A 144,179-nucleotide genomic window follows, 5' to 3' on the forward strand; every position below is an offset into this window, starting at 1 on the left:
GGAATCGTTTCATCTTATTAACCCGGACGAGTGCCCGGGTCAAGAACTCAGTATATTCTTGCTCAGATCTCGAAATGGGTAATTAATAAAAATAGTGTACCTTTTTTTTCTTTCTTTTTTTATTTATCAACTTCATTTCTGTATATCTTTTTTTTCTCTTGTTTTTAGGACCCAAGAGAGAGGATTCTTTTTATTATTATTTTTCTTTTTTCTCTTTTGATTTTTGGATTTTTAATGTTAGGAAGAGAGATAGATGAAAACTTCTGGGTTTTCTTGTTATGGATATTCACTGTGCAAATTTTTTTACCAAGAAAGATTTATTCTTTATGTGAATGGATAAACATTTGTTGGTTTTGATTCCTCTTGTATATAAATTTGTCAATTATTTAATTTAATCACTCTCTATCATTTATATTATCATTTACATAATAAGGTCGAATTAGAAAAGATTGATTTTTCTTGTTTTTTAAATGGATGGAAATTTATTTGTTTTTCTTTATCCATATTTGCTTTGCTAAATAATCACCGAATTTATATAATATTAATAATAATATGATATAAAGGAATCATTTTGGGGGCTCTATATAATATATTAAACAAAATTCTAAAAAACACAGTCACAGCTATTAATGTTAGAAATAAATAAATGTGTACCCAAAGTAAGAAGTAGTTAAAACCCAACTTTGTGCATTTATTGATTAAATAAATAGTTTGATTCATTATGAGATGCAATAGTGTCTATTAATAACTGTTTGTGACAATCATCATGAACCAACAATTATGTTTTGATCGAAAATAACATGAAAAAGATCTCTAACACGTGTTCAACTCAAATCAAGAATAAAAAGTATCGATGTATATTGTTAAAAAATATTAATAATATATATATATATATATATATATATATATATATATATATATATATGTTTCGGTGGACATGTTTATTATTTAGATAAATTATATGTGTTCCGCATGCTGGATCCTCTACTAGTCTATGTTCTTCCCGAAAGCGTGTCAATCCCTATGTTGTGCGAAGCTGAGCATCTTCTATTCGTTGGGATCAAGCTTTTCCTCTGCAGGGGCCTTGTGCAGTAAACCCCCTACGGGCAGTCGTCCGTCGTCGTCAAGTAGTCCCCGCAAAGCTTTTGGGAAGAGGGGTAGTCTTGTGTGTAAGCATAGCATTTCTGGTCGAACCCGCCCAACCCAAAATCGAAGAACCGAACCTGATAGACACATCTTTTTCCTTTTGGGAGGGTACGGAGAGTAGTGGGTACCTCGTCAGACCTCAACCCGCCTACTCGGGTCTTGTATGAATATGCAGGAAGGGGACTTATATTTTAGTTTTTAATTTATTTTATATATTTTATGAATCTATCATAGTATAATAGAAATATTGAGTCATCTCTCGTATTAGATTTTGAATAAAAAATATAAAATGATTAATAAATAATTTTAAAAAAATAAAAACAATGTCAAAATATTATTTATGCATGCATGTAGAACCAAAATAGAATTGAGAAGAGAATAAAAATTTGAAAACATCTCCTTCTCATTTTCAAAATAAATCGTTTTCATTTTAAATATAGAAAAGTGAATCAACATATCTATAAAATATAACAAAATTTTAAATATAGGAAAGTGAATCAACGTATCTATAAAATATAACAAAATTTTATAAATTATTTACTAAAAATAGTATCTAAAAATCTAGAAAGTGTATTAATAATGAATGATGTTGAGTTTATTTATAAATTTGAATATATATACAGACAGTAACATGACTTTCGATATAGTTGTTAGTGTAACTGTGCAATTAAATTTGTTTTATGAAATAAAAATTGGTGATGTTAATCAATGAATATATAGATTCCAGCCAAAATAATGAATAAAGAAATGAATGGACAGCATATCTTTGTTTATAAGATTATTATTGTTATTATTATTATAGAAAAGGGGATGAAGTTGTGAATAATTATTAGTAGATATAGAAGAATAAAGTATAGATTAATTAAAAAGATGAGGATGAAAGCAAACGCTAATGTTACTTTCCAGGAACGTGGGGTTTCTTTCATGGAATGATTTGGTCTCTAATTTCTTCTTTTTCTTTAGAATATATTAATATTCCATTAAATTGGGGGATATACTTTCTACTAAACATAAATATCAACTTTTTCTCTTTAAATTAATCACACTCTAAAACACTTTTTTATTTTCTAATACATATAATAATAATAATAATAATAATAATCTAATCCACTACCTTAACCCTAATTAAAACTCTCTCTACTAAATTAAATATCAATATATATGTATATATCACAATTTTGGAATTGTATTAAAATATCATAACCGTATTTACATTATATTTTAAATTTCTCTATATTAATACAATGTGAAACTTATAATATAAATCAATTTAAATTTTTAGTTTTTCCCAAGTGAATCAATTCTTTTTTATGATTATCTTAAAAATTCATTCGTACGCTAATACTCAAATGTGTGTATTTTTTCTTTACAAAATGACAAAACTTGTACTATCGACTATAGAATTAGAAGTTTAATTCTCCATCAAATAAAATGAAATCAATATATATATATAGCATGCTTTTAAAATAGAGGAACCATTCTTGTTAAAAAGAATTTTATACCCTGAAAATGAATAGATAAAGCAATAAATGATAAGAGAGACAAAGATATCCCCTAGCCCTAGATAGGAATTAGGATAAGATACTGGCCAAATTATTTATATAAATATTTTGTTTAAACTTTTAGAAAAGAGAGATATATAGGAGAATAAGAGAATAATTAAAGAGATATCATGCATAAAGAAAAAGAACAAAGTAATTCAATGGATGAAGCCAAACTCCATGGTAGAATGAGAGATTAGTAGATTACCCTTTTTTTTTTTATTATTATTCATTTATTTTTAGATATTCAAAATATATATAGTAAAATATCATAATTTATAAATGATAAATTGTAATAGTTTGTGTCTATCTGTTTTATCTGTTTTATAGATACTTTTAGAATTTTTCATTGATAGATATAGATAGTAATCTAACATTGTAAAATATTTTACTATTTTTATAGATAATTTTAGAATTCTTTTTTTTTATTTTACTTTGGTTCATTATAATTTAATCAAAATTGTGAAACAATTTTGCACTCAAATGAAAGAAAGCAACGTGATTTACTACGATGACTCTCTTTGGAGAGTATGTGTGTTCCCTTCCCTCTTTTCTTATTCTAAAAGCTAGTCCTGTCCAATATTGCTTTAACCATTCAATTGAGTTGATAAACAAATGTATTCTCATATTGTTTGTCACGTCATGTTACACTCCATATAAGTACTAGCTTACCAACAGTATCAACAGTAATGTTGAAAATTGACTATTGAAGTGTTACGTCAATAACCACGTCGTTGAGGATATGATCAGTTAAGACACAGGTTAGATGCAGTCTCATACAATCTCATTTATTACATAACAAAAATAAATAACAATTTAAAATAAAACTTTTCTTACCTTGTGTCATTTTTAATTGAGTAACTAGTGAGCTACACAAAGATAAGTGCAATCCAACCAACACCTCAAAACATTCTTTTATCGTTGATATTCATCACATGGGCATGCATATATATCACTAGCCAACACCTGTCACGATCACTTACCTCGTTCGTAATCTTCTCTCATTTGAACTCCAGCCAATTCATGTTCTACTGGTCATTCTGAAACACTAAAATTGTTAGTAAATATCAATAAATTCAAAATCATCCGAATATTTAGTTTGATTGGAACTCTATAAAGCTAACACTTTTAATGAACCAAACTCCAATATTGTTAATCAGGAAGAGATAATCTGCATCCCAAGGACTAGAGAAACACATAATCAGGGGAATATGTAGGCAAAATAGCTCAAAATGAATCAAAATCAAGAGCTTTGGCCAATAATTTGTTATCTTTTTTGTTATTGGCTTTGCACCCTCAAACCCACCCATCATTAATATTTTGAACTCCCTAAACCTCAGGATGCAGATTACCAGATCCTAACTCAATCATTATACAACTCCATGAAAAGAAAAATGAAGATTTTGAGAAGAATAATAATGATGACAAAATGTGGGAAGTAGTAGAGAAGAGGAGAGAAAAGTACAAGGTCTTGTTGTATTATGATGAGAATTTATAAGGGTTTTTAAGACCGCCATTGATTCCCTTTAAGAATCTTTGTGGTTTAACATATATTTATTGCAATGTGTATTAAAGTGGATTCCCATGATAAGGTGGTGGCCTTTGAAACAGAATGATGATTTGTTTTTGTTGTATGCTGCCCAAAGTGAGTCATATGGGCCATTCTTTTCTTTACATAATCATTGTTCTTCCCTTGTTCTTCCCTTGACTACTTTTTCAAAAAGATCAGTATCTCCCATCCTTCTTTTTCCCTGGTTGTCTCTAGAAAGAATTTTGTTTACTTTACTTTTTCTATACATTTTCTAATTAGTTTTGGCTGATCAACGTAGTTCAAATGATATAAAACTTACACTTTAGAAATTTTATACGAAAAAAAATATCAAATAACACAAAATTTAAAAGAAAACGTTGAATGACCCTTTGTGTTGAGGTCAAATTCGGGTAGATTACCAAAATATATTCACGTGAACGGGAAAAAACACATTTTGGTCTCGCTCTCTATATTTCTCCTTACCTCTCACTCTCTCTATATATCTCGCTCAATCTTGCTTTCTCATAGTCGATTCCTAGTAGGTTGCTTTTTTAACGTCTATCATCTCTAATAAGAAGAAAAGAGAAAGAATAAAAGACTAAAGGTCACACCAGAGAAGAAGGACGAAGGAAAAAGAACTTTTTCTAATACTCAAAACTTAATAACTCAACTCAATATTTCAAATGTTAGATCCTCTTACAAAAGTTTATGGTCTAAATTGATATTAAATATTAGGTTATGGTATTAAAAAAAACAATCTCCACAAATTTAAAGGTATAAACTTCCCCAAATATTTCTTTAGTAGAGAAAGAGATGCTAAGTATTATACTAATTTATGATATTGTTGGATCTCCAATGAAGCAAAGATGCGAGTTAGTGAGTATCTATTCTAGAAAATTAAAATGAGTGATATAGAAGCTCATTAATTTATATGGAGAACCCATAAAAATGGCTTTAATGAACATGTCTAATGATCTGGGATTCTTCTACTTTTTTTTTTTCCCTTTTTTTTCAATGATTAAAGCAAACCAAAGGAATTGCTTACGCAATTATATCTTAAATATAGATTAGATGGTCATCATCAGCTTTTGTTTACATGGTATAAAAGACCATTTCATTATTCTTCTCTCTTATGCTCATTGAAAAAGTAGCACCAAATTTGCTTCCTCCTCTTTATCTGATTGCTTTCCTGTTCTTCCTCTGTTATGTGCCTTCCATCATTGCTCAGAAGCCAAAAGACAGGGCCTCTGTCCTTTCTCAAAATCATCAACCATGTTCATGGTACACAAAAAACACTTCAACATAATAGCTTTAAAAAATTGAGATTGTATTTTGACCCACCAAATTCACAGGTTGGTGTTGATTGACACAATTTCACCAATTTAAACAATGTTCACTATTGAAGCACTTATGGAATAGCTTGATCTTTTTCTCTTGCTTTGTCCTCCTCTCCAATGTTTCCTCCCTTTAGACTAAACAAAAACTTGGAGCACCAAACAACCGGTTAACTATGACTTCATGACTAACTCAAGCTCCAAACAACTTTAATTGTATAACTATGAGTTGGATAAATTTTGAGCCACGTACAAGTCACTTCGAGCCAGGGGATCAGATGCTCTTCATTACGGCTTGCTAAGTTAGCATCCAATTCAGGATAAATGCTTCATGACACATAGGTTTACAGAATATATCTAATTGAAGCAAGTTCTGTTCGAACAGATGGAAGATTATTGCGGTTTAAACACAAGTGACCCTTTCTTCTAGTTCTCTCTCTCTTTATTTCCATGCTAAGGATGGAACAGGTTCTCCTTTCAGATTCGTTTATAACAATGGAGGCTTCTCCACATGATAACGATGGTCCTTGAGAGGATAGGAAAAGGGGACTAACACCAAGCACTAGACAAGAATCATAAGATCAAATTCAGTGACATAGAAGGTTCCTTATAATGCGATAAAGTAACCCAACTTCATAAATGTGCAGCACTGGTAAAGATGGTTACATAAAAGACAAGAAAATTGTAAATGGTAAAGATAATCCAACAATCCAAAGAACATATCCAACGACCTCTATTCAGTTCAAGTAAAATGGAAATCATGAGACATGTTGGGCCATGCACGATGAAGTTGTTCGACATGTAAATGAGACAGAGTCTAGGATGAGGTGTTTTATTTAGGAAGCCTCAGCAGCTGGTTGAGTCAAACCTGACTTCACCAACAACTTGCTAACAGATTCGGGTGAGCAAACTTGGTACTTGACATTTCCAGCAGGCGAGAGGAAAACCTCAGCTAATTCGAGCTTTTCGGATGTAAGACTTGTGCTGTCCATGGTTTTGCTAAGCACCTTAAGTGCAAGCTGTATGGCCTCTTCTCTAGTGATATCATCCTTGTAATCCTGTTTAAGCATTGACTGTGCTGCCTGGTTGTTGGCACCAATGGCAGCCGCCTTCCAACCACCATAGTTTCCACTTGGGTCGCTCATGTATAGTTGAAAGCCGTAGTTTTTATCCCATCCTGCAAAAAGAAAAGAGACGCCAAAGGGACGTAGACCACCAAATTGGGTGTATCCTTGCTTTGTATCGCAGAGAGATTGAACCAGTTGCTCAACAGGCATTGGCTCTTGGTATGCATAAGTGTATCGTTGGGCTTGAACCCTTGCAGTGTTGATCAATATGTTGGCATCGGACATAATTCCAGCCACAGCACATGCAACATGATCATCGAGTTTGTACATCTTCTCAGTGGAAGTTGAGGTCTGGAGGAGTTTGGATGTAACCTTCTTTTCACCTACCAAGACAACCCCATCTTTAGATAATATTCCAATTGCAGAGCCTGCATTTCCAATTGCCTCCATTGCATATTCAACTTGGTAAAGACGACCTTCAGGAGAGAAAATTGTTGTTCGGCTATCATATCTTCGAGACATTTTTTGATATACTGTTGTACAGAGGGAGAAAAAGAACAGAGTTAAGCATAGCTGTTCCAAAGGGATAATGGTCTGAATCTAATTAGCATGGATAAGGAGCTGGGAGGGAAACAAGGCACGGCATGGAATGAATACACATCAAATTTTCAAAAAGTTAATGCATATTTCACAAACCACCACTGTTCGATAATGTTTTTTACATTTGTACCCGAAAATTTTTAATTAGAACAATTACAACACTGTCACAACATAAGTTGCATGAGACTCTACTGATGACCATATGGTTATAGACTTTTAAAAATTAAGCTTCTAAACACTACTTCCACACATAAGTAAGCTTTATAAATACTACTTCCACATGTAAGTTTCTTGGTTTTGTTATCCATTTTCTACCAATGTTTTTAAATGCCAAGCCAAGTCTTGAAAACTAAGAAAAAAATTAGTTTCAAAATTAATTTTTACTTTTGGAATTTGACGAATAATCCAAATTTCAAAAACAAAAAACTAAAACCAACATCATTGTCCTGGCCTGAATAATTAGGCCCCTTCGGCTTGCCTTTCAATTTAAAACTTTCTACAAGCAAGCAGATGCACGCACAATGAGTCTCCAGCTTCCTAAAATATTAGGATTTCATGCATTTAATATAATAACAAGTAGATGAGTTTGAGTAGAAGACCAATTGAGGGGTGTAGGAAAATCAAAATGTCTTCAAAGGAGATAAAGACAGAAAGGAAGAGGTCAAAAAAAAGTGCCACAGCCAGATACAGAGAGAGAGGGAGAAGAGAGAGAGAAAAATTGTGTTAGAGAGGAAGGGCTTGAGAAAGAAAAAAGAAAATACTAGGGGTAAACTCAGAAACAAAGAGAGATAACTTCTAAAGAGATAAATACTTAGATAGAGAAAGAATAAAGATATTTTATCTTGTAGTTCTCCATATTTTCCCTCTCTACATCTCTCTCTATACTTCAATTTTCTACCACTGTTTCTCTTGCTTTCTCTCTTTCACTTATCGCAACACATTTCCTTTCATCTTCATATCTCTAACTCGCACAGTTCTTTATTTCTGTATGTCTATTTCCCTTTACCTTCACCCCTCCCTCCTCATCTCTTTCTCTCTACTTCCATGTCTCCTCTCCAGTATCCACCACATTTTTTCTCTCAATTAACACATTTTGACCTCCCTATGCCAACATTATGTCCTCCTCATTTTAACCTCACATCTTACCGAAGCATGCAAACATAGCACTTTTTCCAAAGATCAAGAACTATCTGGGCACATGGACATGCTGTGCTGACAAGTAGAACTTTTTAATCAACAGTGGTAATGGAACAGACCAATTTCTTCAGCAATGCAAATTAGACGGTGAATTGCTCAAGTTGAAAACTTATCGGTGTAATTGTAGCAAGAACAGGTAAATTATTCGGTTTTTTTTTCAAAAAAAAAGTGTATATTACTTCTCTGGTTCGTTTCACCCGTCCCCCATGAGATGCAATACAGCTGAGCTAACCATCTCTTGATCTCTTCATCCCTAGCTTATCAGCTAAATGTGTTTCGACAGGCTTGGCTATTTTGAGGTGTTTGTATAGTAAACATTATTCAGTAGTTTCTTCTTCTAACCTAACTACGGAATAAAGTCAAAATAGAGGAAACGAAGGATAACCAATTTATAGGATAAGAAAAACAGAAACCCCAGACCTAATGTCCCATTACCAACAATCAAAACTTTCGACAGTCTTTGGATTGGGCATGATGGGAAGAATGGATCCGAAATTAAATATCTAAAAATATAAAGAGTAAAAGAAAGCTTAGAATAAGAAACAATAAAACCGACTCACTAATTAAAAATCGAAAAATCAGTCGGAAAACAGTGGGCGGACTTAGAGATGAGAAATGCATACCTGACGGGGAGAATGAAAGAGAAAAGAGGTGGTTTCGTGGGAATGGTAGAAGTAATGGCAGAAATGGTACTGCCTTAAGAGATGTAAACCTTCATTTACAGAGTAGGTTTCCTTTTTCTCCAAGCCAGGTTTTTCCGCTTGCGAATGAAGTTGACGATGGTGAACCAAAGTTTGGATTCTTTTTTTATTTTTATTTTAAATTAAAATTAATGTTTCTTTTTCCTTTAATAAAAAAATTTATAAACATTTCAAAACTATTTGTTTAAAATCAAATAAAAATCTTTCAAATTTTCGAACGAAATTTGCAATATAAAATGGTGAATCGATAAACATGAAGCAAATTTAAATCTCCTCCCTATTTTAGGTGAATATGATCATGTTTGTATGCACAATTTATTTAAAATAAGATAATATAAGTCTTGATTGATGTTGGAGTATTTTCAAAAAGAATGGTTTTTTCTTAATAATAACACAAATATGGTAGTATGAAAAAGTTATTCCATTTGACTTTAAACTAGTGTAAAAAATATGATAGCTTGAGTTAAACTATGTCATATAATACTTTATTTATTTACATCTTTCATCTTTTTCTCATACCTTTGTGACCCCTTCCCCTTCAACCCCCCCCGGCGTTTTCATCTGCTTCTCATAGTTGCAGTCGTCGGCGGTCACTTCTAGTCTCCATTCCAAGTGTCGATCTGTAGCAGCAAGCCACGCCTTTTTGCTCGGATTCAATCGTATGTCGGTCGCTCCCTATCCTCTATCATGCACTTTGTTCGTCGCCGCCACTTTAGTCCCTTGTCGTGGACTACGTCTATGATTTTGCACAATAGACGTGTAACCGATCCACGATTTACCCTAGTCGTAGGTCGGGTACATGATTTTGCAAGACTAGTTTTGACATTTCTTTTTCTCCTACCCTATTTTTAAAATTTATATTATAAAAAAAATTAATTAATGATTGGATTGACGGTTGGTTGGTTGTTTTAGATTTTTTTATCAAAAATGGAAAATGTTGGAATTAATTTCTATGGTTTTTTTTTTAATTTCAAATCCATTATGGTTTAAAATCCTACCAAATACAAAAGTTCTCAAAATTTCAAAATTATCATTTTGGTTATGCATTGTTTTTAACATATAACAAATTGAAAGTTAGAGAGATTTGTTTCTATTAATGATGGGAGAACTTGCCTCTTCTAACACCCCACCTACTATTGCTCATTTTCTTCACCCAAACTAGGCTTCTATGAATTCCTTAAAATAATATATCTAAGAGTATAATCGACCGCTAGCATGGAGCAGTCATTTTCTTTTTCCTTTTCGAATGGACGATAATACACTTATTCCCTTTTGTAAGACTTGAAATACAAATTATGCTAATCCTCATTGGCCACACACTGATCAAGTCTTTCAAAGACGTTTGTAAAATCAGTGTGACAACTACACTAAGTGAAGGACAATGAAAACTCAAATTTGAAACCTTGAAATCATTAAGATACTGATGAACATTAGAAAAATTACTCAGTCTTAGGTGGACCTCTCATCTTCTTAGATTGGTACAACACAACATTAAAATCCCCTCCACCGACCAAAGAATCGTTGGATCCCCTTAAATGTCACAAAATATTGCACGAGTTTGGTCGACCTTCATAATAACTAGTAAGAACTGTCATAAAATCCTGAAAGACATTAAAAAAACCTCATCAAAATGAACCCAACCATCAATATCGAGTGGGATGGGAATTCAAACTTAATACACATAAAGTCAAACTATACACACAAAGTCAAACAAGAGGAAGGAAAGACCACCCCGACTTCCCATGCTATTGACACTAAAACATGAATCAAAACCTAGCCAACAACATCAACATCCATTCCATGGTCGTTCACATTTGTTTTATAGAGAAACACCATTAGAGATTTGTGCATGTAACCATATGATGCAGTCCCGTGAATGCCCATGGGGACCCAAAACTACAAACGTTCATCGTCATAGTTCCCGGTAGGGCTGGACTTTAGCCTTCGCTAGAGCTTCTATTGCAAGAGTGAGTCCGTTAACCACTGCTCTTAGAGGAAACGATGCACTCTTGGCTTTGTTAGCTAAAATATTCTCAATGTTTATCATATTAGTAGAATAGGGCCTTTTGCAAGAGTGATCCATTGGCAACCCATTTGCATTTGAAATATCCACTAAGGGCCCATGAGTTCGCCGCTTCCAACTATTTTGAAACAATGAGCCAAACCTTCTATCAGTACGTTGGCTTGGAGAAAGGGCGGAACCATAAGAAGAACCAGAAGAGTTGGGAGCAACAAACGTCTCTTTCAGCAAGAGATTATGATCAGTAACAACCTCATGGCCCACATTTGTTATATCCCCGAATCTTGCAACACGAACAGGCTTACAAACTGTCACTGCTTCGACATTGTCATTGACCGCCTTACCATCTAAAGTCAACACCCACAAATCCAGCAATTGCAGGTTGTCAAACCGCTACTTCCAAATATCCTGACATAGAGAAACATGATTGCACACGACAAGGGGAAGATCAAAAGAGGCCCGCAACCAGCCCCCATATCGATCAACCTTTGGCGAATCGACACTCAGATCAATCGACAGTGGTTGGTCACACTCATGAGACATATGCCCAATAAGACCACACTCATAACAAAAGTCTGGCAACCTCTAATAATAAATTTCACACCAACACTGGTCGAGACGGTTTTCGTTGCCCAATTTCGTGTCAAATAATAAACTGAATCACACATCAAGAATTAGTCTCAGTGGCAAGTTTGGATCCATCACAGGGAGCACACTTATTCTCAAACAAAATAACTTCCAATCCAAGGTAACTAAAGGGGGTTTGAGTTGAAATTGTGCAAGAAACAATTGCAAAAAAGGAAAGTAAACAAAGAAAATTGTATGTTAAAATATTCTAGCTTGTGTTATGAAGATTTCTCCCATATCCAAAGAATTCATTCATTAAATTATCATTACTTAGTAATATGTAATCTTTATCTAACTAAATTAACTGAAACAGCCAGTTAAATTGTCTCAAAGTTCTAATTGTTCTAACTCAATACGATTCAACATGAAACATTGAATTTCCCAAAAAACATTGTTTTAGAAATCCTTAGGGGGAATGTCTAATTTCCCAGCATTTGACATTCAATAAGTTCAATTCTAGGTTGGTTAGAATCACTCTACATTAAAATAGATTTACAAGCTAACCTAATCTATTGCTTCTAACCAATTCTTATCTAATTATCACGAGTCAAAGAATTTAGTGCAAGCATAAGTTATACAAACTCGCGTCCGAAATATAATAAAATATCAATAACATCTGGAATTGAACCAAAATTACAATAAAGCTAAGTTTAAGTTCTCATAAACTTTAAAGAACAAAGGGAGAATCTAAGAAACCCAAGCTAGAAACGAGTACCCAGCCTCTCATCCACATCTCGAATGATGAGGAGATGTTCAGAATTCTGAATCAGCATTAGAAGGTACATAAAATAGGGAGAAAACTGATGTAAAATGATTGGAAAACGAGTTAGGTCACAACTGGCAACTAACATACATATTTCTAATGCCTAGGCATTATGGCGCCCAAGGGGAGCATCGCCGCATCATTGAAGTCTTCACACACAGGATGAAAGTTCGGAGTACCACAAGGCCCAAGGGCAACGCCATGATGCTTGAGTCTTTTTTTAAGGTAATAGCTCTCTACCTTACAACGTCGCACGAGGCACCGTTGGGAGTCGCGACTTTGCAAGGCATAAGCCTTTTTGGCTTCTTTTGCACTTCCCGTTGCTTCGGTTTGCTCTTGTTTGCGTTGGTTGAGTCGTATGACGTCTGTAAGCCAAATTAGCTCCAAATTGATATCAACTTTAATTTATACCACGAATTGCTCAAAATCTATAATACAATCAAATAATATCTTAAAATCACGTAATTAATTGGAAATGGATAGCATACTTGATACACTATCAGGTTACCAACCTAAATGCAAACACCTCGACAAAAAGGTTTAGTTAAATTGATGGCAATATGTACCCGCAATACAGGCCTTATCCATTGTCCCTCATCGTCACCCTTGATTTCCGAAACAATCCATTGTCCCTCATCATCAACCTTGATTTCCAAAACAATTTTTGTTAAAATGAAAATTTTAAGTTAACAAATATTTATTATTATTTTATTCTAAATATGCACACATTGTTTAGATGTCTCCTTCATAAACTCATACATTCATTCATGAGTTTGGGCCCCAAGTGCACCCGTTTTGGAAGGGGTGAGGAGATAGCAAAAGTGGGTTCGCTAATATCGCTACACATGCAAGTCGTTGGTCAGGCGTGGCGAGGAGTAATATATATATGTGTATGTGCTAAAACTATCTTTAATATTTTCAAAACCAAAATTCTCTTTCAGTATCCCGAGCATTAGAGTAATTATTTGAGTGTTGAGAATTTTGATTAGTTTCAGTGCAAGACTAATCGAAGAACAAGGCTGTTTTATCCTAGGGACGACAGGGTGATCAAATCTGTTTGCACAAAAGAATAGAGCCGCGAAACGTCTTAAAGAAAGCGAGATTCGTAAATCAAACGTCTTAAAGAGAGCGAGATCCGCGACTCAACCATTTTCTAACTTGCTTCTGTTTTGCAGTACGCGGTTTGACTAAGCGATTTGATCAAGCATTTTCATCGGTTTTCATCACAAGGCGTTCTAACCAGGCGACAGGCGAGGTGATCACTAGGCCTTTTGACCCGTAAGCTAGTTGGTCGGTTGGCGAGATTAGTAGACAAAGTGATTGTTTGGCGATTTAACCACCACGCAAGGCGAGGTGATCACTAGGCCTTTTGACCCGTAAGCTAGTTGGTCGGTTGGCGAGATTAGTAGACAAAGTGATTGTTTGGCGATTTAACCACCACGCAAGTTGACTAGAGAAAGAGGTTTGACCAAGCAAGATACCGTCACATTACGTTTTATGACTAGGAACTTGTCTAGACGTTAAAGCTTCTCAATGCATCACTCCTTCTAGCCAACTTGCACAACAGTTTTCACTTGAGATCCGACTAATCTTGCCTTGGCGGTGTTCATACAGCCAACTGAAACAATTTTAATTGCACCCAAAACGGCGAAGATGAAAATATGAAATCAGCTATTGATCATTTTCAGAAGGTGCCGTTAAGACCAAGAGAGATTTGTCGAAAGACCAAGAACGTGAAGCAAGAATGAGGTTCTCTAATATAGAACGAATTTGGTGCCGGCCAGAACTTTCCAAACAGTCTTCATGACAAACAGAAAACCCTCAAAACTAGCTCGCCGGCTAAAAAGGAGTTTACCGCCGAAAGGTTAAACTATCGCCCTCAATTTTTACCACTTCCGTTGTCAAAGTGATGTCCCTCCAGGCTCCAACGATTCAATAGATCATCCATAGAAATCTCAAACAAAGGCACCTAGACCATAGCCGTCTCTTGACTTTTTTTTTTCAGTTAAATATAGTTTTTTAATTAAGTTAGTAATCATTTATCGACAACAAATAAAGTATTCAAACAAAGTTAATTGTCAATAAATGTTAGAATTAATAAAATAGATCAAAATTTCTTATTATTATTAAATTAAAAATAAAGAATGTTATATTTGTATCATGTTCAATTCCCAAGACAATTCAGAATAATTACAAGTGAACCATATAGTTAGTCAATGGATTACTAGTTCAATTCAAACTCCTACCAATGACCTGAAGATTAGACTAAACAAAAGCTTTGAAAAATTTGGGAGTACGTGAATAGACCAAGTTAAATTTTGAAAACAAAAAAATTATATATGTATAAGGATCTTCAAATGCTTGAATTCAAATCTTAAATATCGAAATTCAAATACTCATCTAATCCTTGAACAAAGGTGATGTATAACAAGAAATAGATCCGAGGATATTAACAGCAGACACAAAATTCTATGTAGCTCTTCAAGCTTTAAATGGTATCCGGAATGTCATTGGGTTAAACTTTTCCTGTACAAGATAAAAATACTAGTTCCTGGCAGTAACGAGCAAAAAATTTACTGCCACAAAATTTCTAAAGGATAAAAAGGAAAAAAGAATTGACGCTCTAGGATATTCTAGTCACCAGTAACCTATGTCTACGACTACTAGCTGGAAATAAATACAGTGACTCAAAATAAGCACTTAAATGGAAGAATCCAACGTTTATGAGCAGCTATGAACGGGAAGAAATTTGTGATAGAACTGTTTTTAGAGTCTCGTACGTCATGAAGACAATGCCTACACTTGGGACGACCTTGTAGTACTCCGGTAGAATCCCTCGGTACAAACCTTTAAAACCTTCTGTCTTCACAATGTGTTTAAATGTTCCATATAGGCCAGTGTTATAAACACGGGCCTGACCGGCAGCACCTTCCAATTGCTTTCTTCTTCTCACAAGATCCAAAGGGAATGTTACTGGAATAAATTGTGAAATACAATTAAAGTGTGAAGAAAGACAAATAAGCCTACTAGTAATTCTTGTAAAAAAACAAAATAACAATCGTGTTAAGCACATCAGTTAAACGTTGCAAACGAAAATGATGAACTGGAAACAAAAACATTCTTCAGTTGATTCATTGGTAAACTCATCTCAAAATTTTGATACGATACTAAATCATCAATAAGAAGGAATAAGTCAAAGTTAATGAAGCCACAACTACCTGTTGATGATGCTATGCCTGAAAGACTACCGCAAGCAAGACTGACCATAACAGAGGAGTCGTTAGGCCTGGAGTCAAATTGAATGATCATTTCATCATGCCAAAACACATAATTATAGAACCAAAATGTACATAACTTCTATATATAACCTAATCTAACCACAAAGTTCTTACCTTCGAGATTGCCAGAATGATCTCAAGCTTTCATACACTGAAAAGCTGATGGCTATGCTTGGTCCAACACCCTGTATCACACACAGATTCATTAGGTCCTTGAGTCAAATGGATGCGGCAAATATGTAGGAATTTGTAAAACTAGCAAAATGCGTACCAACAAGGTTGCTCCAAGCCCTTTATACATGCCTAAGAAACCTTCTTCTCGGCAAATGGTATGGAATGCATGCCAAATGCCTCTGTAGTAAATGGTATTTGTCTGCAGAAATTAAATAAGAGTTACTAAAGAGAAGGAAATAAAGAGCTAACACATGGTTAGAAACTATAACTACAACAAAATTTGCTAACTAATAGCCTCTTTGTTTTGTATATAAACAAACTTCTCAAAAAGAAATTAGAAAGTTAAGAAATATTGTTCACTCAACGTTAGGCAAAAGCCAAACTAACAGAAAAGTCAAACAAATCACACCACCAAAACGACTTGGCTATCCCACTCCCTTCATAAAAGAGAGAATTTCTATAGGTTCTGTTGATGTGAGCGACAGAGCCCTCCTTCGGTTTCTTTGGTTAAAAGGAGTAATAGAACCTTTGAAAAGTAAAAATCTTGCCTTCAAAAGACTTTAGGAAATATTTTAATTCAGGCTCTTGGTTGGTGTAATTTTTTTACTTTCCTTTTACTGACTAATGACCTGACAAATAACTGGATTTTTTTTTTTTTTTGTGCAACTGCAGATGATGATTCTACCCGACCTCACCCACAACAAACATACACACAAATAAAGAAATAAGAGAAAAATATCTTTTAGGTCTCTAGGTTTCAAAATGTTACATATTTAGACCTTATGTTTTGAGTTTGGCTTCAAGTTAATTTTACAATTTTGCACTAAGATTGAGTTTTGTTTCAATTTGGTCCAGAGGAATTTGTCCTACAACTAGCAACATTGGCAACAACAACATTAGCAAAAATTTACCTGTGCTGCTAGTCTGGTTCTAACAAGGTCCAGGGGGTATGTAACAGAGGCAGATGTTATTCCAGCCAAACCACCACCAAAAAAATGCACAAGAAGATCTGCGCTGGCATTGCCCTGGAATCTTTCCCTAACCAATGAGTGCAGAAACTGCAAATAGGAGGGAAAAAGACAAGAGACGGTTATAAAATATTATTTGAATGCTCCCAGCCACTATTTACCAACAAAATTACTTAAACAATACCATAGATTCCATTGCTTACCTTCTTGTATTGTTCATAAGCATAGAAATTGACAGACGAATAAGGTAGTCGGTGAACTATTGTGACCAGATTGCCTTTCCAAAATGCCCGGAATCCCTCTTCATTGATGATACGTGAAGCTTCACGCCAAATGCTGGCTTTCTTCATTGAAGCAATATCAGAGTGCATACCTTGCACCTGGTAAAGTAGGTTCCAACACAATTAATTAAAAGTCAGAGCAAGAGAAGCAGGGTAACCAATCAAATGAACCCCAGCATTCAGACAATGGCGTAACCGAGGCTTGTTAACCCAAGACAAGATTTTAACACCTAATTATTCCTCACCTTCATCCCTCTATATTAATGAAACCAGAAGCAAAACATACACAATAAAAGAAAAAGAAAAAGAAAAAGAAAAAGAATCCGGGTCAACCCATAATTGAGATTAAGAATTAAAAAGCTTTTCGAAATCGACACAAAAAACGGATAAAGAAGAATGAAAGAACCTGAAAGAGGATAGTAAGGCGAGCAAGAGGGGCGGTACATGTCTTGCTAAAGGCACCGGCAATACCACCGGCTAAAAGCTGCTGCACTGTGCCAATCTGCGGTTGCTGGTTCAAGGAGGGTTTGTTCTGGCCTTGTTGGTGAAAATATTTCCTGGCCCCGCCGTCGTGAGCGTGAGCAGAATTAAGAGCCTGCTGTCCTCCTTCGACCACTACACCAACTCGAGCTTCCATATTCATTTGCAGATTTTTTTTTTTTCAAAACCGTCCTGGAAGCTGGAGAACAATGGGTGTGATCTTAATCTCACATCCGTTTTAAAGAGAATGGAAATCAACAAAAGAAAGAAGGAAAAGGAAATAGAGAAAAACCCTAGAAGAAGGAAACCTAAGAAGAACAGGAGTTGCGGACTAAAGAAATATTGACCTGATGGGTTTATTGGTGGTTTTACAAATTTTGACAAATAACACAATTCCTTCCAATCAATTTCGGCCGACTTTTCCTTTTTCTTTTTTCTTTTTTCTTTTTTCTTTTCTCTCTCTCTTTCTCTTTCTCTTTCTCTTTTTAAACAAAATAAAAAATGGTTAAATTTCACTTTGTATCCCAAACTTTCCTACTATTAACAATCTTGTCCCTAAATCCTAAACCCTAAACCCTTAACCTTCAAATACATAAATAAAAAATTGGTTATTTCATTTAAATTATGCAAAAGTTAATTTTTCGCTTTAATTTAAAAATAAAATAACAAAAGTTTACACTTTACATTTTTTTTCCTCCAAAGTCTGCAATATGAATATTGATTATTTATTTTATTTATTTGATTATATTGTTAGGCTTTCTTAGCTTTTATCGTTTATAATTAAAATAAACACAATCTTTTTTTATAAAGATATCTTGGAATATCGTTTGATTGTAAACTAAAAAAAAAAGAAAAAGATAAAAAAGATAATGTAACCTCTTAAAATAATATCGTTTGATTGTAAACTAAAAAAATAAAAATAAAAATAATGTAACCTCTTAAAATGATAATTTTGGAGTTAATTATTTTAGTTTTGTTTAATTATCTTTAATTTATTGAACGTTATTTTGAATTTATTTAATGATAATTATTTAATTTGTGGAAATTAAAATTAATTAAATATTTGTTAGATAAATATTTAATTGATGAGAGTTTTTGGCTCGTGGTTTGTTGAAAATTTGATTAAATTGTATGTAAGGAAGTTTAAGTAAAGTTGTAGATTTTTTTTTTTTTTTGAAATTGAATTAAATTAAATAATTGTGAGTATTATTTAATTAAATTGTATAGTGGAAATTTTGTATAAGATTTGATAATTATATGCATATATGAAATATATATATATATATATATATATATATATATATATATATATGTATATGTATATATAATTATTATGAGAAAGGAAAAGATGATAATTATATTGTGGGAAAATACAATTATTTGCAAAAGGATAATTATTTTGGAAAAAGAATAAAAATTAATTATTGTAGAAGATAATTAATTATTGTAGAAGATAATTAATTATTTGGAAGATAATTAATTATTTGGAAGAAAGATAAATATTGATTGTGGAGAGAAGTTGTTATGATTGGGTAGAGAAGAAAAGAGAAGAAATTGGATTTATTTAGGAGAAAAATTGATAATTATATATTCAAATATAATTATGTTAAATTATTTGAGTGTTATATTAAATATTATATCTAAAATTTAATTGTTGGATTAAGATAATTCAGGTTAGAATTTATGATATTTTAAATAATTGATTTATTGGAAAAGATTTAGTTAATTTGGGATATAGAGGGAAAAATTGGATTTAATCGAAATCTTTTTTTTTTAATAATGTATTTTTGAGAAGTAATGTAAAAAATCAATGAGATGGCACGTGGACCCCACACCTTTTTCCTTTTTCTTTATTTCAATATCCAAATCTGGAGATTTATTTTTAATAATGTATTTTTAAAAAATATTGTCAAAAATAGGGTATAAGGCAAACTATTGCGTGATTTAGGCAAAATCATGTAGCACGCACACGACTTTGCTTGGGAGTCGTGATTCCACAGTTTTGTTTTCTCACATTATTTAATATATATATATATAATTTTAATATTTAATATAGTATGGACCCCACGCCTTTTTAACATATTTAATATATATATAAATTTAATATTTAATAAATTATAGATCCTACACCTTATATATATATATATATATATATATATATTAAATATTCAAAATTTCAATTTTTAATTTTAGAAAATATTTTTCTTATTAAATATTTTTTCAAATTCCAATTTGTAATATTTAAAAATAAATTTTCTCATTAATTATCTTTCCAAATTTCAAATACCAATCTTCAAATTTTTTAAAAAAGATATATATTAACAAAATATATTATTAAATATTTAAATCTCCAAATTTGAATTTTAAAAAATATATTTCTTTATTAAATATTTCAAAATTATGATTTTCAATTTTAAAAAATGATATTTTCAATTTTTAAATTCCAATCTCTATAAATTCTTATATATTTTCCATCTCTAAATATATTTTTGAAAATTATACTTTGGAGATTTAAATATTTAATAACATATTTTGTTAATATATATATTTTTAAAAAAATTGAAGATTGGTATTGGAAATTTGGAAAGATAATTAATGAGAAAATTTATTTTTAAAAATTAAAAATTGGAATTTGAAAAAATATTTAATAAGAAAGATATTTTTAAAATTGAAATTTGAAAATTTAATATATATATATATATATATATATATTAATTATTAACTATTATATATTAATTATCTTAACAATAAAATGTGGGGTCCACAATATTTCAATATTAAATATATATATACTAAATATTTTAAAAGGGTATGGGGTCCATGATATATTAAATATTAAAATATATATATATATATATATATATATATATATATATATATATATATATATATATATATATATATATAAATTAAATAACGTGAAGAAAGAAAAAGTGGGATCCATGCATTGAAGTCGTGGATCCCGTCTACGACTTTGATGTCGTGTACGTAGTACACGATTTTGTCCAAAACACTCTATTTTTGTCCCTTCTGTCCTATTTTTGACAATATTTTTTAAAAAATACATTATTAAAAATAAATCTCCTTCAAATCTTCAAATTACAATTTTCAAAAATATATTTTCTTTTATTAAATATCTTTTCAAATTTCAAATTTCAATCTCCATTTGTTAAAATATATATATATATTAATAAAATATATTATTAAAAATTATATTAAACAAATATTTGTAATCCACCGATACTAATAAAATTATTCGTTGTCATAACTCTTTTGATTTTGATTATAAGAGAAAATTATATATTCTTATCATGGAATAGAATTATATATTTTGATCATAAAAAAATTAAATATTCTAATTTCTATATAATAGAATTATTCTTATCATAACTTTTTTTCATTTTGATTCTAAAAAAAACTAGATATTTTGTTAATATGGGTGGATTACAAATATTTGTTTAATAAATTTTTTAATAACATATTTTGTTAATGTATATATTTTTTAAAAGAATTGGATATTAGAATTTGGAATTTGGAAAATATTTTAGGAGATTAAAATTTTGAATTTGAAAATATATTTAATAAAAAATGATATTTTTGAAAATTGAAAATTGTAATTTGAAAATATATTTAAGGAGATTTATTCTTAATAATGTATTTTTAAAAAATATTATAAAAAATAAGCTATAAAGCAAACTATTGACAAAAATAGACCAATTTGGACAAAATCGTGTACCCGCATGTTGCATACATGAACGCATTCGATTAATGTGTTTGTATCAAATACAAAGTGAGCCGTATCCATAGTGTTAACAAGATAAGGTACCCAACCTTAACCCTATACTATAAACCCTTTAAGCTGATCTTGAACATTAATCCTCGTATGTCTCTATTCAAGACTAGGTTATTAAGACAAAACTAATAATATAATCAATAACACTTATTGAAATTATAATAATAAAACATTTTATTAATGATGGTCAATTGATTATATTTACTATCTACGAGTTTTAGGATATAAAACTCAACAGTAGACTAGTTAGACTAGACCGAGGGGTAACTGTTAGTTTTATCTATGCGGTAGTGCACCTTGTAAGCATGGTGTCCTATGGGATCACTAGAGTGATATGTGTATCCGACGAGATCACTAGACAGATTGATGTGTGCATCCTGCGGGATCACTAGATTGTTATGTTGTAGGGTACCCCTTAATAAGAAGCTAATTGTTACTACCCCTAACAGGATCAGTAGTAGGTCTCTTATTGGGTATATCTTATACTCACCATTTTATGTCTAACTTTTTCAGGTAAAGATAATGTGCGAGGTGGACCGACGAGGAACAAGAAGGATTCGTGAAGGCCATATAGGGACACCTCTTTCTTTATGCTTCCACTGGACGTCTTAAATTTTAATTGTTTTAAGGATTGGAAATGATGTTTAGGATATTTATTTGTTTTGATGTTTTCCTAGACAATTATATGAGCATTTAAAATTTGTTTTAAACAGAACCTGAAGACAGTTTTTCTATATTTTTTGATGTTATTTGAATTTAAATAGAGTTTATGAATTTTTTTTGTTTTAATGACGTGTCTTGGTAGTAGAGTGATGACCTCAGCTTAGTCTGAAAAGTTGGATCGTTACATCATGTTTATGATATGGTACATGCTATGGACTGTGGTATTTTGTTAATTTTGTCTATTAGGATTATACCCATATGGATGTCTCTCAAGATCACCACCTTTTTATAATTGTGTGAGTTCGATGGAACCACCAGTTTGTCATGATATGTAACTTTATGAGTGATCCGATGGGGTCACCTTTAGCCTGATTCTCTTAAGTGTTTCTTCCCATTCACCGAAGACCAGTTTCTCTTAATTATTCCTTTGCGTTCACTGAAGACCAATTTCTCCTAGGTGTTCCTTCAAGTTCACCAAAGACTAGATATGTTTTTACGGGATCACTAGATTACATGTGTTCAGGAGCTCAGTAGTTAACAGATACCTAGCAGGCTTAGTAGTGTGTCCCTTACTGAGTATGTGATTAAACTCATCATTTTCTTACATTTACTATTTCAGGCAAAGGTAAAGGTAGAAGAAAGCTAGCGGAAAAGCTAAGGCCCGTGACGTACCATATGGGGACTCAGTTTTGCTTCCGCTTTTCATGGTTCATTTTCAATGTTTTGATCTTAAATATTTTTACTTATTTATTTATTTTTATTATCTTTAATATTGTTAATCCAACTTCAACATGTTTTCATGGTCTTTTTAATAAAAATTTAGTTTTCCTCTTTTTAAAAAATTGTCAAAATTGTTATTTATCTTGAAGATAATTACCTCAGCTTAATTAATATAAAGAGTTGGATTGTTACAGATATAGAGTTACAGATAATCTATATCTGTCTATATATATGTATGTGTATATATCGTTACTGTTTTTAGTTGAATGTAAAAATCTTCTTTTATTGTTTTATGTCATTTAGTTGTCTTATTAAAAACTTTCTTTTTTGCTTTGATCATATTGTTGTAGGTGTTCTTTATGACCGATGGATTCTTTTCTTCATGGATGTGGTTTTTTATTGGCCATGTGTTTTTTTTTTTTGGTTTATTGCAAGAAGAAAAAAAAGAAATAGAGCTAGCAAGGGCATTGCTTTATATACAATATGTTCTTTGTTTTTATGAAAGAAGTTTATGTGCTTTGAAGAAAGATTGTTGTTGTTCGTGTTCATGATGACGGTTGCTTACTGACATGTTGTTCAACATTGATTGACAAGTTGGAATAATGTAAAGTTTAGGGGGCCAATTAGACTATATTGCTAGAGTTAAGCGATTTAGGGGAGTTTGGTTATCAAGTATTAACTAGCCTAAGCGATATCCTAGAATGATTTTATCGTATCTCAAAATAGTCTATCAAAAGATAAGTTGAATACTTGTAATCCATTCATACTCTAATGAATATATCTTCTCAATTGAGTGTTGCCTCATAGATGTAGGTATATTACACCAAACTCGTTTACTAAATAGTGTTGGTGTTATTACTTCTTTACTTTGTTAATTGTCTTGTTATAACATTAAATCTCATCATTGTTCTTTTAATCTAACACCTATTGTTTTTTCATATATACTATTTAAAAGGAAAAGAAAGTTTTTCTCTCGTTTGTCCGTTTTAGTGATTTGTTGTAGGTTTACATAGTGTAATTTTATATTAAAAATAAATAGATCAATAAATTATAGATACGTTCATGGTGAAACAAAAAGAATTTAAAAAATATATATAGTTTCAAATGAAAGAAAGATTTAGTTTAAATATGTTTTCAGATTTAGTTTAAATATTGATTTTATCAAAAATTTAGTTGGGGAAGAATTTTAAAATATTTATAATAGATTTGGGAACTTGATTTTGCTGGTAACGTAATTTTCATAAAAACTATTAAAAATAGTTCATATTATAAATATAAATGGAAGATTTTGATAGATTTAATTAGTTTAAAATTTGGTTAAAAGTTACAAATAAATTAATTATAACAAATACATAAATTAAAATTTTAGATAGGTTTATTAGTTTAGAAATTTTGGTTGTCTCTAATATATATTAGATATTTAAATTATTTAGGAAACGTGGGAACCAACTGTGTATTTTAAAATTGAGGAAATAGAGGTAGATTAAAATGCATTTTTTATCCTACAATTAATTATTAAGTTTGTTGAGAATTTATGGACTTGAACATCATCTAATCCATCTCAAAGTTATATCAATTGGGGTTGTGAGGGTGATAATAGATAGGAGCTTTGGGCTGGAATTGTAACGTTTTCTGTTGGGTTTCATCCTTTTAAATTAGAGTTGGGCCGTTCTTTGATGTGCATCGGATAAGGATTTAGTGTATTTGAATAGGATTCGGCTAAGGCCATTTGTGGGTTAAAATAGATGAATGTTATATCACCATGCGGGGGAGTGATTTCTTTGTATAATCATTCCTTTTCTATTTGGGTATAATTGAGTTGGGGTACCTCGTTTTTCTTTCAAACCCACCCAAAATCGATTTTGTATTGCAGAACAAAAACCGACTCAACCTCGTATCAAAACGTAGGATTTGAAAATTAAGAACCCAAACATCTAATATCAAATTCTAAAACCTACAATTTATTTAACAACGTACAAAATTCAAAGAAAAATAATTACCTAATTTTGATCTGACACAAAAAGATAAAACTCAAGGTTTGAACATTCTACAAGCAAGATGATAAAACTTACCTGAATGTTCAAACGTGCAACCTTAGATCGAGAATTGTAATGGTCGGTAATGAATCTTCGTCATCAATAAGGAAGAAAATTTTCATTCCAATTTCAACAACCAAAAATTGTCTTTTACGACCTAATTGTTATGCTTAAATAGCCTCCCCAATAAAACTCTAATGCAACATAATAAAAGGACAAAATTAGGCATATTTGAATGTTATAAAAAGGATAAAATTGGAAACAATAATAAAGTTGTACTCAAATTAATAAATAATATATTGCTAAGCACTTAGAATCCTAGTCGGTTCATATCATTTCCTTCTCCTTTGAAAAGATTCGTCCTCAAATCCATCTTGTAGATCAAATTTGTAGTCATGAGATAATAATTTAAGTTCTTTTTTATCATTATTGAACCATCGACTATATTTCTTAAGTGCACAAACATTACCATTTTTACAATATACCATCTCATCCAACACTACGTCTTATGTACAAACTAATGTACTTCATAGATATTTGTATTTTTAAGAAATAAGCTATCGTATATTAAGTCCGCAAGCATATGACAATTTTTTAGAATATATATACCATCTTATAGAACACTACATCTAATATACAAAATAATGCACACTCCACGTGCACAAACAATATACTATATACAAAATAATGTACTCCTATATAGAATTTTGTATTTTCAAGAAATAAATTATGATATATTTCTTAAGTGCACAAATACAACAGCTTTTATAATAAACCATCTTATTTACTAAATAATATATGTGATATGTATTTTCATTTTACAATATATTTATCAACACACAATATAATAAATAAATAAATATATATTTTCTAAAGAAAAAACTATAAAACCTCTAGAAAAAAAAAGATACAATATATATCGAACAACCTAAAAACGAAGAATGAAAAAAAAAATCATGTAAAAATACTGAAAATGATGCACCATTAAAGATGAAAAAAATTGAAATTCAAGGTGAAAGAAATAAAATAAACCAAATTCGATATAACTAAAAGATAAATATGCATTACTTCTTATTGAACGCACTCCAACTTGAATAGACAATAACACGCCTAAGTCAAATTCAAAGTTATGTCAAGAAAATGATTTGTCATATTCTTCTTTCCATAATATTTCTAGAAGTTGATGAAGTGTTATAGACTTTTTGAGCTTGATTTGTGCACTATAGTGTAACGTATTAGGTTATTGATCATGGAAAAAATATTATGAATTTAATACATTTTTATCGATTTGGTCTATTGAATAATTAGGCCATTTGATGCCTTTCACATGGTCTATATGGCTGGAAAGAAACAAAAGAATTTTCCAAAATGTCTCTAACAATGCCAGCAGTATCTGGAATGTGATTAGCAATCTCCCGACACTCTTACTATCAAAAAATAATCTTTTTAGAGACTACTCCCCATCCTCTATTTCTCTTAATTTGGAAGCTTTATACTCTTTATGATTAACTTATCTTAAGTCTACTTTGCTTATGTACTGTTCTCCTGCACTTAATGAAAATTATCTCGAGTTGATGAGGGTTATATCTCTCATCTATGTCTTTCTCAAAAAGATTAGGCCATTGATGTGGAAAACTCTAATAACTTCCAATAATTTCAATGTTAGCCTTGGGTCAAAATGTAAAGGGTTGTTTCGCTTAATTATGTCTTAGGAATGTCCTTCCATTGAAAAAAGTCTCCCAAATTGAAGTTAGATGGCCTAAGAAGTGAACTATAAAAAGTCTTATGATATAGAATTTTAGGACATGTGCATGTTTAAAATTTATTTCAATTCATAATAGAAATCTTTTTTTCTTTTAACTTTTACTTGGAGGAGGGAAAACTTATTATAAGACCAAAATTATAATATTTTTTTTGACCATTTTGATTTAAAATTGCAAATAAGTATTTATGTTTAAGATGTAATTTTGATGAAATTAGAAGGTTACGTACTACATAAAATTTATATAACTTTAACAATCTTATAAATTTATTAAAAAAACTTCTAATCTGATCACATTATTTCTTCTCAAACTAAAGAGTTTGGAAAAAGAAAGAATCAATCTCCTTATCAATGTGAGAAGCTAATGGATAATTACTAACTTTAAATGACAATTACAATCCACTTAAGATGATACGCAAATAACCGTCATCTATTCGTCGAACCCAAATTTAGAAATTCAGAATCTCTTCAAATGAACAAGTCAAAAAGCACACAGAAAACAATAATCTATTTCGCATCAAACAATAATCCTTCAATTCCCAAAACCACAAACACTGTAATGTTTTCTTTCCCCATCAGCTGCATGTGGTTAATTACAATATACAAAGTTTGTAATATATTAACACTTTATATAATATATACACATACACATACACATACACGTTGCCTATAGGGAGATTCAGAGCTTTATGACAAAGTAATAATTCAATATTACAAAGAAACACAAATGCGACATAACTCCAATTTCACCTCGGATTATATAAATTAATTCTTACAACGTAGCTCAAAATTTGTCAGTATATATATATATATATAATGTCTGAATTAAATAACCCTAGCTAGCTGCCCATGATGTTCAAAATTGAACATCGTTAGCCAACAACCACATATATTATGATTTGCATCAATCAAAACCACTCATTTACAAACCCTTCACCGTTGGCTTCTAAGCCAAGGTTAAAATGGTGGGCTGCATTGATGGGAAATGGTTCCGTGAGAGCGATACCGCCAGGGTGGTTCTGGTGGAGGCCGAGAGTTAAGGAAATGTTGCCGGTGGCGGCGTGAGGGTGGTGGGTGGGAAAGAAATTGGTGTTGGACAAATCTAGAGAAGGATGGTGGTGGTGGTTTGAAGAAGATGCATTATTGTTGTGGTGAGGTTTTAGTAAGGATTCGTTTGTGGAGGAAAGAGGATTGTTGTTGTTGTTGATGTTGTTTAAGACACTATTATTTTCAATATTATTGTTATTGTTGTTCTTGTCTTCCTTTTGCTGAGATTTTTGAGCTTGCCTTGTTTCTAACATATGGATTTCTTCAACCATTGGTTTCCAAAGTCTCACTCTTGCATTGATGAACCAGTTTGATACCTGAACATATACATACAACTCCTAGGGGTGAGCAGAAGTCAAGAAACTGATACGAACAATTGAAACCAGTAGAATCGAAGAAATTAAAGCTGGCTGGTTTTTTCTTGAATCCATCCGCAATTGGTTTTCCTTTCAGAATTTAGAACATATGATTTTGAAACGGTTAAAATCATTACTCTATGATGAATGAAAAAGCAAAACGTGATAAAAAGTAAGGGTGTTTTAGTCTTTTTTTATTGTCATTTAGATTTTTAAAGTTAACCTTATAAACACTACTTCCAAGTTTCTTTGTGTTGTTATCTACTTATGTTTTCAAAATTCAAGTCAAACTTTGAAAATTAAACCCTAATTTTGTAAATATTTAGTTTTTTATTTTTCGTTTTTAAAAATTAAGCCTATAAAAATACTCCTTCCACCTTCAACTTTCTTACTTTTCATCTACTTTTTATTATTATTTTAAAAATTAAGCCAAGTTTTGAATTAGTAGTTCTTGAAACTTTTTTGTTTTTTTGAAATATGGTAATAAATTCAACTATTTTACTTAAGCAAAATCATGATGAAAAATGTTGGGAAAATAGACTTTTAATTTTTAAAAACCCAAAAACTAAAAATAAATTGGCTACCAAACCAAACCTCAAAAATTAGCTCCAAAAAACTTATAATTTGTTTTTATTAATCAATTAGAAACCAAATGAAATATGAGGACTATTGTCTAGAATTCAAAAGAAAATTGGTCCAGAAAACCAAAAATGAAATGGTTATTAAACATGATCTAGTAATTTTAAAATCACTTCCAATTGTGGTCTCCATCAACCCACAAACATCCACACCATAACATGCAAGCATTGCAATGTACACTCTGAATTGATATTGCCCTCGATGAAATTTTCTGATGAAAACGAAGTAAAAATCTCAAACTCTTCAAATAAATTTAAATTTCAAGTCCGATAGATATTTATTATTTACTTAAGATTATTTTAAATTTCAGTAATATCTTTTTAGAATTGACCACTAATCTCAACAACGACAATGGAAATTGAGATATATATGGATGAAAATTTAATATCTTACACTAAACACACCTGACTTCTCGAGAGTCCAGTCTGGTTGGCCAACATGAGCTTATCTGTATCCGTAGGATAACTGTAACGTAAAAAATCAATTAATAGGTTAAAGCTTGATTAAGAAATTCATTCATATTCTTGATTTTAACACATTTCTTACGGATGAAGGAAGTGCTCAAAGAGCCAAGCTCGGAGGATGGTGACGGCGCTCTCGGGGAGGCCTCTCTGCGGGCGCCAGACGGGTTGGTGATCAAGGAATCCGGGACCGTGGTTGTGAATAGATCTTTGAGAATAAGGGTTTGGTTGCTGCTGCTGCTGCTTGTTGAATTGGAGCTGGTCGGCTATGGCATTTTTTAAGAATCTGAAGTGCTTAAACATGGCTTTTATGGCTAAGTTTGCATAGGGAGCTGCATTGCCAAGCCCTGCAGCGTACTCAAATGTCGTAACCACGGCTTGCATTTGCTGATAGTATAGCTTATATCTTCTATAAACCTGTAGAAATTAAATGAGAATGGAACATTTTAGGCTTTAGAATCTAGGGCAGATTAGATGTTCAACTTTCATACTTTTGTAGATGGAAATAGTCATATTATAGTAAAAAATTTGAAAGTTTGGTTTGTTTTTATTCATGTTTCTCGTGGATCAAAACATCCCGATATGATTGCTTTATAACTACATGTCGTTAAAATCGGTAGTTATACATTGTGATTGTTCTCATCGAATAATTTATATATGACAAGTATTTAGACTTTCTTTTTTTATCTCGAGGATTAAATCAATTTTGTGAAAACTTTAATGCTAATTTTGTGAGGAATGTTTTTCGTATTGAAATCCATTTTAATCACTACGGTCAGAAATAAAATGAGATGGTTTTAAATAAATAAATATTCAATATCAAATTTAATCATCATAATTGAGAGAAAATGATTAAAATTTAATACAAATATGAATGTAGTTTTTATCGAACCATACAAACAAATACCAAATTTTAAACCATAGAAGAACTATTATTTTTCAAAACAAAGGTATCAAGTTTAGAATTAAACCTAAATAAAGCCTAAGAAATAAATCCATTGCTTTTCATTCCTTTCATTAAAGAACTACACCATTTTTCATCCATAATTATTCAAAGATAAAATGTGAAAGAGAAATTCTTCAAATATGACAAATTGCAACATGCAAACAAGCTGGGATAACTAAACAACACCAAACAAACCTTGTTTTAAGAACATTTCCCTTTTTTTAGTCAAAATTTGTTGCATGCAAACACAAACGTGTCTTCATCAATTTTCATAACTTTAGGTCTTTAATGTACTCTTTCTAGATATGGTTTCCTAAATCATGCATAGTCTTATATCCAAAAAAAGTAAAAAGAAAAACACACACAAACCAATTCATTGCAAAAATTTCAATAAAAGAATCACACGGATAAATTTTATAATTTGTTTAGAAAACAAAGCATAAACATAGTTCAAAGATCTCAAATTAATTATACGATTCAAATCTTCACTAGCAAGATCAATAAACATAATATTTTAAAAATTAAAGGAAAGACATACAAACATATAAATTGATAAGAGGGGTAGGCTTAAACACTTTTTGGTGGGAATATCATCATAAACGCATTGAAAATCCCTTTCAAAATTGATTCCCCCCCTTTCTTTCTTTCTTTCTTTTTTTTTTTTTTTATCTAAAAATCACTTTAGACAACAAACATATATATTTATCCTCTACTAAACTTGGTTTTAACAATTATTCAACTCTATTGTGTGGTGGATCAGACACCTTAAATAAGAAACAATGGATGTTTGTGCATATATTCCCTTTCATTAACTTTATCAAAAAAGACAGATTTTGTTTGTCATCAAACACCACCCATTTGATGATCCCCAGCTCCTATAGTACAAAAAGAATCTAATGCACATAAAATAATTAGCTAGAGAGATTATTACAAAGTTTAACTAATTAATTAATTATAAAACCCTCATTAATTTAATGACCAAACAAATTAGCATAAACCAATCAGAATATTTATAACATACTCCATGTCGGTTTAACCAATCCCCAACATCAAAATTATACTATATAAGAAGAAGAAGAAAAAACCAAACTTTTGACTAGTTTAACAGTAAATAATCATGATTCCATTTTTTTTATTATTATTTTTGTAGAATTAAACAAATTGAATACTACTAGGCTATAGCTTTAACAGAATTGTTGGAGAGTTCATTAATTTAAATTTAAGCCGTTTTAGTCCAATCAAAATCCATCACGTCAATCGGTGAAAGTCCATTTGTAATAAGTAAAAAATAAAAAGAAAACTCTTTCATCTACCAATATAGAAATGATTAAAAATGCATGTACACAATACAATAATTAAATACACGAAATTATCAAATTAAAAGCCTTCCTCAGATCTCAAATTAAATTTATAAAAAAAATTCCTTTTTTTTTTTTTAAAAAAAGAAAAACCCACATAGAAAAAAATCAAAATAACATATGAAAATTGATCAAAAAGAAAAATACCTCGTGAAGCATGGTAATAAGCCTAGATTTTGTGGTGTGGGTTTCATCAGCCGCGGGGGCGGTGGGAATATCACCATCCAAGGAGTCAAAAACGGCGGAATCCGGCAGGAGCTTGTCGTCGGAGATGTTAGGGGCGGCGTAATCAAATAAATCATGGAGGAGTTGCTGAGCTGGCTTGAAGAATTTAGAGGTTTTTAAAAGGGAAGTGGAACGAAAGGAGGCATAACGGTGTTGGAGGTTAAGGTCAAGGGATAAGGGTGGCGGTTGTTGGTCGGAGGGGAGAGGAGGGAGGGCGGGGGCGGAGGAAGGGTAATTATGATGAAAAAGCTGTTGAAAATTAGAGGAGGGGTTTTGATGAAAATCATCAAAATCGGGTGAGAAAAAAGAAGAAGGATCATGATATAAAGGGAAGAAATTATTATTATGATTATGATGATGATTATGATGAATTTGATTAGTAGAAATATTATTACCAATTCCAATTCTAAGCTTGTCTCTCCGGCTTTGTTGTGGGACATGGCCGTAAACTTCAAAACCCTCCGCCATAGCTTAGCAGCTTAGCCAAAACTCCAAAAAAAGAAAAAAAAAAAAGAAATATAAAATTTGGAAGGAGGAGTTTGTAATAATTAGAGGAAGATGGAGGAGAGGAAGAGCAGAAATGATATTATGTGAAATAAAAGTTAAAAAAAGAAATTGGGTGATGGAAGAAAGGGGGAGGGGGGGTTAGGTTGCAAAGTTGGAGAAGTGATTGGGGATTGGAGGCGTGGGATTCTCTCTATCACTTTCTGTAAGAAAATAAAAACATAAACACACACTAACTCATAAAATACTTTTACAAGTTACCCACAAAAAAAGAAAAAAAATAATAAAACTCTTTTTTTGGATTGTGATAGGGTTTCTGAAGAGGGGAGGGGGAAAGGAGGCAACCGGCTATTTCCGGTTAAGATTTTGATGTGAGTGTGTGACTGCGACTGTGACTGTTGATGGGAGCAACCGACTAATTTTTTTTTTTTTTAAAACAAATTATTGTAAACAATAAAACTTATTCAATTACTTATTAAATATAACTAATAATATAACCATCACCCATAAAGTCTATCCATATTTATTAATCAAAATTTTAAATTTCTTTAAATTATATGGATCAATTCATTCTTTTAGTACATAGAAAAATAAAGAAAATATTACTTTATTAATTTGAGTCGAGAAGAATATGTTTGTTTGGTTATTGTGTTTTCGATAATTATATACTCTTTTAGATTTCTAGTCTTTTGGGATAGAGATATTTGTTGTGTAATTTGAATATTTAAGAATAAGTTTAAAAGTTTCCTAATAAATTTTCTTATAAATAATTAGAAGATATTTTAAACAAAAAGGATGATGTTAAAAAAAAAATCTCAATATCTTTTTTATTCCTATTAAAATTAGGTTTTAAAATTATTGGATATACTTTAAACCTATTCTTAAATCTCGTTAAAAAGATACATTTTAAAAATCTAGGACCAAATACGACTATCATAGAAAAAAACACCCACTTGATGTACTTTTTCTTCAAAAACAATATGAAAGTAAAGGTTTAGTTTTTAGAGAAAATCTAAAAGTATAAACATAATTTGTAAACGGTAGATTTAATGAAAATATAGTTTTATTACATATTGTTTTTTTTTATAAGAAGTTTTATTACATATTGTTAAATATCTGTTTAGTTATGGCTACTTAATTGTCATAGACAATTAAGTATTATCAACTTTATATATGGATATATTCTTTTTTATAATATAAAGTTATTATATAATTTATAATAAGTTATAAGATATATATTATAACTTGAAGAAAAATAATAAATAAATCGAGTTTTAATATGAAACAATGTATTTCTAAATTTATTTTAAAATTTAAAATAGAAGATATAAATAAAATGAAAAAAAAAAGGTTGTGTTTAGAAGTAAAATATGGTTTGAGTCATGAAATTGGAAAAAGAGTTTTGAAAAACAAAAATGTAGATTAAAAAAGAATTTAAAGAGTACAAAAGGTAGATTGGGAAGTAAAAAGACGTAGACGTTTAAAAAAGAAGTTTATCACCAGACAATTGGTTGGGAGACGCATGCAAAGTAACTTATAACTTATAACTTATATATATATATTTAATTTAGGGATTTTTGTATTGGAATTGATTTTTTGGGTTTTGGTTTGTGAGGACGCACGTGAGGATTGGTACAATAATAAATTTATTGTTTTCTTCTTCTTCTTCTTCTTCTTCTTCTTCTTCTTTTTATATTATTATTATATTATTTTTACAAAAAAAAGAAAAAAAAAAAGAAAAAAGACCATTTCTCTCCAATTATCCTTTGGTTCTCACTGTACCACCAGAATCTAATTCACTTCAAATTCCCCTTTCGGTTTTAGTTTCTATTTCTATTTCATCTTTTCTTTAACAACCTCTCTCTTTTTTCTTTCTTTTTGTGTTTTCCTTTTTAGATATATTAAATTATGTTTTTTTTTTTTATTTATTTATTCCATGAACTTTTTAATTTCTGGTTATGTGATTAAACACTTAAGTTTAAATTTTACATTAAACTTTTTTTTTCTAAATTTATTTGGATAACTCTTATTTGTTGAAATAAGATGAACTTGACTTAGTTCAACTATCATTTATACAAATTTTTCTACTCTAACATGTATTAAAAAATTAATATGTTAATCAAAAAAATTTCATGGTTAATTTTAAAGAAAAGTAATTATAACTTAATTTTTTTTTAAAAGTCCAACTTCTATGGAATTTTTTTAACAACATTTAATATAAATAAAACTTTTAAAATTCTAAAAATATAATTGAAGCTTATTACCAACCTTCAAAATATACCCTCAAAGGTTTAAACATTGAGGTAATTTTAAATTAGATTATTTTGTTCAAGAACTCAATTGTAATTTTGTATGGGAGAAGGCAAATGTGCTGCCAAATGGGTTTTTGCATTTGTAGCCATGTCATTTAGAACAAATTTTATTTTATTTTTAAAATTAAAGGAAAAAAAAAGCATATTGCATCACCTTTCATGTACTCATAATGTATTGTTAAAACAATAATGTATCTTATTTTAACATCTTTTTGTATAATAATGTAATTAATAAATTTCAAATTTAAAATATAGGTGATAAGAAAATTATCCGATACTATATTAGATAAATTAGGATGTGAAAAGATGGAATAAGAAATTTTATTTTTCTAATAGTGCAATAAGCGGAGAGGGGGAGATTGCAAATGTTGAAGCGTATGGAACCTTTGATCTTAGAAGTGTCAATGTCTCAAATTTCATTTTGTAGTAGTTGGTCCCAAATTTTGGTTCCAACTATGAATTTGTAGTCTTTCAAAAGAACCAAACATATATGCTACAAAAAAAAAGAAAGGAAAATATCAAATTAATGAGGTGCTTAGCCACCAATATTTCGATAATTATACTGATAACGATTTAGAGAGTTAGAGAATAGAGAGTGTAAGATGTGTTTCAGCATACATCAAATATCATCACATCAGTTCACTCAATTATATATAAATATGTTTCTTTAACAATTGTTTGCTAATTAAATTTTCTATTAATTAATCAGGTCGTTACTAATTATTGAGAATCTTCATATTTATTTTACTAGTGACTCAAGCATGTGTTAAAGTACAATACTTAGGCACAATCTTTGTCTTCATAGGGCCGAACCTCACCTCATGCTAGCTCTATGGTCATCCTTCCATACTTAGACATCATACCATCTCTATGGACAAATTGCCTTAATTAACTTAAATAAATCTAAGGTTCGGTAACAAATAAAACTTATAGTTTCATGTTGGACTCTATGGATCGGTCTTCATATGTAGCCAAATAAGTATTTATTTTTTTTTACCAACCATATAAAATATTTGATTCAAGATATATGTTAGCTAATATGAGATTCATCTCAAAACTTAACTTGAAGGCAAAAAGAGAAACAACTCCTCTATTTTTTAAATAATGTGAAGTCTAATGATTTTTTCAACATAAAATCTTCGATTATAAAAACCATCTTTAAGAAAAAAAATAGTTCATCTTTATTTTAAATGCATTGAAAAATGGTTGAAAAATAAAAGTTTTAGATTGAAGTTTTATTCATCCACCATCGTATCTGTAATCCTGAAAATTTTGTCTAATAGTTAGTTTTCTCTTTCATCTCAAAATTTCAATTATGATTTTCATACATTTTAAAAAAGAAACACTCTAGCAAGTTTTTGAAAACAACATCTTAATATTTTGAAAATATTAGTAAAAGATAAACAACAAATTAACATAAAGATTTAAAGATCATGAAAGTAATTAAATCAAACTTGATTTTTAAAAAAATAAAATAAAATTACAAACAAACAAACGAGATAATTAAAAAGAAAAAAAAAATGATGGATTTGATATTGTTTGAAGCTTATAATAAAATTTCAAAATATGAAAGAATGTGGTTTGTTAGATGGAATAAATAAGATAAAGAAAAGACCAACAATAAATGACAAAATTAAAAATATAAGGTACAAAGAAACCCCCTCGATACAAACTACCCCTTTCAAACCACTCTTCCTTCCGTCCATCAACTCATTTGACCATTTTCTTTTTCATATAAAACCATCAAATTTTAAAATTTTAAAATTTTATTTATTTATTTATTATACATATGTGACTTCTACATTTTTTTTAATTACTATTGAATGAGACTGAAAGCATATACTTTGCTATAAGAGAAGAAAAAAACAAAGTAATTCCTTTTTATTAAAAAGAAAAAGAAAAAGAAAAAAAAAAAAAAACAAAACAAACGACGGGACACCCAATTATTTAAGATATGAAGATTTTTTTCCCCATTGTTTTATTTTCATCCGAATAAAAAAACAAAGAATTTAACTTTCATCATTAAAACCTATGATTCAAATGACCTCTCAAAACGTACTAATTTGAGGCACAATAAATTTTTTTGGCCCCATGTTGTCTATAGCAATAACAGAGCATCGTACTACAACTATTGTTATTGTTGTTGTTGTTGTTGTTGTTCTTATTATCATCATCATCATCTTCTCCCTCTTAATTTCCCTTTCTCCTTTTCTTTTCATTTTTGGACTCATGCTGTCAATTTTATTCTCATAAAATAATAATATAATAATAGTAAAAAAAAAAAAAAAAAGAAGGCAATAATTGAACTATTGGACAATTATGCATTACTCACAAGTTTGTCTTCACATTTATTAAATATTATCTGTAGAAATAAAGTGTATTACGTGGTGAATTCATCATTGCCTTAAAGTAATTACACACAACACGATCTTAATTAGTATTAATCTATCTCATGTTGTTAGTTCGTTGCTATTTTTTTTTTTATTAACGCAACATTCTTGAGAAACGAGCACTCGTTGGAAATTAGTTGGAAACAATAATAATAAAAAAAAAGATTTGCTCAAAGAAAATTAAAGAAATGGAACACTGAATTTTGAAAATTAGAAACAAAGATAATTATATAATTCTAGATGTCTTTGGGTAAAAAAATTCATTTCTAATGGTAATTGGGTAAAAAGAATAATAACTCATACATCTCCTAAAAATTGTGAGGTCTCCATTTTCTCGATGTAGGATATAGTCTTAGAAAAATTATAGCACATATCACAATTTAGGAAGTAAACTAAAAATATAGCAAATAGCATAAAGATAAAAAATTTGCAAAAATAGCAAATGTTAGGTAGTCAATTGGTCAAGTTTTAAAAAATATCAAGTCTGTCATTCAATTGCTATCATTGATAGAAGTATTACTGATGGTCACGATCAATAATAATAACCAATAGTATATTTTTCAAATTGAAAGCTATCTTTGATATCATCTACTAGTGATAACAACTTATAGCAACTATCAATTGCCTCATTGATAGTTGTTATCAATGATAATTAACTTTCAATTTCAGAAAACTAGAAAGAACCACTCATAATTGTAGAAAACATAAAATTATGACTAATAGTAGCTATCGGTGATAGCAACTGGTTTGTAGCTATCGGTGATAGCTTTCAACATGAAAAAATCGCGAAAATACCCCAAACTGATGATATATAGCTGATATCAAAAATGACTTTTAGTTTGAGAAATTCAGGAAGAAGACTTCAAAGGAGTGGTTGCACAAGAGCTTTTAGTCTTTTGTTAATTTTTGTGCTATATATGAAATTACTTTATCCTTATGCTATATATTTATTTATTTATTTATTTGCTTAAGTGTCATTTTATGCATGTGGTTCATATTCTTAAGAATCTTTATCTCCAATGGTTTTTCCGTCAAACCAATACTAAGAATTTTGATTTCTTCTAAATCAAATCAACCAAAAGATATCGATCAAGTTAAATGGTTAATAATTTAGCCTTCTAACTTTGAAAAGTATGTCTTTTAGTATACTTTAGAAAACTTAAACTAAATTGAATCTCACTTGTTCAATTTAACGTCTAATAAATCGTTGTATTTTATAAGTGTTAAGGAGTATACACATTGTTTCAATTTTTGTACACATTGTTTCAATTTTTGTACACATTGTTTCAATTTTTGTAATTATCTAAATTACCTTATTTTTTAATAAATGATACACTTCGTTTTTTTAATAAAGATATATTATGGGTCAGTAGGTGTACCAGGATATCTCCACTAGGTGGATATCTTCGTAGCACCTTTATCATTCCTGCTTCATTTGCGTTCAATAAGATACCATCCGGTGCACTTTGTTGTTAGAATCGATATGCTTTCAAATTGTTTTTTTAAAACGAAACTCTTCATAGTAGTGAGGAGGAAAATATAGGATTAAAAGGGGTGGATATATATGGAAGGATAATTTAAAAATAAAATGATTGAAATATGATATATAGTGAATATAGAAGGAGGGAGATATGGTGTTGAAGTGAAAGGGATTGTATAGTCAATATCCAAAACACTGACTGCTTAGCTTTTAAAAGATCCCAGAGAGGTAAGTTAGACAAAATATCAACAATTTTCCAAGATTGTCAGTCCTTTTTTCAAAGTTTGAACATTAGATTTGATAGATTTCAGCAGCTGGGTTTTCCCTCTTTTTCTTTTCTTTGTCAAATTTATCCAAGAATAATGTGATCCTCCATAGCATCCATATTATATTCTCCCCCAAAATATGAAATTAAAAATAACAAAACAACCTTCGTACCATAACTTTTAATGTGTGAAGGAGACATTACACAACAGCTTTGTCTATTCATACAATTGTGTTTAACCTTTTCGTTTGAGAACAAATAGAAAGAAATTTTACTTTTCAAACCCTCCCCCCAGCTCCATCCCAAATACCCAACCCCATAACTACATTCTTATTTCTTCCCAACATCCAAATCCCTAATTATTTTCACACACACACACACATATATATTCAATTTTATCTGTCCAATTTTCATCCACAATAATTCTATAATGCATTCAACAATCCAACCATGATCATTGATGATGTATTATCAATGATTCCACCATATTATAACATATCTAAGTTACATTATTTCAAAATTTTAAATCCGAGGATATTAATTATTTTATAAGAAAAGTTTCTTTCCATTACTCTCCATACAAATTTAAACTTAGTAATTTCAATTGATATATTTTTAGTAAATATTTTCTTAGAAAACATTTATAATTATTATTTTAAGTTATCTTGATGGACATTTCCAAATTTAACTTAATAAATAATTTGAAAAGATTTGTGATTTTCAATCATTTTTCTTGTCTTTTAGCTATTTAATATATGTAATTTTATTACTTAATTAATTTTAGTAATTAAATTAATGAATATTTTAGAAAATGTTAAGTAATTATATATATTAAATAATACAAAATTTAATTTATGAGTGCATTATTTTGATACTTATAATAAAAACTACACGTAGCTGTTATCTTCATAGCTAATTTGTTTAAAATTAAAAACTTTTTGGCATAGATTTTGAAGAACTTTCGCAGATGTATTTGGTTAAGGAATCGATTAGCTACACCAAATGCAAAATACATAAATAAACCTTTTTTTTTTGGTTAATTATTTTTAATAGATCTCTTTCCTCTGATTACGTGTCGAAAAGGTTCACATACTTTATCTAATAAACTGTTAAACTATCAAAATTAACAATCACATGAAATTTAAGAGAGAAAGAGAGAAAAAAAAAAAGATGAATTGAATTGAAGAGATAATAAAAGAAGAAGAAATCGACGTGGTGTTGGTAATGTGAGAGAAAAGGAATACTATTAAGGGAGCTGGCGGTGTCTCAGGTGACGTCGTCGTCGTCGTCTCTCTCTCTCTCTCTCTCTCTCTTTCACGTAATATCTTTTGCTTCAGATCAGATGCTTAAAACACTTTGCTCGAAATTAGCGTCGTCTTCTTTTTTTTTTTATTTTTTTTTAGCTTTTTTGTCACCACTCATCATTTATCCCCCTACTACTCTCCTACCCTCTTTACCCACTCTTCATTAGTGTTTCATACTTTGTATATATATCTACTGAATTATATTTATATGGGTGTCCTCTGTCAACTTTCTTTCTTTCAACACCTTTTATAATCATATTAAAAGATATTAATTAGAAATAAACTTATTAATAGAGTTAGTTGTTTAATTTATGTTCATAGTGCAAACAATTAATAAGTCTTGAAATTGATGTGTTTTAATCCATATATATATATATATATATATGTTAACTTTAGAATAATTGCAACCATGTTTTGGTCTTAATTTCTCATCTTGAGTTTCATTCTAACAATTTTTTAGTTCAAAAAGTAATTTTAAACCGATTATATAAAAAGTGAGGGATAATATTATATGTCCTATTTTAGGTAATTATTTTATTAATATTTTGGATTTATGCATGTTTTTTCCTCGTAAATTCTATATGATGGTTCTCCAAGAAAAACATATACAGATGCTGAGATTACACCAACATAGCAATACTCCATTTTTTTAAAAAAATTCTAGAACACAACTCATCATGATAAGGATATGTTTTATTAAATTATTCATTTTTTTTAAAAAAATATATCATTTCTATAGTAAAAGATGATTTATAGTAAATGAATTGATGCATTTATAAAGTTAAAGGGAACAGTTTGATGTATTTCACACTCAAAAATTAATATTATTGTCATATATGTATCTTTTTAGTCTACTCAATAAGTATATTCTATGTATATCAAATATAATACATTTATGTACTAACAAAAAGTATCTGATAGATGTCCAACAAGTATTGAATATTCGACGCATGCCGTCCATACATACACTAATTAAACTAAATGTTTCCATGGAAGTCCTTCAAAGTAATCCATATATTATTAGTCAAATTATAGAATTAAAAAACAAAATTACTTCCTTGAATTTTACATTTTGACTTGATTTTTTTTGTTAAAAAATAGTGAAAAGTGAATAAAAAATTAACTTAATTTAGAAAAACCAAACAATTACTTAATGGGATAAAAACCTTTTGAATATAAACAGAAAAACATTGCAAAGGGGAAGACAAAGATTAAGGGTACTTTTTGTAGTTTACCTTTTTTTTTTCCTTTTAAAAGCCTTCCCTTTGTATGAATGATTCATATTACCTTTTTTTTTTCTTTTTGTTTCATAAAAAGATTATATATATATATATATATATATATATATATATATATATATATATATATATAACACTTTCGTCTTTATTCCTCTTTTGGCGTTAGACTTTTTAATATTCTATTAGTTTTTAGTTCAACCTTTTGCTAGTTTCTATTTCTATAATATTGTTCTCACTAATTTTTGTTATAATTCTTATGTTCGACAAGTGTGTAAGTTGTGGATAGATTTTTCAAGTTGTATTTTGTACTAACATATAAATTATTATTTTAATTTTTCTTTTTCTTTCTTAGATAGGCATTGAATTTTTAGCCAACCCAAAACATAAACATGATTTTGAAAACTATTTTTTCGGTTTTCAAATGTTGAAAAACAATATAAATTAAATGTAGATATAACAAACCATATTAAGTATGGATGGAAAGTCATGTAAAAAAAGATCATATGATTACAAGCATAGGTCTTAGGTTCTTAATTACTTACTTATAGAGTAGGATTTATTGGAGTCCCAAAGCTCCTATGTGTATTATTAGTTGTAAAAACACAAAACTTAGCGGTGCTCAAGTGGTTTTAGCTTAGCCCTTTCGATTCTCATTACTTGCTTGACTTTGAGGCCTAAATTATGCAATTCATTTCTAATTTTTATTAGAGAATTTATTGTTATTGTTATTATTATAATTGAGCCCTCATGTGAAAAAAAAAAGTTTAAATCTTATTTCGGTAATCGAACTTTGAGTGTTGTTCTATTTTGATTCCTAAACGTTAAAAAATGTTCGTTTTAGCCCCTAAAATTTTTAAAAAATGTTTCCTTTTGTTTTTGTGTAAAGATTTTATATTAACTATTTGACAAAATTCTAAATTGAATTGTATTTTTAGAAAATGTGTTGACAATATAAATATAAAGTAAAATATCAATAATCTAACATTTACAAATATTTGACGAAAAATAACTTTCAAAACCTTTTATAGAAAATGAGTTTGTTATTTTATAAAGTTTACGATGCACTCAATTCCATTTTGTTAAGAGTTGACAAAATCAAGTACATAAAGATCAAGGTAAGCACATTTTTTAAGTTTAGGAATTAAAACAATCGATTTTGAAAATTTAAGCATCAAACTAAAATAATATATAACGAATATGTTATATTTTCTACACTAATTCATGTTAAAAGGTAAGGTCGATCAGAATTATTGCTGTGCCGTGACGAACCACTGCCCTAAAAGCAATTTCGACTGACCGTGGTGCTAATCGTTATGCCGTTTGCTCCCCAAGGTTAACACAGCTTCCCTGGTACGAACGTGCACTCGTAAGTACAGGGAATAGAAACAAAGGGCTTATAAGGGCTCAGAACATAGGACGAATGAGAGGAAGAGAGGAAGAGAGGATTGAAGTGAATTGTGTGATTTGATGAATGGGTGCTCTCCAATTTATAGAGGGGTGATGGAGGAAGTGCATGGAGGAGAGTCTTTAACGGGAAGAAGAGGACGAGAGCGAACTTCGCAAAAGTCTGGCAGAGGGAACGTTGGACACGTTTCACGTACGTACCTTTGAACCGCCTAAAAGTGCGCCACGTATGCCTTGATTGTCTAAAAAGATTACACGTGTCCCTTAGCTGCCAAAGAATAAAAAATAAAATTATATTCCTATTTTCGCGCAAGCGCGGTTGCCCAAGCCCAAGCCCGTCCGATCGGACGGACGGCGGTGGCGCGCGTGTGAGACAGGGTTATGCTATCACCACTAACTTGGTTTGTAGTCCTCTTCAAAGATAGGAGTTTATATTTCCTCATCCCACTTCAAGATTTATCCATGTGGGACAAAGTTTGATTGTTTTGCTATTTGGGCCAAGCCCAATAAGTCATTTCCAATAATCCCCTACAAATGACTGCTATAGCAAAGTTTTCGGGTAAGTGAAAAGAATGAGATGTGTTCTGAGCATAGAGGAGATATTAAGCTTAAGCATCAATATCCGAAGATTTGAATTGATGCGTAGTAAAGTAAGGCAACAATCTTGGTAAGAGGGAGTGAATTATATCTTGAACTCCTTGTAACACTTGGTTGAGACCCTTACGACACGCTTTATCTCTAGGGAAAAGCCTTTGTTTCTGCAACATAAACTTGTGCCTTTTGGCCATGCACATAGACCGAACCTCGGGTCGTCGTGAGAGCTTTAGAAAGAGACCTTTAAACTCTTTCATAGAAGGCGGCCCCACCTTCACTGTCACGTTATATGCTCCATCAAGTTTGTCAAGTCAAACCACTCAAAAGAGCTATGGAGACTTCATTGTCCATACTGATTATGAACTCACAGGTTTTGGATTATCCATCTAGTCCATTTAAGGACTGTCCACACGATGGGCTATAGACCATCAAGTCTATCGCAACAGACCACCCAATAAGGGGCTATGAACCATCAAGTCTATCGCAATAGACCACCCATTTATCAAGTGCTATGGATCTCCGAAGGGCTTCAGGCCCATGTTCACAGAGGAATCTAAAACCATTTTCCTTGTTAGTTCTTTGGTTAAAGGATCAGCCAAGTTCTTCTCAGATCGAACAAATTCCAAGGAGATGGTTCCTTCCTTTAGCAGTTGTTTTACTACTGCATGCCTAAGACGTATGTGTCTACTTTTACCATTATAAACACTGTTCTTGGCAGTACATATCGCGGCTTGCAAATCACACTGTATGGACACCGGTACAGATGTCCCCACAATGGTACATCTCCTAGTAGATTTTTGATCCACTCAGCCTCCTATCCTGCCAACTCTAGTGCTATGAACTCGGATTCCATCGTGGATCTGGCTATACAAGTCTGTTTTGTAGACTTCCAAGATATAGCTCCACCTCCGAGTAAAAATACATACCCACTAGTGGAGTTAACCTCATCATTGTCTGTGACCCAGTTTGCATCATAATATCCTTCTAGTACGGCAGAAAATTTGTTGAAGTGTAGATAGTAATCTATCGTCCCTTTAAGATATCTCAACAGATGGCGTAAGGCATCCCAGTGGTATCTATTAGGATTGTGTGTATATCTACTCAATCTACTGACAGCATATGCAATATCTGGTCTAGTGTAATTCATTAAATACATCACACTGCCTATGATCTTTGCATATTCTGGTTGAGACACACTATCTCCTTTATTCTTCTTAAGATGTTTACTAGCGTCAAAGGGAGTTCTCACAGGAGAAACATCAAAGGAGTTAAACTTCTTTAGTATTTTCTCTACGTAATGAGATTGACATAGAGACAAACTGGTTTTGTTTTTCCTGATTTTAACACCTAGAATTACGTCTGCTTCTCCCAGGTCTTTCATTTCAAAGTGTGACGAGAGAAAAAACTTAGTGTCAGTTATTAACTCCATGTTTGTTCCAAAGATTAACATGTCGTCAACGTATAGACATATTAATATGCAATCAGCTCCAACCATATTTGAGTAAACACACGTGTCAGAGGAATTTATTTTAAATCCATTGGTTATCAACGTATTGTTAAATTTTTCGTACCACTGTTTGGGAGCTTGCTTGAGATCGTATAGGGACTTTCTCAGTTTATACACTTTGTTTTCTTGCCCAGAGATTTTAAAGCCTTCTGGTTGTGTCATATAAATTTCTTCTTCTAAGTCACCATTTAAAAAGGTTGTTTTTACGTCCATTTGATGAATAAGAAGATTATGTATTGCGGCCAAAACAATCAAGGCCCTAATTGTGGTTATCTTAGTTACAGGGGAATAGGTGTCGAAATAGTCAACACCTTGTTTTTGGGTATATCCTACTACCACTAATCTAGCCTTGTATCTTTCTATTAATCCATTTGGTTTTGTTTTCCTTTTAAAGATCCACTTACATCTAATTGGCTTGTTTCCCATAGGAAGATCCACCAGTTCCCATGTATGATTCATGACCAGTGAGTCCAATTCACTTTTAATGGCCTCTTTCCACATACTTGAATCTACAGAGTTTAGCGCTTCTTAGTAAGTTTTAGGATCCTCATCTACTAAGTACAGGTTTGTGAAGTTACAGTTAATTTCATCACGCCTTTCCACTATGAAGGTGCTTAGGAAATCTGGACCGAAACTTTTCTCAGTTCTCTGTCTTTTACTTCTCCTAAGTTCTAATTCACAACTTAGGTTTGGAGTATCAACAGTTTCAGAAACAGGTGTTTCACTAACGATTTCAGGATCATGCATTCTGTTAGATAGGCTAGGAGCATACAATGATTGTTTTAACGGAAAAACATGCTCAAAGAATTCTGCATCTCTAGATTCGTTTATAGTTTTGTCATTTAAACACATAAACCTATATGCAGCACTATTTTGAGCATACCCGATAAAAATGCAGTCAAAGGTTTTAGGTCCTACCGTAGTTTTATTCAATGCAGGAAATGGTACCTTAGCCAAGCATCCCCAGACCTTTAGGTAGGAAAGATTTGGTGCATGTCATTTCCAGAATTCATATGGAGTTTTGTCTAGCCTTTTGTGGGGAATCCTGTTAAGAATAAAACATGCAGACAACACGGCTTCCCCCTACATATTATCAGATAGACCGGAGCTTAATAACATGACATTCATCATTTCTTTAAGAGTTCTATTTTTTCGTTCTGCTATGCCATTTTGTTGTGGTGAGTAAGGAGCAGTAAATTCATGGATGATACCATTTGATTCACAAAATTCTTTAAGAGTTTTATCGGAATACTCACCACCTCTATCTGATCTTAATCTTTTTATCCTTTTTCCTAACTGATTCTCATATTCTGCCTTGAATTTTACGAAAATACTGACAGCTTCATTTTTTGTTTTTATCAGGTATATCTTAGTGAATCTAGAGTAATCATCAACAAAGGATACATAGTAGTTCTTACCACCTCTACTAGTAGTGGTTCTAAAGTCGGCTAGATCTGAGTGAATTAATTCTAACAGCTCAGTAGTTCTATATTCAACTGGTTTGAAGGGCTTCTTATGGAATTTACTTTCTATGCAAACAGGACATTTACCAGTTTCATGCGTCTTAGAGGTATTAATGAGTCTCAAGTCTTTAAGTTTTCTAATTGATGCAAAGTTCACATGTCCTAGTCTACCATGCCATAAGTTTGCAGATTCAATCAAGTAAGCAGAACTGGAAGCATTTGCATTCATAGAAATCGTGTTTAGCACAAATAGACCATTAGACAGATACCCCTTACCGACAAAATCTCCATTTTTGGTGAGGACAAATTTGTCACCTTCTAGCACAATTTTAAGCCCGACCCGATTCAACAGACTCCCAGACACCAGGTTCCTACATAGGGAAGGGACATATAGAACATTACTTAAAGATAAAGTTTTGCCAGAAGTTAACTTTAAAATAACATTCCCTTTCCCGATTACTCCTGCAGTGGCTAAGTTTTCCATGAACACGCATTCTCCATCGGCAGTGTCTTCGTAGTCATGGAGTAGTTCACGATTGGTGCAGAAGTGTCTCGAGGCTCCAGTGTCGAGAATCCAGTCCGTCTTGTTTTCTATCAGATTAGTCTCTACTATGGCTGCTATGATCTCACTGTCTTGCTCTGCTAGATGGGCTTGAGATGTTGGTTTCTGACTTGGCCTCCCTTTCCTCTGGTTGCATTGGTATGATTGGTGCCCTTCCTTTCCGCACACGTAGCAGACCAGCTTTTTCTTCTTAATTTGTCCCCCAGTAGTCTTGAATTGTCTCTTCTCTGAGTTTTTCCCTTTATGTCCTTTTTCCTGCTTCGTTCTGTCTCTGTTCACAAAGGATGATTCGACTAAGTTAGCATTAACTGAATTTAAATTTTTGGAGGCTAACTTATCTTTCAGTCTGTTGGCTTCTTCCGTGCACATATGACTGATGAGTTCCTGGAGCTTTAGATCCTTCTTCTTGTGCTTGAGATGATTACGGTAGTCATTCCAGGATGGAGGAAATTTTTCCAACAGGACATTTGCTTGAAGTATTTCGCACATCTTCATGCCTTCAGACAGGACGTTTGCCACCAGGTTCTCGTACTCATGTATTTGTTCTACGACTGGTTTGTCGTCAGTCATCTGGAATTGTAGCCATTTTCCAACTACATATTTTTTCCGTCCAGCATCATCTCCTTCATACCGTGATTTCAGGGTGCTCCAAATGTCCTTGGCAGATTTTTGGACTACGAAGAGGTCAAACATCGGGTCAGACATATGGTTTAACAGGTGTTCTCGAACGGTCTTGTTATCCTTTGCATATTTTTCAGGATCAATCACTTGGTCCTTCTTTACTTGATCAGTGACAGCGATAGTTGTAAGAGGCCCCGTAGATGATTCTAGATCAGAGGATGTTGACGTGGTAGTTGGGGGGTCAGATGTCGGGAGATCTGTAGTGAGGACATAATCAACTTCTAGTTGCTCAAAGAAGATTAGCAACTTTTGGGACCAACGGCGGTAGTTCGTTCCGTCGAGTGGCTCAAGTTTAGACAGGTCCGATAGGATTTTGTTGGAGGTCTTGATCGACATAATTGCTTTCAGATTGTTAGAAGGTAAGGTCGATCAGAATTATTGCTGTGCCGTGACGAACCACTGCCCTGAAAGCAATTTCGGCTGACCGTGGTGCTAATCGTTATGCCGTTTGCTCCCCAAGGTTAACACAGCTTCCCTGGTACGAACGTGCACTCGTAAGTACAGGGAATAGAAACAAAGGGCTTATAAGGGCTCAGAACACAGGACGAATGAGAGGAAGAGAGGAAGAGAGGATTGAAGTGAATTGTGTGATTTGATGAATGGGTGCTCTCCAATTTATAGAGGGGTGAGGGAGGAAGTGCATGAAGGAGAGTCTTTAACGGGAAGAAGAGGACGAGAGCGAACTTCGCAAAAGTCTGGCAGAGGGAACGTTGGACACGTTTCACGTACGTACCTTTGAACCGCCTAAAAGTGCGCCACGTACGTGAATGCCTTGACTTTCTAAAAAGGTTACACGTGTCCCTTAGCTGCCAAAGAATAAAAAATAAAATTATATTCCTATCTTTCGCGCAAGCGCGGTTGCCTAAACCCGAGCCCGCCCGCCCGCCCGATCGGACGGACGGCGGCGACGTGGGACAGGGTTATGCTATCACCACTAACTTGGTTTGTAGTCCTCTTCAAAGATAGGAGTGTATATTTCCTCATCCCACTTCAAGATTTATCCATGTGGGACAAAGTTTGATGGTTTTGCTATTTGGGCCAAGCCCAATAAGTCATTTCCAATAATTCAGAATATGAAGCTGAAACATAATAATCCACAATGCACAATTCCGAAAAAATCATAAAGCAATAAAGGAACAAGAGAACACAACGATATATGTTGGTTCGACCGATTTCGTCTACATCCACTTTGAGAACCAACTTAGAGGAATTTTATTGAGGATAAAATTCAAGGAACAATTAGAGACAACAACAAGATCAACAATCTGTAATCAATCAAAACAAAACCAACTATACCGACAACCCAAACGCTAAGAGTATAAGAGACTCGCGGATGCACTCTGAACTGAGAATAAAAACCCATCGAATTGACTCAAAAACGATACTCAATCTATCAGAAACTAGTCGTCAGAATGTTCCGTCACTGCCTGTCGACGGTGACTTAAAAAAACACCCAAAAATCGAAGCCCAAATCACGCCGACGCTGCTCGTCGCTGTGATGCCCGCAAACCTGACGCTGCCCGTTGCAAACCCACGCTGCCCCTATGAAGACCGACCCATTGTCGGAAAAGATCACGCTGCCACGCCGTTCGTCACTTGCAGACCAACTCTCTCTCTCTCTCTCTCTCTGTGTGTGTGTGTGTATTCTGTCGGCTGCACTTTTCCTCACACCCCCTTCTTTTTGTTCTTCACATATTAACCTAAAGAAAAAGAAGAAGATTGATATAATTGCAAAAATGCCATTAGGCATAATTACCATTCTGCCCTCAATGTTAAAAGATCCAATTTCAAACCTCTTAAATAATTTGTCAATTTTCACAAATCTCCCTCTTAACAAACTATTTAAGACACCAAACTGATTCTCCAAACTCCCTATCATCCAGATTTAACATTCAGCTCATCTAATAGGTATTTAAACCTATGACCTGAAAGAGTTTAGTTAACATATCTGACAAATTCTCAACTGTATGAACTTTGACCAGTTCAACATCTTTATGAGCAAAAACGTTTCTGATGTAATGAAATTTGACATCGATATGTTTAGATCGTCTATGATGAGATGCATTCTTCGCAAGATGAATAGCACTCTGGCTATCACAATGGATGATAGGAATAAATTCCTGCGATAACAACTCACCAACAATTCTTTTCAACCACACTGCTTCCTTAACTGCTTCACCAAGAGAAATATATTCTAACTCAGTAGTCGACAAAGCAACAACTGGCTATAGGTTAACTTTCCAATTGACAACATTACCATACAAGCGAAAAATGTGACCTGATAAGGACCTTTTATCAAGATCTGCAGCATAATCTACATCTGTGAAACCTTCTAACAGTGTTGATTTATCACAAGCCCTGCTATAACACAATGACACACTAACACTACCTTTCAAATATCGTAACACCCATTTAACAGCTTTCTAATGTTCCTTCCCAAGATTTGACATAAACCTACTAATCATACTCAAAGCATAACCCATGTCAGGCCCAGTATAAATCATCAGATACATAATACTTCCTACAACATTACAATATGGAATATTAGACATCTCTAACCTTTCTTGTTTAGTAACAGGACATTGAGATGAAGAAAGTCTAAAGTGAGATGCTAAGGGTGTTGAAACTGCCTTGCTACGAGACATATTATACTTTTCAAGCAGTTTGATCACATAACTTTCTTGCGAAATGGTTAACAAACCTTTCTTTCTATCTCTCTTTACATCCATGCCTAGGATCCTTTTTAGTTCACCTAAATCTTTCATTTCAAACTCATTACTCAACTGTTTCTTGAGTTCACATATTTCAGCATAGTTCTTAGACACTAGTATCATATCATTTACATACAACAGTAGATAGATGTACGTACCTTTCTAAGATAGTTTCCAGTGAACACAAGCATCATATGAGTTTTTGTGGAATCCCTGCTTTAGAATGAAAGTATCAAACCTGATATACCACTGTCTTGGAGATTCACTACAAGAGACGCGGGTACTCCCGACGCTAAAAAACGTCGGCGAAAATGAAAAATACGTTGGAAAAGGATATGCCGACGTATATCACGACGTCGGGATAAACGTCGGGAGAGGCATTCTCGACGCCGTGTGGGTATGGCATCGGGAATGCCTCTCCCGACGCTTAAAAAAAATGTCGGCAAAGGTGGCGTCGGGAATGCCTCTTTTCCGACGGACTTGAAGGGATGAAAACCCTTTCCAGCGGAAGAATTACAGAGACACAATTTTAATTGGAACCTTAAAATTACCAATACATTGGCAAAAATTACAAAACTATTTTTATGGTTAAACATGCTTTGAAGAAAAATACAGAGAAGAAAACTTATGCTCGTTGACGACTCTGAATCTACCAATCACCAATTTGGCACCACCACTTGGAAACCTTCCTATTCTCTTATTAAGATGGTTTGTGGGAACCAAAATTGGAATAAGGGAATTTTTGTTTAGAGAGAAAATTTGTTTGGAGAGAACGAGAGAGCAATTCAAACTTCGCAGAACTCACTCCTCTGATTTTCGTTATGTAAAAAATTTCGGAAGTTGGAGAGAATAAATGGGAACGTGGAAAAACCACCCACGTTCCTTATTAATTTAATAAATAAATATTAAATTAATTAATTAATTAAATTAATTAATTAATATTTCATTTAAATCATATTTAAATGAATATCTCTCACATAACCTATAGATTTAATTTAATTAATTTAATTAAATCAAATTTAATTAAACGAAATTAAACTAAACTATTAATTAATTCTCCAATTAATTAATTTTTAAATTAAATATCTTATATTTAATTTAATCCAAAATTTGAATCATATTCAAATATAAATTTCTCTCATAACCTATAGTTTTAATATGTATCACATACACATTAAATTTTAATCTATAGTTTTAATATGAATCTAATTCACATTCAACTAATATTTGAACTCATTCAAATATTTTATTCTCTCGTAATTTAATTTTGAATCATATCCAAAATTAAATTTATATAATAAAGTCTAATTAAAATATAAACTTTATATTATAGTGTATCAATATACATTATATTAATTCCCAAAGTAAATTTGAACATTTCAAATTACAACCAATATAAATAAATCTCATTACTCTTTATGAGCTAGGAAGGGGATCTAATGGACCTACAGATCAGAAGCTACAACGATATGAGATTAATTAGCTAAACTCACTAACCACATTAATCAATATTCGTTAACTGTGTGTACACTCCACTAAAAACTCACAACTGAACCCTTCTCACTGTAGATATATTTCTGTGTCCATGAATATAGACCAATACCAGTAAGTTAGTCTTTCACAAGTGTTCGTAACACCAGTTGGGTCAAATTATCGTTTTACCACTAGGTCACTTCTAGTCCTTAAATACTAGTGCTCCTCTAATGAACAACCTGTTTATGGTCCAACCACTAAACAAAAACCCCTCTCGTGCCATAGAGAGGGAGGGCCCTTTGTTCAAGTCCCGGAGACATCATTTAAGGGAACACTTATCTACTTACCCTAAAGGTGGGAATGAGTGAATTCCATCTTGTGTGATTATGTTCCTAGCTCCTCGCTCAGTCTTGTCCCCAAAATATAAGCATATTGAGTCGACAATTTGGCCACTCTCACCCGAACAAATCAAAGGACAATCCCTCGCAAACAGGAGTTCATAATACACTCAGGATTAAGACTAAGTCACCTAGGTCATCCTAATGAAATAGAAATCCAACTAGTTAACGGAGTTACATCTAGTGATTACTATTTTGTGGTCCAGTCGTATACAAACTCATTGCATATAATACCCTCACTCGCATGTCGCATACATGGACGCATTGGATCAATGTGTTTGTATCAAATACAAAGTGAGCCGTATCCATAGTGTTAACAAGATAAGGTACCCAACCTTAACCCTATACTATAGACCCTTTAAGCTGATCTTGAACATTAATCCCCGTATGTCTCTACATACTGTTCAAGACTCATCAAACAACTTAGGATGTTAGTTTATTGGATTTAGGTTATTAAGATAAAACTAATAATATAATCAATAACACTTATTGAAATTATAATAATAAAACACTTTATTAATGACGGTCAATTAATTATATTTACTATCACGAATTTTAGGACATAAAACCCAACAGGACCTTATGCCGACGCACCTCGTGACGTCGGGAATGCCTCTTCCGACGTTTTTTCCCGACGTTTCATTGCGTCAGGAATTCCTTTTTATATATATTTTTCAATATTTCATTTCTATTTTTAATACCATAGTTGTAGTACAACAAATGATCATACGCATCTCAACAAGTCAGAAGCAGGGAGAAGCATTTTTTTCTTCCTTAGAGGGTACATAAACTTGACGTAAAAAGAAAATCAAATAATTGTGAGGGACAACAAAAAGAAACAGATCCTAAAGCGAAAAGAAATTTACATGATACCAAGGCCTTCTAATATTTTCTTTTAATTTAATCTTCTCTTGGGGAAAGTTGGTTGGAGGTCGAAGAGAAAAACCTGTTCAAGATTTTTTTTTTGTCCATCATTGTGAAGTCCCACAGTCACATCCTTGAAGCTGCATTCACAATAAATTTAAAATTAAAACAGATGTCCAAAACAATTTTCCTAAAAAAAATCCTAAAACATAAATTGAAACTAAACAAACTTTATATTTAAACTTACCTAAGGTGGCAGACGGCGGCAGAACAACGGCAACGACGATGGAACGGAAGGCGGCGACGGTAATGACGATGGAACGGAAGCCTTAGCGCGGTTCTCTCCTCCCTTTCCCCTTTCAGTTTCATTCTATGAAATACAGAACTGAATCGTTTATAAAGGGGATTTTCCAACGCAACCGCGCAACGTCGAGAAATCCTCAAAAAGGCATCGGGAATACCATTATTCTCGACGCTCATTAAAAGGTTTTCCTGACGCGCCACAGTGCGTCGAAAAAACCCCTTATTCCCGACGCACTCTGCACAATGTCGGGAATAAGGTGTTTTTTAAATTAATTTGACAGATTCTGGATGTCGTGTGGCCGACATGTGTTTGATGCGTCGGGAAAAGTGTATTCTCGAGGCCTCTCCTGTCACCATGTTCATAGCTTCGAGAATACACTTATTCCCGACGTTCTTTATGTCGACGTCTTTATTGGCGTCGGGAAACCTCCGTTTTCTTGTAGTGATTGTTTTAGTCCATAGAGGGACTTGTGAAGACGACAAACCATGTCTTCCTTACCCTTCACCTCATAGCCCTTAGGTTGAGCCATGTAGATCACTTCCTCCAGTTCTCCATGAAGAAGTGCTGTGGTGACGTCCATCTGTTCAATAAACATATCAAGTGAACAACAATAGATAAGATTAATCTAATGGACGAATGCCTCACCATCGGAGAGAAAATCTCATGAAAATCAACTCTCTCCTTCTGAGTGTAGCTCTTGACTCTTATATCTAGTCTTACTGTTACCTCCTGTACCTGGCTTAATTTTGTAAATCCATTTTGATTGAATGAGTTTCTGATTAGGAGGTTTGGAACCAACGACCATGTCTGATTCTTATGTAAAGAGAACAACTCTGCTTCCATGGCATCTTTCCATTGTTTCTTTGAATCAGATACAATTGCCTCTTCAAAAGTAAGAGGCTCAGCTTCAATACCGTCAGTTGCACATGTAAGAGCGTAAGCAACTAAGTCAGCATAACCATACCTTATAGGAGCATGTCTTTCCCTCTGAGCTCTGTCACGAGTAAGCTGATAATTCTATAGGTCATTGTTACTTGAGCTTTCTTCAATAAAAGCTCCCTCATCAATCAAAATCCTCTCCTGTTGAGACTGTATACCATCAAATTCAGACTGCTGTGTATCCTCTATTTTTGAAACTAGTGGCGGCTGATCACCAGAAACATCTAAGCCAACTGATGGTCATACCTCTGAAGCAATTATGACTTATGTCACAACATGATCACCCGTCTGTTGTTTCTGCTGCTCTTTAACACAGTAAGGCATTTCTGTCTCATTAAAAGTTACATCTCTACTGATAATGCATTTTTTCATCCCTTTTTCCAAGCACCAAAGTTTATAACCTTTGACACCCTGAGGATAACCAATAAACATGCATTTTAGTGCCCTCTTGTTCAGTTTTCCATCTTTAACATGAGTATAAGTTGTGCATCCAAACACTCCGAGATGGTCTAAACTTGGAGCTTTACCTATCCAAACCTCATGAGGAGTCTTTAAGTTTAAAGCGTTAGAAAGACTCCTATTAATGAGATAACACGTTGTTTGGGCAGCTTCCCCCCAAAATTTCAATGGTAATGAAGCATTAGTTAAGAGACACCTTGTATGTTCCATGATAGTTTTGTTAAACCTCTCAGCCAAACCGTTTTGTTGTGGAGTGTATGTAACAGTAAAGTGCCTCGTGATTCCCTCAGATTTGCAAAAGTTGTTAAATTTGTTATTTACAAACTCTAAACCATTATCTGTTCTCAGATACTTAATCTTCCTACCTGTTTGTTTCTCAACCTGCTTCTTCCATTCAAGAAATTTTCCAAAAGCTTCATCCTTTTGTTTCAATGGATAAATCCACACTTTTCTTGAAAAATCATCAATGATAGAAATAAAGTATCTCAAACCTCCCATAGAAGCCTCTTTCATATGACCCCACAAATCTGAGTGAACATAATCCAAAATACCTTTGGCTGTGTGCTTCCCTTTCCCAAACTTTACTCTGGTAGACTTTCCCATTATACAATGTTCACAGAATGAGAGTTCAACATTTTTAACTCCTCCTAGCAAACCTTGTTGAGAAAGTGCTTGTAAGCCTCTTTCACTCACATGAGCTAGCCTTTTATGCCATAACATAAACATATCTGTAACTTTGCCTGACGCAATAGCAGCACTACCTGAAACTCTAGTATCTTCCAACACATATAGACCATGCCTCAAGGTTCCCCTCAGTTTAACCAAAGAACCTTTGGTAACTTTCATAACTCTATTTTCAGATTTTATGGTACAACCTGATCTATCTAATTCACCGAGGGATATTAGATTACGATTGAGTTTTGGAACATACCTCACATTAGTAAGTATTCTGACCATCCCATCATGTGTTGCAATTTGAACTGAACCAGTTCCCTTTACATCGCATGTACCATTGTCACCCAATAAGACCTTTCCCCCATCACCTTTCTAAAAGTTAGTCGAAAAATCCCGATGAGGGGTCATGTGAAATGTGCACCCTGAATCCATGATCCAAGCATCTTGTATATCTCTATGAGATATCATTAAGACCTCTGTAGACTCATACCCAGTCTCTGTTGAATCATACCCATCAACAATCTCTGCTGAATTATACCCATCAGTAACATTTGCTTCACTAGTTGATGCTTCTCTGCTTTATTCAAGGGGCAATTTTTCTTAAAGTGTCCTTTATGACAAAGGAAACACTTTCTAGATTTCCCCTTTGATTTCGACCTGGAACTCCTCTCTTTACCTTTCCCGCTCTTTTTCTCACTCCTCCCTCTAGCCATGAGTAACTCGTCATCTTTGCATTCTTTCTTGATTTCAAGATTTCTAGTCTTCAAGGCATCCAACACTATACTCATAGTCAATGAATCCCGACCATATTTAATAGTAGCCTTAACCCCTCAATATGTTTTTGGTAATAAATTTAAAAGAATCACTGCTTGATTCTCATCCGACATCTTCTCACCAATGTTATTGAGATCAACTATAATCTTCTGAAATTCATCCAGGTTCTCTTCTAAACTTTTACTTTGGTCCATCTTACATCCAAAGAACTTCTCCTTTATATATATCTTATTTGGCAAGGACTTTGTCAAGTAAAGGCTCTCTAGCTTTTTCCACAACTCCCCTGTAGTAGTAGCATCATCCACTAGCCTAAGAACTTCATCTGACAGATAAAGAAGAATAGTTGAATAGGCCATTTCATCCATATCTCTTTTTTCACTTTCTGTAATATTTTCTGGAAGTCTCTCTTCATCTAAGATCTTTGCTACTTTATGTTGAACCAAAATAACTCTAATCTTTTTTCTCCAAAGAGCGAAATCTCCATTCCCATTAAACTTAGACACTTCAAATCGTGTCGAAGCCATCTTTATAGAAAAGATTTAACCAAGATATGCCGACTGGGAACTACTACTCGAAACCCAAATTTTCTTTGGATCGAATGGAGCTCTGATATCACTTGTTATATTTTCTGCACTAATTCAGAATATGAAGTTGAAACATAATAATCCAGAATGCACAATTCAGACAAAATCACAAAGCAATAAAGGAACAAGAGAACACAACGATATATAGTGGTTCTATCGATTTGGTCTACATCCACTTTGAGAACCAACTTGGAGGGATTTTATTGAGGATAAAATGGAACAATTACAGACAACAACAAGATCAACAATCTGTAATCAATCAAAGCAAAACCAACTATACCGACAATCCAAACGCTAAGAGTACGAGAGACCCGCGGATGCACTCTGAATTGGGAATCAAAACCCGCCGAACTGATCCAAAAACGGTACTCAATATGTCGGAAACTAGTCGTCGAAATGTTCTGTCACTGCCCGTCGATGGTGACTAAAAAAACACCAAAAAACCGAAGCCCAAATCACACCGACTCTGCTTGTCGCAAACCCACGCCACCGCTATGAAGATCGACCTGTTGACGGAAAAGCTCACGCCGCCACGCCGTTCATTGCTCGCAGACCAACTCTCTCTCTCTCTCTCTGTGTATTCTGTCGGCAGCACTTTTCCTCACACCCCCTTCTTTTTGTTCTTCACATATTAACCTAAAGAAAAAGAAGAAGATTGATATAATTGCAAAAATGTCATTAGGCATAATTACCATTATGCCCTCAATATTAAAAGACCCAATTTCAAAACTCTTAAATAATTTGTCAAAATTTTCACAAGATAAAAATTTAGGGGCAAAATAAGATTTAAACTTTAAAAATATATAATTTCAAAACTATCAAATATTTTAGATGTTTATTTATTTTTCTAAGAATGAACACAGTCATATATTTTTATATAACATATTCAAATTTGTCCCAATATGTCTTTTCTTTCTTGAAAAGTTTCTAACTTTTCTTATTATTATCTTTTATTAAGGTGAAGCAGTTGTTTAACCTTTTTTCTTAAATGTTAATTTATTTTTGGAAACAAACCATATTTTTTTTGGTAATATATTCAAATTTTCCATTACTTATATAAGGTTGTTTTTATATAAACGACATTTAGAAAATGAAAGAAAAAAACTACGTACATATAGTAATGAAGTAGTCCGATAATTATCCCAACTCTCTAAAAATATTTATCTTGCTATTCATATTAGGCTATTAGCCACACCCACTATATTAGAACCTGAAAACAAATATATTCCTTTTAACCTAAGTTATATACATTACATACATTTTCTTCTTTTCAAATCAAGTTGTTTCAATTATTTCTATAAATCTTACTAACTCCTTTATACATTTATATCATTCATATCCAATAAAAATTGTATGTCCTTTGTTAATGTAGTTTTAATTTAAAATCTAAACGAAGAGAGATATGATTAAAGAGAAATTAGTGTGATCCTCGTTAAAAGAAAGTAGAAATAGTTAATATTCTAATTAGATATCTCGTACCGGAGATATATTTTAAAAAATCTACTCAATATATATATCCTAGTCTAAGAATTATTCTTATGATAATAAAATTTGAAATTGGTTACTCATTTCTTTGATTGAATGTTAAATAATAAAGCTTTCACGAACAAAATTTAATGGATCTCATTGGTTATAATATTTACATTTGCAATAAATCAATTATTGTTGATTAAAGGTATCAAGAGAAAGATTTGCTATGACTCAACCTCAGTTTTTATTAATAAAAGGTTTCAACTAAATGCCTACAGAACGAGTTGAATATTTAAATTTGTTGATGTTTAGAAAAGATTTAAATTTTGTGGCAGATATGAAGCTGGTAGGGAGAGAGGTAGATATGTAGATGTTTTATATTTTTGGGTATATGGTGTCATAATTTTCTATAGATTTGGGCTATTTCTATTATTGCAAACACACGTATGTTCTTTCTGAAGTAATGGAATTCCCAAAGCAAAAGCGTATGAACACCGTGTAAGTGAAATTCAATTTGTAAAACCAATAAATTCAAAGAAAAAATAATAAACAAAACTTAAACATGCTTCTTATGGAGGAAAATGTGAAAAGAAACTAACATTTGTAAAACTTTAAATAACTCTTCTTTCAAGCTTTCAAGATACCACAAATCTTTCTTGTTATTCTCTAGGTAAAGAATCACATAGAGTTGTGGGCTTCTGTAATTTTGGTGAGAGAATTTTTTTTTAGAGAATTCTGTTTCCTTTTTGGAATACAGAGAGATTGACAAGAGAGCGTTAAAAAAAACTTTCTCTTTTTCTTTTAAAAATATTAATTAAATTAAATAAAATTAATATAAATTTAATTAATATATATTATATCTCATATAATATAAATTTTATATCATATCATATATAATATAACAAATGGTTTAGATCTCTCATATAATCTATAGTTCTAATATGAATTGAATCCATATTGATTTTAACCTATAGTTTATTTATGAATCTTATTCATATTATTATTATTATTTGAATCATATTCAAATATTAACTTCTCTCATAAAAACTTTACATTATAATGTATCAAATACATTATATTAATTGTATCATATACAATTTATTTCCTATAATAAATTTGAACAATTCAAATTAAACCAAAATAAATTTGATTCTCATTTATCCTTATTGAGCTAACAAGGGAACCTTATAGACCTACAAATTGAAGCTCCAATGAAATGGGATTAATTAATTAAACTCTTTAATTAAATTAATCTCTATTCATTAACTATTAGTCATTCCACTAAAGACTAATAGTTGCACTCTTCTTACTGTAGATACATTTTTGTGTCCATTAGATATAACCAATCAACAATGCAATGACCCTTCATAAATTGCTCGTAAGTACAGCTAGGCCAAAAATTACCGCTTTGCCCCTGTAATTACATCTAACTCCTTAAGTACCACTAATTCTTCTAATGAACAATAATTATAGTCCTACTATAACTGAACTCCTCTGAGGCCAAGAGAGGGTGTGGCGCCACATTGTTCAAGTCTTGAAATAAGCTCTTAAGAGAACAATTTCTCTACTCACTCTATCTATAGAGAAGAAGTGAATTACTTCTTGTGTAGCTGTGTTCCTAGCTCCCCAATCAGACGAATCCCCAAAATGGTAGGCATATTGAGTCGACTACATAGGCCACTCTCACCCATGCAAATCAAATGATCGCTTTCATAGGCAGGAGTTCACAACTCACTTAGGATTCAAGTTAAGTCACTTATAGTCATCCTGGTGAAATATAGCCTCAACTAGTAACAATGTTAATAAAAGAGACTTTTCATTTCATGGTCCGGTCTTATACAAACTCTTTGTATGGAGTACCCCTGCTCTAATGCCTCGACATGAATAATTAAGATCAAATCATTTGTAGCACTTTAGAACAATTGTAACAACTACAAAGCAGGCCGTATTCGTAGTGTCACCAGGATATAAGGTATCCAACCTTATCCATTTACTACAGACCATTTAGGTTATCACTTAAACATGATCCACTTGTATGTCTCCACATACATGTTTGGGTTACAGAAGATAACTTCGAATGTTGTTTATTGGTTTTGTTGGTTAATGCAACTAAATGTCAAATAAAATAAAATAGTACTTTATTTTATTAGATAAATAAAAAGTTTGTATAATATATACAATTACAAATTACAAGACCACGAGATTTAGGGCATCAACCCCAACAATCTCCCACTTTTCCTAAAGCTAGTAGGGTGTACAACATAAAAATTAAAATACTATAATAGTACACAAAACAATAAACTAGGGCATACAATATTTACCCAGTACTTTCAATAATAACCCCTTCAGACTTAATGGAGTAATCTTTTTTCTTTCTTTCTTTTCCTTTTTTTTTCTATGAAAGAAGAAAGACATCAACGTATCCATCTCATTAGATAATCATTTGGTTTTTGTATTTGAGAATCAAGTCTATTTCACCTACGTATATTTCTTACTGTCAATGAATAAAATATTCATGAATATGTGGATATATCTGTAATTCTACGTAGATATCCATAAATATGTCCAACATATTTCATAGATGGTCGTACAATGTATTATCTATTTAGTCTAATATGAATAAAGATATTATTAACTATATTCATAACTTAGTTCCGACGAAAAACAACAAAATTACTAATGTAAATAAAATTTATAAATTTTGTAACTTTTAGAAATATATTTCGTTCGTAAAATTGAAATCTCAATATCAACGTCAACATCGATATTTTAATTCTTGCTTACAGTTTAATGATTGAATTCCTAATCAAATTCTAAAAATAAAACAACTCTTTGAAAGTTATTTCTTTTAAATTTTAAAATTTAGCTTGATATTTAAACTATTGATGAAAAGTAAATAAAACAAACAAGAAATTTGAAGTAGAAAGAAGACGCTTTATCGTGTAAACTTAATTCGATAAAAGCAAAATGGTCATGAAAGAAAGCATTAAGAATTAATGTGTTTTACTTGTCAATCAAAGTTACAAAATATTAAACTAAATAGATAAGATTGGTTTTTTTTAATACTTAACAAACATTTATAGAAGGCCAAGACCATCCCATTGAAACCAGATGGAGGAGAAGAAGAAGATGAAGATGAAGAAGATGAAGAAGATGAAGAAGATGAAGAAGATGAAGAAGAAGAAGATGAAGAAGATGAAGAAGAAGATGAAGAAGATGAATCTATGGGCGTACACGTAATTAATGTCATAGTCACTGTTGGCGGCTTTTTACTGCCTCTAACCAACGACGTCACTTTACCTTACCCTTTCTATTTCATTTTTTAATTTTTACTAATTTCACTGTGGTAAGTTCTCGTTTTCTTTTGTGGGACAATTTGGTAAATCTCAACTGGGTTACGTTGTCTATGAAATGACTGTTTCCTCCTGATTGCTTCCCTATCTTTTTCATCTTTCTTTTGTAATTTGTAATGAATAGATGGGTATATTCTCTTTTTCTCTCTTCAAAGTTTGTTTCATTATCATTTTAGTGGGGTTTCTTCTTTTTTTCACCTAGCTTACATTTACTATACTCCAATAACATTTTATGGATAGATCAACCATAGTGGACTTGAATGGTAGATATAACTGAGTTATTTTATGGATTTTGTAAAATTTACTTTTACATCTACTTTCAAGGGTCAAAAATGTCAAATTTGATAAAAAAAAATAAATAGCTTTAAGAGTAACAATAATGATAGTCTAATAATAAGTGTAGTGGTAACAATAACAATAATGCGACATAGTTTTCAGATATAATCGGATTGAGCACTCTCAACTTATCAATCATATTGCATTATTTTTTTACGGATTTGGATGTGGGTCTTATGTGTAAGTAAAATTGCATAACACAAGTAAATAACCCAAAAGTAATAAAAAAGGGTCATTTTTTTCATTGATCTATTACTTTTTTATTAGGGTAAATGTGACCTCATTGCCGAGTACTATTTAATTAGGTAAGTATAACTAGTTTTATGATATATCAATACAGATAAGTAATATATATATATATATATATATATATATATATATATATATATATATATATATATAAAAAAAAGTAAATAATTAACATTGATCAGCTGAAGTATAAAATGGGTTGCTTTCAAACTAACCTTTCCAATAAACTTGAAGAGTTGTAACACTTGGAACTTCAACAATATCTAGAAATTTATATGCATTCACATCTTTAATGCATTATGTACTTATTTAATGTTCTGTACTTTCATTTATTATAGTAGTTGAAAAGGCATAAAATTAAATGATATGTTTTTTAAATATAACATTTTTAATTTAGGTCTTTTAAAAAATATAACAAATTGACAAAATATTTACACAGTATAGAACAATTTTGAAAACGGAAAGAGCCCACAATAGAAAATACAAAAAAAATGTCTCGTCAACCACACTGTCAACAACGAGCCTAATATATTTGGTACACAATCGTTTAGATTTGTAAACGATTTATTTTTCCAATTCTATCGTTTAATTTGGTTAATGATCGTTTAGTTTGCGTTTAAATTTGGCCAAACGATTTTTTTTTAATTCTTTTGTACACGATCGTTCATTTTTTTTACACGATCATTTAGATTTTGCTACTCCAATCTAAACGATTTTTTTCAAAATTCTTTATGCACGATCTTTAGATTTGGCTACTTTTTGTATACGATTGTTTAGATTTGGTTCATTTAGATTTAGGTAAACCCAAATTTAAACGACATATAAAAAAAAAAAGAGGAAAAGAAGAAAAACAATAGAAAGAAATCGCAGTGAAAAAAAAAAAGGAAAAGAAGAAAGACGGTAGAAAGGAATTGTAGCGAAGAGGAGAAAAAGATAGAAGAGAAAATTTAGAATATTTAAAAAATGTTTAACTTTATGGGATTTGTTACACGAGTTGTAAACATTTTAGTAGTTTGTTATATTTATGGAAATTTTCCTTTTTAATTAGTATAAATAGATTGTAGTTTCCACATTTTGAAGACAACTTATGAATTTTAATAAAATTTACCGTAGACTCAAGTTTTATGTTTTTTTTTTGTATTTTTGTTTTAAAATGCACGTTAAGACTTTTAATCTAGTTTTATCAATTAAATTATGGAGAGTTTGAAATCTTGAAGTTATAAACAAGTTTTTTCTTCTTATTGATCTTTGATCAATCTTTTCAAGCAAAAATCCATTTAGATTTCTTGGGATTATTTAACTATTTGTTTAATCGAGATTATTCTTATTACTATTGTGGGGCTTCACTTAGAATAAGGGGAGTTCTCAAACATGATTGACGAGGTAGTTTCGGTTATTATATATAGTTTTTAGGTTTAATATTTTATATATTTATCCTCAAAGCCTTAGCATAGTTGAATAATTAAAATTAATAATCGTGAAGTAAAATTAAATTAAGGAATGAAAATTTTAGTGCAAACTAATAAATAATATTTTTTAAAAATTAAATTTTACCATCAAAATGTGAAAATTTAAAGTCGAAAAATATAAATGTTGAAATTTAAAAAGCAAATTGAAACAAAGGTAAAATAAATAATAAGAAGAAGATACTATTTTGAAACTTACGTCCAAATAAAAGAAGAAAAAGGTAAATCCAACTTCAAAAGTAAAACAAATAAATCTAAAACAAAAATATGTTTTAATCTTCATTTTCTTATTTCTATAAATCTCTATTTCATGTTATGGTAAACTAATCCAATTAAACGAAATTTTTTTCTCAATTCAACTATTATAGAGCGATAATTGAACTATCAATCTTAATTCGAAATGACAAATAACTATATATATAGTTTTAAAAATCACATAATGCTCTTTTATGTAAGTGGCTATGGAGATACCAAACTGCGAAGAAAATGCTCTATGGAGACAGATTATAGATGCCAAATACAGAGGAAACTATCTGGACAATCTCCCCTCAAAAGGAAAAAATAGCAGTTTAAGTGCCCCTTTGGAGATCAATCACGAAACACATAAAGTGGTTTGAACAAGAATGTAGATGGAAGATTAATAATAGACGAAACCTCTCTTTCTGGCGTGGAAATTGGAACAACAAACAACCACTAAACAAAACCTTTCCATGCCTGTATCGACTACAAGAAAATCAAGCTGCCACCATTGAAGACCTTTGAGATCAAACATCTCAAGGATTGGAATTTAAAAACAAGAAGACCTCTCAATCAAACGGAATTTGGGTTATTGAAACCTCATCAGAAGAGAGCTACCAAAACAAGACACTACTAAAGGAGACAACTCCTTGATTTGGCTTCCCAATGATAAACAAACCTTTTCTTTTGCATCAGTCAAAGAAGCCCTACATAGAGAAGACCAAAACAACCAACAAGCAAATGATAGTTTCCTTGAAATGGTATGGAAAGCCAAACTACCAAAAACATGCAAAGTTTTTGTTTGGTCCATAAGACAGAAATGCATCAATACGATGGACACTCTACAAAAAAGACTTCCATCCTCATGCCTTAGTCCAAATGTATGCTAAACGAAGATTTTCAACACCTCTTAATTCATTGCAGATTCACAAAACAGATATGGAACAAACTCACAACTAGCAAAGGGGATCAAATTCAACAATAAAAGCATGGATACAATCTTTGAAGACCTCTATTCCCTAAAGCAGAAAACCAAAAGAAACACTATACATCTTAATGCAGGGATAACAACATTATGGAGCCTGTGGAAGGAAAAAAACAATAGGATCTTCAAAAGCTTAGAAAGAAGCACAAACAACATATGGGAGGATATACAAAACAAGACTACAATCAAACCACCATATCCCTAAACATAAACGCTTTGTTAAACTAAAAATATCTAGGCTCTACTCAAGCCTATGATTTGTGTAACTTGGCTTTGATTAATAAAAGGTGGCTCTTGCCACACTGTTTCCTGATAGAAAAAAAATCTATATATATATATATATATATATATATAAACTTAAAACTCGAAACACAAACAGTGATACATTCTTATTTTAAAAACAAGGTGATAAAAAAATTCTACCTCTACCTTACCTTTGGTTTTCATCCCATTTGGGTTGATACTCTTTTAAAAAAGCCCACAAAACAAATATTATATATAATTGAGATTACTTTTTCCTTTGTAAAGTTTAGTTTGATTTAAAATAATAGTTAAATTAAATTAATTATTCCTTTTAGTTTTCTTTATGATGGTTATTTATTTATTTCTTTAAAAAACAATAAAAATAAACACACAAAAACTAAATTTGAGGTTAAGTATAACTATTTTGTCAACTTTCACTATTTTTAACATTTCCTCCTTCCTATTTAAACGGTTTGTATTTGTTTTCGATAATTAATTAAACACAAAAAAAAATTTACAAATTTAATTTTGAAAGGATGAAAACACAACATATATTCAAAATCAAACATACATAGAGGATAATTGGACTCATTATTACTAACAAAAATGGCTTCACATATTTAGATAAGCAAAGTTCTTTTCTTTTCTTTTTTAAAATACATAATTACCATTATACCCCTGAATACCAAAAACTAAAACCCTCCATTAGTTTTCCTTCAATTAATAACTAAACCACAGAGTCCCCATTCTCACCACCTTTTTCATCTTCGTAACAATCAGCGACAGCCACCCGCCGCTGCACGTTCTTGTATGAATAGCGGCGAGCAATGAGTACATAGACGCACAGATTGGCGGCGGAGACGGCGGCCAAGAGCCAATAGAACTTGTCCAGGCGGCTGGTGTTGAGATTCTTGCCGAACCAGCTGGTATGGCCGGAGCGGCCTGTAATTTTGTCCACGACGGTGATGAGAAAGCTGCTGAGAAAACTTCCGGCGCCTATTACGCTGAGGTAAAACGCGATGCCGAGGCTCCGCATAGAATCGGGAACTTGATCGTAAAAGTATTCTTGGAGGCCAACGATGGTGAAGCCGTCGCCAAATCCGATGATTAGAAACTGCGGAGCTAACCAGAATACTGACATTGTTAGAGAGCCTGTCTTGGGATTTTCGGCCACCACCTGGTTTTAACAAAATTTGTCAAGACTCAAACATTAATGTTGTAATTGTTCCAATCTTTTGGGTTTCTTATGACTAATTAAGTACTCGTTTGTTTCTAATTGTATATCTAATATTTTGATTTGAAGCTTACGAAACATTGATTAAAAAATTCAAATGTTATTCGAAGAAAGAAATGCTGTTAAGTTTATGATAATGAGTTGTTCTTTCTATAAAGAAAAAAACTTCGATGCAGTTCAATGGAAACTGCACACAAATAAACATCTACTATGTGTCAACTTTTTTCTTTTTAAAAAATTGGATTATTATTATTATTATTTTACTATGTAAGGAAATGGAAGCCATAAGATTAAGGAGATGTTTAAGGTTGGAGTAATCCTTTTGGAGTTGAACTGATATATATCATATCACTTCTCTTGTTTTATTATATCATATTGCACTTTTCTCTATATCTTCTTTTTGCAAAATTAAATTAAATTTAAGAACTCAAGTAAAGACTATTTTTTTGGATATAGAAAAAGAAAATCAAGAACTCAATATTTCGATCAATAACTACGCTTTAAACTTTAGAGAAAGATGAAAATGATTGAAACGAGAAAACAAACACTATATTTTTTTCTAAGTTAAAGGTTTTAGGGTAAACCTGGAGTCTTTTATTCTCAACCAAGGCTGCAATGATCATTGTAGCAATAACAAAGAGCATTCCAATCCCAATTCTCTGAAGGATATTTATGCCTCTCTCGTTGCCAGTAGTTCGTCGGAGCATGGGCACCAATACTTTATCATAAATGGTGATAGAGACGATCATTCCTATGGCGGCCAGGCAGAAAATGGTGGTCGGCGGGAGAATCAAGCCACCGTCCCCGATCTTCCTGTCCATATTAGAGGCTTGCTTTATGAAGAAAGTGGAGGTTTGGGCAATGGTGACTCCGAAAGGCAGAGTTGATAACCAAATAGGTATCATATTCAATATTAGCTTCATTTCTTCCACCTTCGTCACCGTCGCTAGCCTCCATGGACTTTGCTTCTCCGCCGGACCTCCGTTGTTCTCTTCGTATATCGCCGCCTTGTCTAGAAATCTAATATATATATATATACCAAAAACAACCATATGCATTTTTATTATTTCCCATTGTTCTTTTCTATTTTTATTAATAACCATGATTGAATGATTCAAAAGATGCCATGAAACAATTATTTTATTTTGCCTACTCTTTGACAATATATAAATTTCATATTCAATTTTATTATATTTAGTTTTCTTTTGTACTAATGTGAGAAATATATACATTTCATAACATAAAGCTGATGGTGTTTCATGATAAATTTCATTTTTATTTTATACTTTGCATTTACTTTTCCTATTCACACGATAGTGTCGATTTTCTTTTTTACTTCTTTTCATTTTTGGAAAAAAAAAATTAATATGCCTATATTCGATTTTTTTTCTTCTTTTCTCTCACAAAATCATTTATTAGAAAAAGGGTTCCTATCTATTGACTAGAGGCCATAGGGAAGTATTTTACTTTTGTTTTGTTTTGTTTTTTTCTTAAATAATTTTTTAATCAATTTTTTCTTATTCTTATTTTGAATTAACTCCAAAATGTACCTTAACTCTGTAATTAGCTGATCTTCACTTTTGTACTTAATAAATGTTAATTTATAGTTAATTCATAAACTATATTTACATTAATATATGGGGAGCATATAATCCTTAAATAATATAGATTTTTTTAACCAAAAAGTTAAATAATATGGATTTACACATTTAACCATGGAGAGTTTAGATATTAGACAAAAACAAAAGAAAAATCAATCATAATTAACTTGAAATAGGACACTAGGGGGCAAAATTTAGAGTTTTATATATGGTTGGTTTTTATTGCTTACTTGAGTTTTTGGGTATGGCACAAGAACCTCCCATGTGCGTTATTTGTCGTCTTGGAAAATTCATGCAACAAAGAAGGATTGGAAGGGTGTGGAAGTTTTCTCTTGCGAATGGCCGCGATGAGAACTTGTAACAATGGTGTCAATGGACTTCCAGACGGTTGTCGATAACGATAAAATGGTCGACCGGCGATAAAAATAAAGATAGAAATAACCATCACTGTTGTGAGAATGACATATGCTGCTCCCCAACTAACATGATCCTGGATGTAAACAATAATGGTTACACCAAACAAGAGGCCAGAGCAAAGACCGAAGTTCCACCAATTAAAGTAAGACATTTTTTTCTTTCGTTCTTTGGAGTGGTCGTCGTCAAATTGATCGGCTCCAAAGCTCTCGAGAGATGGCTTGTGGCCACCGGTTCCTATAGAGATTAAATAAATGGCAAGGAAAAAGATGATCTCGTGGGTCTTTCTTGGTTGTAGACACACATGATCATTACTTTCACATGGTTTGAAATTTGGAACGAACGCGGACATTGTCAAGAGAATTAAACCCTATGTATCAAGAAACCCAACGTTAGATTTCACTTCAATTTTATGATTATTTAATTTTTTCTATTCACTTTTTATTAATATTTTTAAATATCAAACCAAAAAAAAAAAATTTAAAAAGATATATTCTTTTTAAAATGGAATAAAAATTCAAATGTTTATATAAGAAAAGTAAAAAAATTACATAGATACTTCTCTCCAAATACTTTGACAAACCTAAGAGCTTAAACCATACATGTTTTTTTTTTAAAAAAAAGAAGTATATATGTTTAATTTTGAATGATAAATATGGTGTATTTATAATAATTCTCTTTTCAAGTATGATTTTTATTTGTACTTCCAAGACTCTTATTGACGTATTTTATTTGAATTTAGTGGCCCAAAAAATGGTGCTTAGCTTTCGATTAAATATGCAATAGTACATATGAGAAGTAGACCAAATTTTAAAGTCAGCTCTCACTCAATGATATATGTAGCATTTTTTAAATAACATCATAAATTTTGAACAATATGTTTTCTTTTTTTAAAGTTCAACAATAAATCTCTTTTCTGTTTTAAAAAAGTATATATTTTCCCCTCAAACATATATATTTTGATTTAGAAGAACTATAAATGAAAGAATTGATATAAATATTTACAATATTTTAGATTCTATATAAATACCAATAAAACTATTCTTATTTTGTAAATAGTTTAGTTAATTTTACTATTTTCAAAGAAAAATTTAAGGAATGGAATCTTGGAGACAACTTTTTCTGGAATTTTTATTATTTCAGTTTTTATATATATGTAATATAAAGAGTATAAAGAGTAGATGGGAGTTCGAGCCTCCCTAAACTTATACAAAACCAAATCCACATATGATTACAATATAAAGTTAAAAAAATAAAAATAAAAACAAAAATCCCACACTCCTAACAACTCATATAAAAAACTAAATTTAACACTCCAACAACTCATGTCAAAAACTAAATTTGTCCCCTGCTTAAGTTATATGTTAAATTATAACTTGTTGAAAACCACAACTTAAAAGTTAAGTTATCTCTCGAATCTTTTAGAAGTAAGATTTAGTCTATATTTCTTTCAAATTGTAATTAAAAATTTACTCATTTAATGTATAATAATCTAATCTTTATCTACCTTCGAACGTAACGATTTAGTACATTTCTTTTAAAATTAATCACTATAATTAATAAATAAACATCTTAAGAGCTTGAACATATGATATGTTTTAATTTTATATTAAATCATCAGTTTTACAAAAAAAAAAAAAAAAAAACTTAAGTTGATGAATGAAAACATGCTTATATAATTGAACAAACATATTGGAAAATTAATACGCTTATATAATATAAAAATTTCAAAATGTTTGAACCCAATTTTAATAATAATAATAATAATAATAATAATAATAATAATAATAATAATAATAATAATAATAATAATAATAATAATAATAATAATAATAATAATAATAATAATAATAATAATAAAAAAGGAGTAAACGAAGTGTAAAATTACAAAAGCAAAGAAAGTAATAAAGTGAGTTTATATTGAATTAAAAAGGAAGAAGGGAAAAGAAAATATAATTATTACCAAAACGTAAAGAACGGAAGAGAAGAGAACGGTGGCGTAGCGGCCGAAGTAAGCATCGGCGAGGAAGCCGCCAAGGAGAGGCATCAAAGTAGTGACGCCGGTCCAATAATTGACGCTCCTCGCCGCCGTCTTTAGCTCTTCATGAAGCACTTTTGTTAGGTAAATAATCAAACTTGTTGCGATCCCAAAATAACTCAGCCTCTCACCGAACTCCATCGCTGCATACATACATACATACATACATACATATTTCATATAATAATTTGAATTTCTATCTTAAATCAAATTATTTATTCTTTTTACTCACATTGATCGAATAAGTAAATAAATAAATAAATAATAATTAATTTCACCATTAAAAAAGAAATTAAAGATATGTGGAGGGGAGGTAGTGGGGGAGTGGGACTTAGCTTTGCTTGAGACTGATCGATTGAGTTGTCTTACCAAACATGTTTTTTTCTTTCTTTTCTTTTACTCTTTCTTGAGTTTTTTTTCCAATTGTAAAAAAAAAAAAAAAGAAAAAAAAAAGGTTGGATTTTATTAGCCATGTTATATTAGCATACATAACACCATGTAAAAAAATGTATTATAGTAAAAAAAATTATACAGATATATAATAAAATTTAAATCTAATTTTTAGAGTATATTATGATTAAAGTTTATTAATAAATTTTGTTGTATTTATAATTGTTATGTAAATATATCTTCATCATAGCAGAAAAAGAAGAATAGAGTTCGGGATAGCCTAAGATTTTTAAATGGGTAGTTTATTACAAATCAAGAAAATTAGTAATTTTGTTTAAATTAAATAATACGAATGGCAATCAATTATTAAATAAGCTTTATCAGATAAACTCTTCCTACACATATTTTGGAGAAGATATTTGGTATTAATTTTTTGGTTCTATCTTTCTTTCAATTTCTTTTAGATAATGTGTGGGGTCAGAAAAATAGAATTTCAGACTTCAAAGTAGATAATATATATAAAATTTTATGTCGTTGACTTAAATCGTTTATAATATTTTGACATTTTTATATTTTCAACAAACAAAAACTCATCGAAATAATACCTCTAAATCAAGAATATAATTAACCTCGTGAATTTAAGTTAATGTATTTCGACCATATATCTATCTAAGTTTCTAGTCTCTCACCCATGTTGAAATAAAATGGCAGTAACTCTTAGATATTAATACGATTGTTCATATACTTAACATTGTTAATTATTTCAATCCTTTTGTTTTTGTATCCATAAATTGATCCTTTTTACAATAAAGTTGTGAGAGAGATTGAACACTCTTTAAAAGTAAAAGTATAGGAGAGAAAAGGAAAAATCCATCTTTCCATTCTAAAAGGACAATAAAAGCTCTTTTAATTCAATCTCGATTGTACAACAATTTTTTTTACCTTAAATTGTGAAAATAAAAACAGGGTTAAAAATTTCCTTTTTTAAAAAAAATATAACAAATCGATAAAATATTTGCACAGAACAATTTTAAAAATGAAAAAAGTCCATAAACCCACAATAGAAATTACCAAAAAATGTCTAGTTAACACGCGATTAACCGACCACGCACGCGCATGACTAATCTTCTTCCCAATGATTGTATACTACACTCTAAATTAATATTCTACTATTATGTAGATCATGATACACGATCGTGTAGTTTTTTTTTAACGATCGGGGAAAATGCTTCAAATTTAAACAATTGTAGTGATCATGAAAAACGATCGTGTTGATTATGGTAAGCAATTGTGTAGTTCAATGTAAATGATTGTTAAAAACTTCAAAACTAACGATCATATTAATCATGCTCAATGATTGTGTTAACTATAGTAAGCAATCGTTTAGATCATGTCAACACGCTTGTTTAGATGATCATTTTAAACGATGGAACAAAGGCTTTAAATTAAAACAATCGTGTTGACCATGGTAAACGATCGTGTTGACAATAATAAACAATCGTTTAGATCATGTCAAAATTATATTTAGACGATCTTGATATTCTCAAATATGAGAAAGATGAAGGAGTTTTAAAGACGAAAATGATGAAAATGAAATAAGAGATTTAAACAGAAAAATGAATTATTTGAAAATAAAAAAAATAATCTAGAACAGAAGATGAAGAATCTAGAAGAGAAAATGAATAAATCGTAAAGAAGAAGAAGAAAGAGAAGCGATGAGTCATCTGCAATATTTAATGACAATTCTAAAAATTATGTAAATATTGTATCGACTTCATGGATTAGCTTTTGTTATATGGATCGTAAATAATTTTGTGTTTTGTTACCTTTATGAAAATTAATGCTTACAAAACTTAGTAGCAAAACTTTACTTCATGCAAAAGTAAAGTTGGAAGAAGAAAAGAAAAGAGTAATAAGTTGCAAAACAAAAGAAGATGATACATAATATTCCCTTACCAATGATGAAGAGAGAGGCTTTCCAAGCACCAGTAGAAGCTCTAAGAGGAACTCTCCCTTTATAATCAACTGAGGAATCAGCCACCCATTTCTCATCATCGCCGCCACCACCGCCATTAATTCGTGATCTCTGCAACTCCTCCCCTTCCATCCTTTTCATCAACTTTCTTAAAACTTTCCAAGTTAAATAACTTGGAAATACAATAGACGACCAACCCAAAATCTTGGATTTTAGTTGCTTCACTTTCCACTCTTTATATAGCCCAAGATTTTGTACTTTAATCTTTTACCCTCTATGGTAAAAAGGGTAAATGAAAGGGCTTTAAATGAACTAAGAATTTTCTTTTTTGGCTTCTTCCTAAACCTCTTTTTTTTTTTTTTTTTCTCTTTGGTGTAGTGTTGTGTGTAGGTGTGGTTAGAGGGGAATAGCTTTTTCATGTCAATTTATGTGGTGGGAAATTTGGGAAAAAGGATTACACAATAACAAAAGAGTATATTTGTGTACCCTTCTTCACTAAAGTGCAATGTCTATAATATTCCTACTATTCCACCACACAATGAACTTACTTCAATTTTAAGAAGAAAAAAATTATATCCATTCCTTTAGTTGGATTTGGTTTAATTCTTTTTTTTTTTTTTTTTTTTTTTTGTTTCTTAAAAGTTGCTGGGTACCCATTTGATTGGGAAAGGAATTGGTTTAATACATATGTACTTAAATTTATTAATAGAAGATAAAAAGAAAGATAAATTTGGCAATTAGAGTACTATCTCCTCACTTCAAATATCAAATTTAATAATTAAACTTAGTATCTATAATTTTAAAAGTTGTAATTCCATCTAATTAATTAGGTTTAGCTTTTTATTTGAACTTCTTAATTTTATAATTTCCAATTTAAAAAGCTCTAGATTAAATCATTCAAAAAAAAAAATAGATTCTAAAATGTTTTAAAATCGAAAGTATTAGGATTACTTTTACTACATATCCAATAATCAATAAGGTAACAAAATAATTACAGCACGAAAAATAAATTGCAAGGTTATGTTTGGTCATATTAAATTAAACTTAAATTTTAACCATATAAATGTAATTGAAGATGGTTTAGTTGTTAATCTGTCTATAGTTTAATTAACTTGAAAATGAGAACTTCATCCTTTATAATTATAAGATATAGGCTATTTAATCTTGTCCATAATTTATATATTGAAGAAAAAGTTCTTTTTCAATATTCTGCCCTCTCACTTCAGAAAAAAAAAAGTTGAAAAAAATGGAAGAATTGAAATGTTTCTAGAGACAAATTCTTTGTAAAAATAATTTTATTCAAAACACATGCACAGGATTAATTAGTATCAAATAATAGTTATGTTATTGCTGTATTTATATTTTTATTAAAAAAAGAAAAGAAAAAAGAAAAAAGAAAAAGGGTTAATCCTTTTGAGTTTTGGGAGTATTGGGTAACAAATATGATCTCACCTATTTTATCTAATATAGATTAAAGAGTAAATCTAGGAAAGAGGTTAAGACCTTCTTCAAATAGGTGAACGACAATTACTTAAGATCCTCTCCTATATATTGCTGACTTCCTAAGGAAGTAATTTGGACCAAGTTCTGTTGCACGTGGAAGAAAAACAAATAAATACCAATTATGGTAAGTTCTGTGGTTGGTTGTTCTCTTCGACATTCTTTCGATAGAAGAAATTTTTACTTGAATGGAAGTTGACATTGAATACATTTTTTATTGGTGCTGCAATTAAGGGGAGTTCTATCTCACTCTCTAAGTAGTTATGATTATTATGTTGTGCCATAATCAAGTTCTGTTAACATAGTTCTAGAATAGTACTGTAGTAATTGTGCAGAAGTGTTGTCATAACTATGTATTTAACAGTTGTTGTATTAGTAATTAATGCAATCTTCTATTCTGGACAAACTGCCCCTAAATGTAGATGTGTATTTTTCGAACTGGGTTAACAAACGTTGATGTGTTAATTGTGTTTCATTTTGTTTTACTATAGTTTAGAACTTTATATTCAACTGTGGAAACAACTGTAGTATATCACTGAATTAGTCCATTTCTCATATCTCATAATCCATTCTTAATGGATCTGGACATGAAGACAAAATTTAAGGTCACAATATATATAAAATCAACTTTTTGTATTTGAAAAATCAATATGAAGTAGAATGTGTTCAAAGTCAAATTAAAAACAAAAAAGGTTATCTCAAAATTTAAGCATGTCTTAAAATTTTTAGTATAATGATGACATGGATGGAGCCTCGAACATTTCAACGGGAAGATTATGTCAATTATCATTAAATTGAGATTACTTTAATTTTACGACATTCAATAAGTTATTAATAAATTGTTGCTTTGTTTGAGAGAAAACCACTACAAGAAATTGAGGATCTCCCGAAGTCCAACTCAAACCATTGGGAGTTGGGAACAACACCTGATGACATATAAAGGCGTCAGGAGTTATTCCCCAAAACTTATAGCTTGTAATTTGATGGAGAAATTGCCGAGACCCTATACGTACGCTAGTGCTTTAAGAGATAGGGTGACGATCTACTACAAGAAATCGAGGTTTTCCGACGTCGAAAAAGGTGTTGGAAGAACAAACGTTGGAAAATACGCATTATCCCAAGCCACTTTTAACACGTCGAGCAAATGACCTTTTTCCGACGTCGTGATAGATTCATCGGGAAAGAGGACAACATTTCTGATGCCTGGGTGTAGAGTGTCGGAAATAATAACTTATTCCGACGTGACATGCAAGCGTCGAGAACTATCAGTAAAAAATTTTCAAACATTAATTGTGTCAAATAGATATTCCCAATGCATCCTGCATGGCATCGGGGACGTCGTCAATAGTAAGAGGAGCTCCAGACGCTATTTTGGTTCATCGGGAATGGCGTCATGAGTAATGGGAGATCCGGACGCCATTAGTGATTCGTCGAAAACAACGTCAGGAGTAAGGGGATCTTCCAATTGATCGTCATTAATAAAGTGTTTTATTATTATTATAATTTCAATAAGTGTTATTGATTATATTATTAGTTTTGTCTTAATAACCTAAACCCAATAAACTAACATCCTAAGCTGTTTGATGAGTTTTGAACGGTATGTAGAAACATACGGGGATCAATGTTCAAGATCAACTTAAAGGGTCTATAGTATAGGGTTAAGGTTGGGTACCTTATCCTGTTAACACTATGGATACGGCTTACTTTGTATTTGATACAAACACATTGATCGAATGCGTTCATGTATGCGACATGCGAGTGAGGGTATCCTATACAATGAGTTTGCATAAGACTGGACTACGAAACAGTAATCACTAGATGTAACTCCGTTAACTAGTTGGATTTCTATTTCATTAGGATAACCTAGGTGACTTAGTCTTAATCCTGAGTGTATTATGAACTCCTGTTTGTGAGGGATTGTCCTTTGATTTGTACGGGTGAGAGTGGCCAAATTTTCGACTCAATATGCTTATCATTTTGGGCACAAAATCGAGTGGGGAGCTAGGAACATAATCACACAAGATGGAATTCACTCCTTCCCACCTTTAGAGTAAGTAGATAAGTGTTTCCTTAAATGGTGTCTCCGGGACTTGAACAAAGGGCCCTACCCTTTCTATGGCACGAGAGGGATTTCTGTTTAGTGGTTGGACCATAAACAGGTTGTTCATTAGAGGAGCATTGATATTTAAGGACTAGAAGTAACCTAGGGGTAAAACGGTAATTTAACCCAGCTGGTGTTACGAACACTTGTGAAGGACTAACTTACTGGTATTGGTCTATATCCGTGGACACAGAAATATATATACAATGAGAAGAGTTCAACTGTGAGTCTTTAGTGGAGTATACACACAGTTAACGAATATTGATTAACGTGGTTAATGAGTTTAGCTAATTAATCTCATATTGTTGTAGCTTTTGATCTATAGGTCCATTAGGTCCCCTTCCTAGCTCATAAAGAGTAATGAGATTTATTTATATTGGTTGTAATTTGAAATGTTCAAATTTACTTTGGGAATTAATATAATGTATATTGATACATTATAATATAAAATTTATATTTTAATTAGACTTTATTATATAAATTTAATTTTGGATATGATTCAAAATTAAATTACGAGAAAATAAAATATTTGAATGAGTTCAAATATTAGTTTAATGTGAATTAGATTCATATTAAAACTATAGGTTAAAATTTAGTGTGTATGTGATAAATATTAAAACTATAGGTTATGAGAGAAATTTATATTTGAATATGATTCAAAATTTGGATTAATAAATATAAGATATTTAATTTAGAAATTAATTAATTGAAGAATTAATTGATTGTTTAGTTTAATTTCGTTTAATTAAATTTGATTTAATTAAATTAATTAAATTAAAACTATAGGTTATGCAAGAGATATTTATTTAAATATGATTTAAATGAAATATTAATTAAATATGATTTAGTTAATTAATTAATTAATTTATTTATTTATATTAATATAATATTTATTTATTAAATTAATAAGAAACGTGGGTGGTTTTCCCACGTTCCCATTTATTCTCTCTAGCTTCCCTCTTCTTCCGACTGAATAAGAGGGAATTTTTGCGTAACGATTTTTTTTAGGGGTGAGTTCTACGAAGACTGAGTTGCTCTCCCGTTCTCCCTGAACAAATTTTCTCTCTAAAGAACAATTTCCTCAATCCAATTTGGTTCCCACAAACCATCTCTCTCAGAGAATAGGAAGGTTTTCAAGTGATTGTGCCCCAAGTTGGTGTTTGGTAGATTCAGAGTCGTCAATGAGAGTAAGTTTTTATTCTCTGTTTTTTCTTCACAGCATATTTAACATAAAAAATTAGTTTTGTAATTTTTTCCAATGTATTGGTATTTTTAAGGTTCCAATTAAAATTGGGTCTCTGTAATTCTTTCGCTGTAAAGGGTTTTCATCCTTCCAGTTTCAATTCTATGTTCAAAAGAGAAAAAGGAAGAGAGATCGATTCTGCCAGTGAAATGAAGAGAAGAGAAACGTTCAGCCCTCGCCGCCGTGAGCCTGCCGTTGCCACCACACATCCCTATTTGAGGTAAATTTAAAACCCTAAATCTTTAAAAATGTTAGTTTAGGTTAGGTTTATTTAAATAGTTTAGGTTTTTTATTTTTAAAATTAGTTTTAGGATTTTAATGATGAATTAGTCTTAGGATATTGTTTAGGAATAGATTTTGGTTTTTGAAATGAAAATTCGATCTCCCCACGCCATACTTAGCCCGTCAAGAGTTTGAGGAATTTCCGATGTCTTATCATACGACATCGGAATTGTTTCTCCCAACATGGTTTTTCCTACCACTTTCCTGATGACTAGAAAGGTGTTAGGAATTTCTTTCTTGATGCATTTTTGTACATTTTCTAGCGACCTTAATTGTTGGTAAAGGGTCAATTTTTTGTAGCGAACTTATAGGGTTTTTTTTGGACAAAGGATTATACAATTTCAGAAGAAAATACAATACTACATATGTATATTGTTAACAAGGGTTTACTTGAAAAACTTTGGGTTAAAAGTTTCGTTTGTTAGTGCCAATTTTACAGGATGGATTCAAATTTAATGTTGTATCCGATTTCAGTTGTGTTAATAATTTTAATATTACACTTTCAATAAATTTTAAATTTAGAGTTAATTTAAATAAGAAAAAGAAAATTTTGTCACACGCAGCAGATAAACACAAGAAATGCCCAATGATAGATGCCCAAATTTAAAATTGAAAATGGATTCTTTCCCTTTTATTTGCTATTTTTTTTTTTTATTGTTTCAAACTTCCAAACATATATAGACTCTGTTTCAAATGTCTTAATGACACAAAATAAAGAAAGCAGTAATGTATAGTAAATGTACCATAGGCAATAAGTTAATTGAATATTTTGGAATAATAATCTTATATTGGAGCATTAAGATTTGGCCTAGAGAAAAGCAAACATATCCCTAATTATCAAACTAGCTTAAAATATTTTAAAATTAAACATGATTGATCATCCATTTTTGCCACTCAATATATTTAATTAATTAAGAGCTGTCCCCCATGTAATTGACCAACTAAACCCCAACTTTTGACCCTTAATTTCCCCCTAATCATTCTTTCGTTTAATAACTTTTTCTATCACATTTTTAATCAAAATATTAATTAGTTCTATTAATCTTCCATGACCAATTTTTTATTCCCAAAATTTCACCACATCAACACCATCATTTTTCTCTTTCCTTTTTAATATACATATATAAATTACGATGGAGATAGAACCTTCCATCGATAAATTCACTTTCACCAAATATTAAGAACTATAATTTTCTGAATGAGAAAAGGATAATGATGGATAGTAGATCTGTTGATTAAATAACTAAGAAATTTGAGGATTTGATTTTAATTAATTGTTTTCCTCTAACAACATGATGAATGATGCAAGTATCCAATACCACCTCTAATGATGGTTCAAACTTTTGAAGAAAAAGTAAGTTGTCCAAAACCATTTGATGAATGAACTCCTACCTTTTATGTATGCTTTGGAATTACTTAATATTCGTTTTAGCAACTTAATAATTATGTTTTATTATCAAGATCGTTTAAAATCTTAACGTTGATAAAAAATGTTGATGAAAATATCACTAAAATATCGATATCAATGAATATTTCAAAAAATAAAAATAATAATAATAACATGCGCTTAGGTTTTTTTATAACACGTTAAAACTTAAAATGTTTCTTATTTATATTAGTGACGTCTTATTTCTTTTTTTTTTTTTCATGCTTCATAAATATGTTTCAATGATATAATAAAAATGTTGATCCACCCTTGAGTTTATGTACATACAAAAACATAAAATTAGATGATTTGAATAATGTTTTACGTTATCAAATTCAATAAGTTTATGCAGATAATTGGGATCATATTTGTAAAAAATGTTTTTCGATTTTTTGACCCAAATAATTCAAATTATGAAGATGACATTTTTTTTTGTATGTATCCAAAATTTGAATTTTAAAATTTAAAGTGTAGAATTATATGAAATAAAAATTTAAAAACACTTAAAAAATATATATCTTCCTAGATTCGGTTCATTTTTTAATTTTTAAAATTAAACTACTTATTAAACAAAACCACTAAAACATAAAATTTATTATACTTAATTCTTTTAAAAAATATAAATATTTTATCAAACGTTCTATTTTTGAAAACTTTGAATATGATAATAAGCTGTAGTAGTAAACTAATTCAAAATAATAATTACACCAATCTTATAAAATAAAAGCATGTCCACAAAATTGTTAAATCTAATATTTAGGGCGTAACTACTGCCACTAGTTTGCAACTTATAAATATAGTATCAAACATGTTTAGTAGCACCAATTAAATTATAATTCAATTTATGAATCACTACTAAACAGACATATATATATATATATATAAACATGAAATGCACAATTAAGTTTTATTGAATCCTCATTTTTGAAACTACTTTCTTCAAATTATGTACCAAAAGCAGACTGACTATTTTTCATTAAAGTATTAGAAGTGAGATGGGTTTAGCCAAAGTCCGTACAACATATATCTTTTAATTTTTATATTAAATCTTACTTCCCTAATTAAAAGAGTATTGTAAATTACAATATATATATATAGAGAGAGAGAGAGAGCATCAAAGAAAATTTCAAACTAAAGATAAATTAGTGAACACACATTTTCTCAAACGCCGCCCACCCAACCCACTTTTTGTTATTACTTTCTAAAAAGAGTAGCCAATTTATTGGAGTATCACGTTTTTCTTTTCTTTATATTGTTTTTTTTTTTTTTGAGTACTTGAGCAAACTATTATACACTTTATACACCATATCAATACATCACATGGAACTTATTGATCTTTTATATATATTTTTTTAAAAAAAATTATTCAAAGAATAATTCTTCACCCATTGATCATTTTATTTTAAACACCTCAACTTACCCACTCATTTTTTAATGAATTAAAATAGTCTTTCAAAAACTCTTATTTTTCTAAAATAGAAAAGTATATATGTGATTGCATTTGTTTATATGAATATTTAATTGTATTTGGACTAAGGTTCGAAAAATCAATGTTCTATAGAGTTTCTATTTTTATATCGATGAAAATTTTAAAAAAAGTTGATGGAAAGTGTTATAATTAAATAATGAACTTTTGATATTATGGTTTAATTAATTGTGTTAAATGTATGCAAGAGTAAAAAATTTAAAAAGAAATAGAAAAATAAGTATAAAATATTACAAAAGTTTGAGAATATTTAGAGGTGACGTAACGTGAAATTTAGATGTTTTGAACGGTAAAAAAATTCACATCAATTCATTTTCCAAGTGAAATTATGAGGAAATTTAATGAGAAATGTTTGAAAATGAGTAAATATATATATAGGTTCTTTTTTGTGTTTTTTTTTTCAATTTCATCTATTTAACAAATGAAAATTTTAGATTGAAAATAAGTTTAAAATTTGAGAAAATTGGAAATTAAAAAAATATATATATATATATATATATATATATATATATATATATATATATATATATATCATACTGAACAAATCTTATCCTTTGTTGAAAATGACATTGATATGTGAAACTATAAAATTATATGTGAAATAAGTGAGATAATCAATAATATCCTTTAGAAGCCGAAGAAACAAAAAGAGCAAATAATAACAAAAAGAGCAAATAATACAAAATGATTTATTAACCTAGTTCGATGAATTCCATCTACATTAAGAGAGCTCTTAGGTCAGATAAGAAATATTATTAAGGTTCAAAAGACTAAATAACTTACAAGTACTAAGAAGAAATTCCTTCTAGTATAGTCATTCTTTTGAGTTATAACAAATACTTAAATAAAGATATGTTTCCCTGAAGTTATGTTTGAATCTTATCAAAGATAAACTCAAACTTCAACTATTTCAGTCTTCTTTATATTTTTTATCAACCGGTATGCAGTAAAACTATCCGTAAATTTTCAGTAATTCGTCGTAGTAAAGAAGATAATCAGAGAATACCTTCATGAACAATACTTTGGCAAGAAAGGATCCTTCAGTATTGAATGCACAGTCTCATACCAAGGAACCAAGCATAGAACTTGGATATTTAAAGTTTTTACCAAATCTTCGAGATATTTTTATTTAAAAAATTCCTATTAACGTGAAAAATATTTTATCTTTTAACATAAATATCTCTTTTATCTTTTTATTTTTAAGATAAGGAATATTTGTTAAATAATAAAAAGAATCTTATTAATTCTTTTTTATAAGAAAATCGTACCAAGTGAATGAATGAAAGACAATAAAACTGAAACTTATGAACTCAGCTAATGGATTAATAAAAAAAATCTTAACAATTTTGTTCAAAATTTCAAGATTTATCAGAAATTTCTTCAAATTTTGGGGGAAAAACGAAATTTCCCCTCTAAGATTTCGAGGGTTAAATTTCCACCCCATGGTTAGGCCTTCTTCCCTCATTTTTAACTTAGCCTTTTGAGTTAATTTATATAAATACTGAATTGTTTTTAGACTTTAAATAAATTTCTTTACCATGCTAACTTTGAAATTGTTATAAAAATATATATCATTAATTTTGAATAAGGATAAAATATATTATGTTACAATAACGATAAATTTATAATTTAGAGAAGAAATGTGACTTACAAAATAGAAAGATCTACGCACGAATGTGATACTTCTTAGATATTTTGTTAGGTTGAGTCTTGACTTTGATCAAGGCCGAGCATGTTGGCTTAGGCCAAGACCCAAAACTATGATTCTTCTCTAGGCTTGTTTTGGTTATGTAATATCAATTTTGTCCGAAATCTCGTTGTTCTTTTAGCTTTGTCATTCTTACTTGATATTGATTAAAGTCACCTAAAGCATATGTAAATGATGTTGTAGATGATGCAGTTTTACGTAACAAATATTATGCTAATTTTTGTATTTAGTTTAAGGAAAAAATTATCTGTTTTCTTTTTTTGAAAATTCTCAAAATTCAAATATCAAAATAAATCTTTTCGAAATGTAGAAATATAACTGAAATCAGTTTAATTTTTTTAAGAAAAATATATATTATATATCATAATTAGCAGAGATTTTTTTAAAATTAAAAAAAAATTGACAAAATATTTATTTACTTTACTTATAGAACAAAACAATAAAACATAAAGTTAATTATACTTGATTTTTTTTATGAAATATAAATATTTGATAAAATATTTTATTTTTTTTAATTTAATAAATATGTATTTTGAACAAGAAATGACAATTTAAAAGAAAACAATTTATTTTTTCGGTATGTTTACTAGAAGTGGGTAAAAGGTCGGAGGACATTAGGTGGGATAATACTTTTCATTGTGCTCACACCACTTCCAAAGTCATATCAAAATGCCAATTAAACTACTTTAATTTAGTCAATAATTTCTTTTTAAATTGTTAAGTTTATTTCTTATGTTTTTTTTAAAAAAAGAAATCCACTGTCACCAACGAATGGTTTAGTCAGATATATGATCAAATTCATGTGTGTGTGCAAGTTTCTATTGCAACATTTAGTGGGGCATTATATGTTGACTTTGATAATTCTATTGAAAGAGAGTAATAATTATATATCAAATACATATTGGAGAGACCTTACATATATATATATATATATATATATATATATATATATATATATATATATATATAATAAATATAATTGTTGACTTTGTTTTCCCGGAAAATTTAAGTAGAAAAAAATTGGGTAAGCATGAACTCCATGGTAAGTCACTATATTTGATACTCTGTGTCCATTAACTTGATAATTGCATGCTCTAATCACTATCGATTGATGTCTTTTTTATCGTTTTAACCATCGTCTTCCACGACCATTTTTGACAAATTTTTGTGGTCTTAGACTCTGCTACTGGCAGCAACCAATTCTGATAATTGCTTTCACTAATTTTGAAGAACATCATCTTAGATTATTAATTTATAGTATTTTACGGTCATTATTTTTATGAATGAAAACACTTTCAAATTTGTGTATAACACATTTGGGAAGGGGTTATCAAACACATAATTGTTTTTATTTTTAAATAAATATTTATCAAAATGTTTAAATAAAAATTACTTTTTAAAAAATATATATTTTTTAAAGTTAATTGAAAGAGAAGTTTGCATAGTAACAAAGAAAAGAAATGGTAAGAAGTGAAGTTTGGTTAGTGGAAGAAAGTTGTGGAACATATTTTATGAAAAGAGGATTGGGATGGACATTTATTTTTATTTACATGAGTGGATTTGGTCATTTGTTGGTCCTCCAATATATATATATATATATATATATATATATATATATATATATATATATATATATATATATATATATATATATATAACCTTTTCTTCTTACCACATAAGGTATGGTGAAGAATGTGACATTTGTTACATACATGACCATTAATAAAATAAGGACAATTACATTTTAAGATATTCCATTTACAATAATATAAATCAAATCCTCAAATACAAAATATAAATAATATAAATCTAATTATGTTTTTTCAGTGAATCCAATAATATAATTTTGTCCACATGAACTAGAAACGTTACATATTGTAAAATGATTAATTAATTTTTTTTCTTTAAATTGCTTGATCGAAAAGTAAACCCTAAACTTCATTTCCCAAACTCCCAAACAATGCGTGTACTTCCAAAGAAAAAAAAAACAATGGAACAAAATGCAATGTTATTTTAAAAAAATGTAGCATTATTGAATACAAGAATTTCAAACAAAGAAATAATCACCATAAAAACATACGTTTTTTTTTTAAATATAATAAATCTGTAAAATATTTATATTTTATAAAATGATTTTAAAAGTTAAAAAACTTACAAGTTCACAATGAAAAATATAAAAAATACCTTAGTTAGCACGTAATTAATCGACGAGTAATCTTCTTCTAAACGATCGTATAGTTCTTTTTAAGAATAGAAAAAAATCTTTAATTTTAAACGATCTTGTTAACCATGTTTTTTTTTTTTTTTTGAAAGAGAAACAGCCTAAGCTGGAGACTTAGGACGAAGCCTAAGACCGAGCCTAGCACAACAAATTTATTAATAAGGGCTAGAGAAAAGCTCGATCGTGTTAACCATGTTAAACGATTGTGTTAACTAGTAAGTAATCGTTTATATCATATCCACACAATCGTATGTAATTCTTTTTAAACGAAAGGAAAAGATTGGTTATATGTATTGATTAGAAGTTAGAAACACTTATGCCAACTCTAATTAATTTTCTTTTATGTATTGATTAGAAAAAAGATCGGAAATAGCACAAATAAAATTTAAATATTTTATATTTGTACTTATCATATTTTCTCAGTCCGGGAATCACCAGAACATGAAAATGAAACATAACGTACCTTTTAATCAAGAACTATATTATTACTTATCTGTCTAAAAAAAAAGAGATTAAAAAGAGAATAAAAAGAAGAACAAAACCAATTAGTTAAAAGCTCTAAATATATTTGACAGATAAATCCAAATACATATATGTAAAAAGGAAACACAAAAGTAATGATTGAAACAAAGAGCATTGTTATATCAAAGTAAAAATATATGGTTAAGGTTTATATGTCTTTTTGTTGGAAAAAGGAACAATCAAATTGCTCTGAAAGGTAAAAAAAAACAGACACAGAAGAAAACAAAAGAAAAGAGTCAAAAGGCACGAAAGCTAAGCAGAGCAAAGAATAGCTTTGGTTTTGGCAATGCGTGTGAGATTCATGGAGGTCAAATCCATCATTCTCAACTTAGATTCTCTCTAACACTTTGATTTTTCATTTTCAATCTATTCTCTCACTATAATTGGATTTGAATCTCATACCTGATTTTGCATTTTATTAATAAATTAAACTCTCTCTCTCTCTCTCTATCTCTCTATCTCTCATCAGGAATATATTCCAAAGTCTCTTAAGACAAAGAGAGTAGGAGAGAATGTTATCTCCGACCCACATGCCTATGTGATATACCCAAACCCCTACCCTACTCTAACCTCAAAATCAATGGGATTCTCACTTTCTTTGTCTTAGTTTGTTTGTTGCTGCGGTCCAAGTCTAATTAAATGTCAGAAAAAGATATTTCAAGCTACTGAACTTCCATAAATTTAACTATATAATTGCACAACTACACAAAAAATCGTAGAATTCCATGTTTATCGTATATGGTATTACAATATATGAAACCTTTACAATCGGTCCTAGAAAAAGAATTCAACTCAAGAATGTAAATCCAAAAAAAGACTATTATGAGAGAGACACATATATTAAGAATTTCACCCATTAAAAAGATGAAGTATTGTGACAATCGTAAAATTAGTTTTTTTTTTCATGATGAAATAAAATTTTGTATTGTCTAATAAACTAACCAACAATCAATTTAAACTTTGTAAGATTGAATTGAATTAAATGATATGGGATGGGGGTGAGGGAGAGAAAAAAAGAATGTTTTTTTTTTAATGTATAAATAATTAAGATAAGAATTTGGTTTGGGGGTGAGGATTTTTTCTTTTTGTTTTTACTATTAAAAGTGGAGAGGGAAGGGGAGTGTGTGTTCAATAATCGAATTGCTGTATTATTTCACTCTTAAAAAGCCTTTTCATTTTCACATTCTCTTTACTTTTTGAAAATGTTCTTTCATATGCCATTCCTATCACTACAACATTTTGTGATTATCTTCCTCCCAAAGATACACCATTCTTTTCTAAAATACAAAAAATAAATAACAATAACAAAATATAACTTAATTTACATAAATGTAACAAAACTTAAAAATATTTACGATCCATGTAATAAAAAACAAGAGTCCACGAAATATCTAAAATATTTTCATAATTTTCATATTTGTCTTTGAATATTGTGGACGATTCGTCATTTCTCTTTTTTGATTTATTCACCTTCTCTTCCAGATTTCTTCGACTCCTCTTCCAGATTTTCTTACTTTTATTTTTAAATGATTTATTCTTCTATTTTTGATATCTTTTATTTCATCTTCACCATTTTCAGCAAAATTCTATGAAGCTATTTCATCTTCCTCTCATATTCGAGAATATCAATATTGTTTAAATATCATTTTGACATGATCTAACTGATCTTTTACCATTGTCAACATAATCGTCTAAATTTGAAGTTTTTTTCTCATCGTTTAAAATGACGTACATGATCGCGTTGACATGATCTAAACGGTCGCTTACCATAGTTAACACGATCGTTTAGCATGACTAAAACACGATCGTGATTGTTTAGCATGGTCAAACATGATCGTTTGATTTGAAGTTTTTAATGATTGTTTACATTGAATTATCAAATCTCTCACCATAATCAACACGATCGTTTTTCATAATCAATACGATCGTTTGTTATGGTCAAGATGATCGTTTAGCATGGTCAACATCATCGTTTAAATTTGAAGCCTTTTTCTCCATCATTAAAAAAAATATACGATCGTGATACCTAAATAATTGTAGATCATTCATTTAGACTGTAGTACACGATTGTCTACAAGATTACTTACGAGCACGTACGACCGATTAATCCCATGTTGATTGTGACATTTTTTATATTTCCTATTGTGAGCCTAGAAACTTTTTCTGTTTCCAAAATTATTCTATACCGTATATTCTATTGATTTGTTAGATCTTTTTGAAAACCCCAACTAAAATAAAAGGAAGTCTAAAATTAAACTACTTCCTCAACCAATTTCATCACCTACCTTTTGAAAATTCAAATAGTTTACAACTCTTTTCTTCCATACCGGACAATACAAAAGACAATAACGTAAAATTTAGACGATATTAAATTAAAATATTTAAAAATATAGCAAAATTTCTTTTTACAAGTGATAGAGCACAATAAACTTCAAAATGGACTCACATAGTGATTTTGATGATAATATTCATTTTCAATAATTTTATTATTTAAAGCAAATTTCCATATAAATATTCTTGCAGAAAATATTTAATTTTATAAAATAAAAGTTATAACCAACGAATGATTTATTATTATTGTTCATGCTAGAGTTAGGGTTAGAGTTAAAATGATATTTTATAAACTTATTCTATTTTGGTTTTACACTTTCAATTAGGATCTTAAATTTAATCTAACTATTTTATTCTTGATTGTTGTCTTTTTAGAAAAGGACTAAACAAAACTCCAAAATACAAAACTAAAATAATATTATAACCATTCAGATTTTTCCTTACTCATCAGTGTCAAAACTGCTTTTTTCCATTTTTTTTTTTTTTCCTTTTTCTAAGATAACAAAACTTTCTCTCGATGCATAAAAAATTGAAATAAAGAGTAGAATATTAAAACATCAAGTTTCATATTTGTTAGGTATTTTCTAACTTTTTACCAACATAAATAGAAGTATTATGTTGTTTTCAACATCTAAATTCATAATAAATATCAAAGTTATGTTCAATTCGAAAAAACTTGTTTTCATGTGAAACTTTTACAAATTGAACCTTAAAATCAAAAGAACAATGATCGGAAAATGGTTCATAAGCATGTGCATGTTATCCTTAATACATAATAAAAAGGAAACTCTTACAAGCACACAACTCTATTTTTCTTTCTGCAAAAAGGAGAACGAGAGAAACAAAATAACAAATAAAGCTATCAAACAATATAGAAATCATATTAATTTTTCAAGAGAATTAAATCATAAACAAATTGCAAAAATTTGAAATCAAACAATGACATGTACGCCAACAAGAATTTTGCTCAACTAACATTGACAATAGTGCTCATTGGAAACCATGAGATCCATTATTCAAATCTCTCATTCATCAAACTATACTCAAATCGACGTATAAATCAATTGCTATGTGATCATGTCCAAATAACTGTGAGAACGACCAAATCTAACAAGATATAAAGAAACAAAAAAATCCATAATCGTGAGACATCGCAAAGGAAAAAGAAAGTCCCTTTTAGCTCCACCTGGTATGATTGAAACTGCAGATTCGGTTCCATTTTGTACACCTAAATTGGTGTTCCTTATCCATAAAAAAAAAATCTATATATATTAAACCAAAAACAAACAACCACTACAACAAAATAACATCAACGTATGGCCAGTAGTTATCCCCCAAAAAGGGCGTTGTTTGGATTAACACCACAAGAGACCGACAATGTTAATGTATTGGTAGCTGACTCAGAATCATCTCTCAAGAGATAAAGAAGGTGAGATGTTCATATTTCGGCCATATCATATCATCTAATACAAGGTGGCGTGTGCCTGTGCTGTCCCCTCAGTTATCAATAAGATTTGCAATTCTTCCCCTCAAAGTGGAGGAGACAAATCCTATCCTAAGCACATCGAAAAATAACCCTTCAGTCTTTATACTTCCAAATTTGTTAAGTCGGGCAGTTACATATTAAAGTTCAAAGACTAGAAATATTTTCTTAAGCTGATAGCAAAATATTAATCCACCTCCGTGCCCTTCTTCTACATTCCAAACTTAGAATAACAAATTGCCCTAACCACATGATCGAAGAGAACATAAGATATTTACTATGTTTTGGTTAATATTTAAGTGTAGTTGCAAATATAACAATCAGACTTAAAATATTTGCCTATATGGCAAATTGTAGATTCTACCTTCAAAGTTTATCGGTGATAGAGATATCGCTAGTATGGTTACTAAACCATATTTTTGGTTGAAATTTATTAGTGATAGAATTTATTACCGATAAATTTTGATATATTTGAAATTCTTTAAAAGTGTTTTTATGCATTTAATTATTATCCATAAAAGTGCTACTTAAATATTTAGTTTAGTTCTTAATTTAGATTAGAATGAATTAGTTAATTGTGTTATTTATTGTAAGGCTATAAATAACCAATTTAGGGAAAACTTTGAATATCCATTTGAATTAGAACTGGAGTTCCTGGAGGATACTCTCTTAACTTAAAGGAAGAATTTCTCTATTTGACCACCGATTTGGTCTAATACCTAGACCTGTTGTATCACCGCAAAGAGAATAAAACTTTTGGATCCAAATCATTCTCAGAGTTGAAGATGAGCCTTCAAAATAAAAGGTTCAAAACTATCATGATTTTTGCCTTAGCCAAACGAGAGCAAGAGATGGAGATCCCAAGTAATTGATAGAAGATTGGTCAGTTGCCAAAACAATGACTTAACTTGATTGGGGTCTCTGTTGAATGTGGATTGGTCTTTGAGTGCTGGCGCTTTAAACATGAATGAAAGGTAAAGAATCTCTATTTTGGTTCTCAACCTTCTAGAGGCTGATGCTGTAAAGAAACAGAGTAATCCATTAATGGAGTGAAGTGATTAAAATGGTAGCTGGACAATCTATCTTTGTCAATTAAAAGGGAGTTTACTGCTTTAAATCTTTTCAAATTATCTTTAAACCAATAAATTATAAGTAGATTTGCACTATATCATTAGATAGATCATGATAGACCCTAACCAATTGGGAGTAGGTTTAACATGACTTTTGAAATAGGGAATTGTCCTTTTGGGTAACTTGAAGCACCTGTCAAAACCCTTGAAGATTTATTAGATAATCTGTTTGGTACTTAAGCACCTCAAAGAATTATATCCCAAAAGCCAACTATTGAGGTGAGAGAGTCAAGCCACATAAGTAGCACATTGACCATCCCATTCTAACTAATGTAGGACAAAGTTAACTCAGAGTACCTTGGTTCCTAATAATGAGGTTCCTTACAATACCTTGGTTTCTAACGATGGTTCCTAATTAACGTGGGAGGAAAATGATGGTACATCATGGGCATCGGAACTAGAAATGGCACTATTGAACTGCTAGTCTTATGCACTACTAACGGTAACTTACACACCAACAGAGCTATCTGAGACACATCGTCACTAGTTAAGAAAAAATGGACTTGATTACTAATGACAAAAACAGAGAAATTTGGCCTGACATTATGCAAGTATCTTTTTAACCAATTCTAACTCAACAAACTCATCCCACTCATTTTACATATTTGGCATAAAAATCCCCCATAACTTATTCCGACTTCTACAAACAAACCTTTCAATTGTTTCCATACAGTTTTTTTCTCAATCTCCTTCCATTCGTCATCAAAACAAACAGATATAATAGACATCTTGGAAAAGGAAAAAAAGAAAAAATTTGATATACAAAAAGCTACTAATATTTGTCAAGATATCCAGGAGAATAGTGAATCTTAATTAAAAAAAATGTTGATATCTCGTCGAAGATTTAACCCTTTGGGGCAATCTAGGCACTACGAATAATCTCAGGGAAGATTGTTGTTCTTGGACTGAGATTATGTAAACAACTCGGCAAACAACTGTTTTTTCCAACAGCATGCATGTTAGAAACCAAACATATTTAATAAAGAGAAGATCTCCCTTGTTTTTGAGATTTTGCTGGAAAAGAGAAACTCCAAGATGTGAGAGAGGGAACTCTTAAGACCCAAACTAGTAGAGTCAACTTGGGGGTTTCTAAAACAAGGATTTAATAATAAGAAGATAATATAATGAAAGAGGGCATAACGGTAAAATTAACATTTTATTAACAAATCTAGACACGTCACACAGCGCTCACGTTCTTAACTCGATCTTGGTCAAGATGCCCAATGAAAAACTCTTTTAATGAGTTCGGAAAAAACATGCTATTTCTAAGATATGGAAACTCCAAGGGATTATTTTTTACGGTTTTCCTTTTATTTTCTACCTATCTTCTTCTGGAAATAACTGAAATAAGTTTTATTTGACATGACTAATTTTAACTCTAATGCCATTCTCTAAAAAGGGAAGTTTTCTCTTCTATTGGTAAGATGGGCACGTTCTTACGACAAGTTTTTAAAGGGGAGCAGAAAAGAAGAAATCTATAAGGTTGCGAACATGCAAGAAGATTGAAATAGCCGCCCACCTATCCAGAAGTCAACTTCTTGTCAAGAGCTAATGACAAAAACTATTTTGCAACATGCAAAATTCTTATCTAACAATAGCACTATTATAATTGTAGAACTAGTGCCAGTTTGTGACAGAACCTAAAATCCACTAAGATATATTCGAGTGGCTTAAAAAGAGATGCACAAGACCCCACCATGCAAAATACACATACGTAAAAGATGTGGAAACCAGAAGACTTAAGGGATTAATTATGGTGGTTGACTCTGCTTACAAAACTAAACAAAGGCATTATGACTTGATGTTATTGGCCCAATTAAGGAGAAACAACAATTTTTAAAGCCAGTTGAATACATCTCTTCGGCCAAGTAGACAAGAAAAACAAAGCATCAACATTAAATGAACCAAGGGCCTAAAGTAAACTAACGAAAAGGACTGTCGCTTTAGCCTTATCAATAAATATAAAGCAACTGAATAAATTTTAACAGAGCAAGACCATCCCACACAGTAGGAAATTGTTTAAAAATAATGGTACCTGAGCAACGATTGTCCAGTCAAAGCAATTCCTTCCCTGTGGATAATGATATCTCCAACTTATCAGACTAAGCATGTAAAAGTTCCTTTATGTGTATTTGACATGAAGTGCATGAGATATGTGGGCCATTAGTATTATCCACATAAGTCAATCAATAGATGCCGTTAAATGATTAAAGTTATAAAGGGACTTGCTAGCTACAAAATAGGACTTTGCCACCAATCCACTACTTGGCACTCAACAAAGATTGACTATAAGAAAATCGGATTCTAAATTTAAAGATATTAATCTAGTAAAAGTAATCGGTTAAAGTTAGCGGAATAGGCCCACAGGGAGACTATGGGAGATTTGCCTAAATATCTTTCCTTTTTAATCTCCTTGTATTATTCTATTTATTCCCCCTCATGTACCTATTGTATTCATCAGAAAATAATAAGAACAAAAATATCATGGTCTTTCGCCTAGTGCTCGGGTTTCACGTAACTCGATGTTCTTGTCTTTAACACTTTTAATATGGTATTAGCGAGCTAAAGACGATATCCTGGACATTATTATTGATGAAACTAAAAAAGAGACAGAAGGGACAGCTGCCATCAGGATCGCGGCCATAGAAAAGTTGTTCCACCAACTTCAAAAGATGTCAACGGTGTCACAATGGGCCTACCCTCAAAGTCCTCCGCGCAACCCAATGGTCAGAATTTTCCTCACGCGCCGTCATTGTTTGGCGCATGGGCCCACGCGCCACTGTCCAATCATCTCACTGCCTAGCCTATCTTCTCCCACGTGTCATCACCTGTCCAACCGCAAAACCCTCCTTGTCAACCGCACCTTTGCGTGCCGCCTCTGCCCTCTGGTTACAGATAACCATTAATTCCGTCAATCCATGCGACGCTGTCGTTTGATCCTTTACAGCAGCCATACTTCCATGGTACGAGCATTGACCACATAGCAGATCGGGGGTTGAAGTTGGCAAGTCTTCGGTGCATTCCAAACCAACTGATCAGCCGATGTATTCAAAGAACCCGGTAACTCTACTCTCTAATTTGTCTTCAAATTATATAACTGACTTTGCTACTTCTAGCGATCCTCAACCCATGGTAATGAGAAGAATAGTGGAAAACAAATCTCTGTGAGCATGGCAAGAAACAACGGCACACAAGGATAAGTGGAAAATGGTGGTTTGTAACTTTCATTGATGATCATACCCATCTTACTAGGGTCTTCATTATTATTGATAAATTTGATATTTCCTCTGTTTTCCAAAACTTCTATCACAACATTAAAACACAATTCCATACAAAAACTGCAATCCTTCGGAGTGATAATGATTGCGAATACCAAAACCATAACCTTAGTGAGTTCCTAGCCTCCAAAGGGATTGTACACCTACGCTCCTCAACAAATGGGGAGGCCAAGCGAAAAAACTGCCATCTTCTGAAAGTAGACCACTGATAGAACACCAGTGTGGTGATTCTATTTTATTGATATCCAAACGTATTTACAATATAAGATAGAAACTGAAAGCAAATCGACACTACTAGAATCTCAATCCTTCCCTAACTAAAACAAAGATACAAGAAACGAACTCTAAACAAGATGAAAAGACAGAACAGAATAACAAGAAAGCAAATAAAACACAGAAACCAGCGTACTACTCCTCCTATTTATCAAGGAGTGAGATAGTCCTCTTGACTTCACCAAAATTCTGCACAACCACTTCTACGATCTCCTCGGCCTAAATTCCCTCCCTAATCCCAACTAACAGCTGGGCCCACCACTATAGTTTCCTCTTTCCATATTTCCCTCCACGTCTCTCACTAACATCTCATGTGCCAACTTTCCCTTATTTCTCCGATTATATGTGAACAATAATGGTGGTTTAACACTACTCTCCTCCTCCAAGTCCACTTTATCCTCAAGGTGGAAGTCAGGGAACTGATGTTTGAAGTCATTATAGTCTTCCCACGTGGCCTCATGGGGTGGCAACCCTTTCCAACTGATCAGCACCTCCCAATCCTTTGTGTTAGGATTCTTTCTGTACCCGTATACTTCCTCCGGTTGTGTCATCCATTCATGGTTTTCTGTTAGGTAAGAATCAAGTTGTTGGACCTGAATATGTTCCCTAACGCCCTCTTCAGCTGGGAAACGTGGAAAATTGGATGAATAGCTATTGTACTCGACGACTCCAACTTATAAGCTACTGGACCTATTTTATCTAATACAACGTAAGGTTCAAAGTATTTTGGGGACAGTTTCTCATTGCGCTTCCTTCGTAGTGATATCTGTCTGTATGGTCTTAGTTTTAGAAAAACTATATCATCAATCTGGAATTCAACTGCTCTCCTCTTCAAATCCGCCTGCTTCTTCCTTTTCTCTTGAGCATCGCATAAGTGTTCCTTCAAAGTTCCCAAGGCAATGTCCCTATCTTTGAGTTTTTGATCTAGAGTAGAATTGGGTGTCTCCACATCTCCATAATAGAGAAAGGGAGGTGGAAGCCTTCCATAAACAGCCTAGAATGGTGTAATGCCAATAGAGCTGTTGTAAGTTTTGCTATACCAATATTCAGCCCAATGTAGCCAATTTGTCCACTCCTTTGGTCTTTCCCCACAAAAACATTGGAGATAAGCTTCTACACCTCTGTTTAACCATCGGTTTGTGGATGGTATGATGAACTTCTATGGAGTTTCGTGCCTGCCAACTTAAATAATCCATTCCAAAAGTTACTAACAAATACCCTATCTCGATCAGATACAATAGATCTTGGGTACCCGTGTAACCTAACAATTTCCTTCCTAAATAATTCAACAACAGATTTAGCCATACAGGGGTGTTTTAGTGCCATGAAGTGTGCATATTTACTCATCATATCCACCACTACAAATATAACTTCAAAACCAGTAGGTTTAGGTAAACCATCTATGAAGTCCATAGATATATCAGCCCATATGATATCTGGTATTTCTAAGGGGGTTAGCAATCCAGATTGGTGACAAAGCTAGTGTTTTATTCCTATGGCAAATCAAATAATCCTCATAGTACTTTATATCGTTCTTCATACCATCCCAATACAGTTCTCCAGTAATTCTTTTATAGGTTCTCAAGAATCCAGAATGTCCACCAAATACCGAATTATGATAGGTATGTAAAATTGTGGGTAATAAAGAAGAAGTTTTGAAAATTACTAACCTCCCCTTGAATTGCAAGACTCCTTGATGCACCGTAAAGTTTGGAAATTCCTCTAGATCTTGTTCAACTATGCTTCTAATCTCCTTCAACTTCGGATCATTCTCCACCTCTTCTTGAATTTTGGCCAAATCAATGAGGGCAGGAGCTGAAATTTGGTTTAGATGGATTGTAGGTGGCACACTAGATAGTGCATCGACTGCTTTGTTTTCTAACCCTGGTTTATAAACCACTTCAAAAGAGTATCCAAGCAACTTAGCAATCCATTTTTGGTATTGTGGTTGGATGACACGCTGTTCCAGCAAGAATTTCAGAGACCTCTGATCAGTTTTCACGGTGAACTTGCGGCCAATAAGTATGGCCTCCATCTATGCACTGCAAATACTACAGTTATCAATTCCCTCTCATATATCGGTCTAGCCTTGTCCCTTATATTTAGGGTTCGGCTAAAATAGGCAATCGGCCGTTTAGCTTGAGTTAAGATAGCCCCTACTCCATATCCAGATGCATCTGTTTCAATTTCAAAAGGCAAATTGAAATCAGGCATTGCTAACACGGGCAAGGTCATCATGGTTATCTTTTAACTTCTCAAAGGATGCATTGGCTTCTTCATTCCACTTGAAACTGCCATTCTTCAACAGCCAATAGCTGAGTAAGAGGACCTGCTATGCTGCCATAATTTTGTACAAACCTACAGTAATATCCAGTCAAACCCAAAAAACCTCTTACCCACGTACATTGGTTGGAGCTGGTCATTCTATAATAACCCTAATCTTCTCGGGATCCACTTCCACCCCTCTTTCAGAGATAACGTGCCCCAAATATCCCACTCTCTCCTTAGCAAAGTTGCACTTCCCAAATTAGCATACAACTCATTTGCCCTCACAATTTCCAGCACCAATTCCATGTGTTGTATATGTTCGTCCAATCCCTTGTTGTATACTAGGATGTCATCAAAGAAAACCAGTACAAACCTCCTCATATATGGCCTGAAAACTGCATTCATTAATGCTTGGAAAGTAGAAGGTGCATTAGTCAAACCGAAAGGCATGACCAAGAATTTGCGATGCCCTTCATGAGTATGAAATGTTGTCTTTTCCACATCCTCTTGGTGCATTCGTATTTGATGATAGCCGGCTTTAAGATCAATCTTGAAAAACATGTTTGCACCATTGAACTCGTCAAACAGCTCTTCAATGACAGGAATTGGAAATTTGTCTGATATGGTGACAATATTAAGTGCTCGATAGTCAACACAAAACCTTCGGCTTCCATCCTTCTTCCTTACCAATAACACAGGGCTTGAATATGGGCTGGTGCTACTCCAGAAGCCAACATCTCATCAACTAATCTTTCCATCTCCTCCTTTTGTTGATTTGCATAGCGATAGGGCCTCACATTGACTGGGTTAGTACCCTGTTTTAAATGAATGTAATGCTCTATCCCTCTCTTGGGTGGCAATGTTTCTGACCATTCAAACACATCAGCAATTTTTTTTAACAATGGAGGGATGGAATTATCTACAGGAGATTCAACTTTCTCTTCATAAAAGGTTGCAACTGGTACCTTCCCTTCAATAGCTCGGCATTCCACCAAAAACCCTTGATCTTCCCCTTCCCATGATTTCATCATACTCTTCAAACTCACCCCCTTCTTAGTGAGGCTTGGATCCCCATGAATTATGACCTTTCTTCCTCCGCGGTGAAGGGACATCACCAAATGCTTCCAATCCACTTCCGTCACTCCAAGAGAATGCAACCACTGCATACCAAGTATTACATCAACTCCTCCCAACTTTAGTGGTAAGAAACTGTCCACTACTTTCCCACAAATCCCTTTTCCTTTAATAATTGCCCCTGAACCCAGAATTACTCCATAATTGGTTGTAGCTTTCAATGGTAGATTCAGATTAGTTACCAATTTTTCATATATAAAATTGTGGGTAGCCCCACAGTCAATCAACACCACCACATCCTCATTCTTCACCTTTCCCTTAACCTTCATAGTTCCAGGATTGGTCAACCCCACCACCGAATTAACGGGTAATTCTATGTTTAGATTTTCCACTGTCATACCTCAATAACATTCTCATTCACCATTTCTTCTTCCCATCTTCCTCAATTATCTCAAATTCCTCCCCATTCTCTCGCACTACCAGCATTCTTAATTCCTTGTGTTCTTTAGTTTTTCAACGACGGCCAACATGATATTTCTCTTCACACTTAAAACACAACCCCTTTTCCCTCCTAGCCTGAATTTCGGCATCTATCAAACTTTTGGAAGGCCCTTCTTATCCGCTGCCGTGACTCCTTTGAGTGTGACTGTTCTCATTGGAGTATTTCCACCGGTCGTGGCCTTCATTGCTTTGGTCTTTTAACCCTCCTTGGCCTTAGGTAAATTGTATTGAAACTTACTCCCATACACACTGATCAGCCCACAATCCTTCCTCACTCTCTCTCTGTTCTCAATCTTAAGAGCAAGCTTCATCTTTTGGGCGAACCCACGTGGTTCCAAGACATCAACTTCGGTCTTCAACCATGGGCTGAGCCCATTCATTAAAGTCTCCTCAAGCACCACCGTTTGTAAAAATACTACCAGAGCTAGGTATTTGTCAAATCTATTTCAATACTCCTCCACCGTGGTCTCCTGTTTGATCGTCAGAAACCTGCCTACCAATGTTCCATCCCTGATCATTCGAAACCTTGTCAACATCTTTTGCTTCAAATCATCCCAACTCTTGAAAGATTGACGCTCATCCTGAGATCGATACCAGTCGAGGGTCAGACCATCAAAACTGATAATAGCCACTGACATCTTCTCTAATTCGGTTAGGTTGTGAATTTTGAAATAACGGTCGGCTCGAAACAACCATGAGTCAGGGCTTGTTCCATTGAAGATCGGCATCTTAACCTTTTTAAACTTACTCCTATTGAATGCCTTATCAACCTCACTCTTCCATTCACCCTTCGATTCCCCAGCCAACATTTCAGTCGTAGAGTCGCTTCCCATTCCCCCACTTGGAGATCCCTCCAATTCAACCATTGTAACTGCGTTCTCTCGAATGATTCCTTCGATGTATTTCAGGATCGCTTGCCGTTGTGTCTGCTGTTTCTCCATCTGGGCGTTTATATTCTCAATACTCTTTGAAATCAATGACATATTCTCCTCCATTACGAGTAGTTTCTTCAACTCTGTGCACATTTCCTGAATTTCTTATTCCACAAAATCCAACCGTTCTTCGCTTCTCTTGGCCATCTTCTTACGCTTTCCCAGATTCTATTGTTCTAATACCAAAGTGATAGAACACCAGTGTGGTGAATCTATTTTATTGATATCCAAACGTATTTACAATATACGATAGAAACTGAAAGCAAAACAACACTATTAGGATCTCAATCCTTTCCTAACTAGAACAAAGATACAAGAAACAAACTCTAAACAAGATGAAAAGACAGAACAAAATAACAAGAAAGCAAATAAAACACAGCAACCAGCGTACTACTCCTATCTCTCAAGGACTACTCCTATCTCTCAAGGAGTGAGGTAGTCCTCCTGACTTCACTAAAATTCTGCACAACCACTTCTACGATCTCCCCGGCCTAAATTCCCTCTCCAATCCCAACTAACTGTTGGGCCCACCACTATAGTTTCCTCTGTCCGTATTTCCCTCCACGTCTCTCACTAACATCTCATGTGCCAACTTCCCCTTATTTCTCCGATTATATTGGGTGTTTAACACTCTCTCATGCTATCTACTTCTTTTCCTTTATACCTGTGGGACGATGCTATTCTTACAGCAACTTATTTAATCAATAGAATGCCTTCTCTTATCCTCCACCTTCAGGCTTCCTTAGATTGTCTTAAGGAGTTTGCTAGGCCACCAATTCTGTTTACGTACCATAGGAAGAATAAGAAAAAACATGAAACCAATGAGGGGGAGACAAGTGGCAAAGAAGATCATGGCCATGAAACCAATCCAGAGCAGGCACGTGTTGAAGGGGAAGAAAGCAAGGAGGATGGGGACCAGAAAGGGGGACCCACAGTTAGTTAGTAGTGGGTAATTAAAAGGGGGACAGGAGACACAGAGAAGGGGACGAATGTTTTGAAGCAAAGGGCAGGGCAGCCACCTCCTGAGAGGGGAGAGTGCAGCACCAGGTTACCGTTTTATTTTGTGTTTAAGTAGTAGGTTGGTAGGGGAGAACGGGGAAGCGGGGAAATATCCTTGTTATTGTGTTTGGTGTTATTTCCATTTCGTATCTGTGTGTTATTGCTCACAAGCTTGATTGTTCTATCAAAGCTCTGTGGGATATCGTTATTAAGTTTAGTATTACTTTGTCATTTAGTTTTTTGGGCTGTACTCTGAGTTTTGAAAGCAAATAGAAAAGGAGAAGTTGGAAGTATCTTAACAGAGTTCTACCTTTCTACTCCTCTAATTTCAGAAGTTCCACTTTGTGTGTTTGGGTGTACTGCATATGTCCATAACTTCGACCCTAATCAGACCAAATTTCCCCTCAAGCTCAAGCATGTGTGTTTATTGAGTATCCCCTTCATCAGGGTGGTTATAAATGTTTTCATCTATCGTCCAGAAAATACTATCACTATGGATGTTACTTTCTGTGAGGACCGACTCTACTTTCCCGTTGCTCATCTTCAGGAGGAGGGTGTGAGTGAAGAATCTAACTGTACCTTAGAGTTTATCAAACCTACTCTTAGTACTGTGTCTGACTTCAATCCCTCATCCCATAGTCTTACCTGTAAACCAAGTTCCCCGAAAACGTATTACAAAAGGAATCTCATAAAGAAAGTTAAAGTCCCCTACTACTCAATTGGCTCTAATCCAAGACTTTGAACCTCCTTGAATTCAAGGTATGGAAAACCCTATTGAACCTTGTGCTAATAATAATATGAGCGAAAATGACAAGCCTGATGTAGCTGTTCTTGAAAATGTGGAAGAAAATGACAATGATGATAAGATTGAGGTTAGAGCAGAAACTAGTAATGAAGCTGAACATGGTCATACAAGGAAACTTGAAGAGTATGATGTCTTTATGGACATTCCCGTTACACTGAGAAAAGGTACCAGGTCTTGTACAAAGTATCTCATTTGTAACTATGTTTCCTATGATAATCTCTCTCCATCGTTCAGAGTTTTTACAGCAAGCCTTGATTTTACCATAATACAGAAAAATATTCACACTGCTTTAGAGTATCCTAAATGGAAGAATGTTATCATGGAAGAGATCAAGGCTCTTGAAAAGAATAAAAGTTTAGAGATTTTTGCTCTACTCAAGGGACATAAAACTGTAGGATGGAAATAGATGTTCACTCACAAACACAAAGCAAATGGAACACTTGACAGACACAAGGCAAGGTTAGTTGTAAAGGTGTTTACTCAAACCTATGGTGTTGATTATTCATAAACTTTTACTCCTGTTGCTGAGTTAAATATTGCTAGAGCTCTGCTATCTGTTACTGTAAACAAAGATTGGCCTCTATACCAACTGGATGTTAAGAATGCCTTTCTGAACGGAGACCTAGTGGAGGAAGTCTACATGAGCCCCACCAAGATTTGAATCCCAATTTGGCAACATGTACAAACTCTAGAAATCCTTATATGGTCTACAACAGTCATCTAAAGCATGGTTTGACAGGTTCACTACTTTTGTCAAGTCCCAAGATTACAATCAGGAGCATTCTGATTATACTTTATTTACAAAGGTCTCCAAGATTGGAAAGATTGCAGTTCTGATAGTGTATGTTAAATGACATTGTTTTATTTGGAGATGATCAGGCAGAAATCAATCAACTAAAGCAGAGAATGAGTGATGAATTTGAAATCAAGGATTTAAGAAATCTAAAATATTTCCTTGTAATGGAGGTGGCCAGATCTAAATAAGACATCTTTGTGTCTCAAAGAAAATACACCCTTGCTTTGCTAACCATGACAGGTATGTTGTGACATCATCCTGCTAATGCCTATTGAATTCAATTGTAAGCTAGGAAACTCAGGTGATCAAGTTCCAATTAATAAAGAACAATATCAGCACCTTGTGGGTAAATTGATTTACTTATTTCATATCCATCTTGATATTTCCTTTGATATGAGTGTTGTTAGTCAGTTTATGCAGCTCCCTATGAGAAACACATGGAAGTTGTTAACAGACTCTTGAGATACTTGAAAATGACACCTGGTAAAGGGTTGATGTTCAGAAAGACAGACAGAAAGACCATTGAGGCTTAAACCAACACAAACTAGGCAGGATCTGTTGTTGACAGGAAATCTAACTTTGGTTACTATACCTTTGTATGGGGCAATCTTGTAACTTGGAAAAGTAAGAAGCAAAATGTTGTGGCTAGAAGCAGCGCTGAGGCCGAATACCAAGCAATGAGTTTGAGAATATGTGAGAAAATTTAGCTCCAAAAAGTCCTGTATGATCTTCATTAGGAGTGTGAGACACTAATAAAGCTATTTTGTGATAATAAAGTTGTCATTAGCATTGCTAACAACCCAGTTCAACATGATAGAACCAAACATGCTGAGATTGATCAGCATTTCATCAAAGAAAGACTCGACAGTGGGCGCATATATATTTCGTACATCCCTTCGAGCCAACAGGTTGCTGATGTTCTTACCAATGGGCTTCTCAAACCAACCTTTGACTTTTGTGTTAGCAAGTTGAGCCTCATTGATATTTACGTCCCAACTTGAGGGGAGTGTTAGAGTAAGTGGGTTTGGTCCACATATAGATTTGCCCTAAATATCTTTCCTTTTTTTTATCTCTTTGTATTATTCTATTTATTCCCCCTTTTGTACCTATTGTATGCATTAGAAAATAATAAGAACAACATATTGTAGTTTTTCTTCTAGTACTCGAGTTTCCACGTAACTCGGTGTTCTTGTCTTTATCACTTTTAATAGATATACTTCTGAGTTGTCACTTAGGCAAGTAGAAATTGCATGAAGTTTGTTAGTGTTTCATAGTTAACAGATAAAAAATGAAGCGTCTGTTTCATGGTTAGCATTTAAAAAATGAAGTTTGTTTGTGTTTCATGGTTGATTTGCATTTGTATAACCCTCCTCAATGCTAAAACGATATTGTTTCTTCTCTTTTTTTCCTCCACTTGTGATAAAAAGGGTAAGTTTTGATAATAATGAAAGATACAAAAACCTACTGGGAATTGTAGGAATAAGAAATGTTTTCCCATTGATAGTGAAGTGATCATAGAAGAAAAAATAAATATACATATACATAGGTAGATAGATATATGGATATATTTTGGTGTCCCAAATATATTCCACAGGCAGGCTTAGATCCTTGGGAATAATTCTTTGATTTCTTTCTAATCACATATGAAAGTGAGCTATAATAGCATTGCACCAAATATCATTGGTTTTTCCTTTAAAATGAAACCTATAAAGAAGATTTCAAGGCCTTATAGTGCGGATGAAGAGAGCTTTAAGTTACCGATCGTAAAAAAGAGTTTCCAACAAATTCCCAAAGTGAAAAGGAATTCTAGAATCAAGGGATTGCAATTGTCGCTACTTTGACACAAAGGAGAAAATTTCAGTGGAACAGAGACATAAGCTGCCTAATCCTTTGGAATCGAATATCAAAAAGCAGTATAAGATGGCATAATTGTCTAAACCCAAATTTTGCAACCAATGAGCCAACCAGCAGATGAGATGGCATAATTGTTGGTCTTATCTACATACGTATAATAGTAAAGGCAATTCTAACAAAGCTAAAAGAACCTACAGAAGCAACACGAATGTTAAAGAATAATGATACCTCTGGGTTTGATTTTTCAGTGCTTACAATCAGAAAATTTATTCCCATCCCTGTTGAAAATGCTCTCTAATTTATTTGGCTAAGCACATTTAAGTACCTCTACAAGTATTTATCATAAAGTGCCTGAGAAATGTGCGCCATTGGCCACCAGTATTATCTCGGTAAGGCAGTCAAAGGATGCCAACTCGCTAAACAATTAAAAATAATGTCAACAATTTGTGAATCGATTACCATTCCATTGCATAGCATTCAATTTTTTTTCCTTTTTTTTTTTCTTTTTTTTCCTTTTTGCGAGAGAAACACCTATGATGTCATTGATGGGATGGAATTAAAAAAAAGAAGGCTGATTTGCGCATTCCCTCAAATAAAAATAAAATAAGTTTCCAATGAGATGCGAGATAGGAAATAGCAACATCTTTGAAGATATTAATTTTTAGAACAACTCACTAAAAAAAAGCAGGAAAAAACCTTCAAGATAACAATTAAATGATCTTTCCTTATCACAAAAAGAATGTCCAGAAGAGCAAATTATAAGATTTCACCAAAGATTTTCCTTTTAAAAGGATACCCGGCAGAACGAGTGATAAGAGAGCATTCAAATTGTACGATTCTACAACATATATAATTGGATTTACATTTGAAGAAATCAATCATAAAGTTTGCACCCCGTGGAAAAGAAAACCATATAGGAAGCACCAGTGCTAATTGATGGTACATGTGAGCAATGACAAAGAGCTGCTTATAGTACCAATTACATAAACGTTGCAGATAATCAGCTTGGGTAAAACAACTAACAGAAAAGAATGAACGGATGGGATGCCACCATCATGAATGGACGGCTGAAGAGCTCTGAAATAATACTTATGTTGCTATGCAACACAGTGTTTCTTAAATTGGAAACACCAATGAAAGAAGCAATATCAACGAGTTTAGCCCTTATTCACAGAAGAAGAAAAGAGATTTTCTTTCCTCCTTTCCTTTCAATCTCTACCTTTCCCCTTCTTTATCTTTTTTTCCTTCTAGTTCCCCTTGGATAAAAATGTGAACCTTTCATTAAGTAGAATGAAACGTTGAAAACTTCCAAGGAATTTACAAACGGGCAGTCTGTTGAAAGAAATAAAGGAAGGGTCAATCAGGGAAATACTTGGCAAGAGAACGTCAAAACGAAGCTATAAATTTAAAAGATGCCTAAGATTTCTCCCAATCCGGAAATCATACATGAATTCTCATATTCTTCTCAATCCCACATTCCCACTACAACTAAAGGTCGCTCTCATAGCATTAAACCAAAGGATCTTCGATTTTCCTTCAAGGTCCAGTGCATAAAACTCAGAAATGGTGCGATTAGAGGGAAGACAAAGGTAAGAAGTTATGGGGATTCTTCAGCAAATTTCTAGGATATATATGACTAGCATTTTCCCACATGGCCTTTACCAAGAATACACCAATTAAAAAGTTATTCATCCATTGCTTTGGCAATTTCACTATCCTAGCATCAAAGAAAGGGAAAATAGTAATCATAGATAGATATTTAACATTATTTTAAAGGAGAAGGCCAGACAAATCTGAGACCATAAGGATTATAGCCACTCCAAATCTGGATCATCAAAAGTTGTTCTTAAAACCAGTACTCTTTTTTTTTTTTTTTTTTTTGGAAAGGAAAAAGTATCTTCATTAAGATAATAAATGAGACAAAACTCGAAGTACAAAATGGATACAAAAGCTAAAACACCCTAAGGATCAAAAGGTGCACCGGGGCATCTTAACTAGGTTGGCATCCATCGTATCCAACTATCAAAACGAACCCATACATGATACAAGGCAAACAAAACAAATTAGATCCAGTAATCAATCATTCTTTAAGCATTCCAACATTGAGGTATTTCATGGCTTGGGCAAATTTTGAGTAAAAATGTTATCTAAAATTCATAGACCAGGCCTAACTCACTCTTTCTTTCACTAGTGCTAATAGTAACAGTTAGGTTCTTTATCTAGCAAGTCTTGCTTGGTCATGTTAACACTATGGATAGACTTGTTAGAAAGAGAACTTCGCTTGTCGGCCCTTTTTGTTGCATGCCTTGTCGGAAGATGGAGAAAGATCTTGATCATCTTTTTTGGGCTGCTATTATTATGCTAGGGTAGCGTGGACCTCTTTCCTGAAGGAGTTCGGTGCGAATTTTGTTGGTTCTAGGAGTGTTAGAGCGACGATCACGAAGTTCCTTCTCCATCCGCCCTTAAAAGACAAAAGGGGTTTTTTATGGCTGACCAAGGTGTGTGCTATTATTTAGGACATTGAGGTGAGAGGAATGATCGGGTTTTTAGGGGTAGGGAGAGGGCACATAATGAGTGATGCAAAGCGAGGGAGTTTTTACCCGAAAAAAAAAGGAGCATAGTGAGTGATGAATATTTCTAAGGGGTGGCAAAGAAGTCATGAGGTCTTCAAAAATTGAGTTGAATATAAGGTATGAAGCCTTTACCAAAGACTGAAATTCTTGATTCTATATTCCTGATGATACGGAGGGACCGCTTAGTCTGGTTTCCTTGTGAAAGCCTATTTGTCTTGGGTTACGGGTACACCTTTTCTAACTTCATGGTATACTCACCGCAAGTTCTGGAAGGATCTAATAAGCGAAGTCCTCACTAGTTTCATTTAGTCCCAAGACTTGACTCCTTGATCTCAGTGATCTGTGAACTTTTCTTGCTCTTCTCTTTATCAAGGAAACTACTAGAGCTTGGCTGGTTATTCTATCAACCATGTGCCAAATAGTCTTCAAAATCAGTCAAAGAATGTGAGAAGGTATGCGATTGGTTGTTGAAGTGAGAAGGATAATTTGAACTATGCAAGACAATTGATCTCCCTCGTCCGACATTGAAACTTCATAGATATTGTCATCTGAATCATCATCTTCTTGCCCTTCTTCAATTGTCAAAGCGCTTCTTTAAGGGCAATCATTGGAGAGACGTCCTTGTTGACCACACCTGAAACATTGACCCAAAGTAGGACACTTATAGATATTGTCAACTTTCTTTTTTCTAGAACTTTCACCTGGTTTTGTGGCTGGATTTTTGGGTGGAATGTCATCCTTCTTGATGGGTCTTGAAGATGTGGATGAGCTTCCTTGTTGAAAATTTCCAAACGAGTACATGGGATTAGTTCTTTGTTGCTGTTTACCCCGATTGTTCTTTCTTTGATAAGTCTTGGTTTTCTTGATCTCGTCACTCTCTTTCACTCTTAGATGTCAAAGAAATAACATTTGAAAGAAAAGTAAGTGGATATAAGTTGAAAATATCTTTAATTTCATCACGCAACCCGTGAATAAATCTAGAAACTTGTTGGTGTTCAGTTTCAGAAAGATTGTTACAAGCACCAAGTCTATAAAACTCTTCTGTGTGGTCTATGATATTTCGAGTGCCTTGGTGACATTGTTGATATTGATTGTTGATTGGTAGAAATCGTTTTTTCATGAGCCTTAGCATCTTTGGCCACCTTCTAATAGGTAGTTTACCAAATAGCCGCCTGTTATTTTGAAGTTGATCCCACCAAGCACTAGCGCCACCTTGGAGCTTGAAGGCCACCAACCGAACTTTCTTGTGTTCTGGGGTATTGGCGTAGTTAAAAAAAAATTCTACATTCTTGATTCAATCAAGAAATTTTTCCACATCCATTCGGCCATTGAAAGTAGAAGATCCACCTTCATTCTTATTTCTTGATCTTCTTGGAAATATGGTCGAAAATCGAGTCTTCTTTGCGGTTCTTGATGAATATTCAGCGAGTTGTCTTCATCAGAAGAGTTGGAATCATCCAATAAGTAGCCCGATAAGTTGTTTCCATATAGTTGATTGTTGTGGATGTGAACAGCTTGGTCTCTTGGATGTTCTTGATTTGCCGCAGCTTGGTTTCTTGGAGGTTGAATTGCTTCTCCTAAAGGTTGTACATGAATTCGAGTGAAAAGGTTAGTCAAATCTACTATTGATTGTTGCATATCTGATTGGTCTATTGCTTGTTCCACCAACTGCAAGCATCAATTTACGAAGGCTTCCGTGTTCTTAATATAGGAGGATTTCATAGGTTGAAAGTTTAACAAGAATTAGTTATGAGTTAGTTATTTTTGAACTAACTCAAGATAGAATAATAAATCTAAACTAAAATCAAGAAACTTAAGAAATAGCTAAAGAAGCATCGAGAGCTTAAAGAAACATCGAGAGCTTAAAGAAACATCAAGAATGTAAGAAGTTCTACATTAGTGAGATTTGGTCTTTGGCTAGATTTCATGTGTCCATTTGGGCTTCGATTTCGAAGCACTTTGTAATTGTTCTTTAGGTAGCATTTTACTTAGTTGGTCCCCCTTCTACTAGTTCGAGTGTTTCAATGGGCTGGTTTTTTTTGTATGCCCTTGCATTCTTTCATTCTTTCTCAATGAAAGTAGTTTGTTTCATCAAAAAAAATTCATGATGTCCTTTAGACTTAAAAGTTGAGATAGACTACCAAAGCTATTGTGGAAGATATTAGTGATTTTTTAAATAATAATAATGATGATGAAGAATTAACCATTTTCATTAAGAAAAGAAAAAGGAAAGAATACAAGGACATACAAAAAGACCTAACCCACAAAGAGGGCTAAAGAAAAGAGGTTGGAGTTGAAGATATAAGGGTCTGTTTGGTAGAGAATTTCAAAACAAAAGATTCAATAAAAACAACGTTAGTATTTTATGTTTTCGGATGTCTTTGGTGGTAGATTCAAAATTTGAATTCTACAACTAATGTTTAAATGTTTAAATGTGTTTCATACTATATATTTATATAAGTCATAAAACTAATGGTAAATTTTCACATATATAATAAACTATTAAAATATTTACGGTCCGTGTAACAAAGCCCATAAAGTTATCGATTTTTAAATATTTCATATTTACCCTTTCGTCTTTCTTTTCCCTTCCGCTACAATTTTTTTTCGTCTTTCTTCTTTTCCTCTTCTTCCCATCGTCTTTTTTCTTTTCCTCTTTTTTTTTTGCTGTAATTTTTTTCTATCCTTTTTCTTCTTTTCCTCTTTTTTTTAAGCTGTTTAGATTAAAGTAACCAAATCTAAAGGATCGTGTATAAAAAATCTTGAGAAAATAAACAAATCTAAATGATCGTGTACCAAGAGAATCTTCGTTTAGCCAAATTTAAACAATCGTGTAGCCAAATCTAAACGATCGTTACAAAAATTGAAAATAAATTGTTTAGATTTGAATAATCTAAACGATCAAACGATCGTGTACCAAACAATAGTCAAATCTAAAGAATCGTGTACCAGATATACTACACGCGCGTTGTTGAAGGCACGGGACATTTTTTGTATTTTCCATTGTGGGCGTGGACTTTTTCCGTTTTCAGAATTATTCTATACAGTGTAAATATTTTGTCGCCTTGTTATATTTTTTAAAAGACCTTAAAACTAATCTTACTTATCCACTAAGATTTAGTTCACAATAAACTATTATTGGTTTATTTATGAATATAATTTATGTTTAAAAAATTGGTTAAATAGTAATTTTATTTCCTATTGTTCAGAGAAAGTTAGAGTTTAACATGTAGTTTGATAAAACTTTATATATAATCCTTATGATTTGACAATCTACAAGTGAGACTATTTTCTATTATTATACCAAACCAAAAGGACCAAAATCTAGTTATAAATCATAAAGACTAACCTCTATCTTTTTAAAACCATAAAGACCAAATTTGTAACTTAACCTAAAAATTTATATAATAATTATTTTGTATTATTATATAATTATAATACATTACATAATAAATATTATATTAAAGAAATGAATTGAGTTTATAAGATGACATATTGTATTTCTAAATGTTTTATATGTATTTAATATAATTCTGCATTTTAAAATGCAAGATTCAAATTCTGGATACAATGAAAAAATAAAAATGTTGTTTTCAGAATTTACATTGTTCGAGTCCTAGAATCCGAAAACAATTTTCAAGAACACGCCCTTAATTTTCTCTTTCTTTTTTTTTTCCTTAAAGTAGTCACTTTCTTTTGAGAAAGAAAATGAAAGAATAAGGGAACCCCAGGGTTCAATTAAGCAAAATAGTGCTATAGAATAATTATAAAAGAACTTTAAGATTGAAACTAAAAAAGAAACATGAAACCTAATAAAAACCCAAACATCACCGGACTCATTTTCCAACCTCTATAGACTCTATTGTTCCTTTCTCCCTAAAGATGCCACAAGATTTCACACCCCTGCCAACCACAAGAAACAATATTTCTCATGTTTCTCATGAAAAGGCATCTAGAGGAAGAACTCCTCGATCATAACACTAATGTCCCTTTGACAAGCAAGCAAAAAACTAAACATCTGGAAGAACAAATTTCAAATAGAGTGTGCAAATTCGAACCTCCAAAGGATTTGATCCAGAACATCCTCCACCTTCTAACAAAGAATGCAACAAAATAGGCCCAATAATGACGACAACCTCCTCGAGAGTTTATCCAAAGTGTTCACACATCTATGTAGAATATGCCAAGTAACGAACATCACCTTCTCATGAAGTTTAATCCTCTAAAGGACTGAATAGACACTCGCTAGAAGGAGAAAGATCCAGTAGAAAACAAAAAAATGAATCTTAATCCTCTAGAGGGTTGGGATTCTAGACATGCAAATCCTTTCTTTCATGCCTAAAGTTAAACTCCCCAACAACATCAAAGAGAAGACATTTTTCGCTTCTCTACCAATCAGAGCAACCAAAACCTAAAGGATAAGGGTAGGAAAATCGAGCTCCCTAACCAAATCAAAATAGATGGTTTTGAAAGAAAGATAAATGCAGAGAAAAGAGGTTAATCCCCGAACCACTGGTCTTTCCAAAAATGTCTCTTTACCCTCCCCTACCACCTAATGAACAAAATGGGAGAAAAAGGGGAGCTCGTTAGAAATATCCTTCCACAAGCCCTAGTGGGTGCCTTTAACCCCACCTAATAACCACTCAAAGGGATGAGGCTCATACTTGCTAACAATAACCTTGTGTTGAAGGACATTAGAATCGAGAGGAAAATGCCGAAGTCATTTACCTAATAGGGTTTTGTCGCGAGTCCTTAAGTTGCCAATTTCTAATCCCTTGGATCACCGAGCTCCCAACTATATCCCACCTAACCAAGTGTGAACCATATCTTCCTTCCACCGCCCCTACCCAAAGGGAGTTCCACACAAATTTTTCGATGTCATTACAAATCTTACTAGGGTTCGAAAAGACGTAATGAGAACACTACTCAAAATTGACAGAATCAAAGTACGTCTCCTGAATCAGAAAAGTAACCTTTTTTCCACGAGACCAGACTTGTACTCAGTTTTTGAACCACCTGTTGGAGATATTAATGTTAAATTTAAAGGTCTGTCCCATCTCCTCCACTTCATGGATGCTGACCCTGCCACGTGGTGTGGGTGACCTATCGAAATTTTGAAGAAGACACTAGTAAATTGAATCGATTAATCAAAAAAGACAGTTAAAAGGTGGATGTCATCATTTGAGATTTCACTACATATTGGTCATTTGAAGAAGATTAATTCTATCAAAAAAAAATACCCTGTTATAGATGTGAGCAACCAACGCACCTCAAGAAAAACTGCTAAGGAGAGGCAAACTTGACTACTGGCTCCAAATCTGAAAAGCCTTCACGCTCATGTGACAGTGTCGACGTACTTTGAGAAAGGCTGGCCATGACATGCTGATAATTCCCAAAATGCCATGAAAGGAGGATGTGTTACTGTTACCAATAGACAAGGGCACTGGTGGGGCATAAATAGACATTAAATAGTATTTGATGAACCTTTGGGTGGTTGAAGATACAACACAAGCAAAAGATACGAGCTAAACCATAATTTTCAGCAAGTTTGTTCTACATGTGTCAAGTGAAACAGTAGAAGACTGTTAAGTGTAGGTGCGTCCTTGTTGTGGCAGTCTGGCAGATGCTTTTTTATACAGAGATTCTGGGCAGTTGAGTGGTACATTGCACAATCACTTAAAAATGACTTCTTTCGTGAGGCCAAAGTCTAGATCAATGTGATGAAGGCTTTTATTAAATAAATACTCATCCATGCATGAGGAGATGAAACATTCACAAATCACACATTAACGAATCTTGGAAAGAGAAGATTTATGAAGCCTGTATCTTTGTTAAAGATAATTGCGGTTGTTGTGATCTGTGATGGTGCCAAAGTAAAATTAAAAGAAAAGCATACTGACATATGAGATTAATAACTTACAGATTACATTAGATCAGCTTTTCTTTGTTTTTATGTTTTTATCTCCTTTTGGCTTGGGTTTTTTTTTTTTTTTTTTTTTTCTTTTTTTCTTTTTTCTTTTTTTCCTCTTTTTTTTTTTTTTTTTTTTTTGTATTATCCTCATTCCTTCCTTATTCATTTGTTTGCAATGAAAGTTGTTTTCTTTGTACAAATTGTAAACAATGGGAGCATAAATAAATACCGTTTAGAGAGAACAAATTGCAAACAACGGGAGCATAAAAACTGCTGAATTTTAAAAATTAACTTCGGTTTTTTCTTATCAGTAAGTCAGTTCCATTCCATCGTCAGGTATAGGCCTAATATCATCTGAGCTGTTGCAGCAATTTTACATGTAAAATTTCTCATCTACCGTTTTAAACAATCGGTGGTTTCTCTTGTTAATCATGATTGCCACAAAATTTGTATTTCATGCCCGTTCATCATTTAAGCATTCTACCATTATAAAATCTCTCCCACTTTTTTATGCTTTTGTAAAAAGAAAATCAAACTAATAATATGTTCCTACATCAGTAAAGCAGGAGAAATTGTAGACCAAATTGATAGAACTAAAAGACTTGATAAGTTAATGCATTATACAAAGACATACAGGGGATATCCAATAAAGTTTTTCTAACTTGTCTCAAAAACTACACATGTACATAAGATATGCTGAAGTGAGAAAGTATAACATACATACTTAGAAAGGCATCAACTCAGTCAGCTAACCAGATATCAGCCAAAAAACACCATTTGGATGGCCATTCCAGTTCAGCTGCAGCAATTCTACTAAGCCAAATTGAAATCTTCATCTTCAGCCAATGTGATTGGAATACTAAAATGACTCCACTCGAGATTTAACTTGGGTCATATCGTTCAGGTTGACTGACTTTTCATAGGCTGGAATCTGTAACTCCCATCTTGCTCCAAACTCATATCATAAACTTCAGAATGTGAACCCCTGGATCGCCTGATATCCTTGCCTCTTCCATACTGTGTATTTCCATTGTGCGCCTGAAAACCAGGGACTCTTTGTCTTCTATCCAATCCATTTTTTCCTGGATTCAACCCTCTCTTAGAAGGCTTCAGGTTTCTTTCAGTTCTTCGATTCCTGGTTCTTTCCTCGTATATATTTCCTTTTGTACCATTACTATTTGATGGTGCAGAGGAATGCCTCGGATAAGAACCCTCTGTATCCGAGTAATCTGAGTAATTTGTGTTATCTTCTTCTTTATCCACAGAAAAACTTCTCAATTTCCGGTTAGAAGACCTCCGGTGAGTCCTAAAATTATCTTCCTGAAAACTAGCTGCAATTTCATTTCCAACTTCCGAATCCAAACTCAACGAACTTTCCGACGCAGTAATACTTCTATATGGCCTTACACTGTGAACCACCCCTTTAGGGAAAAACCTTGCAGAAGGTAGTTCGTCAACCGTCTCAAACAATTGAGGCCCATCTCTTTCCGTCCACAAATCGAACCCACCAGGTCTTTGGAACCTATCCGCCAAAACCTTCACCTGTTCATCGGCGCCAACGGAGAACAAATTGGGAGCCTTCTCCACAACCTCCCACGGTCTCTCCAGCTCGGATACAGCCGCCTTAAGCTCAGCCCGCTTACGCATCTCGTATATCTGGCGTTCACGGCACAACCGGGCCTTAAGCAGCTGCTTAGCTTTCTTGGCCTGCATGCGCTTCCATTGCCACTTCGACACTCCACCGGGATAAGTTCTAGGACCTCCGCCCATTCGAATAAGCGTTGTCGTCTTTGTGACGATCGGCATCCGATTTGGAAGGTATGAGAGGTGGTTTGAACCAGTTAGAGACTGAGAGAAGGAGAATAAGGGCGGACGAAGAGGGATTGAAATTGGAAGGGAAGTTTGGAGAATAGGCATTTCTTCGTTGATACTTCGAAGCTGAAGAAATCAAAGTGGCAATAGAGAGCCCTAATGCCGGACCGACGAAAGAAGCAAAACTGTGGAATTGATGGAGGTGGCGCCGAGATATTCACGGTTGCAGTGATGACGGAAACAGGTAGCGGGTAGGATTTCATGGGCCGGCGGTACATCTTCGATATTATGGGCCATCGTACTGAGGAGCCCACAATACAATGTGCCCAATGGGCTTGTACTAGCACATTCACTCGTTTCAATAGTTGTTTGGAAAACGTGGAAATAGAAAATTTATGGATATAAAAAAGAAAATTAGCAAATTGTTAAATTATTTTGATTTATGACAAAACTAACTATTACAATAATTTTTCATTTTTTTGGTTCGAATTTACCCCTCCACGGAGCACAATTGTCCATATACAAATACAGTGTATTTGTTGAGATAAAAAAATCAAACAAAATATATTGTAACGACCCAACTTCTTATACTAAGCCGAAAACATTATTAATTAAAAGATAAATAAATTTCATAAATTTATTAAAATATAGAAAATAAATGTCTATAAAGATCAAATTAAATAAAATCCTAACTCGGGTCCTATTTAGTTTTAAAGAAAAATGAATAAAATAAAATTAAAAAATGCATCAGATCAAAATGACATAAGCGGAAGCAAAAATAAATCTTTATGGCAAGGACGGAGGAGAGGATCGACTTGGTCTCCTTGCGACGATAGGCAGAAATAGACGGCGGCGGTGGCGGGGGGAGCTAGGGTTAAGGTTTTCCTCTCTCTTTTCTTTCCTTTTCTTTTTCCTTATGAAGAGATGGCACAACTTCCCATGCCACATTTAAACAAAAAAAATTATTATTATTATTATCATTATATTTTTAATTTATCCTTTTTCTTTTCCTTCTTTCCTCAGATAACCGTAATCTTTATTCACTTCATTTAAAACCCATCAAATCTCCTCTTTAAACTCAAATTTTCCTCTCTCTCCAATCCAATCACCTTTATCTTTCAAAAATAAATATTCTTACATAATTATATTATTCACATAATATAATTATTTTAACTTCAAAGTCAATTAATTATACAATAAAATATATAATTAATCAAATTTTCTCCAATACAAACAATTAAATAATATTCAATAAGTTCCAATAAAGTTCAACAATTAACTGACACCCAAAAAATTCAAAGATTTAAACTTAAATAATTAAAAATAAATTACCTTAAATTTTGGGACATTACAATCACATATCACGAATATAGTGTATTTGTAAACAAATAATTCTTAATGAAATCAAAAAAAATATTATATTGTTCCAACAATCCCTAAAGATATGCCATTAGTTTCAATTTACTATTTTCGTCAAAATTAACCGTCAAAATAGCAAAATATTGGATTGAAAATAGAAAAATAGCAAATCCAAAAAATATTTTGATTTATGGCAAAACCGCCCGCTGGATTTTTTGCATGAGTGTATCCTTTACAAAGGACAATTTCTCCCATACAAATACACCTAAAAAAATCAAACAAAATATCAAAGAGTACGAATACTATTTGTAAACACATTCACTCTTGGTAAATCTTAACTAAATCAAAAAATATTCTCTTACTTCACCAAGATCCCCTAAAGATAGGGCTTTAGTTTCAACATCTCCTAATTATTAGGATTTAAATCAATTAATTCATAATTTTTTATATTTCATATTATTTATCAAAATTGTATTAAATAATATATATTGCAAAATTTTAATAACAATTTGAATCTACAATTTATATGATCCCATAAAATCGTCAATTTGAATTCAAATTTAACTCTTATCCCTAAAATAACACAAAGTTAAATTTAACTATTTCACATTTTTATTCTTCAAACTATTTATCAAAAAATATATATAAATAATACATAATACATATTTGATATTTATTAACCTTTTGAGTTTATAAATATATATCTCACCCTAAATAGTTAGTTTTAATCTCAATTTTTAACCTTATTCTTAAATCCAATTTTTACACTTTAATTTTAAATATTTAGTTTGAACCCCTCAAATTATGCTAAAGATATAAACTTAAATTTGAGTTATATTATCATCCCTAAAATAATGCTAAAATAACAAACTTTATTTACAGCATTTTCATCCCCAAATTTTGCTAATTTAACAATAATTTCATAAATAATACATAATACGCAATTGTTATTTTCAAGTCAAATTTTATACATTATCCCTAAAATGATGCAAATATATCTACAAGATTATAGTGTTTGTTATATTTTAAATAATTTATTAATAATATTGGTAATTATTACAATTTCTTAAATGACCTTAAATATGCCTCAACAGCGTCTTTGCAATTAATTGAGGGTGCGTTTGGTTTGTATTTTTTAAAAAATATTTTTCAAGAATACATTTACTTTTAAACACTTTCTTGAAAATAGTTTAAAGTTTAAACACTTACATGTTTGGTTAGATTTTTTTATAAGTGTTTATAGATGAATTTTGTTTGGTTTGTAATTTAACAAAAATGTTTATACTTAACTCGAATTACCATAAAGGACTACTAAATACTATTACCTAATTTCATAAAAAATACATATATTTTGATTTTAAAAAAAATCAATATACTTTGAAATTAGTGGCATGTTATCTTGAAACTAATTGTTTTAAAATTTTGAAATTAGTAAAGTTAAAACCAAGCATTATTTTTTTTCGTATTAAATTTTTTAGATAATTTTATTTTAGAGGTAGAAGTATGTTGATATTTAAATTCATAATTATAAAAACTATAGTTCATCTCCAACAACAAAACATAATAATAATTATAATTTTTCTTAAATAATATAATATCAACTAGACATGAGAAGTTGTGCAATTCGATCACGTTCTTCATTCATCTCCATTTCACGAATTGAACCTCTATGCTCTTCATTGACCTCCTCATAATTTATTTCATCAATTGAAGGTAGTAGCATCTCATCGTCGTCATAAGGCTTGAACTCAAAATCTATTTTTGAATGAACCCTTATAAAGTTATGAAGAGCCATTGAAGCAACAACAATTTTTAACTGTTTGTCAAATGGAAAATTATGCATTTGCCGAACAATTCTCCATCTATTCTTCCAGACACCAAATGTTCTTTCAATTGTGCATCTTAATGAAGAATGTCTACGATTAAATACCTCCTCCTTCATGCCTCTTGGTTGGCTTCCACGTCGAAAATTAGCAAGATGGTAACGTTCACCTCTATAAGAACCTAAATATCCTTTCGTTTGTGGATAATCAGAATCTACAACATAATATTTTTCTGAAATAATAAAGTAAACACTAAATATTTAAAAAATATAATAAATATTAATGTATTTATTCTTACATACTAACCTTTGGATGGATGTGGAAACCCTAAATGTGGTCTTCTTAATGCCTCCACAAAAATTCGAGTATCATGAGCAACTCCCTCCCATCCAGCCCAAACAAATGTAAAACACATGTTGAAATCACAGACTGCCATAATATTTTGGGTGGTAATACTTTTTCGACCAATGTACGGTATATGTCTTCCTTTAGGTGCTACAACCTGTATATGAGTACCATCAATTGCTCCAATACAATCTTTGAAATACGGCCAATATCTAGTGTCTTGTTTAATCTTATCAGAAGTAGTTTAGAATTATGGATCTGTAGGCTTAATTACATCTACAACCATATGACAAATAACATCTAACACTATATTAAACCACCTTGATACAGTCTCACCTGAGTGCTGAAATCTTTCTTGAACCATTCTATTTGAGAAACCGTGACCCAGTGTAATAAGAAACATTGCAAGAGCCTCCTCCAAAGGCATACGTTTGGCTTTAGTAAAGTTATATTGTTGTTCAAGTACTACTAACAATTTCTGAAATATATGTTTTTCCATTCTAAATTGTTGGTGACATCTATCCTCGTGACTATTCAAGATCTCCATTACAAATTTGTAACCAGTGTGAGAAGATTTCCTACAAGGCTCTTTGCAAACATGCATCACAAAATGATAGACTACAACACCACGTCCCAATTTTACTAATTGATCAAGTTCATATTCAACATCGCTTTCGTCAGAATGATCATTGTTATCAATATTGTAATTATCAGATGACATCCGAAAGACATAAAGGAATTAAAAAACAAAATTAGAAACCAAAGATCCAACAATATAATATCTTGTTATCATTGCTAATAGTATTGTAATAATCAGATGACATCTGATAAACATAAAGGAATTTAAAAATAGTCATGAAAAACATAACAAAACATTCATAACAAAAATAACACTCGAAAATAGTAATTGTCTACAAGCAAACATTTTCTATAATCTAAGGTTGTCAAACTTTCTTTTGCTTCAACCATGCAACTTGAATCTTAGGCTCTTGTAGCGCTACAAACATTTCTCTATTTTCCCTTTTTGTAAAGATATCTGCAGCTTTTATGAAAAGCCCATCATCTTTTATAATTCCAGGTATGTCTTATAAGACATTCATCACTTCAAACATACTACAACTTGGAAGATTTCTTCTCCTATTATCTATTGATCCACACACACGTTCCAATGATCACAAAGTTTATTTGCAACATTACCTTTTTCCTATTCTTTTTCTTTTTTTCCTTTCCCGAGTATAATCCTCAGCAGTATGTATTGAATATTCCGTATCATTAGTATCATTATGCTTCATATCCTCAAATGTATCATCTCCTACATGTCTAGATGAATTGTCTTCAGTACTTGGAGGTACAAATCCTTGGCATGGTGCCCATGCTCCATCTTCCGTAACTGTAATATCTTTAAAAAGAATATCTAATTGGTCTGCATTTTGCAACCCATTTGCTCTAAATTTTGCTGCCTCAGGCTTAACCTACAAGATATTAATTTAAGAAGTATTTAATTATGATTATAATTTCTAGTAAATAAACGATATACCTTTAAATTCTCTTCCCACCACTCAGTTGGTGCATCAATAGTTTGTCTTAGTGAATCCCAACCCAAGCCTGTGTTGTTTCCAACCAAGTCTGTCCATATCTGCCAATCTTTTTTTAATACAACCCATTTATTTTTCATTCGTCTTTGATCATAATTTCTTCCGGTTTTCTCTCTAAATATTCTAATAACATTTTTCCATCCTTCTTTACTTAAATGTCCATTTGGTCTATTCCTTTTCAAATGAATTCATCAGCACAAGCATGGATAAATGCATCGGTTGTAGTATCATCCCAAATTGCCTTGAATTGTTTTTCTTTTTCATCTCTATTTGTAGTCATATTTATGGACATCTACGGAAACAAAAAGGTGGATTAAGTAACAACTTTTTCTATTTATTAGAACTACAATAGAAATAAAGTAAAGAACACACAATGTTAAAAGTTAAAAGTTAAAAGTTCTAATCCTCTCACTTCCATAACTTTTAAGAATAAATGACGTAAAAAATCAGTAACCAAACAATCTTCACGGTACATTATGGACTATGTGGTGGACTGGTTTTCAACATAATCCTTGATTGAAAAGTATAATCAAAATGTTACAGGAGCATTAATGTAAAAATGAACTATAATTATTTTCTTCAAGAACTCAATTCAGCATCAGCAACTAAATAGCATTAATGTAAAAATGAACTATAATTATTTTCTTCCGGAACTCAATTCAGCATCAGCAACTAAATAGCATTAATGTAAAAATTTCTCTTACAAGACTTTTCTGTGATTACACGTTTCTGTAGAAAGCAATTTGGTCTTTCCCAAGCAACTTCCTTTCCTTTAATGCTACGTATATTACATTTTAAAACCCTTTCAGACTTCTTAATTTTCCCTTCATCGTATCATTTGAAATTGAGTAGTTAAAAAACAAAGAGAAATATGGCTGAATTTCTTTGGACTTTTGTTGTTCAGGAAGTCTTAAAGAAGATTGTGAAATTTGGAGCTCAACAAATTCGGTTAGCATGGGGGTTGGAGAAGAAGAAGCTGTCCAATTTGAGAAATTGGTTACTTAAGGCTGAAACAATAATCTTAGTAGACATTAATAGAAAGAAGTTACTAAACGATTCTTTGAGGCTATGGGTGAAAGAACTTCAAGATATTGTCTACGAAGCTGATGATCTAATGAATCAGCTTGTTTATAAAGATCTTTAAACAATTGCGGAACAAACTGAAAATTTGAGAAAGGTACGTGATTTTATTTCCATCCCACCATCCAAAAATCCCTTCTTGTTTCTTTGCTAGAAGGCCAAGAAAATGAAGAACATTACTCAAACTTTATACAAACATTAATGTGAGGCAAGTCCTTTGAGACTTGTTGGTGACCAAGTCCTTAAACTTTTTATAAAGCTTTTGAAACTACCACTAAAATATATCTTAGAAGTCCCAATTTTCCTTTCCAATCACCAACTCGTTGTTGTAAGTTCATCTAGTATTCTAATGGTTATCTACTTAAGAGTTGATAACTAAATTTTAACAGTAAACTCTATTGAAGTTTGTCCTTGTATAGACTACCTCATCTCTTTAATAACTAAATTCTTGAATCTTAGCTGAAGAATCTCTTAAGCCAACTCTTACTTTTCCTCAAAGGTTTCATTCCATAATCAAGTCCATCATTATTGAAAATTATATCAAATTATTAATTTATAACTTCATTTTGAAGTTAAAAACTCAAAACACAATTGACAAACAGACTGCAACACATACAAATGGGTCAAAAACAATTTGATAGTAAAATAAAACAGAGAGAAAAAGTCCGAAATACACCTCTTTAATTTCTGTAATTTATATACCAGTTGAGAAAAAAAAGACCCTACTACTATTGACCAGAAGAAAAAGAGGGTTAGAAAATGGAGAAGGGAGTTAATCTCAGTAGAGAAGAGAAAATAATCGCAGTGCTTGAAATCAGTAATCCGAAACTGGAGAGAGGATTAGTCATCAACCAAAAAGAATCGGATGCTTAACCATCAGTGACAGACGCTGCAAACAAAAAAGAAAAACTACTTCGACCCCAAAAGAACACGAAATCTAGGTCACTCACCTCTAAGTCTGCAGGTCGTGGTTGTACTACTAAATGACGGAGTAAATACAGAAGGAGCAGGTAAGCTCGAACAAGGCTTGTCTCCACCAAGCGACAACAATCTAGGCTTCTGCGGCGAGTGAGGATGCAGTCGACGAAAGTCTACGAAGAATGAAGGATTTGAGAACACATGGTGGAGAGGGGTAATGGGAGGGCATTTTTGTAATTTTCATATAAAAGGAAAAAAATTTGAATTCCCGGTCAATCAATCTCAATTTGATTTTGTAAAAATGTGGTTTTTAATCCTTTCTCTAAAATGATTTATTTTATAAATCATTTTCTAAAAAATGCAATATTTTAATTTGCCAAACACTACAACTTTTTTTAAAATAACTTTTTTGCAAAATTAACCACTTCATAATTCTAACCAAACACACCCTGAATCTTCTTCCATATGTCTTTTAAATTAAATTAGAGAAAAGAACAGAAACATGAAAAATAGGAAGAGGGGGCAGCCGCAAGTTGAAAAAACACAGTAGAGATAGTTTTTTCTAGCAAAAAAGATTGATAAAGAAAGTGTGGTGTGACGGTTTCTGGCGTTCCAACAGGAAGAGAGACGTTGGTCAATGGAGAGAAAGCCGTTAAAGGTTTAGTCGTGGGTTTCGAGGCAAACAAAAGATGACGATTTTGGGTTGTTTACAGCAGCTCTAACGTTCGTTTCAACAACTTCGCAACGTGTTTAACGGCTGGTTTAACCATGGTTTTGGAGCCGTCAAAGGTTGGTTTAGCCATCAGAGGAAGACGTTGGACTTTCGACATTAGCGACAACGAGCTTTTTTAGCAGTGTTTGGCGGCGTCCGACGTTGGTCGTGGGTTTGCAGCAGGTTCTAACGTTTTGACGTTTATTGGAGTCGGGTTTAGTCAACTTTCACAGGTTTAGCCGCAAGCAAGACAAAAATATCAAAGTCTTCAGTAAGAGGAGCCGACAAGAAGAAAATCTAAGTATGAAAACTTTGAAAGGTTTGAAGGAGACGAAGTGGAAACTCCAATAGTTTCTGTAGAAGTTTGATTTTGATGTGTTAATCATGTGTGTGGGAGTTTGATTTTAATTATAGGGTATTTGTAGTTTCTTGGGTCATTTAAGACATTATTCCAGCAATTAGTTTTCCATATTTTCTGATTTTCCTATTTTATCAATTTAAATAAAAAATTGTCATTTATCTAAAGTAAACCTTCTATTTTACTAAACATTCTATTTTGTTATTCTTCTTATCAGTCCTAGTTGTTTTCGGTACATCCACCGTCCAGATTTATTTACAAAATTTGAGTAGCAAAATAATGGATAACAAACTAAAAATAGCAAATCCAAAAAATAATTTGATTTATAGCAAAATCGTCCGTTGGAGATTTTTTTTGTCCGATTATACCCTTTATAAAGGACCATTTTTCTCATACAAACACAATGTATTTGTATAAATCAAAAAATGAGGCAGAATGTAATCATGAATATAGTTTATTTGTAAACAACATTGAGTTTTGGTAAATCTTAACTAAACATGATAAGGTATTTAGGGTTTTATTGAACAATTTTATTTAGGAATCAAAAGGACATTTAAAACATTGCTCCAACACGTTTTTTTCCTTCAGATTTTTCTATTTTGTTATTTTGTCAATTTAAAAATAAATTTGTTTATCTAAAGTAAACCTCTTATTTTGTCATTTTTCTTATCGATCATAAAATTTTAACTTTTTTCTAATTTAATAATCCAAATTCGGTTGTTGTGCTACAAACGGCAATCCAAGTCACCAGAGTCACCTTGTACCTCTCTTTAACAAAGTTCTTGAAAATTCTTTCCACCATCATTACAACAACTTTCACCACGTTCAAATCTTTTATTTGAAAAACTTTGTGAATATTGGTGTTAATCTCGAGCAAAATAATACTGATATTCTATATATTTAGACTTTCATGTTGGAATTACGAACATATTTAATACCAAGATTTAGTATGTTTGAACTTTTTCGATGAAATTTTAGATAAGATTAACACTGAGATTCTATATGTATTTTAAATCTTACCTATTTTTTTGCAAAATTTGTTTTTTTCTAAATTTAAAAATTTTGTTTCAATTTGGAAAATCTATATCGACAATAAAAAAAAACTCATTTGAAATTTTAGAAATTTATCTAATTTTGTGAAAAGAAATTCGCTACAAAGTTAAAAATTTACCTTTATAATTGGTTTGAAATTGAGTTTCTTCTTTTTAAGACACATTTTTTATTTATATTTATTATATATTTAGCTTGCTTTCATTTTTTATTGGATTGTTTTGAAAGGTTAAGTTTCTCTTTTTCTTTTCTTATTTGTTCTGGGATGTATGAGACATTTTTTTTATTTAAATTTATTATTTTTTTTAATTTTTTTATTTTGTATTATGGATTGGTGTGAAATTTTGAGTTTCTAACTTTTTTGTTGCGTCCTTTATGAAACATTATTAATTTAGATTAATTATATTTTCGCTTGTTTTGATTTTTTATCATGAATTTTTTTTTTTAATCTTTTGTTGTACGGTGTTTTTCTATGAGACATTTTTAGTTTAGATTTATTGTCTTTTTTTTTATTACTTGCATTATTGATTATTCTGGAATTTTGAGTTTTTTATTTTATTTTATTTTTTGGTCATTTATTGTGCGATGTCTTTTTATGAAACATTTTTAATTTAGATTTATTATCAGCTTTTAGCTTACTTGTATTTTGTATTATAGTTTGTTTTGAAATTTGGAGTTTTTGTTTATCTTCTTTTGGTCTTTTGTTGTGCAATGTCTTTTAGCACACATTTTTTTCTTCTTTTTTCTTTTTTTGGACATTTGTTGTGTGATGTATTTTTATGAGACAATTTTAATTTGGATTTATTCTTTTAGCTTTCATTTTGTATCAGGAATTGTTTTGAAATTTGGAGTTTGTTCTGATCATATTTTATCTTTTGTTATTCTCTATTTTAGGATTCTTTTTTCTTTTCATTGTGAGGTTTATTTGGTTTAGTTTTATTTCTTGCACTAACTTTTTTAGAATTGTAAACTTTTTTATATATATTCGTTTTGATTTAATTTTCTTTATTTAATATTAATACTACTCTCTTGACCAACTATCGATTATACTTTTTTTCTTTTTATTGTGAGTCTTTTATTGTCATTTCTTTAATCATTTTTTGTGCATTTTCATTATATTTGTTAGTATTTTAATTTCGTCCATTTTTTTTGTATTTTTCATTTATGGATTTTTTTAATATTTTGTTAAGGGTCCTACCACCATTATATAAATTATATAAATTCGTGTCATTTCATATCCGTCGTTAATATGCAAAAAATCACAGATAATTAATTGTCATAAGATATAAAATAATGGTATTCATTATTTGTCAAAATGTTACTGGATATGTGACATTTATCTTTCGTCGTGACAATACTTACTGTGACAGTTTTTTCAATATATTATAGATAATTATACCTTTACAGACAATATAATGATTGCAAAAAAAAAAAAACTATCAATGATTTTAAATCTAACAGCTTTTAAATATCGTGATAGGCTATTTTTCTTGTATTTTTCTTGTAGTATATGATTTTCATGGTGTTTTTTTTAATTTAATTCAAAATACTTTAGCTAATTGTTTTTAGAACAGTCCTATGGTTACTTTATGTGGTTATTACATAAAATACTTGGTTGTTTCTTTCTTTTATTATTGGTTATTCCCTTTGAAATTTTTTGTAATAATACAAGTGGATTCTAATGTTGTAACTTAATTACGTATGTTTGTTCTTTCTTTCTAGATTTTAAGGAAACCATATGAGAAGCTGAAGAAGCCAGATGGATCATAAACCACAGATTTTATTATTTGGTGCAGGGTGCGATACCTTACACACACGCCCCTCTCAGGGTTGCCCATGCATGGTGTGCACAATACCATGTGTGTGTGCTCTACAAGGCTCACATAGACTCATGGCATGTCCGACACCCTATGCACCTGCCCCACGAAGGCCAACATGTTGCACGCTACACTGTGTGCGCATCCCACCATGCAACGTTAGGGGCATGCAGCACCTTGTGCGCACGCCCATGTTTGAGAATGACTAAGAAGGCCAAGAAGCCTCTAGAACTTTTCGGACATGCATTGTTCAAAAGTGTCCAAAAGGCTTGGGAACATCCAAGAAGGAGGCCCAACATGCACAAAGGATCTTGTCAGCCCGAGAGCACGCACGCCCATCCAAGACGCATCCAGACACATCCAGAAGCTTCCATGACAATTTGGAAGGCTACAATGACGATTAGAAGTGTCATGGAATGTCCAGATTGTTCTAAAGTCAATTGTATAGGGGTAAACCGACTTGTATCTTCTAGATAAGTCCTTGGTCGACCTCTTTAATCCCCTAGGTCTGTTGGGAGGTCTATAAATACATGTAAGGGGACTCATTTGTAATCAAACCTTGGAATATCAAGGCAAAATACATTCAAGCTCCCTCATTCTCTCAAACTTACTCACTTGCCTAAAACTTTCACGTGCCTTATTCCACTTACTTTCTTCCGCTACCATACTCATCCATAGTACTTAATGCACTAACCTTTCAAATACTTACTTGGCTACATGGGCATAATATTGGACAACTGTCGCATGTTTGTTTAGCTTGAAAATCTAAATTATTTTTTTGTTTATCGTTTCTATAGTTTAATCTGATAGGTAAATAAGATTTTTCTAGGGATTTTGAAAGTTAATTTAAATACTTCTATATTCGCTCTTCGTATAGGTTGAACGAATAATGGACTTTTTGCGAACTTCAAAAAGAAGAAAGGCCCTTAATAATGAGGATTACTATTTGATCACGCCGAGGTGCAACTTGAGTTTAGGGAGAGATCAGAAATGGAATCATTACTGTCCACATGTCGTTGAAAATTTAGTTGCATATCAATCTATTTAGTTGAAAATTTTGATCATTGATAGCAATTGGTGCAAAACCCGTGAAGAAAAATAAGAAATTAGAAAATGGAACCAATTATTGTTCATATGTTGTTCGATGATATGTCTAACAGTTTAGGTTTGCATTTTGTTATTGCCTTATTCTTTTTTTTTTGCACAACGATCTGTTTAGTTGAGAAGTTTGATGAATGATAATAATTCACGTTGAACCCATGAAGGAAAATACATAATTAAAAACTGAGTCTAGGAAAACTGATGAATCATAAAGCAAATTAGATGAAGATTTGAGTGTACTGTATGTTTATAATGGAGAGAAGAATGAGAAGGAGTCTGAAGTGAAACTCTCAGAGGATGAACCATAAATGGTTTTTGATGATCTGTTAAAATTTAGTTACTGTAAAAGGCGCTGATGATTCTAAAATAGAGGGTATGAATAACTGTCATCTATCCATTGAGCAATATTTAGCCGATATGTTTGTATGTTTTTTACATTACTGCAACATCACATTCTAATTTGGATGTGCAATGCTTCTCTGAAGATGAAAAGTAAATGAAACTTCCAAAGATGATGATTCTGTGGAGATTTCTGCTGAGCAAATCAAAGATTGTCGTTGTAAAAAACCTTATCAACTTTCCCTTCCAGGGTTTTCTATTTTCTTTTAATATTTTCGAATTTTGCTTGTGTGATTTATGTATATATTATTGTTTTTTTTTTCTTTTATCATTTATTTTGATTTTGGAGAGTGTCTACTACAAGAGACGGGGTAATCCCGACGCACAAAAACGTCGGCGAAAGTGAAAAATACGTTGGGAAAGGATATGCCGACGTTTTTCATGACGTCGGGAATAACGTTGGGAGAAACGAGTCGGGAGAGGTATTCCCGACGTCGTACCAACACGGCGTCAGGACTGCCTCTCCCGACGTCGTGACATGTGTCGACCATAGTGGCGTCGGGAGTTCCTCTTCCAACGGACCTTATGCTGACGCAAGATACGGCGTCGGTAATGCCTCTTCTGACGTTTTTTTCTTGTCGTCTGTTGTGCGTCAGGACACCCTTCCCCCGATGTATCTTATGCATCCTAGTCCCGACGTTACATTGCATCGGGAATTCCTTTTTATATATTTTTTAAATTTTAAATTTTAAATTTTTTTTCCTAAAATATTTTGCTCAAACATTCACAACGACATTCAGATTGCTCAAATATTTTTTCGATATTTTGAATTAAATTAAAAACAAATTCAATATAAATTAAGAAATTAAGAAATACAAAACAAATTAAAAAAAAGATTTAAAATTAATAATACGAATAAGTTGACAAAATATTAGTAAGTTTAATACAAAAAATGTAGTTCTCATAATACAAAAAAACGCAAACATAACAAAAAGTCTCCCAACGAGGCGCGTACGTGTCATTCTACACCTTCGGCCTTAAAATGATATAAAAGTAACTAAGTTTAGTACATATATCCATATGTTCACTATATACTATCATTGCAAAAACTTAAGAATAATGGAGACATATATATGTACCGCAGAGCTAGGGATCATGTGGTGGTCCCTGTTGTGCACGAGTGAAGTCTTCTATCAGCTTTTGCATTCGTTCCACTTGTGAAGCTAACGCTTGGTGATTTCTATCTTGCACTTCAATTCGTTCCAAAGCTTCATTAAGTTTAGCTTGTAATTTAATCTCTTTTTGTGTGGACTGCGAACAAGATGTCGACGAACTGCTCGCACTCGTCGTCCTGCGGGCCTTCGGCTTAGGTCCCCAACCAAGGCCTTTTGAGTAGCCTGGCCGTCTATCCAACACCTGATTGCATATCTCATCCTCAGAGAGTGGTTGGCTACCTTCTAGGGTAGGCTAGGATTGGAGTTCCAGCATTTGATTCTGCAAAAAATTTAAAAACTATGTTAGGTAGCGCGCAAAAATATATAAGAAAGAGGATAATTAATAAGGGCATAACTTACATGCGCATCCTCTGCAGCCTGTGACACGAACATCCCAGCTCAAACGTGTGTTTTCCGAAACAACTCCACACGATCGACCAACTCCTCTTTTCTCTCAGCGAGCTCGTACTTTCATTGTAGAAACGACTTGGACCCGCTACTATGATTGTAAGGCTGCTTCTATCTAGCAGCCTTGTTCGTCCATGATTGCTCCTACATGAAAACAATTATATTGTTTATTTCCTATACATATTAAAACTTGAAATCATAATTAATCATGAAAAATACCTGCAATGCACGACTCATATAGTGGTCGTAGAGGAAGTGTCAATCCTCATGACGTCCAACCAATGCGTTTGGTGGGTTAGCACGAGCCTCCTCTGGGTCGCTGTACTTTTTGAAGTGTTTGTGACAGTCGGCCTGAAACTCTTTAAAGGTCGTGAGCATCTGATGCTCAACAAACCTATTCATTGCTTGATCATTTAAATCAAGCACAAAAAATCGCTACACATTACAAACATAACACATTAGATTAGTTAAACTTAGATATGTTTCGAATGAAATCATAAATATGTAGTGCACTTAATTACCTGGAGGTCGCCCTTGACGACCTCAATGTATTCTTTTCCAACATCCACCCACTTAAGGCAGCGGACGGGAAATGTCTTTCACACGCACACGCCTATCGCCTGGCTGAAGCGAACGACGTATGGGGAAATAGGCTTCTCCACTCCATGGGCGATCGTCATCGGAATGCGCCCATTTATTGCAACGTGGCGCTCCAACTCCAAGAGTCGATACTACACACATCTCCTAGGAGTCGGAGTCGCAGGTTGTTGACAAGAAGACCCTGCTCAATAAATCGACAATAACATATAATGTTAGAAAAAAGCCATGAAATAATTGTAAGTTAAAATGAAGGAAATTCTTAGATTCACCCGTATTGTCGTCCACAGACGACAACCCTCCCGCGGTGTTATCTAAATCATCCTTAAACTCGAGGAACATAACGTCCGTCTTCATAAAATTATTACGTGGATATGACGATGACATAGTGGCTGTGGACATAGAAAACAAACATTCAATAAGCAAATACGAACACTTAGTTAGAATCAAAATATATAAACTACATAAATATGTGGGTACGTGGTTTTTCACTATAATTCGTCGTCGCTTGCATGTGACAAATGTTCATCCACATCGTCGATGAAGTCGTCAGTGACATGACGCACAATCGATCTTTCAACGATTGTGGGATCAACGTCAATTCTGCATAGAGTGTCATCCTCGATGTGGCCATCCACTTGATGACTTACAACAATTTCTAGTATATTCATATGGTCATTCTCAATATCCTCCACTTCTGGCACGTCCCCTATACGCTTATTTTGTACAACTTGCACAACTTTCCAATTGCTACCATTTTTGGGTCATCTACGTAAAAAACTTGATGTGCTTGAGTTGCAAGAATTATAGGTTCCTTCGCGTACAAAAAACGGGACGTGTTGAGAGATTTGTACCCTACTTCAACGTGTGTTCTTTAACTTTTGTTTACGTCGGTGTCATACAAATAGCCATACATTTCTTCCCAACGGATATTGTACGTGCAACACTTCGTCCAGAACACCGTAGAAATTATTGTCGCCAGTTCGACTTGCATCGCTTTCACCAATGACCATTACTCCACTGTTTTGAGTAGTACGTCAGGAATCAAGTTCAATAGTGTGAAATCTTAGACCACCCACGATGCATCCATTGTAACAACAAACGTCAAAGGATGGTCTCATCGCTAGTGAGAAGAAATCGTCAGATAGACTAGCAGACTCACGCAGTTCTAACACCTAAAATGAATGTGACAACGATTATAGACTTCTCATGTGCTTGAATACGTTAGTTCTTACATGTCACACTTAAACTTGTTATATACCTGTGCTCGAAACAATTCAGAATGTTCGTTCATGTCTTTTATACAAATCCACAGAATTTTGAGCATGTCGACACTAGAGCCTCAAATGTTTCCTAATAGGGATAAGTTTAATTTCTGTAAGTTTTCTGTGAGTTTAATAGGGATTACTACTAGTTTCTTCCTCAAAGTTTTCTGTACCTCTAAAGCTTAATGACTCTCCATGATACACTCATTCTGTGTAGTAGGGGGATATTCCAATAGTCAGTAGATGTCGTTCCACACCTTCTAATGAGCTTCAATTTAAATTCAAACATCTCTTGCATGGACACCTTAATCGTCCGTAGACATTAACGTGAAACTTGGCAAATTCTAAAAATTGGGTCACTCCCTATCTATACTAAAGGGAGTATTTCTAAGTTTCATCCAACCCTTATCCATCGTTTAAGTCCCTAAAACATAAATAGGTTTGATTACAAACATATCTCTCTCACTCTCTCATATCCATAACTTACTCCCCTGAATTTTCATTATTTTTCAATAACTAACTTCAAACTACCGGGGCTACCATAACTGCAAGATGGCCAACACAACCTAATTATTAACAAAAAAATACTTCAAAATCTTCGCATCCTACAAACCCCTCTAAACTACAGAGGCTACCATAACTGCAGAATAGCCAACACAACCTAATTATTAACAACAAAATACTTCAAGCTATCCTACTACCACCCCTTGAAACCATCCCAAATAGAAGCAAATTCAAAACAAAAAAGGTTACCATAACTGTAGGATAGTCATCCCAAACAGAAACAAATTCAAAACAAAAAAGGCTACCATAACTGTAGGATAGTCATCTCAAATCAACAACAAAAATATTCAACACAAACAGGCTACCATAACTGCAGGATAGCCAAAACAAATCTTAACACACATATTGCATTTTCAATTCAAAACATAAACCCTCCTTCAAATTTGAATGCAACCATAAAAATTTCAACCATAACCCCCTACAAAAATATCAATTTAGCTAGTAACCTCCCTCCCCCCCCACCCCCCCCCCCCCCACCCCCTTCAAATTCCCATTTAGCTAGCAATCCCCCCTTCAATTTTCAATTTAACTATAAACCCTTCAAATTTAAATTTAACTATAACCCCCCCCCCCCCCCCAATTCAATTTTCAATTTAACTATAAATCTTAAACCCTAAACCCTTCAAGTTTCAATTCAACCACAAATTACACATATTCTATACAAAAATACATTTAACAAAAAAAAATCTATTCCAAAAAAAATTCTAAAACAATTTTCTTAAAAAAAAGCCCTAAAACATAAATTTAAACTAAACAAATTTTATATTTAAACTTACCTAAGGTGGCAGACGATGACGGAATGGCGAGGGACGGCAACGATGATGAAACGGATGAAACGGACGGTGACGACGATAGAATCTTTGTTTCTCTCTTCTCCCTTTCCCTTTCGTTTTCAGTCCTGTGTAAAACAGAACTGAAACATTTATAAAGGGGATCTCCCGACGCCGCACGACGACGTCAGGAGATCTCCTATATGGTGTCGGGAATAAGGGTATTTCCGACGTTCATTAAAAGGTTGTTCCGACGTGCAATCGTGCGTCGAGAAAATCCCTTATGCCCGACACCGTTCCCGACGCACTGTGCATGGTGTCGGGAATAAGCTGTATTTTAAATTTAATTGAGCCCATTCCTGACGCCATTTAGCCGACGGGCGCTTGACGCGTCGGGAATAACCTTTTTTCCGACGCCACTCCCGACGCATTGTGCGTGACATCAGGAATACCCTCATTCCCGATGTTCTTTGTGTCGACATCCTTTTTGGCGTCGAGAAAGCCCCGTTTTCTTGTAGTGGTCCTCGGTAATTTTGAGGTGATTTAAGAAAAATTGGTTGTTTGTGAATCAATTTTTCTATATTACCTTAACTCTACCTTAATAGAAGACATCAATCATAATCTCAGCATGCATTATGGAATCCACATCTAATTCAAGACACATGTGCATACGATAGTTTACGACGTTTCTTAGTGGACAAACCCAAATTCAACGGCTTACCAACAATAGTTGCCACCACAACAAAACCTGCTTTAGTTCACAACTTCATAGGTTCCTACCAATTTAATCCAAGCAGGAACAAAATTAAATACAAATGATTCGGGGACAATACCTCGGAATCAATTACGAAAAAGCATGGGTTTGCCACCAATTTGATAGAGGCCACGTGATAGAATCGAGTCCAGAGATTTCGATCTTCTAAACGGAAAGCTAATGAGATCATTTTCAAGAATCGTAATAATAGACATTTCAATTTTGCCTCAAATTTTCTCTATTAGCCTTTCAATAACTGCACAGGGCATTTTCGCATCACCAATCTAAAGAGAGATGATTCAGCATAAGATTAAAAAAGATTATATGAAAATAGTTTAGCAAATCTCGATGGGTAATTCGATAGATGTATGAGAAGACCCAAAACAATCAATGAGTTGAAAAAAATAAATTTCTTTATTTAAATATCGACATCAATCTCATCTAAGATGAATGGAGAAAAAAAGTATTTGAACAACTTTTCAAAATGCGGGTTAGTCTTTATATGGTGAAGTCTAAGATGTAATATTTATAACGACTTCCCTATTTTAGAGTGTTTTTAAATGAAAATAATGGAAACGTATTTTAGAAAATTAAAATGAAAATATCATTAAAAGTTCAACCCATTTCTTTTTCGTTTTTAAAAATTATTGTCGGTTAAACCGAACACAATTTAAGACATTTGATGCATCATCGTATCATTTTATGAAGTTAGCATCAAATGTTCAATCACAAATTATCACCTACAAACTAAATATTTTATTCAAATTGATAAAGATGTAGATGTAAGGTGGGCAATGGTAAGATTATTCAAATTGACTGTGAACGTTGGCTTTCACGGAAGGGGAGTTTGAAAGTCTCTCAAGGTGTCTTTGTGACTAAAGGGTCGATTTGTGGCTTTTCTATTTTTTAAGAACAGTGCGTAGAACAAGGAGGAGTTTCAGCCAAATTTCATTCCTACTCATATCGACTCTATTCCCAAAATTCAATGTCCGAGGAGTAGACATGACAACAAGATCATTTGGGATCTAAAAGACAAAGGAAGTATTCTCTATAAAAAGTTCTTATGTTTTGGGGTCTCAAACTCGCTAATTTAAATGTAGTTAGATCATCGGAGGGGATCACTTCCAAGTCATAAGGCCTAAGATTTGTTGTCGGAGAGTTATTAGTCATATTTCCCTACAAAATATAACCCTGCAAAAAAAAAAAAAAGGTGGCCATATTGATATGTTGTCGATGGAAAAAACCTTACACTTCTACGATAGGAAATAAGCAAAAAAACATAATACAAAAAATTAGGATAACGCAATAAAAATGGAAAACACACGAACTTACATGGAAAATATCCAACTTGGAGAAAAACAATAGACAAAAAAAATCTACTATGTGAAAATTTGCTACATTTACAAAAGAATAATTTTTTCTCTCGATCCCAATTACAAAAACATTCTCTCAAAACTTTTGGTTACTGACATATTTTTTCGTTCGTCAACTAGAGAATACAAAAGGAATTTTACTAGAGTTAGCACGTTAAAACTTAAAAGTGTTCCTAACTGAAATGATTAAAACCAAAGACATGGTATTATAGTTCATGGCTTTCTAAATCTTTTTCATGCAGGAAAAATTCGTGATTCTTCTAAACCCTTTCAACGTAGGACAAGTCCATGATTTTCATAAGCCTTTTCTTTTTCTACGTTGGACAAGTACGCTTTTAATATTTTGAAGAAAGAAAATCAATTGTTGTGTGTCTTTTGCAGGAAACATGTGGAAACTGCAAGCCATCTTATATGGAATTATTCGAATTTTAAGGATATTTGGGCTAGAATTTTATAAATGTCTGATATTAATGTTTTGGGGATCTTTAAGTTGCCAAGACTGCTAGCATTGAATTTTCAAACCTATGGCTTCAGTAGAGATGGATAAAATCATGATTCTGGTATGCCGACTTTAGGAAGCTTGGAATAAATTAAGAGGTGTTTTTGAGGCAACATTTGGAAGTTGAGTCAATTTCTAATGCAATTGCGAGAAATATGTTCTAGAGTTGTGATGTAGCTATGATTATGGTGATAGGAAAGGAATGGGGTTGGTTTCTCTCTCCGCCCAACATCCCATCTCAGATCGGGTGACCCCCTTACACCATCTTATTTGAAGTCGAACACTGAATCCAATTTGGTGCTCCACTTCAAGAGGGTTTGGTTGAAGCAATTTAGGTTGTGTGTGACTGGTTTGTTTGAAGTTTGTTCTCACGTGCCGGAATGTGAAGTTTTTTGAAGTCTTGACAATTTACTTTGGCCTTGGAGATTATGTATTCTAGCATATCAAATATCTTGATGGAATATGATTGTTTGGAAGTCATCAATTTGCTAAATGTGGCTACTGTTGATTTTTCGAAAGTTTTTTTTTTTTTATTTATTTAGAATGTTAGAGATCGAGGTGGGGGAGATGTGTGTTGTTTCTTTTACTCATATTCATCCTGGTCAAAATATGTTGCACATTGTATTGTGCAAAAAGCTTTGGAATATTGGGTGCTTTTCTATTCTTTCTTCTCCTTACCACGGTGACAACCAAGACTATGTTTTGTGATATGTTCTTGTAGTTGTTTGGTTATGTGGTTTTTCTTTTTTCCTAAAAAGAAAAAAAACTAAAACACTTTTAGAACCTAAACTTTCATGAAAATAATAATTTAGTTTGTAAACTTTGGTCTCTAATTTACTCCACATACTTTCAATTTTGTACCAATTCTTAATTTCTAAACTTTAGTATGTAATAACTTGTTTTCATACTGTTATTTTTATTTAGATGAATATTCTTGTGTGTATTTACATCAAAGAAAAAGGGGGTATAAATACAAGGTTGTATGGAATGAAAAAGGCAACAAATAATACAAGATAATACAAAATAAAATAAGATAATATCTTCAATTTTCTTAAGGACAAAATATACATTAATACCCTCCCTCAAACTCAAGGTGGTAGAGTAGCTGTCAGCTTGAGTTTGGTACGTATCTGATTGAAGCGAGTAGATGGTAAGGCTTTGGTGAAGATATCGGCTGGTTGTTCAGTGGTGGAGATAGATTGCAGAAGAAGTGTGTGGCTCAGGAGATGATGACGGATGAAGTGACAATCATTTTCGATGTGCTTTATACGCTCATGGAAAACATCATTGTGAGCAATTTGGATGGCACTACGATTGTCACAATGAAGGAGAGTGGGACCCTGCTGGGGAACACCCATATCAGCAAGAAGCCAACGAAGCCATAAAAGTTCGGCGGTAGCATCAGCAAGAGCACGATATTCTGATTCAGTACTAGAACGAGAGACAACACTTTGTTTCTTACTACGCCAAGAAATGAGAGAATCACCTAAGTAGAAGCAGTAACCGGTTGTAGAACGCCGATCAGTGGGATCCCCAGCCCAATCTGCATCGGAATAGCCAGATAATACAAGAGAGGATTGAGAAGAAAACTGAAGCCCATGTCCCAAGGTTCCCTTGACATAGCGAAGGATACGAAGTACGGCAGTAAAGTGGATGGTTCGAGGAGCAGCCATAAATTGGCTAACAATGTGAACAGCATATGCAATGTCTGGGCGAGTCACTGTTAGATAGATGAGGCTGCCAACGAGTTGTCGATACAGGCTGACATTTTCAAGAGGAACACCATCATAAGGGGTTAAATGAACATTGGGATCTAACGGCGTTGAAGCTGTGTTAGAGTCAGTAATTCCTGAGCGGGCTAAAAGATCAGAGGCATATTTAGCTTGGGACAATAGATACCCGTCCGAGCGCCGAAAGACTTCAAGACCAAGAAAGTAGTTGAGAGACCCAAGGTCTTTCATTTCAAAATGTTGACCAAGGTAGTGTTGGAGATCGGATATGGCATGTGGATCATTACCAGTGATAATCATGTCATCAACATAGAGAAGAAGAAGCACAATACCCTGGGGTGTGTGACGAGTAAAGAGTGCAGTATCATGAGGACTGGAAGTAAAGCCAAGTTGAGTGATGGTAGAGCTAAACGTGGCAAACCAAGCTCGTGGAGCCTGTTTGAGACCATATAGTTCGCGACGCAAGAGGCACACCTTGTGAGGAGGAGAAGAAGTACCAGGAGGTGGCTTCATATATACTTCTTCAGAAAGAGTCCCATTAAGGAAAGCATTTTTGACATCCATTTGAAGAAGGGGCCACTGCTTGGCAGCAGCAACAGCTAGTAAACTGCGTACAGATGTCATCCGAGCCACAGGAGCAAATGTTTCTTCATAGTCAATGCCATACTCTTGGGAATACCCTTTTGCTACAAGCCGAGCCTTATAACGCTCAATAGTACCATCAGAGTGAGTCTTGATTTTGTAGATCCACTTGCAGCCAATGGGTCTTTTACCAGGAGGTAAGTCAACATAGTCCCAGGTGTGCATCTTTTCAAGAGCCTGTAATTCATCATTCATCGCTTTCTGCCATAAAGGGTCAGTACTAGCCTCTTGATAAGAGGTAGGTTCAATAAGAGAAACAATAGTAGAGAAACAGTGATAATCTTGGAGATGAATAGGAGGTTCCCTTACCCGAGTAGAACGACGAGGAGGGATGTCTGGAGGAGGGTCAGGATTCCCATCAGAGATGGACGACTGGTCCGAGGTTGCAGAAGTAGGTGCAGATTGAGCAAGCTCATTACCAGGAGTGGACTCAGAGAGAGGGAAAAGATCAATGGATGTGTCAGTGAAGAAAGATTGGGGACTAGAGAAGGAGGCGTGGAAGGAGGATAAACGAGAGAACATAGTGTGCTCCCAAAATGTGACATGGCGGGATATACGAAGTCTGTTGGAAAGGGGATCCCAACAACGAAAACCTTTATGTTCTGTGCCATAGCCAAGAAAACAGCAGAGACGGGCACGAGGTTCAAGTTTAGTGTGTTCATGAGGCTGCAGGAGAACAAAACAAGCACAACCAAAGATTTTAAGGTTGGAATAGTTAGGAGGAGTACCATGTAGTCTTTCGAATGGAGAGATGTTTTGAAGGACGGAGGAAGGAAGACGATTAATAGTATAGACGGATGTAAGAGCTGCTTCACCCCAAAATTTCTCAGGACATGAGGCAGAAAGAAGAAGGGCACGAACTGAGTCAAGAATGTGGCGATGTTTGCGCTCAGCACGTCCATTTTGTTGGGAAGTGTGGGGGCAGGAGCGTTGAACAAGAGTGCCCTGTTGGGAGAGAAAAGATAGAAGAGTGGAGTCTTTATACTCCAAGGCATTGTCAGTGCGAAGGGTTTTGATGGGACAAGAGAATTGGGTACGAATCATATTAGCAAATTCAATATAAGTGCGAGATAATTCAGAGCGGTGTTTGAGAAAGTAAATCCATGTAAATCGAGAGAAATCATCGATGAATAACACATAATAACGATAACCATGGACGGTGGAGGTAGGGGCAGGCCCCCAGATGTCAGAATGGATTAAATCAAAAGGTTTATCACAAATAGAAGTGGATGTAGAAAATGACAAAGCAGGTTGCTTAGCAAGTTTGCAATTTAAACAATTAAAAGGGACAAATTTGGTAATACTATTTAAATTGTTAATGGAGATTAAATGACGCAATTTTTCTGGAGAAGCATGACCAAGACGAAGATGCCACTGATATGTATCAGAGTCAGTGACAGGGGCAGAGATGGATGGAGAAGGAACCTGAAGTGATAGAAGCTCAAACAATCTGCCCACTTTGCGACCCGTCCCAATCGTCTGTCCCGTCTGTGGATCCTGAACCTGACAACCATTGGAAGAAAAAGAGACAGTGAAGCCAAGGTCGCATAATTGACCAACAGATACTAGATTAAAAGTTAAGTTTGGGACACAGTAAGTGTGAGGAAGATTCAAACTAGGGGTATTGATGGTGCCCATGTGAGTGATATTCATACAATTGCCGTCAGCAGCATAAATGGGAGGTAAAGATTTAGTAGGACTAGGAGTGTTCATAAGAGAGTAATCAGATGTCATATGATTGCAACAGCCAGAGTCAAGAAGCCATCGATTACCTGGTGAGACGGCAAGTGCAGAGGAAGGTGATGAAATCAACTGATTTAGTAAACTTTGAAGATCACTTATCTGGAACTGGGGGATGGTGGATTTATCCGGAGCAACAGTAGCAGCAGAGGAGTTACTGGGTTTAGTAAAGTTCTTTGCTCTGGTAGAATAGTTGCGAGGTCGAGGTGGTTTTATGGGGCAATTATCCAGGATGTGGCCTGGTTTATGGCAGTACCTGCATTCTATTTTAGGACAATTAATAAATTTATGACCAGTGAGCTTACAATTTTTACAAAATGTGCTTGATGCTCCAGGTGGTGAATAGGTGCTGGCAAGAACAGCATCAGAATGTTTAGAGAGATTGATGCCAAGACGTCTTTCTTCAAATAATATTTCTTGGATAGCGGCATCTAATGAGGGCAGGGGGCTGCGGTGTAATAAGGCAGCTCTAACAGATTCATATTCTGGACGTAGTCCCATAAGGACTTTAATAAGACGAAGATGATCTTTACTGATTGTAGCTTGATCAAGTTGAGTCCATATAGGTTGAAGCACGGCTAGATACTCATTAACCGATTGACCAGCTTCTTGATTAAGATTAACAAGGCTATTGTGCAACTGATAGTAATGCGCTAATCCGACGGACTTGAACCGCGTGGACAAAAAATTCCATAACTCCTTAGCGTTTTCAAAAGCATCAAATTGTGTGTGGATAGCAGGGATTGACGTGTTACTAAGCCAGGTAATGATTTGATGATTTTTGTTGTCCCATTCTTCAAGGCGTTCTATAAATTTGCTATCATCTTCCTTGTCTTGTTTGGTTGGTTTGGTAATATCTCCCGTGACAATGCGCCATAATTTTCGTCCAATTAAGAAGCTTTTCATTTGATTGGCCCATGTAATATAATTAGAGCCATCAAGAATTGTGCTAATTGGACGAGCAATTTCACTTTTCTCCATCTACTCACAAGAGAAAAGAAAACCAAGTCAGAGAAAAAAAAATAATTAAATAAAGATAAGGGCAATTTTCGGGTCGGGTTTCACGGAGATGGAGCGGATTTCAGGTCGGGTAGATGGAAAAGGGTCGGGTAGATGGTTTCGGGTCAAAACTGATGGAAAGGCGCGGGGCGGATCTTGTTCAGCGGTCGGGTAGATGGTTTCGGGTCGGTGGTATCAGACGGCGGTCGGGTAGGTGGTTTCGGGTCGGGTAGATGGAAAAGCGCGGGTCTGTGAAGGCGCTCGGATCGGGTCGGTAGTATCAGACGGCGGTCGGGTAGGTGGTTTCGGGTCGGGTAGATGGAAAAGCGCGGGTCTGTGAAGGCGCTCGGATCGGGTCGGTGGTATCAGACGGCTGGAGACACGCTCGGCTGTGGGTCGGTCAGATCTGATGGTTTCGGCTTCGGATCTGATGGTTTCGGCTTCGGATCTGATGGTTTCGGCTGGAGACACGCTCGGATCGGACGGGTCAGCGACGGCTGGAGACAGGCTTCACGGAGATTCAAGCGACGCCGGAGGTCGGAGACTGGAGTGTGGAGCTTCGACGGATGTGGTGGTAGGCTCGGGATCGACTGGGTTTCACGGAGGCCGGCTTGCACGCGCAAAGGGAAAACAGGCGCAGCTTCGGGTTCGCGGAGATCTGAAAGGCGACTGGGTTTCACGGAGGCGGGCGTCGGATGGGTGCGGCGGCGGCGGCGGCGGTTTGAACAGTAACTAGTTAAAGAGGCTCTGATACCATGTTATTTTTATTTAGATGAATATTCTTGTGTGTATTTACATCAAAGAAAAAGGGGGTATAAATACAAGGTTGTATGGAATGAAAAAGGTAACAAATAATACAAGATAATACAAAATAAAATAAGATAATATCTTCAATTTTCTTAAGGACAAAATATACATTAATACATACTTTTAAATTTGTAACGATTTAGTTTTTAGCCAAAATAACAAAAAAAATTAAATTTATTTTGTATCATTTTATAATATATACTTTATATTCTATATAAATATTGAGCATCTAATTAGTTAACTATTTATTTATTTATTTATTTATTTATTAAATATTACCACGAATAATCAAATTGTTTAAAAATTTAAAATACAAAAACTAATTAAGTACAAAACTATAGGCATAACCTTTTTATATAAAAGAAAAAAGTCAAAACCATTTGTTGACTTATTTGTACCTTTCCAATAAAAAGAAGCAATTAAAAATAAAAATTGTTTAGAAAACAATTTTTGAACTAAATCAAACATTTTATAATAATCGGTGTCGTTCCCTTTGTTAGATTTGTTGGATATCTGCACTGCTACAGCTCACGATATCAAGCCATGAATATTGACATAAAATTGCTTTGACTAAAATATTCAAAATGTGATGTCATAAAAAGAGAGAGAGGAATAAAAGAAAAAAAAAACTAAAATTAGGAATATAAAATACTCATATGTTAATTTAAAATATATATATATATATATATATATATATATATATATATATATATGAAGAAAACATGTTGCTTCCAATATAATGGACAATGTATGAGCAATGAGGTTTGTTAATTATAGAATAAGGAAGCTTTTGTTTGTTTAAATAATTATGAACAACAGCAATATGTTTTCAATTTCCACAACATCGTCTCATGTGCAGCCTGTAGATTCCATAACTTACCTTTTCTTTATCATCTTCAAAGTTGCAATTCAAATTCATCACGTCATCTATAGTTTTTTAATTTTGATAAAATATTATAAAAGAGAAATTTGATGAGAGAAAGGAAGTGATAGGCTTTAAGCCCTATCAAATACAAAAAGCTTATAAAAAGATATATAGAAAATAGGTAAGCTCACTAGTAATCAACCCCTTTAAGTCATAATTAATTAAAAGCATAAGGAAGATCATTATTCCAAAAAAATATGGAGCTCCTCCAAGGGAGAGAAGTAATTTTGATTTTCGATGCTTTACATGTATGATGATGAGCAGTGAGATTGCTCAACCATGGACTAAAGGAGAATGAGATGACTCCTAACTACTCTGTAAACCTGTTTAATACTGAAATACAAGTATTTGAAGTTATTTCAGTATTAAATACTTGTATATAGGTAATGCTCCTCTCACAAATGGCTCTGATCTCCAACATTTTAAGTTGGTCTTGATTTGAAAATGTGAGAATTTCAGCACTAAATCGAAAATCTAAGACAATTATGCACAAGTCACTCCAGAACTCCCTTTAGAAGGATGTTTATGAATTCAACTTTGGAGAGTTTAGAGGGAGAGGACACCATCAAATTGCATGACTTGCCCATACTTTTTTTATTATGGGTGTAGAACGATTGAAACACATACTTTCCTAGATTATTCTTCAACGCCACGGAACATTAATATTTTGGATCTACACAATAGATGTCTTTCCTACCCTAATGTTGACATTACGTTCTTAAGATCCTAAATTAGATAGACCTAAAAAACTCCTTAAATAAATAATCGTTCAAGTCAAATCCCACGATCCAAAAAGCTTTAGACATCTCTAAAGACGACATAAAAATCAAATACGAAGGGAGCAAAGTTTTAACTAAATATATCTACTAAACTTAATTACTACCTCATACAACATATATCAAAGTCTAGGACATATTTTGAGGTTTTTAATTTTACTTCGTATACATCTCAATATCAAATTTTTAGGTCTTATTATTAGTTTCTTATTTTTATTAAAAAAATAAAAAAAATTATTTTATTTAATTTCAAAGTTTTAAAAATATATTTAAATATTATTTTTCTTACATAAAAAGTTATTGTTATTATTATTATTTAACCAATTTCAAAATAACAAAAAACTTCAAAAGATTAAATTTAAAATTGATCAAAAGTAGATATGAATTGAAACCAATCACAAATTGTCACGTTATTTACTAAAATAATTATATTTGGGATTAACTAAAAATTGACATGTGTCCCAAATTAAATTTAAAGAAAAATTGGTCAATTCTGATTATGCCACATATATTTATTACGACAATTGGATTAAATTAATTATTTTGGTTCAATTAAATATTATTTATTTGGGTTAAAAATCAATTGAGCCAAAAAATAAGCTTAATTTAGCCCAAAATATGGCCCAAATCCATGTAATTGAGCCCATAAGTCTCCATGGACCAACTAGGCCCAAAACCATAAAAGCCAACCAGATAACTATATAAATAGAGAAGTTCTCTTTATTTGTGGGGATTGGAATTTTTTTACTCCAGGAGGTCTAGAGAGAATTCTCACAAGAGCTAGAAGACTCTCAACTCCGAAAGTCGACCATTCTCGAAGATTGAAACTCCTTTGAAGATACAAGCTTTCTTCCAAGACTCCAACTTCAAGAACATCACGTGCTCCGCTTTCTCAAATCAAGTGTAAGCATCCAACCGAAAGAAAATTAGAGGATCAAATTCTAGAGATCGAACTACATCACATCAAATCAACACAAGCACAACATCAACACAAGTTTAACTCCACGAATCAAATTTCTCCGAAAATCTTGTCTGAACAAATTGACACGCCTAGTAAGACCTCTCTACCTCTTATTTCTCTCTCGTCATCTAAATCTACAAGCAAATCAATGTCATCAAAGAAAGATGCATCCAAATCTTCTGTTGCAAGCGACGCGTACACGAGACTTGTCATGCGCAGTCGTTCTAAGGGCATCATCGAGGAGTAGGATCAGGGTTCTGCCATCGTGCAAAGTATTCTTAAGCAATTGATGGAGTCGCCTAAAGCTAGAATTGTCATCAAGAAAAATCCTTTGTATGATAACTCTGACTCTGCCTCTAGCAAGTCAAAGAGGGAAGCACACCTTAATGTGATGTCTGTCGTGATGGTAGATGTAACGGCTAAGGCTGCTATGGCAGAGATTTAGAGGAAAATTAATCTTCTAATGAAGGTTGTTGAGGAATGAGACCACAAAATTGCAGCTTTAAGAGAGCAAATGCAGACTCGTAAAACTGTTGAGTCGAGTCAAACTCTTGTTGTCAAAGCTGGTGATAACAGAAAGAATGTGGTGCAAGAAAACCAACCACAACAACAACAAGTTTCTGTGGCTTCTCTCTCAGTTCAGCAACTACAGGATATGATCGCGAATTTCATTAGAGCTCAGTATGGAGGATCGTCGCAAACTTCTTTCATGTACTCTAAGTCGTACACCAAGAGAATCGACAACTTGAGAATGCCCTAGGGTACCAACCTCCAAAATTCTAGCAGTTTGATGGAAAGGGCAACTCAAAGCAGCACATTGTCCACTTCATCGAAACATGCGAGAATGAAGGATCAAGAGGAGACCAGCTTGTCAAGCAGTTCGTTCGAAACTTGAAAGGAAATGCTTTTGAGTGTTACACCGATCTAGAGCCAAAAGTCATTGACAGTTGAAAACAACTAGAAAAGAAGTTCCTCAACTGCTTCTACAACACCAGGCACCGTAAGCATGATGGAGCTTACAAATACAAAACAATGAAAGGGAGAGTCATTCATCGACTACATCAACCAATGGAGGACTCCGAGTCTTGATTACAAAGATCGACTCACCGAACTATCAGCTGTAGAAATGTGCACCCAAGGCATGCATTGGGAACTCCTATACATTCTGCAAGGAATAAAGCGTTGCACATTTGAAGAGTTAGCAACTCGCGCTTATGATATGAAGTTGAGCATCATCGACAGAGAAACTAAGGATTTTCTTGTTCCTGAAGTAAGAAAAGATAAGAAAGAGACAAAGGGTGCTGAAAAGATAGTGAAGAGCAAAATCTATTATAAGACAAACAAGTCCAATTCCTAATAGGATTTGGAATGATTTTAATTTTTTTAAAATAATAAAATAAAATTAAAATTTAATTATCTTATATTATGTTATTTTGGAAGAGTATATTTAAATATTTCAAAATTTAGATTTTACCCCAAATTAAAATTAAAATTTAGATTTTACCTCCATTTTTATCTCAAATTTAAATTGGAGCCATAAATCTAACTTTATCCCAAGATTGAGTCTCGTATTTATCTCAAAATTAAATTTGGTCATTTTATCTCAAAATTAAAATTGGTCATTCCAAATTTTTGTGCATTCTCAAGACAAATTAGGGTATGGTAGAAACCTCATCCTTATCTCAAATTAAAATTTGATTCCAAATTTTATCTAAAAGAAAATCATCAAATTTAAATTTTTATCCTCAAATCAAAGTAAGCTGAGTATAAAAAGTTAATTTTTCTCAAATTAAGGATTAGCCATATTCCAAACCCTTATTTCAAATTTAAATCAAATCAATGTACTAAGTTCATAGTTTGATTAATTTGATATGTCAAATTAAACAAAAAAAAATGCTCGTATTTGGACTTCAAATTTATCTTTTTCGAGATTCATCCACTCATACACGTGGTATTTGTTGAATAAGAAATTTTGAAATCAATCACAAATTGCCACTGTCATTTACTAAAATAATTACACACTTGGAACTAACTAAAAATTGGCATGTGTCTCAAATTAAATTTAAAGATAAATTGGCCAATTCTGGTGATGCACATGTATTTATTATGACAATTGGATCAAATTAATTATTTTGGTTCAATTAAATATTATTTACTTGGACTAAAATTTAATTGAGCAAAAAAATAAGCTTAATTGAGCTCAACAATAAATTTAATTTAGCTCAAAGTTAAATACGTCCTAAATAACTAAAAACTAAACCCAAGACCATAAAAGCCCACCAAACAACTCTATAAATAGAAAAGTTATTGGGTTAGAAATTTTTTATTCCAAAAGTGTCGGAGAGAATCCTCTCAATAGCTAGAAAACTCCAAAATCAAGTGTAAGCATCACCGATCAAAGTACATTACATCAAATCATCTTCAAACTAAATTTCTCCAAAAATCTCGTGTTAGGTTTATTTATTTTAAAAAATCAACATATATTTTTTATTTTATCCAATTGTCATGACATCGATGTCACTAATAAAAAAAACCATAGAAATAGAAAGAAAAAAAAAA

At 32.6% G+C, this 144,179-nt stretch overlaps 7 protein-coding genes and 1 non-coding gene across 32 annotated transcripts in view; 1 reads left to right on the forward strand and 7 right to left on the reverse strand.

The window, feature by feature from the left end:
- The window catches only part of LOC103490601 (protein MIZU-KUSSEI 1), a 1,100-nt gene extending 732 nt beyond the window's left edge, over positions 1 to 368 (forward strand). The window contains exon 1 of the mRNA XM_008450180.3: positions 1 to 368. This exon is cut by the window's left edge and continues 732 nt beyond it. Coding sequence (XP_008448402.1) covers positions 1 to 82 — 82 coding nt within the window. The 3' untranslated portion in view covers positions 83 to 368.
- Positions 369 to 3,844: 3,476 nt separating this feature from the next.
- Positions 3,845 to 4,048, reverse strand: MIR2111B (microRNA MIR2111b). The gene has a single exon (NR_120785.1). It is a non-coding gene; the product is annotated as a microRNA MIR2111b (primary transcript).
- A 2,067-nt stretch (positions 4,049 to 6,115) lies between these two features.
- LOC103490611 (proteasome subunit alpha type-4) lies at positions 6,116 to 9,404 on the reverse strand. The gene is made up of 2 exons (XM_008450188.3): positions 9,040 to 9,404; positions 6,116 to 7,152 (listed from the first exon to the last, which is right to left on the reverse strand). The coding sequence occupies exon 2, from the start codon at positions 7,139 to 7,141 to the stop codon at positions 6,389 to 6,391; it is 753 nt and encodes a 250-aa protein (XP_008448410.1). The 5' UTR covers positions 7,142 to 7,152; positions 9,040 to 9,404; the 3' UTR covers positions 6,116 to 6,388.
- Positions 9,405 to 15,007: 5,603 nt separating this feature from the next.
- On the reverse strand, positions 15,008 to 18,089 carry LOC103490608 (uncharacterized). The gene is made up of 7 exons (XM_008450185.3): positions 17,635 to 18,089; positions 17,151 to 17,327; positions 16,891 to 17,037; positions 16,077 to 16,178; positions 15,920 to 15,990; positions 15,746 to 15,813; positions 15,008 to 15,500 (listed from the first exon to the last, which is right to left on the reverse strand). The coding sequence occupies exons 1-7, from the start codon at positions 17,869 to 17,871 to the stop codon at positions 15,259 to 15,261; spliced, it is 1,044 nt and encodes a 347-aa protein (XP_008448407.1). The 5' UTR covers positions 17,872 to 18,089; the 3' UTR covers positions 15,008 to 15,258.
- A 9,103-nt stretch (positions 18,090 to 27,192) lies between these two features.
- Positions 27,193 to 32,424, reverse strand: LOC103490616 (BEL1-like homeodomain protein 9). Its single transcript, XM_008450192.3, has 4 exons — positions 31,637 to 32,424; positions 29,271 to 29,602; positions 29,129 to 29,189; positions 27,193 to 28,046 (listed from the first exon to the last, which is right to left on the reverse strand). Exons 1-4 carry the CDS (start codon positions 32,180 to 32,182, stop codon positions 27,591 to 27,593), a joined length of 1,395 nt encoding a protein of 464 aa, XP_008448414.1. The 5' UTR covers positions 32,183 to 32,424; the 3' UTR covers positions 27,193 to 27,590.
- A 33,027-nt stretch (positions 32,425 to 65,451) lies between these two features.
- Positions 65,452 to 72,963, reverse strand: LOC103490633 (protein NRT1/ PTR FAMILY 5.6). The gene is made up of 5 exons (XM_008450219.3): positions 72,572 to 72,963; positions 70,151 to 70,368; positions 68,004 to 68,557; positions 66,757 to 67,192; positions 65,452 to 66,115 (listed from the first exon to the last, which is right to left on the reverse strand). Exons 1-5 carry the CDS (start codon positions 72,729 to 72,731, stop codon positions 65,666 to 65,668), a joined length of 1,818 nt encoding a protein of 605 aa, XP_008448441.2. The 5' UTR covers positions 72,732 to 72,963; the 3' UTR covers positions 65,452 to 65,665.
- A 15,394-nt stretch (positions 72,964 to 88,357) lies between these two features.
- On the reverse strand, positions 88,358 to 113,332 carry LOC103490641 (uncharacterized). Of its 22 annotated transcripts, none has more exons than XM_051089300.1 (5): positions 112,012 to 113,332; positions 110,646 to 110,758; positions 110,350 to 110,479; positions 92,059 to 92,094; positions 88,358 to 88,960 (listed from the first exon to the last, which is right to left on the reverse strand). In XM_051089300.1, exon 1 carries the CDS (start codon positions 113,202 to 113,204, stop codon positions 112,188 to 112,190), a length of 1,017 nt encoding a protein of 338 aa, XP_050945257.1. In that variant the 5' UTR covers positions 113,205 to 113,332; the 3' UTR covers positions 88,358 to 88,960; positions 92,059 to 92,094; positions 110,350 to 110,479; positions 110,646 to 110,758; positions 112,012 to 112,187. The 22 variants fall into 22 exon arrangements, with proteins under 22 accessions (XP_050945257.1, XP_008448464.1, XP_050945249.1 ...); XM_008450242.3 differs by having other exon boundaries at positions 88,358 to 88,965; XM_051089292.1 differs by having other exon boundaries at positions 88,358 to 89,911.
- Positions 113,333 to 116,025: 2,693 nt separating this feature from the next.
- LOC103491789 (uncharacterized) lies at positions 116,026 to 120,435 on the reverse strand. Of its 4 annotated transcripts, none has more exons than XM_051089301.1 (3): positions 120,252 to 120,435; positions 116,588 to 116,783; positions 116,026 to 116,495 (listed from the first exon to the last, which is right to left on the reverse strand). In XM_051089301.1, exons 2-3 carry the CDS (start codon positions 116,715 to 116,717, stop codon positions 116,056 to 116,058), a joined length of 570 nt encoding a protein of 189 aa, XP_050945258.1. In that variant the 5' UTR covers positions 116,718 to 116,783; positions 120,252 to 120,435; the 3' UTR covers positions 116,026 to 116,055. The 4 variants fall into 4 exon arrangements, 2 of the variants coding, with proteins under 2 accessions (XP_050945258.1, XP_050945259.1); XR_007823289.1 differs by lacking the exons at positions 116,026 to 116,495; positions 116,588 to 116,783 and adding exons at positions 117,395 to 118,098; positions 118,164 to 118,513 and having other exon boundaries at positions 120,252 to 120,376; XM_051089302.1 differs by lacking the exon at positions 120,252 to 120,435 and having other exon boundaries at positions 116,588 to 116,877.
- Positions 120,436 to 144,179: the final 23,744 nt, after the last annotated feature.

Source organism: Cucumis melo, chromosome 8, assembly GCF_025177605.1.
Source record: "Cucumis melo cultivar AY chromosome 8, USDA_Cmelo_AY_1.0, whole genome shotgun sequence".
Lineage (NCBI taxonomy): Eukaryota > Viridiplantae > Streptophyta > Magnoliopsida > Cucurbitales > Cucurbitaceae > Cucumis > Cucumis melo.

Bases quoted from the DNA above. Each gene is read 5' to 3' on its own strand.
- LOC103490641 (XM_008450295.3), bottom strand. From the start codon at position 113,204: ATGCCTATTCTCCAAACTTCCCTTCCAATTTCAATCCCTCTTCGTCCG.
- LOC103490633 (XM_008450219.3), bottom strand. From the start codon at position 72,731: ATGAAAAGGATGGAAGGGGAGGAGTTGCAGAGATCACGAATTAATGGC. The intron at 68,558-70,150 runs GTAATAATTATA...CTTGATACATAG, and splicing joins CTTCCGTTCTTTACGTTTTG to GGTTTAATTCTCTTGACAAT. The intron at 66,116-66,756 runs GTTTACCCTAAA...TGTTAAAACCAG, and splicing joins TTGAGAATAAAAGACTCCAG to GTGGTGGCCGAAAATCCCAA.
- LOC103491789 (XM_051089301.1), bottom strand. From the start codon at position 116,717: ATGGCAGTCTGTGATTTCAACATGTGTTTTACATTTGTTTGGGCTGGA. The intron at 116,496-116,587 runs GTTAGTATGTAA...ATTATGTTGTAG, and splicing joins GTTTCCACATCCATCCAAAG to ATTCTGATTATCCACAAACG.
- LOC103490616 (XM_008450192.3), bottom strand. From the start codon at position 32,182: ATGGCGGAGGGTTTTGAAGTTTACGGCCATGTCCCACAACAAAGCCGG. The intron at 29,603-31,636 runs GTATTTTTCTTT...TAATTTCTACAG, and splicing joins TTATTACCATGCTTCACGAG to GTTTATAGAAGATATAAGCT. The intron at 29,190-29,270 runs GTAAGAAATGTG...TTTACGTTACAG, and splicing joins TTTGAGCACTTCCTTCATCC to TTATCCTACGGATACAGATA.
- LOC103490611 (XM_008450188.3), bottom strand. From the start codon at position 7,141: ATGTCTCGAAGATATGATAGCCGAACAACAATTTTCTCTCCTGAAGGT.
- LOC103490608 (XM_008450185.3), bottom strand. From the start codon at position 17,871: ATGAATATGGAAGCTCGAGTTGGTGTAGTGGTCGAAGGAGGACAGCAG. The intron at 15,814-15,919 runs GTAAGAACTTTG...ATTTGACTCCAG, and splicing joins TCATTCTGGCAATCTCGAAG to GCCTAACGACTCCTCTGTTA. The intron at 15,501-15,745 runs GTAGTTGTGGCT...AATTTATTCCAG, and splicing joins AGGCATAGCATCATCAACAG to TAACATTCCCTTTGGATCTT.